The sequence below is a fragment of the Pan troglodytes genome, chromosome 1, assembly GCF_028858775.2.
Source record: "Pan troglodytes isolate AG18354 chromosome 1, NHGRI_mPanTro3-v2.0_pri, whole genome shotgun sequence".
Classification (NCBI taxonomy): domain Eukaryota; kingdom Metazoa; phylum Chordata; class Mammalia; order Primates; family Hominidae; genus Pan; species Pan troglodytes.
In genome coordinates, this window is record NC_072398.2 from 230231350 (window position 1) to 230360000 (window position 128651).

Below are 128651 nucleotides of genomic sequence, written 5' to 3' on the forward strand. Positions count from 1 at the left end.
AAAATTAGCCGGGCGTGTTGGCGGGCGCCTGTAGTCCCAGCTACTTGGGAGGCTGAGGCAGGAGAATGGCGTGAACCCGGGAGGCGGAGCTTGCAGTGAGCCGAGATCGCGCCACTGCACTCCAACCTGGGAGACACAGGAGACTCCGTCTCAAAAAAAAAAAAAAAAAAAAAAAAAAAAAAAATTAAATGCAGAGAGTACCTGAGGCTGTTTCCTGGCTGGCAGTTCCTGGGAGGGAGGGGCTCCAGCAGCCGGGAGGCAGGGTGCCGGCCTGCAGTGGCCTATCTTGGTCCCTGCCCAGAGTAAATAAAGGCCGAGCATCTCAGCACGGCTGCCACACCCCCGACTCCACTTCCTCCCTTTGGGGATTCCTGTTGGCTTCTGTGTCCTAGCCTGGCACCCAGCAGACTGACGGAGCTGGCATGTGGGACCTGGGACCCTCTGGTGCCCCTTCCCCTTGGCTTTGGCCTGGAAGAGCCAGAGCTGAGGGGGACCCCTCCCTGGGGCGGCCTGCCTGTCCCTTGGCGGGCATGGAGGCGACTGCCCCACTTTCTTAGCAAAACAGGAAATGAAAACGGGCGCCAACAACGTGCACTTGGACAGCGGCACTGACTAAGGCAGTGTGGAAAGAGGAGGATAATTCCACACTGGCTGAGTGAACTGCAATCATTTTCAAACTGTAGGCACAGAAATCTAGTTTGTAGATTGCATTAGCCTGGCCTATGCAGGAGCAGCGCCCTTTGTCGCCAGCAGCTCCGCGGTGTGGGGGCCCCTGGCGCGCTTCCTGTGTCCCGGTCACCTGGCTCCGCCCCGCTTGCGCGGGCGCACCTGTCGCAGGTGGACACAGGCAGTGGAGTGACCTGCAGCTCGCTCCGGCTGTGGGCTGTTCCTGCAGGGCCTCGGACCTCCTTTGACCAAGCGGCGCGGGGTCACCCCTGTGCTCCATGTCCCAGGGATGGAGGTTCCCCACCTCAATTTTACTCTAGCACGTGGCACGCACGTCCACAGTTGAGCAGGACAAGGTTTCCGTTCTGTCCCCTCCGTGTCACGCACCTAGCAGAGGCTGGCCCTCAGCAGGATGCGCGGGGAGGCGCGCTCTGCCCACGCGAAACGGGGACACTTCAGCGGCCTGGCGCGGCGCCCTGCTCCGCCCCGAGCCGGCCCTGGGAGCCTGAGTGACTGGGGCCAATAGAAGGGCCGGCCGGGAACCGAGCGCTCCCGGGAAAGGCCGCCTCGGCCCCTCCCACTACTCTCTGGCCTCGCCCTGTCCCCTACCCCCACCCCCGAGCTCCCTTTCCTCGCTGGGTGACCTTGAGCAAGTTACTTGGCCTCTCTGTGCCTCTGGCTCCCGCGTGAAAAATGTGGACAATAAACGTACCAGGCTGTGGCCGGGCGCTGTGGCTCACGCCTGTAATCCCAGCACTTTGGGAGGCCGAGGTGGATGGATTACCTGAGATCAGGAGTTCAAGACCAGCCTGGCCAACATGATGAAACCCCGTCTCTGCTAAAAATACAAAAAATGAGCCGGGTTCAGTGGTGTGCGCCTGTAACTCCAGCTCTGGAGGCTGAGGCAGGAGAATGGCTTGAACCCGGGAGGCGGAGCTTGCAGTGAGCTGAGATCACGCCACTACACTCCAGCCTGAGCTACAGAGTGAGACTTCGTCTCGTACTAGGCTGCTTGGTAAGGATCTTGTGAGGACACAGGGAGTCCCAGTCCTGCCAGGTGGTTACTGTTGATGATCCCCGCCCACTCTAGGCTCTCACCACCTCAGGGTCCTGGTCCTTGCTGCTGCCTCTGCCTGAGAGAGAAACACTTGTCCCTGGGTACCTCGGTCAAAACCGTACCCCAACCCCTGCCTGCCCCCACCAATTCTGCTTCTTGCCCGTCTGCCCCACTAGAAGGTGAACACCTGATGGACTTTGGTTTCCACTGTTGAATCCTCAGGATGCCTGGCACATGGCTGGCGTCCTGGGAAAGAGGTTGCCCCTCGCCCCAAACCAGGCCAAACAGAAGACTGTCATGTGAGCAGATCCAGACACTGGCCCCTGCAGACGCCCCTATCCTGGCTTTCAGCCTGGGCAGGGCCTGTGCTGGGTGCTGGCTGGAGGCTGGATGAGATGACCAGATAGCCTGCCATACTGATGTCCTTCACTGGGAGCCTCAGTCCTTCCCAGTCATCCTTTCCCCAGGCTCCAGGCCACTTACCCTTGTGGGTTCTGGGCAGACTTCATTCACCCAGTTTACTGGAGCCAGGCCACCTGAAGCCAACTTCCCTCTCTCCTCAGCCTCCCCAGGAGCAACCTGTACCCCAGTGCACCCCATCCTGCTCCATCCCTCATGGCCTCCGTTCCCCCTTCTCCCTCCACCCTCCCCATCCCTGCTGACCCCCAGAAGAGGATGGGTCCAGGTTTTGGGGGTTCTGAAGTAAACAACATGGGAGCCATCCTTAAAGAATACAAAAAACAATGCGAAATTATGTGAAGAGTCCACTGCCACCTTGAGCAATGGCAGCCCTGGGGCTGAGGAAGGTCAGGGCAGGGGATGCCACCCACTGCTGCCCCATCCCCGGGGCCTGGTCAGGCAGGAGGGGGCCTTTCCTGACCCCCAATCCCTTGGAGGCAGACCCTCTTCCTGTGCACCATCTGGCAGAAGCCCCCATGATAGCCCTGGACCCTTCTGTTCCTGCTGCGGGAACATCTCTTCCCTTTGGTCTCAGCCCAAGCAAAACTGCCTCTTGGACCATTCTGGGTGCCCTAAGGAGCCTTCCCAGCTTTGGTCTTAGTTATTGCTGGCCAGGCCTGGGGTGAGGTGTGGGTGTGAGATCTTGGCCCCTGAATCTTCAAGGTCATATCCGGGGCCTGCCCTGAGAAATTGCACAACCTGTCAGCTGAAGGAAACCACAGCCCTGGTTTTGTTTTCTCATCTCTGAAACAGGGAAGCTCTCCTGCAGGCAGTGCCCAGGCCCAGGGTAGACAAAGGGTTTTCATGCCACAGACGGGGCAGCTGCTGGAGCTCCCTACACAGCGGGACACGCAAAGGGCGCCTGCTGTGTGACCTGGGGCCCACGACAGTCACTGGTTGCCTCTGCAGAAGCGGGTGACTGCCTCCACTCTAGAAGATTCTACTGAGGCCTGGCTCAGTGCCTGGCTTGTGGGTGCGCCATCTAGATCAAGCATTATTATGCTAATAACCATATGCAAAAACTCAGCTCAAGCATTATTATGTTAATGATCTTATCCGCCCCCCCTCCCCCCGCCAAAGAAAAAGAACTGGGCAGCTCAAGGCCGCTTCTGTGGGTGTGGCTGGTGGTCACTTTGAAACAGTTGGGTTTGCAAAATAACCCCGGGAGAAGTTACAGAGCTTAAGAAATCCCCCAAGTTCTCATGATCCTTGCTTCCCTTTCCAGTCACCCTTGGTGCCCTGTACTTCACTGTGGTCCTGAACTGAAGAGCTGTGTTTTCCAGGAAGACTTGGCCAGGCCGTGTTCCGTGTCTCTGGATTCAAGTCCCAGGAGTCCTGACCAGAGAGCAGGTAGGCGGGTGTGGGGAAGGGCTGCAGAGGACTCAGGTCCACACCGACCCTGGGCCAGGTGATCACGCAGAAAGTATAGACAGGGACTGAACCTCAGAAAACAATGGCTGGGCCAGGTGCAGTGGCTTACGCCTATAATCCTAGTACTTTGGGAGGCCGAGGCGGGTGAAGTTTGAGACCCAGCCTGGGCAAAATGGTAAAAACTCATCTCTACAAAAAAAAAAAATATATATATATATATATATATATATATGAATGAAGTAGTCGAGTGTGGCGGGACCTACTTGTAGTCCCAACTACTAGGGAAGCTGAAGTGGAAGGATCGCTTGCACCTGAGAGGTCAAGGCTGCAGTGAGCCGTGAGCAGTAAGCCGTGAGCCCGCCACTGGACTCCGGCCTGGGGGACGAATGAGACCCTATCTCAGAAAAACAAAACGATGTCTGGCACCTGGGGAACCAGCAGGTTAGAGCAGCTGGTCGTGCATTGCCAGTTTACCTGACAGTGACTCGAGAGCTGAGAACTGGGTATAGGGCACATTACTGGGATATTTGAGGCCTGAAGGCGCTGATAAGCAGCCACCAGTTCAGCAAGTGCGGGCTGGGTGGGACCCGCAGTTCCAACAAACACTACAAAGTCCGCTCCTGTGGCTTTGGCCTCCTCCCCCAACTCCCCGAGTCCTCCAGCCTGTGGGGTGCGCAAAACACCGCTCCCTGGTCCCCCTAGAGGTGCCCCAGGCCACCGGGTCCTCCCTCCACTGCCAGCCTTGGGATCCCAAGCGCAGACCTCTGAGGCCGTTCGTGGGCGTGCAAGGCGCACCTGGCCGCTAGAGGTGGGCGTGAGGCCGAGCGCGGTTCCCCCAGGCGCAGGGCCGCCCTCCCAGCCCCGACGGACAGCCCCGAGGGAGCGCAGCGCTGCCGCAGCTGCTCTAAGTTTCGGTTCCCAAATCCGGCTCGGCCCACACCGTGTCACAGCCCGGTAATTAGGGAAGCGGCGGCGGACGGGGCCAGCTCTCGCGGGGCACCTGCACTCCCCTGAGCCGGCCCACGTGGTCCGGGAGGTCCCGCCCGCGGTGGCGGTGAGTTGGGGGCGGGACGCCGGGCTGGGATCACAAGGTCGGGGGCGCCTAGGCGTAGACTTGGGCGGACCCGGGGGCGCCCTCCGGCCGCGGCAGGTGAGTGGGGACGGGAGCCGGGGGCCGCCCTCCTCGGGGCGCCGACCCCCGCCTACCCGAGTCGCGGACGCCCGCCCCTGTCCCCGCTGCCCGCCTCCACTCCCTGGTCACCGCTCTCCACCGCGATTCGCCCCTCTTCCCCACCGCCCGCCTCTTTTCCGCCACGCCCGCCGCCTCCAGCCCGCGCGGGGTGTCCCGGCGCCGGTGGGACCCGGCAGACGCGCGGGACGGCCCACGTGCGCGGCGGCGCGGCAGCGCGCATGCGTGGCGGGTGCGCCTGCGCAGTGGGCGGGCGCGGCGCATTGCTGCTCGGCGGCGCCGGCGCCGGGGTCCGGGCGGCCATGGGGCAACAGGCGGCCAGGGCGCCAAGGGCCAGGTAGCGACGGCTGGCGGCGGCGCGGCGGCGGGGCCTGCGGGCTCGGTCCGGCATGTAGACGCCCCCGCAGGCGCCCGCGGCAGCGAACGGTGAGTGAGCCGACCCGGCCTGCCGTCCGCCTGGGGTCGCCCGCTGCCTGGGGTCATCGCTGCCCGCGAGCGCGCGGCCAGGCGGGGAGACACCAGGCCGGCCCTGCCCATCTTGCCTGCTGAGGAGGCCGTGGAAGTGCTGACGGGCCGCCGCTCCGTCCCGAATGGGGCACCAGCACGGCCCAGGGCGAGGCTTGGCCTTGGGGACGGGTCTGAGGGAGGCCGCTGTCCGGCCTGGCTCTCCCGGGCGGGGAAGATGGGGCCGTCCAGCCCGGACCGCGCTTGTCAGTCGCCTCTGCTTGGGCGGCCAGGTCCTCGGTGTCCGGCCTTCCGTGGGTGGTTTCAGCAAGCAGGAGGGGTCTTTGACTCGTGAAAGCTTAGAGGGGCCCAAACCTAGTGGGAAAGTATGAATAAAAGATTCTATACAGCAGTATTGGCATGGAATTCTCTAAAAACACATCTCTGATTTAGTGCCCAGTACTTGCCAGAAAATTCCAATAGTCTATGGTGATGTTCCTACAGGCGGCTGCCATCCAGTAGGTCAGATGTCAGCACCGGCCTTGAGCTCTAGGTCGTCGTTTTCTTTCTTAATTGTGGGAACAGGGCGTGCCCAGCTCCGAAGGCCTGGTGGAGTTTTCCTTCCCAGGCCAAGGACCACCCCCACCCTCCCATCCCTCCTCCCCAAGCAATGAGATTCCTTTTGGCTTCGATTCCGAGTAACAAGTTATTTTTCCTTTCTTGTTTTGGAACACACTAAGTTTTACATTCAAAAGTTCATTATTCTTGGCTCTTGATGGGAATACATTTCAAAACTCTTCTCTTCTTGTGTTCCATGTCTCTCTGACAGCCTTAGTTGGCCTGAAACTGACATGTTTGCCTTAATAAGTTTTTTTTTCCTCCTTATGTCATCTTGTCTAAGAAGCTAGTTACTTTAACACCTTGTTAGATAATTCCCTTCAAGTACTTATTCCCCTGAACATTGTCCTCTCAAGCCTCTGGAAATTTCCTGTCCCCTTGGAACTTCTCTGTAAGGCCTGTTTGCTCTCAGCAGTGACTTCACTGGGACTTTTGCAGCCACTTTATGGTGTTAGCACGCTGGTTCCAAGCTACTTGAGGAATCACAGGTGCCACCGCAGTACCCAACAAAATAGCTTCATCATTTGGAGGTGTCCTCTCGAGATGTTTCTGTGTGTATATGTGTGTGTATGTTAGAAACAGGGCCTCACTCTGTCCTCCAGGCGTGTTTATAGTGGCATGATTATAGCTCACTGTAACCTCAAATTCCTGGGCTCAATTGATCCTCCCACCTCAGCCTCATGAGTAGCTGGGATTACAGGCCTGCACCACCACACCTAGCTGATTTATAAAATTTTTTGTAGAGATAGAGTCTCACTGTGTTGTCCAGGCTGGTCTCAACCTCCTGGCCTCAAGAGATCCTCCTGCCTCCACTTCCCAAAGTGCTGATCTTACAGACATGAGCCACTTTGACCAGTCTTTTTTTTTTTTTTTTAAGACAGAGTCTAGCTCTGTTGCCCAGGCTGGAGTGCAGTGGCACAATCTCGGCTCACTGCAACCTCCACCTCCCGGGTTCAAGTGATTTTCCTGCCTCAGCCTCCTGAGTAGCTGGGATTACAGGCGCCCACCACCACGCTCAGCTAATTTTTGTATTTTTAGTAGAGACGGGGTTTCACCGTGTTGGCCAGGCTTGTCTCGAACTCCTGACCTCGTGATCAGCCCGCCTCGGCCTCCCGAAGTGCTGGGATTACAGGTGTGAGCCACCACGGCTTGCCTCACTTTGACCAGTCTTTTTGTTTGTTTGTTTCATTTGAACTTGGAGGTGGGTTGATGTTGCTTCAGTTGGCAGCCTGCTGTTTGGTTCCAAAACAGCATTTTCTTCTTGAAACAACTGCTGTCAACAGTTAGATTTCCAGGCTAGCACAAAAACCTGTTTGACTCATAAATCCTTTTAGTGAGGGTGTCCCAGAAAGTTGGCCAAGTCAAGAGCAGTTCTTGTGGAGTGGAGGCGGTGAACAAATAGTGGGAAAGTGGCGCTCGTGATGAAAACGGAAAACAATAGTTGATTTTATTGAGCTTCACGCTTGAGGAAATGTAGGTCTCACTTGGAGAATTAAGAGGCAGGTGGGTGTTTGTGGGACTTGACGGCCTTGCATCTGGATTACCTCCAGTCTGCAGGTGTGGTAGGATGACAGCAAGAGGGAGTGTTGAGTACACAAGCCCAGCACTTGGGGGGAGGCTGTGTCATGGCAGGAAGGTGCAGGGCCTCCTCCAGCAGCTCCACTTTCTAGTCCGTATATACCTGTTGACAGTCACTGCCCAGCTTCAGCCGTTCTGGACAAGTGGGTGTCAGTAATGCTTTAGCTTGTAACCCCGGGATTTCATTTCTACTCTCTGTGCTGGTGGCTTATCATTTGCAATCTTTCCTGGCCCACAATTGCAAAGGTCCTAGCATTCATGCATGGGAATGGGGAAGTGAATAAAATGTGTGTGTGTGCTTCAGACAGATGGTGAAAAGTGTTCAGAGAAAAAGCGAAATTGAGCCAGATGGGATGTGAGGATGCCACGCACACTTTGTGCAACTGAAGAGGGAGGTGATGCCTGGCCTTCCCATTCAGAACTGCCCAGACCCCTGTTTTCTTCATCTGCCCCTAAGTAGGTGGAGCCACATCTAAAGAAAGCCCCCTTCAGACCTGTGATCTGCTTAGGTTTAATGAGGTCACAGGGTGACGCCCTGCGGTCACACGGCTGTAGCACTTTCCAGAAAGTCTTTCTCAGTTTGTATACTGCCAGTGTGCATGCCAGCACTGGGCATTATTTACCGGGGTGAGATGAGATGGGTAATTTAGTGGGCAGTAAGTTTTTTCCCACTCAGGGTTGAGGTTGAATGTTTCCCCATTTCTGTCACTAAATAAATTTTCCTTTTTCATTTAGTCTTGCAACAAATATTGATTGAGTTCTTACATGGGAACGAACTCATGTGTATTATGTTTGTATTTGTGTGTGTGTGACTTTTGTTCATGTTCTTTGCACATTTATTTATTGGCATCTTAATGTTTTCCTTGCTACTTTGTATAAGTTCGTTATGAATATTTTCTTATTGTGCTCTAGTATTTTTTTCTAATAAAACTTCCTAATACAGAGGATTTTTTTTTTTTCTTTGAGGCGGAGTCTCACTCTGTCCCCCAGGCTGGAGGGCAGTGGCGTGATCTCAGCTCACTGCAACCTCTGCCGCCTGGGTTCAAGCGATTCTCCTGCCTCGGCCTCCTGAGTAGCTGGGATGACAGGCGCCTGCCACTGCGCCCAGCTAATTTTTTTTTGTATTTTTAGTAGAGACGGAGTTTCACCATCTTGGCCAGGCTGATGTTGAACTCCTGATCTCGTGATCTGCCCGCCTCGGCCTCCCAAAATGCTGGGATTACAGTCGTGAGCCACCATGCCCGCCCTACAAAGGTTTTTTAAAATTAGATTCATGCTATGAGGAATTTTAATGCACTTTGGTGCAGCTAGCATTGTGTGTCCTTTTAAAGCAGTTAATATATCAAACAAACGAATTAAGTGTCAGTCCTGACTCGCCCTTGTCAAAAAATACAGTGGTGACCGCGCGCGGTGGCCACGCCTGCAATCCCAGCACTGTGGGAGGCCGAGGCATAATGGTGCCCATGCGCGGTGGCGACGGCTGCAATCCCAGCACTTTGGGAGGCCGAGGCGGGCGGATCATCTGAGGTTGGGAGTTTGAGACCAGCCTGACCAACATGGAGAAACCCCTCCATGTTGGAGAATTAAGAGGCAGGTCTCCACTAAAAATACAAAATTAGCTGGGCGTGGTGGCGCACACCTGTAGTCCCAGCTACTTGGGAGGCTGAGGCAGGAGAATCGCTTGAACCTGGGAGGCAGAGTTTGCGGTGAGCCGAGATCGCGCCACTGCACTCCAGCCTGGACAACATCAGCGAAGCTCCATCTCAAAAAAACAAAAAATACACTGGTTGTGGTATTGGAGATACTTGTTAAATATATATATGTGTGTGTGTGTATATATATACACACACACATACATAGGTGAAGATAATTGTTTAAAGTTGGTTTTAATATTTAATATTATTTTATAAATTAGTTTACTGCTTAGTCATCAAATTGATCTTCGCAAATAAATATGAACAGAGCTTCTAGGCTGGGTGCAGTGGCTCATGCCTGTAATCCCAGTGCTTTGGGAGGTCAACACAGGAGGGCCACCAGAGCCCAGGAGTTCAAGGTCAGCCCGTTCAAGGTAGCGAGACCCTGTCTCTACAAAAAATTTAAAAATTAGCTGGACATAGTGGCTCATGCCTGTAGTCTCAGCTACGTGGGAGGATCCCTTGAGCCTGGGAGATTGAGGCTGCAGTAAGCTGTAATTGCACCACTGCACACCAGCTTAGGTGACAGAGCAAGACTCTACCTCTCAGTCTCTCAATATCTCTATTTCTCTCTCTCTCTCTCTCTCTCACTCACACACACACACACACACACACACACACAAAATAGAGCTTCTAGGTAATGTAGCAGTAATAATACTTTTTTTTAACATTTTGTGATTTTGATTGGTTTATTTTTTATTAATGTTTTTGTAGAGGCGGGGTCTTGCTGTGTTGCCCAGGCTGGTCTCCAATTCCTGGCTTCAAGTGATTCCCCTGCTTTGGCCTCCCAAAGTGCTGGGATTACAAGTGTGAGCCACTGTGTCTGACCTTTATTAACTGTTTATTTTGAAATAATTGGCTGGGTGCGGTGGCTCACACCTGTAATCCCAGCACTTTGGGAGGCCGAGGCGGGCGGATCACCTGAGGTCAGGAGTTTGAGACCAACCTGGTCAATATGGTGAAACCCCATCTCTACTTAAAATACAAAAATTAGCCGGGTGTGGCGGCGGGCAGCTGTAATCCCAGCTACTCAGGAGGCTGAGGCAGGAGAATTGCTTGAACCCTGGAGGCAGATGTTGCAGTGAGCCGAGATTGCGCCATTACACTCCAACCTGGGGGACAAGAGTGAGACTTCGTCTGGGGAAAAAAAAAATAATCATAGACTAATTCATAGGAAGTTGTAAAAATAGTACAGAGAGACCCCTGTGCCCTTCACCAGCTCCCTCTGTGTTAACATCTTTTTTTTTTTTTTTTTGAGATGGAGTTTGGCTCTTGTTGCCCAGGCTGGAGTGCAATGGCGTGATCTCAGCTCACCGCAACCTCCCCCTCCCAGGTTCAAGCAATTCTCCTGCCTCAACCTCCCGAGTAGCTGGGATTACAGACATGCGCAACCACGCCCAGCTAATTTTGTAATTTTAATAGAGATGGGGGTTTCTCCATGTTGGTCAGGCTGGTCTCAAACTCCCGACCTCAGGTGATCCACCCGCCTCGGCCTCCCAAAGTGCTGGGATTACAGGCATGAGCCACCGCACCTGGCCAGAGTCTTTCTTTTCTTAAGACAGGGTCTCGCTCATGGGCTACCATGCCCGGCTAATTTTTTTTTTTGCTAGAGAAGAGTTCTGTGTTGCCCAGAGTGGTCTTGAACCCCTGGCCTCAACTGATCCTTTCTCTCCAGCCTCCCAAAGTGCTGGGATTACAGGCATGAGCCATCACACCTGGCCACACAGTGTGACTTTCTATTTTGTTCTTTTTTAAACCATTTTTTTTGTTAATATTATTTTACAGAAAAAATTTTGAGATGAAGTTTCACTCTAGTCACCCAGGCTGGAGTGCAATGGCATGATCTCGACTTACTGCAGCCTCCACCTCCCGGGTTCAAGCGATTCTCCTGCCTCAGTCTACCAAGTAGCTAGGACTACAGGCGCCCACCACAGCTAATTTTTGTATTTTTAGTAGAGACGGGATTTCACCATATTGGTCAGGCTAGGCTGGTTTCGAACTCCTGGCCTCAAGTGATCTGCCCGCCTCCACCTCCCAAAGTGCTGGGATGAGAGGCGTGAGCCACGGCACCCAGCCAAAAACCTGGAGTAGTTCTTAAATATCTTTGCGATGGAAACAGTCTGTTTTCAAAGTACTTTGGTAAATTGGACTTCAGCCATTTTTTCCCCTTGATGAAATGGAACATATGTATGTGTAAATTATTATTGTTTCATACATATTTATTTACTTTATTTACATTATTTATTTTATTAAATTAAGGCATCAGTGTTTTTCTGACCGAAGTTCTCATTTCCTGACAATGGAAATGGAACAAGAAAAAATGACCATGAATAAGGAATTGAGTCCAGACGCGGCTGCTTACTGCTGCTCGGCCTGCCACGGCGACGAGACCTGGAGTTACAACCACCCCATCCGGGGCCGGGCCAAGTCTCGCAGCCTGTCTGCCTCGCCCGCCCTGGGGAGCACCAAGGAGTTCAGGTACAACCGGGAGGGATGGTTCCTCTGTTTTTTCTGGTCTGATTTCATAATATTCTTTCTTAAAACGATTATGAAGAATTCTCCTGAGTAGTCTGCGTCGATGCATCCGGAAGGTGAGGCTGGGTCCTTACCCAGGTGAAGCTGTGCCCTTGAAGGGGGATCCTGGCCCATGGACACCTGCCTGGCGCATGTTCCCAGGTGCCAGCACAGGCACAGGGTGCCACCGTGTTTCTTTATCTGTCTGTATCAGCACAGAACCATCTAACTGGTGCCTACGCTGACCCTTGATGTTAGACTGAAGCGCACTTGGAGAGGAAACTTTTTTTTGAGACGGAGTCTCGCTCTGTCCCCCAAGCTGGAGTGCAGTGGCGCAATCTTGGCTCACTGCAACCTCCGCCTCCCGGGTTCAAGTGATTCTCCTGCCTCATCCTCCCAAGAAGCTGGGATTACAGGCGTGCACCACCATGCCCGGCTAATTTTTGTATTTTTGTAGAGACGGGGTTTCACCATGTTGGCCAGGCTGGTCTTGAACCCCTGACGTCAGGTGATCTGCCCGTCTCAGCCTCCCAAAGTGCTGGGATTACCGGTGCAAGCCACTGTGCCTGGCCTGGAAACATTTGCTCTACAGAAGTCACTGGGGTGTGAGGGGACATCCCTCTTGGCTCTGCTTGTTTTGAGAGGCGAAGGCTGGGGGGTTCTGCACTGTGAGCAGGGCTGGTGGAGGCAGAGTTGTGAGCGTGGCCTTGGGCGGGCCCAGCCCTCTCACATGTTGGGCAAGTGGCTCCCTCCTGTGCCAAGAGTGCCCACAGCGCTCACCCTTGCACAATGCTGCTTGAGCAACAGCGCCGCGGGCTTTGCATGACGGTGGCCGCACAAGCACAGCTGTGATGGTGCCTGGGGATGGTGCTCTCGGTTCTGGTGACGGTAAATGTGGGGAGTTTTAGGTGGAAGCTTGCCAGAGCCGGCGCTGCCTAACAAGGATCACGACTGTCAAATGCAAGGGGGGCTTTTTGGTGAAAAATAGTCTTAGCATGTTGTCTTACCCAGTGAGATGGGAGAGCCTGTAGCGCCTCTGACGTGGTGGCAGCAATGGAGAAACAGGCTACTCCCACGTTTTCTGTCTACAGAGTCACTGCCTGAGCCAGGAGGCTACGAGCGCTGGTGGCTGCCTTCGTCCCGCAGGCACCACGTCACCACTCAGCTTTTCTCATATGCCTCGTTGCCTCGTTGTCAGTGGGGGTCGTTGTCCTGTACCTCCAGGCCACCCCAGCGCAGTGACTGCGCAAACAGAATTGCTTTGGGTTTTTTTTTTTTTCTTTTCCTGTGGGTTCCTCGGCATAATGCACCATTTCTGTTGCATTCTGAACCTGATGACAGCAGCCCTGGGTCAGAGGTCGCCTCCATAGTGAGTGACAGGCGCCTTCAGGGTGAGGTGGGGGAGGAGGTAGCCAAATACGCCCAAGCACAGCCTGTCCTTGGGAAGGAAACATTAAATCCCAACACCCACTTCGAGAAACATTGTTTTCCGCAATAATCTTTTCAGTTCGTAAGTAAGTAAAATTCTTTTGTAATGTACTTCGTTTTTTTCTTTTTTTTTTTTTTTTTTGAGATGGAGTCTTGCTCTGTTGCCCAGGCTGGAGTGCAGTGGTGTGATCTAGGCTCACTGCAAGCTCTGCCTCCCAAGTTCAAGTGATTCTCCTGCCTCAGCCTCCTGAGTAGCTGGGATTACAGGCATGTGCCACCACACCTGGCTAATTTTTGTATTTTTAGTAGAGATGGGATTTCACCATGTTGGCCAGGCTGGTCTCGAACACCTGACTTGAGGTGACCCGCCCACCTCAGCCTCCCAAAGTGCTGGGATTACAGGCGTGAGCCACAACGCCCGGCTAATTTTTTGTATTTTTGTGTAGAGACAGGGTTTCACCGTGTTAGCCAGGATGGTCTCGATCTCCTGCCTCGTGATCCGCCCGCCTTGGCCTCCCAAAGTGCTGGGATTACAGACGTGAGTCACTGCACCCGGCCTGTACTTACCAATTTTTAAAAGGCTGAGGTAAACAAGTCCGTGACCACTGATGGCCATGCCTGTGTCACCTGTGGAGCAGCCCTCAGGGCACCACGGCTCTCCTGGGGTTGTCTGGCCCTGGGAGGCAGCGGAAGGCCGTTCTTCTGCATTGGGACTTGAGGATTTTGTTGGGCCGTTGCCTGGCCAGCTGTGTGCAAGTTTTCTGAGTGTGTGAAGGGACTGGGAGGCTCCTGGGCACCCAGGACGAGGGTAGCCTCAGTGCTGGACCCTGAGGAGCACAGCGGTCCTGACAGCATTCTCCCCAGGATGCGTGCGGCTGCCACAGCCCCTGGCTGGGTGATTTAACTGTGACCTGGCCATGTTTAAATCACTAGGAAAGTTGTTGAGCCGTTCATCTGGCGTCTTTTATTCATTCATTCATTCATTCATTCATTCATTTTGAGACAGAGTTTCACTTTTTTCACCCAGGCTGGAGTACAGTGGCTCGATCTCGGCTCACTGCAACCACTACCTCCTGGGTTCAAGCAGTTCTCCTGCCTCAGCCTCCTGAGTAGCTCGGACTGCAGGCACACGCCACCAGGCCTGGCTAATTTTTCTTTTTTTAGTAAGGATCGGGGTTTCACCACGTTGGCCAGGCTGGTCTCAAACTCCTGACCTCACGTGATCCACCCACCTCAGCCTCCTGAAGTGCTGAGATTACAAGTGTGAGCCACTGCGCCCGGCCTACGTCTTTTTTATTGACATGAGTTCAGAGTGAACATTTGTGCTAGAATTTTAATCTAGACGATTTAGAGATGAGATGTTGTCTCAGGTTTTGAGTCCCAAATGCAGATCTAGAGAGGGGTCCTGGAGACACTGAGGAATTCTGATCCCAGGCTGGCCCTGGCCCTGGCATTTTCCTTGTTTGGGCTGAAGCTCTCCCCGGCTTGGGTCATGATCTGAGGGGCGCGTGGGCATGCGTGCTCCTCACAGGTGCTGCTCCAGTGCAGCCATGGACCTGGGCAGAACCTTCCAAGGGCTATTGTGTGGCTGCTGGGCACATGGAGTTGGCATCTTTCAAATTGCATGTATGCCTTACCGTGTAACCTCCTCTATCTGTGTCTGTCACTGCATGTCTGGTTTCAGGCCCTGGTGGCTCTGACACTGCCCTCTCCCCACAGGAGGACACGCTCTCTTCATGGGCCATGCCCGGTGACCACTTTTGGACCAAAGGCCTGTGTGCTGCAGAACCCCCAGACCATCATGTGAGTGCTGGGGCCCCAGGACGGGGGGTCCTTGGAAGGGAGAGAACCCCTAGACCATCATGTGAGTGCCGGGGGCCATGGGATGGGGGCGTCCTCGGGATGTGTGTGGAGTTGTGGGATCGCTGTGTTGAGGAAGATTCTAGCACTTCATGTGAGAAGTACATGTTTAGGTCATTTAAACAAAAAGCCACATGGGCGTCCTCCCTGAACCCCCTGAGTGCAGGCATCCGAGCGGGGGCTCCCCAGCTGTGGCTTTTCCAGCGGCTTTGCGAAAGTGGACGGTAGGCGAGCCGGGGCCTGGAGACCGGGTCACAGCCCGTGGGTGTGGCAGCTTCCACATGAGATCCTCAGGGCTGCTTTTTTGTTTCTTTAAGAGTGAGTAAGAGCTCTGAGGTGGGTTGCGTTTGCTATTTGATGGTTCAGTTTGTCAACACATTCTGCCTGGAGGCCCGTCATAGTGTCATGGGAAAAACGCAACAGTGATTGATCTGATATCTGTGCTTTATGTGTAAAGAATTATAATCCGGGCTGGGCGCAGTGGCTTACACCTGCAGTCCCAGCACTGTGGGAGTCCGAAGCAGGCAGATCACTTGGGCCCAGGAGTTTGAGACCAGCCCGGGCAACATGGTGAAAGCCCATCCCTACAAAAAACACAAAAATTGGTCAGCTGCGGTGGCTCACACCTGTAATCCCAGCACTTTGGGAGGCCAAGGTGGGCGGATCACGAGGTCAGGAGTTCAAGACCAGCCTGGCCAATATGGTGAAAACCCATCTCTACTAAAAGTACAAAAATTAGCCAAGCATGGTGGCGCGTGCCTATAATCCCAGCTACTTGGGAGGCTGAGACAGAGAACTGCTTGAACCCGGGAGGCAGATGTTGCAGTAAGCCGAAGATCGCACCATTGCACTCCAGCCTGGGCGACAGAGCAAGACTGTCTCCAGAGAAAAAAGTGAGCTCCCAGCCAGCCCTGAGAGTCATATTCTGCACCTGGCAGACGTCCTCATTGCCTCTTCCCCAGAGAAGCCTTTGCTTCTGGGACTGGTGCCTCAGCTCTCAGGCCTCTGTGCAGAACAGGCTCTCTTCCTCCGTGCAGAACGGGCTCTCTTCAGGGCCTCCTCCTTCACGGAGTCATGGATGCTTCACTTTCTGCAAGGGAGGACCATGCGGAAGGGCCGAGTGTTCCAGCGCGCGGGCTGCTGGGGACTGTTGACCAGAAAGCGCAATGCGGCCGTGTGATACGGGGGCGGCCACTGCATGGCCTTTTGCTGACAGGCACCGGTGCCATGGAGGCTGGGGGCGCACAGCAGGGACGGAGGCCCCAGCCCTGGGCTGTCACCGAAGTTCAGGTCCCAGGAGCCACGGGGGAGTCATCCGAGGAGCTGCTCTGCAAAGTGTGGGCCCCGCGGCAGCGTGCGTCCCAGGCAGGACTGGGGTTGGCCTTGCTGCTCCAGATGCTGACGGAGCCCCTTAGGATGGAAGTGACTCGCACTTGTGCTTTTGAGGCCCAGCCCTTTCAGTGCCACTGGTTCCCGGAGTGTCTGTGACCTGTCACTGCTGCCAAATGCCTGAGGCGGGGGGCCCGACCCCTGTTTGCTTTCCCTCATCCAGTCCATCTGCAGATTCTGTCACTTTGATCCCAAAATATCCAAGCAGCTCCCCTGCACTATTGCCCGGCTGCCCTCCGCTGTGTGGACTCCTGACCACTCGCCGTGGCCTCACCATCCCTTCCCTGCACAGCAGCCACGTGGGTGACCCAGAGTGCTCCACTGCCCTCCCGGCCCCGCTGTGGCTCTGTCCTGCCATCCGGTGCTTGCTGTGTCCCTGGCACCCCACCAGGCCTCTCCCCCGCTGCCTGGTGCCCTCCCTGCACTTCCTGGTCCTGGCAGAGCCACTCCTTTGTCACTCGCATCTCAGCTGCTGCCTTCACCAGCCGTCAGTCACTCGGGCCAGGGCGGGGTCACCGGACAGGTGCATGTTCTGCCTCAGCCCTCAGACCAGGGCGTACTCAGTGGTCCCCGAGCTGCCCGAGGTCAGACAGCCCCGCAGGAGAAAGCGGTGGGTTTGTGGGGCAGCCTTGAGGGGCATGCAGCTTTCTTGGCACCCCCATAGGAGCACGCCCCCTCTGGGCTCTGTGTCTCTGGGATCATAACCTCCCGCTTCCCATCCCCGCTGTGGAGGGGCAGGGCTTTCCCATCCCCGCTGTGGAGGGGCAGGGCTTTCCCATCCCCGCTGTGGAGGGGCAGGGCTTCCCATGCATCTGAACTTCCGTCTTCCCTGATAGTCCAGAGCAAGACCCTGTGGGGGCGCCTGGTGAGGAGGGCACCCGCTTCCTGTTTTGTTGTCCAGGGAATTGGTGGGCCTGTGTTGTGGAGGTGCATGAGTGCCCGTGTGTCACAGTGTGCGTGGCCACCCATGTGTGAGACAGTCTCAGTCGGAGCTGGCCAGGCGGGCCAGGCTGTGGCCATGCTGGCTTCACGCCACCCCCTGCCCTCTCCGTGCAATACCCACAGCCGTGTATGCCTGCAAGGGCTGGTGTCCTGCTTTGCAGGTGACCCAGGAAGAGGTCGAGGCGCTGGTTTGTGGTCACACAGAGCGGTGGGTGCCTGGGCCGGTGTACGACGCTGCTGCCGGTGGCTCTGGCTGGGCTCAGCTGAGCCTCAGGGCTGGAATGGGTGTAGGCAGGGCCACTGGGTCAGTGGTGACTGTTGGCGGGGAGAGCAGGGGGAGCCGTGTGCAGGGCGGGGGCTTTGCTGGCTGACCAGGCCAGAGGACCGTGAGCCACCTGCACGCCCTTGGGCCGGAGCCAAGCAGAGTGACGCAGCGGGCTAGGAGGCAGGGAACGCCCTTCCACCTGACTGTGGCCTGAGGGTGCCTTCCCTGGGGCCCAGCCGGTTCCGCAGGCCAGAGTGGTGGCTGGCGCGGTGCTGGGGCGAGGCTGGAGGCTGGGTACTTGGCCAGGTCTGAGGCAATGGGAACAGAGGGCTTGGTCCCACCCGGCTCAGTTAGGAGCAGGGAGCTGAAGTGTGGCCTCTTTGCTGCTGAACTGAGGACTTTTTTTCAGTAGGGATTAGGCAGGAGGACCATGTGACCAATGAGGAAACTGTGTTTTGTTTTGTTTGATTTTTACAAGTGTAGGAAGCTCTTTTGACTTAGTTGCTTTTACAACAACTTTACCAAGTCTCATCACAATTGTGTTTTGCTTTGAGTTTTGAGTATGAAGAGCTTAGGCTTCTAGTGTGGGCGCACAGTCAGGACCATACCGATGGGGCGGCCACGTGTTCGCCAAGCGTGGCCTGGATGCTGTGGACGCGCTGGCCGGCTCCCAGCAGGCAGGGGCTACCTCGCGAGCCACCTGTGTGACCCGGCAGGTGCTGAGCTCATAGGGGATGGCATGAGTGACCCCGCGCCTCCCAGCAGTGCCTGCACAGGGTGAGTGCTGACCAGCTTCCGAAGGTCACAAGCGATGGGCTGAGGTCTGTGGCCCTGTGGCTGCCATCGGCGTCTGTGTTGTGGTTCTGGGGGTGTTAGTGGGACGGTCACACTCCTGGGGAAGTCACTGCTGGGAAGAGGCATGGCAGGCAGCAGCTTTCTCGATTGGGCAACTTGGAACTAGCTGGCTGGCGCGGTGGTATAAGAACTTGTCCTTTGGGGCTGAGGGTAGGCGGTGAGCGCTGACGACGGTGGCCAGCCCCGCTGCGCCCTCCCTTGGCTTCTGGGAACAGGAGCAGGCTCCGTGGTGTGTGTTCCCAGTTCTGGGCTGGGATGTTTTCTGTGACTAACGTGGTAATGGGAATCCCACCGGGGTGGGCCCTGCCTGTGGAGAAACACCGGGCACAGTGGTCGGGGTCAGAGCCAGCAAAGCGCAGGTGGCTGTGTCAGGGCTGCCATGGACTTTTAAACCTGTGATTTTTACTGTGAGAGTGAGTGAGGTTAAAGTCCGTTCATGCAGGGAGGTAGTGAGCTGTGTGCAGGGGGGGAAAGCGGGTCCTTGAGGGGTCCTGGGCTCCCGTGGGGCCAGAAACTGTGTGCAGAGGATCCTAGGGACAGAGTCACCATGTCAACTGGTTTGGGTTTTCGTGGGGGCCTGAGGAGGGCATCAAGCAAAGAGTGGCCCAGCCATGGGCTTTCGTGGTCATTTCTGCCCCACCAGCGTCACTGAGGAGCCAGGCAGGCAAGTGGCCGGGGGCTGGGAAGGGCCGTGGTGCGTGCACTTGGGTCAGCGTGGTGCCCGGGTGGGGGTTGTGGGCCTGAGCCTGCGTGTGATGGGCCAAGCAGGTGAGAGGTGGTCACTCCGGACCCTACTGACCCCTGACCCTGTCTCTGTGGCGCGACCCTCGGCCCTGCGAGCTCGTGGCCACCGAGCACGTTTCCCTGGGAGGTGAAAACACCTTTTTAAAGATTTTTTTTTTTATTTTCTAAGTCATACACCTTTTCCGCCAGAGGGAGATCGCAGCTGGTGTGAACTCTTTTCTCCTCCCCTAAAGGCACATTCAGGACCCCGCGAGCCAGCGGCTGACGTGGAACAAGTCCCCAAAGAGCGTCCTTGTCATCAAGAAGATGAGAGATGCCAGCCTACTGCAGCCGTTCAAGGAGCTCTGCACGCACCTCATGGAGGCACGCGGGGCAGGGGGGAAGGGGGCCTGGGGTGCACATGGAGTTGGGGGGGCCTCCATCCACATCACCGCCCCGTGAGACCATGGGAACCACCTCAAGTGCTGGGAAACGGCTGCTTGTCTGGAACTGGGGACCGAGCGGGGATCTGCCCGGTGTCTGGGTTTGTGTGTGCCGCCATGGCAAGCACCAGACTGGGTGACCAACAATGAGCTGGTGGGCTCGTGGCCCTGGAGGCCGGGAAGTCCGAGATCAAGGGGCCACATCTGACGTGGGCCTTCCTGCTGTGTCTTCTCTTCAGAAGAGCAGGCGTGGGGGTTGCGGCGCCCAGGAAAGCCACTCCTGAAATAACAGCCTTAGTCAATTCCTGAGAGGGAGCCCCCTCCGCCCAGTCATCTCTTAAAGGTCCTGCTTCCTCCTGGCGCGTTGGCGATGAAGTTTCAGCTTGAGCATGGGGGGGCGGGCATGCAGGCCACGATGCCAGGTCTCTGACCACAGCGCCCGTGAGTCGGGAACCTCCCTGCAGGAGGGTGGGGTCTGCAGGTGGAATGAGCAGGTTGGCACTTTGCTTCCAGGAGAACAACATGATCGTGTATGTGGAAAAGAAAGTGCTAGAAGACCCTGCCATCGCCAGCGATGAAAGCTTTGGGGCAGTGAAGAAGAAATTCTGTACCTTTCGAGAAGGTGGGCTGTCAGCAGCTCTGTCCTTGGTTTCTCCAGCACAGTTCCCCGCCCCATTGGAAGCTTCTGGCACTGTTGCCCTTGTCATTGGTGTCTGCGCACTGCGCCACAGAGGGGCCACTGTGTGACAGCCTCTTCTTGGTTTTGCTTTGTGTTCCCTAGATTATGATGACATTTCCAATCAGATAGACTTCATCATCTGCCTGGGGGGAGACGGGACGCTGCTGTACGCTTCCTCGCTTTTCCAGGTGAAGCGCTGACATTTCCAGACCCACACCAGGTTCTAGTCTAGGTGCTGTGTAACGAGGGGCTCACAAGCGTGGCTTCCATTACTTTTCACCCCTTTATACGAGAGCAGTCACCTAGAGCGGCCAGCACTGAGGCCCATGGTGGCAGCCCGGTGGGGTGCAATGGTGGGCCAGGGGCAGTGTGGACACAGTGCTACGGCTGGGGGTGGCCAGAGCCCGCCTGGGACAGCAGGGAGTGGCGCAGGGCGGTGGGTCCCGGGAAACGACCTCGCCTACTGGCCCATCCCCTCTGGGCCTCCCTTGAGCTCCTCTTCCTGGTTTCTCGGCAGCACAGCTCTCCCCTGGGGCTGTAGGGCCACGCTGTGTGGGGGACCCTGGCTCTGCCCTTGGCCCACTGCATGTTGGTGACACCGGAAATGCCCGCAGCCCGCCCTGCTTTTCTCCCCGTCTCCCCATTAGCACCTGTGGGGCGCGAGGCTCTGACCCCGAGGCTGCCTCCCACCCGCCCTCGCCAGCTCCCCCAGCCCTCCATGCCCAGGGGGCTGCTCAGCCCTGCCACCTTTGTTCCTCACCAGCTCCCCACACCAACCTTGGCCCTGGTGGCCCGGCCCACCCTGGCCTGAGACGTCCCCCTCCGCTTGTCCACATGGCCAGTCCCTCCTGCAGAGGGTCGGGGTGCTGTCCCCACAGAGCTGGGTCCCTCCCGAGGTGCCGGTGGAAAGCTGGGTGGTGCGGGGGTGCATGGCGTGGGCGCTGAATGACCTCTCCATCGGCTCACAGGGCAGCGTCCCTCCGGTCATGGCCTTCCACCTGGGCTCCCTGGGCTTCCTGACCCCATTCAGCTTTGAGAACTTTCAGTCCCAAGTTACTCAGGTGATAGAGGGTGAGTTGGAATGTTCTGGAGCCCACAGGAGCTCTGATCATGGCGCTGCTGTCTCGCTTGCTTGCGGGGGGTTTATTTTCATTTAATGATGCATGGAACAACATTTAAAGGTTTCAAGATTCAGGGATTTCTAAATCTTGAGTGGTTCAGACCTTTTACTGACACTGAGAAGTTTCAGCAGATCACAGGTTGAAGCTGCCATGTGTGTTGGGCAGAAGTGAGCTGATTCTCACTCTCAGAAGGCACAGAAGTGTCGGCCGGGCGCGGTGGCTCACGCCTGTCATCCCAGCACTGTGGGAGGTCGAGGCGGGCGGATCACGAGGTCAAGAGATGAGACCATCCTGGCCAACACGATGAAACCCCGTCTCTACTAAAAATACAAAAATTAGCTGGGCGTGGTGGTGCACACCCGTAGTTCCAGCTACTTGGGAGGCTGAGGCAGGAGAATCACTTGAACCTGGGAGGCAGAGGTTGCAGTGAGCCAAGATCGCACCACTGCATTCCAGCCTGGGTGACAGAGTGAGACTCCATCTCAAAATAAAAAGGCACAGAAGTGTGTCAACTTGGGAGAAGAAAGAGCCCTCTGACTCCCACTGGCCTCCCTGGGGTGGGGCCCCTGACCCCACTGACCTCCCTGATGCATGCCCTCTGACTCCTGCTGGACCTCAGGGAACGCAGCTGTTGTTCTCCGGAGTCGGCTGAAGGTCAGGGTGGTGAAGGAGCTCCGGGGGAAGAAGACAGCCGTGCACAACGGGCTGGGTGAGAATGGCTCGCAGGCTGCAGGCCTGGACATGGATGTCGGGAAGCAGACCATGCAATACCAGGTGAGTGGAGGCGCCTCGGCCTCGGTGAGGGGCCCAGGGTGGGGCGACTTCGGTCCCAGGGATGAGGACCTTCCGGAGAGCCCGGCTGGGTGAGACGGGGGGTGTGTGCGAGCCGTGCGGCACCCCCCGCCCTGAGTGTGCAATGCTGTCGCCCCTCCAGGTCCTGAATGAGGTGGTGATTGACAGAGGCCCCTCCTCCTACCTGTCCAACGTGGATGTCTACCTGGACGGACACCTCATCACCACGGTGCAGGGCGACGGTAAGGCCCGCAGCGCTGTCCTGGGGCCCTGAGCGTCCCTCGGGCGGGAGTGACGCCTGCGCCTGTCCCTGTCAGGAGTGATCGTGTCCACCCCGACGGGCAGCACGGCGTATGCGGCCGCGGCCGGGGCCTCCATGATCCACCCCAACGTGCCGGCCATCATGATCACGCCCATCTGCCCCCACTCGCTGTCCTTCCGGCCCATCGTGGTCCCCGCAGGGGTCGAGCTGAAGGTCAGAGCCAGCGACACTCCTTTTCCGGTTTGTGAGTCATTTGACCCCGTGCAACACAAAGCCGGGACCTGGCACCCCGCTCGGCCATGCTGGCTCCAGCCTCAGACGCGGCCTCGTCATCCTAGGGCCATCCCGTGCCCCTCAGATGCAAGCCTTCCCTTGCTGGTGCCCGAGTTCTGTCCATCAAGGTGCCCAGGGCCCGGGTCTGAGGGGCTTCCCGCCATTGTTCGTCTCTGGCGGTGCTGAGCTGGGCCGGTGCCTGTAGGACGTGCACTCCACCGTCCGCAAGGCAGGGTCAGAGCTGCCCAACCTTCGACCTCTGGCGAGCACTCAGGGGTGGGTGCCTAGAAGCGTCCTCCCCACAGCTGGGGCCCCACACCTCTCCCTGCTTGACCCTCAGATCATGCTGTCACCTGAAGCAAGGAACACAGCATGGGTGTCCTTTGATGGACGGAAGAGACAAGAGATCCGCCATGGAGACAGGTGTGGGCTGCATGCTGGGCTGGGCACTGCCTGCCAACCTCCTCCCCGGGCCAGGCAGCGCCTGCCCTCTTGCGGTTGGCCTGTAGACACAGCTTGTCCCCTAGAGCACCACAGGGCCTGAGTCCCTGGGTCTTGCAGCATCACAGTCGGGGCACCCGTCCTGGGGGCAGCGGGTCGCATACGGTGGCACATGCAGGCCTGGCCCCAGCAGAGGCCTGAGGGTGTCCCCCCTGGCACTGCTGCCCACCCCCACCTCCCGGGACCTCACCCCTGAGGGCCCTGGGGCAGAGTTTGTCAGTTCCCTGCACCGTCCCCTCCAGGACCTGGGATGGCTCTGTCCCAGCACCCATGGGGCACCGCTCAAGCCTGCCTCGGGGAGGGGCTGCCCGGCCCCACAGGAAAAGAGTCCCGGCCATTCCCAGGGAGGGAGGGAGGAAGGGTTCTTGGCCGGGGGTGGGCCTTTCTGGAAGCCTTGGCTCAGGCTGCTGCTCTCCCGTCCCAGCATCAGCATCACTACCTCATGCTACCCGCTCCCCTCCATCTGTGTGCGGGACCCCGTGAGCGACTGGTTTGAGAGCCTCGCCCAGTGCCTGCATTGGAACGTCCGGAAGAAGCAAGCCCACTTCGAGGAGGAGGAGGAGGAGGAGGAGGGCTAGGTCAAGCCCCTATCCAGGCCCGAATCCTTCCGCTGCCCTCCAGGCGCCCTCTGGGGACAGACCAATCTGTGTGTGTCTGTGACCGCCTGTCTCAGTGGCATGGCCACTTCCTTTCTGTAGCTGGGTTAGAGCCTAGGTCTGCCTTTTGTCCAGATCAGCTGTTTTTTTTAAAATGTCTGACTTTTTTTGCATTTCTAAAGAAGTGTGAGAAATGGGCTGGAATTGCTTCTGTCCTGCTGACACCCCGCGGTGGGTCCCTGGAGCACGGCCTCCAGCTGCCGCAATTTCCATGCCAGGATATTTTTCCGCAAATCAGTCGGTTGAAATTCAGAGGAGTCAGAATGACTCGACCTGTCCTTCAATGTTGAAAATAAATGTCTCAGCCAAAAACCTTCCTTGAGCTGCGATGCTTTTCCCCTTGACCTGCACCTCTTCCCCTGAAACTTCTGCAGGGAAGCCCCTGGCGGAGGCGCCGTTGAAAGCATGGTCTTGCTGGTGGCTGGCAAGGTGGTTTTGTTCTGCTCAGTTTCTGGAGAGGGTTGGATGCGTCCCCTGCCATCCAGCCCTCCCCGCTTGAGGCCAGCACTGAGTCTGGGACCCTCAGCGGGAAGGGGGCTGGCATCGCCAGCGACCCACACATTCCTCACGTAGCTTCTGCTCCCAGGAAGGTGGTTTAAATCCTGTATATACTTTTTAGAGACTGTTTAAAATTTTCTGAAGTGCTGATGTACATACTTTCTTGTACACACTTTTGTGAAGATTTCAAGGGGAAGGGAGTCGTCTGCCATTAAATGTTTACATTTATGTTCTGCAAGACGCTGTCCTCAGGGACCATTCGGGGACCTTCTGTTCAGTGCGATCCTGATGGTCCGGGAGATGGGGGTTTCCGGGGCTACTGATCGTGATCCCTTTTATTTTGCAACTGTAATGAGAATTTTTGACACTAACACAGCGAGGGACTCAACACACTGATTCTCCTCCTGCCTCTCCCGTGAGTCTCCAGCCTGCCCAGCACCAGCAGCTGTGGAGCACGTGGATGCTGCCTACCCCGGCACCCGCGTCTTCCACGGGCACAGGTGTGTGGAGGCCGTGGTCGGACCCTGGTGTCCTGGTTACTGCTGCCCGGGTGTCTTTTTTTTGAGTAACTGCTCTCTGAGTTTTGCACACGAAGTTGCCCTCATCTGCTGGAGATCGATAAGGAAGGCACAAGACGTTCTCCTCTGCCCGTGAGGAGCTTCCCGCAGCCGCCTGGCCCAGCCTGGGCACGTTCTCCGAGGCATGTGTCTCCCTGCTCACCCTCGTCTGGGCACCTCAGCATCTGTGGACTTGAGCGTCCAAAAACCCTGAGTGTGATTCTGGGCAGCGGGCCTGGCTTGAAGTCCGCCATGACCCTGGGCACAGGGGAAGCCCAGCCGTGGGCTTAGGAGAGAGGGACCAGCGCCCAGCGTTAGGGCTGGAAGACAGCAGTGTTGAGAATTCCAGCCGCTCATCTGAACACAAAAGGTGTGAACTGACCTCTAAAGCAGCGTGAGACGGGAATGATCTAGAAAACTTTGCATTTTAACTTTGCATTTTTGAAGTAAATTTTAATGTTTCATATTAATTTCTTGAAAATTTATTAAATGTCATTGAAAGCCTTATTACGCTTTTCAGATCCTTTCAATAAACAAGACTTGTAGAAAATAAGCTGGGTTAAGAACAGCTTTTTTCTGACGCCGTGGAACCAACATAGAGGGGTCGGGCAGGGTCACCCCCATTAAATCCTAGCCCCAAAATGCCCATCCACCGAGTGTGGGGCCGGCAGGGCATCCTCCCCAAGGGGCTGTGTGGTGCCCCAGGGGCTGGGGGTGCCGCTGCCTCTTCTGGGCAAGGGGGCAGTGCCCTGGCGGGGGTAGGGGTAGACAGAAGGGACTCAAGCCCGAGGGGTGGTGTGGACTCGGGCAGGCTGTGTCGCTCCCGGAAGAGCCACTGAGACCAGGGGAATTGAGTCCCTGCATTCCCGGGGCCAGGAGGGCTGGAAGGGCCCCTCCATCCGGGCTGCCTAACAGGGGCAGCCACAAGCCAGGTGAGGACCCGCTGGCCCCTGGGCCCAGCCTGGGCACCGATATCGGCCTCCCTCCCTCCACTGACGTGGTCCTGCGCCCCGCAACCCCCCCACCCCGCACCGTCCCTGTTGTCCTAACAAGGCCCAGATGAATGTGGCTCAGGGCTTTGCCGGCAGCCAGTCTGCACTACACGCGTGCAAGTCCAGGAGAGACCAAAACGACCACCCTGTGCACACCTGCGCCTCCAGCACCCTGCCCCGTTCTGGGGATGTGAAAGCCTGGGCTGTGGGCCCCGCCCTACTGACCTGGAGCGCCTCTGCCTCCCCGGCCTGGAAGAGGCTGTGGATCAAGCCTAACCTTCTCGGCTTTGGGGAGCACAGAGGCCCCAAGACATCCTCGGGGGCTGCTGGGCTCAGGCTCTGGGGCATGGAAACCTTTTCGAGCCTGAAACGGCGGCATCCAGGGTCCCTGCCGGGCCAGTGCCAGCCTGCACCCTGGGCACTTCTGTGCTGGGCCCGGCACCCCCACCCTGCCTCCCACAGCCAGGGTGTCTCCTCAGGTCAGGTCCAAAGGGGCTGCAGCCAGGCCCAAAGACCCAGCCCAAGTCCCACGGCTCCTGCGGGGTCTGGGTGAGGCCTGTCCTGCTGGGAGCCCAGGAGGCTGCCACCCTGCCTGGAGCTGGAAGTCTGGTTGGGGGGTAGCAGGGTCGGGGGAGAGCAAGGTGGGGCAGGTACAGGGTAGAGAAGCCAGCTGGAGGAGCCCAGGGAAGGTTGGCGGTGCTGGGGATGTAGAGGACCGCAGGAGCTGGTACATCACCACGTGGTTCAGCTGCTTCCAGCACATCCCGCCCCAGAAGGATCTCGGCCAGGGCATGGGCTGCCTTCAGGGTCTGGCAACACCAAGGAGCCAAGGCAGGTGGTAAACCGAGGCCACAACCTCCTTAGGAGCCTCCACAACCAGGGCGCACAGCTGAAAGAGGAAGGAGGCCCCTGCGGAGAGCAGGGTGGGCAGGAGTGGGTGGCCAGGACAGGTGGTGCCCAGTGACCGGCGGTGGGGACCCGGGAGCCACAGAGCAGCCAGCTCAGCCATCCCTGTGCAGGAGGCACCTGGGGCCTGTACTCAGGCCTCACCCAGGGCTGCCCCATGCCCACATCCTGCTGACAAGCCCCCAGGACCAGCATCCCCACCCAGCTGCTCTGTGCAGAGGGGACAGGAGGCCAGACAAAAAGATGGACAAACACCCACGTAGATTCACACACACACAGACACACCACACAGAAAAATATGCATGGACACCACTGAGATACACGCAGGCACCACACACTCAGAGACACACACACAGACACATCACACAGAAAAATATGCATGGACGCCACTGAGACACACGCAAACACCACACACTCAGACACAAACACACCACACACACAGACTCACACAGACACACACAAAAATACACATGGACGCCACTGAGACACATACACTCAGAGACAGGCAGTGCGCTCTGGGAAACAGGACGGTTCCTCCAAACCAGTGAAGGGCCCAGGAAAGCATGAGCGGCCCTGACGTGTATGGAGGGTGCAAAGGCTGCGGGAACTTGCCCGTGAGTGACCTTGGCCTGGAGAACTCCCGGCCTCAGTTTCCCCACCTGCTGATGAGGACAAATTGCAGGGGCATGAGCGGCTGCTGTTCCCCTACCTCTGCGCAGGTGGCCGAGTGGCCTGCAGGCTGGGTCTCCAGGTGGGGACCCTTCCCTCTTCCTCCCCACCCACTCTATCCCCTTCCGGCGTCATGTGGATAGAAATTCATTAATATGCACAACAAATGACTACATGCAAGCAGGAAAACATTTGCAATAATACAGCAGGTCGATGTTCTCAACTAGGAAAACAGTTGCAATAATACAATGCGTGGATGTTCTCAATACAGACAAAGCTCATATAATCGACACAAAACATTCATAGAAAAATTGTCAAAGGGCAGAAACCGATGACTCAAGGAAGAATATAAATAGCTAAGAAGTAAATGATCAATAATCAAACTAGAACATAATCAAAGAAATGTAAAATTAAAATTATTAATACACTCCTCCCAGGCAAAATAGCAAAGAGAGGTGGGGCAGGGTGGCTCACGCCTATAATCCCAACACTTTGGGAGGATGAGGTGGGAGGTCCTTCTGGGGAGAGGAAGAGAGGAAGGCACACAGGCTTCCAGACACTATTCCAAAATCATTAATACGCACACCCCAGGCCCAGCACGGTGATGGCCACCTGCAGACCCAGCTACTCGGGAGGCTGAGGCCAGAGAGCCCTGAGTTTGAGCCCACCCTGGGCAAAGTGGCGAGATCCCCCATCTCAAAAATAAAATAAAATGCATGGTTCCTCATGAAATGTAAGGCTTTGCTATAAAAACTTTGAGAGGCCAGGCGCGGTGGCTCACACCTGTAATCCCAGCACTTTGGGAGGCCAAGGTGGGTGGATCATGAGGTCAGGAGTTCAAGAGCATCCTGGCTAACACGGTGAAACCCCGTCTCTACTAAAAATACAAAACAATTAGCTGGGCATGGTGGCGGGTGCCTGTGATCCCAACTCCTCGGGAGGCTGAGGCAGAAGAATCTCTTGAACCTGGGAGGTGGAGCTTGCAGTGAGCCGAGATCGCGCCACTGCACTCCAGCCTGGGCGACAGAGTGAGACTCTGTCTCAAAGAAAAAAAAAAAAAAGGCCGGGCGTGGGGTAGCTCACGCCTGTAATCCCAGCACTTTGGGAGGCTGAAGCGGGCAGATCACAAGGTCAGGAGATGGAGAACATGTTGGCCAACACGGCGAAACCCTGTCTCTACTAAAAATATAAAAATTAGCTGGGCGTGATGACGCCCATCTGTAATCCCAGCTACTCAGGAGGCTGAGGCAGGAGAATCACTTGAACCCAGGAGGCAGAGGTTGCAGTGAGCTGAGATCGTGCCACTGCACTCCAACCTGGGCGATGAGAGCAAAACTCCATCTCAAAAAAAAAAGGAGTACTTTTTATAAATCTGCTTTTGAAATCATTTGGATACTACAGCGGCCCTGCTGACCACAACAGCCGAGACTGGTGGGCAAATCACCAGACATTTCTGGGTTTCCTGGAAAGTAGGAGAATCTACTTTGTAAACTGCTCTCAAATTTATGAACTCCGTGTGGATAGTGAACTCAGGCACCAGGCAGATGGCACTCCACTGCGTTAATTTCACTTCATTTTATAATTTTCTTTCTTCCTTTTTTTTTTTTTTTTTTTTTTTTTTTTTGACGGAGTCTCACTCTGTCGCCAGGCTGGAGTGCAGTGGCCCAATCTTGGCTAACTGCAAGCTCTGCCTCCTGAGTTCAAGCGATTCTCCTGCCTCAGCCTCCCAAGTAGCTGGGATTACAGGCACGTGCCACCACGCCCGGCTAATTTTTTTTCGTATTTTTTGTAGAGACGGGGTTTCATCGTGTTAGCCAGGATGGTCTCGATCTCCTGATCTCGTGATCCGCCCGCCTCGGCCACCCAAAGTGCTGGGATTACAGGCGCGAGCCAACGCACCCAGCCTTTTTTTTTTTTTTTTTTTGTGGGACAAGGGTCTCACTCTGTCGCCCAGGCTGGAGTGTGGTGCTGTGATTCTAGCTCACTGCAGCCTCGACCTCCCAGGCTCAAGCCATCCTCCCACCTCAGCCTCCCGAGTGGTTGGAACCATAGACACCATCGCTGCGCTCTGACTGGCTCCCGGGGGCGCTCCGTGCCCCTCCTCCTGCCCCACTCCTCTGGGGACATCCCCACCAAAGACCCCACGGGAGGAAACAGTCCCAGCCTCTGGCCCAACCCGGCTGCGGGCGCCACGGGGAAGCCTGGGGAAGGAGGCTGCCATCAGCCTCCTGAAGCTTTACGAAGGTTCATGCAACGGAAACAAAAACAAGTGGAAGTTTAACAAAACGTAAAAGTAATATTTATTTATTTATTTATTTATTTTTATTTATTTATGAGATGGAGTCTCTCACTGTCGCCCAGGTCGGAGAGCAGCGGCGCTATCTCGCCTCACTGCAACCTTCGACTCCAAGGTTCAAGCGATTCTCCTGCCTCAACCTCCCGAGTAGCGGGGACCACAGGCACGCGCCACGAGACCCGGGTAATTTTTTTTTGTATTTTTAGTAGAGATGGGGTGGGGGTTCACTAGGTTGGCCAGGCTGGTCTCGAACTCCTCACCTCAGGCGATCCGCCCGCCTCAGCCTCTCAAAATGCTGGGATTACAGACGTGAGCCACCTCGCCCGGCCAAAAGTAATCTTTTCTTTTTTCTTTTGATAGGGAGTCTCGCTCTGTCGCCCAGGATGGAGTGCGGTGGCGCCATCTCGGCTCACTGCAACCTCCGCCTCCCGGGTTCAGGTGATCCTCCTTCCTCAGCCTCCGGACTAGCTGGGATTACAGGCGCCCACCACCACGCCCGGCCAATTTTTGTATTTTTAGTAGAGACGACGTTTTACCACGTTGGCCATACCAGGCTGCTCTCAAGCTCCTGACCTCGTGATGCGCCGGCCTCGGCCTCCCAAAGTGTTGAGATTACAGGCGTGAGCCAACGTGCCCGGCCCAAAAGTAATCTCTAAAGAGCCCTTTAGCCGTAACTTCATTCCTGAAAATTATTTGGGAAAGTAACGCTAGGAAAACGCTCGACGAAGCTCCGGAGCCGGGGGTCCTCGGGGCCGCAGGCGCGCCCGCGGGTGTCTGCTCCGGATGTCCCGCAGCAGCCCCGACGCCAGCCTGGACACGAAGGCCCCGCCCCGGAGCGCGCCACAAGCCAATCAGCGCCCTGAGGCGAGTCCTCACCCCGCGCGGCGGCCCCGCCCCCCGCAGCTCCGGGCCCAGCTGTCAGAGAAGCTTTCCCTCAGGCTGGGCGGAGCGTGGCCACTTCCGCCAGGAGGCGCCTTTGTGTCTTCTAAGTTAAGCCTATTCAGTGGATTTCTTATTCCTGGAACCCAAACCTGGGCAGTAAACCCTCCGGGGCTTAGAGGCCGCTGCCTCCACAGACTGGCCGATCCCGCCCTGAAGTGCCACTGGTGGAACAGCCCGGGCGGAACCAACGGGCTGCCGCGGGGGGGGGCCACGGTTCCCCCCCTTCTGCCTTCAGTGGAACGGCCCCGGCGGAGCCAACGGGCCGCGGGGGTGCACTACGCGCACCGTCTTCCTCTCCCTCTGCCTGCAGCGGAACGGTCCGGGCAGAACCAACGTGCGGCCGCCCGGAGCACTCGGCGCGCCGTGTCCCTCCCCGTGTGGCTGCACTGCAACGGCCCGGGCTGGACCACCAGGCGGCCGCGGAGAGGCACTTAAAAGCCCCATGTTACCCTAGACCTTTAAAAAAAAAAAAAAAAAAAAAAAAAAAACCTCCGTGTTTCCACCCCCGTCGGCCTGCAGTGGAAGGGCCCGAGCAGAACCAACGGGGGAGGGGACGCTGAGCGCGCCGTGTTTCTCCTCCCGTCTGCCTGGAGTAGAACGGCCCGGGCGGAACCAACGGGCAGCCGCGGGGGCGTTGTGGGCCGCGGCGCGTTTCCCCGGCTCCGCGGCTCTGGGGCACTGAGGAGCGGCGCCCGCTGGGCAGCGAGGAGCCCGATGCAGGATTCTGCGCGTCATTTCCGGTCCCGCGGGCGCCCCGTGAAGCCCACCTGGATCCGCCAGCGCTGTGCCACTCCCCAGTGCCGAGCTCCGAGCTGTCTCCGCGGCCTCGCGCCCGGCCCCTCCACCGCGCGCCTCTCAGGCCCCGCCCGCCAGCGTCCCTTTGTTGTGAAGGCGCCGGGGCCTGGCGCTATGCCTGCGGCGGAGACTGCATCAGGCTGTCGGTGGGTTCTGCGTGCGGGGTGCTCTGCTCGGTGATCGGTGCCGGGTGCTGCGAGGTCGGTGCTGCGTGCTCGGTGCTGGGTGCTGGGTGCCGGTACTGATGCTGAGTGTGCGGGCGTCCGGGGTTTCCCTGCCCGGATTCGCTCCTGGGGGTCCTTTCCTATGGCTGGCGCTGTGCGCGGAAAACGCTGGTGGGGTTTTCCCAGCTGGCTTTAAGCGTTTTCACGTCCGGGAGTCCACGGCGACCCCCACGCCCTGAAGCCCGGGAACGCGGTGTGCGTGGCCGCAAAAAGAACAACAACAAAAAAAAAACACAAAACAAAACACGCAAAAAACTAAAACAAAACTCCCGACAGCCGAGCCCCGTTCGGTGCCTTTTTTTTTTTCTTTAATGGAGTGAAATCTACTTTGCTCAGGAAGCCTGCAAATCACATTTTCAGGCCAAACGAGGCAGTATTTTAGAAGGGGTCGCTGAGGCAGGAGTAGGAAGGCTTTCCACTCCACTCACGCATTTTCAGTGTAGGCGAATCGTAAAACGGAGGGCAGAACGAAAATGAGCGGATCTGGGAGTGCAGGCTGAGCTTCGTCCACATCCATAACAGATGTTTCCTGGTGAAGATGTGTAGGGCGCAGCGGGTCACCTGGGCGGGGGCGCACAGGGCGTCCCTCCACGGGGTGCCTTTGGCGTTGGGCACTTGTGTGGTCTCCAGCTTCCGGGTTTTGGAAGCGGAGTGTGCCCTGCAGCCTGAGCCTCTTGCAGGTGGTTTCCTTTGGACGAACTCCCAGGGGGAGGTCTGAGTTCCGGGGCATGGTTTGAAGATTTGGGACACATTTTGCCTGAAATTCCCTGCTGGCCGTTTGAACCCATCTGGACTTCCTGACCAGGGGCACGGATTCTTAACCTCTGGTGCAGGGGCCTGGCTAGGAGAGGTCTGCACAGCTGGACGAGGTGCAAAGTGACGCTTTGCCAGTAACCCGGCGTTGAGATTCCTGTGGTGGGACGAGCAGCTCCTATGGCTTTATCCCATTTTAAATCCAAGTTTCCTTTTCCTTCTAGTCCTCGGGCTCCACCTGGGGAGCTGTGCCCAGACAGCAGAAGGGAAGGATGTCACTTCTGAGATGAGGTTCAGAAAGGCCTGGGCTCCTGTCCTGGCTGCTCTCTCCCACTCCCTGATGAGCTTGCTGGATGAAAGCTCCTGTCAGGCTGTGGGGCGTCCTGTGGAGAAACTGACAAGAAACTGGTGGGGGCCCTTTCCACCTATAGCCAGCAAGGAACTGAACCCAGCCAGTGTCCACCTGAGTGAGCTCAGAGGTGGGCCCCAGCCCCAGTTGAGCCTTCGGATGAGGTCACAGCCCTGGTCCATGGTGTGACTGCAGCTTCAGGAGGGACCTTAAGCCAGAGGTGTCTGGCTAAGCTTCCTGCAGATTGCTGCCCCACAGGAGCCAACATCAAAAGCATTTGTTGTTTTGAGGTGGTAAGTGTGGAATGACTGTTACAGGGCAGTAGAGAAGGAGCATGCACCCTTCCTGCTTCTTATTTGCCTTTTAGAAATTGTCCTCTGTGAATCGCTTGAACCTGGGAGGTTGAGGTTGCAGTGAGCTGATATCTCACCACTGCACTCCAGCCTGGGCGACAGGAGTGAAACTCCTTCTCCAAAAACATAAATTCTTCTCTGTGAAATATGTTGTTTTGGTTTTTTTTTTTTTTTCTATTCTTTTTGAGACGGAGTCTTGCTGTGTCACCCAGGCTGGAGCAGGCGCAGTCTCAGCTCACGGCAACCTCCGCCTCCCAGGTTCAAGTGATTCTGCTGCCTCAGCCTCCTGCGTGGCTGGGATTACAGGCGCCTGCCACCACGCCTGGCTAATTTTCGTATTTTTGGTAGAGACGGGGTTTCATCATGTTGGCCAGGCTGGTCTCGAACTCCTGACCTCAGGTGATCTGCCCGCCTTGGCCTCCCAAAGTGCTGGGATTACAAGCATGAGCCACCATGCCCCGCCAACATTTTTTTTTTTTTTGCCTGTTTTTCTAATTGGTTTGTAGGAATTCTTTATACTTTCTGGATATTAATCCTTTGCCATGTTGCAAGTATTTTTTCCCAGGTTGTGGCTGTTGATTTCACTTTATGGTATGTATATATATATATATTTTTTTGTTTCTTTTTTTTTTTTTTTGAGACAGAGTTTTTGTTCTTATCGCCCAGGCTGGAGTGCAATGGCGCGATCTTGGCTCATCACAACCTCTGCCTCCCGTGTTCAAGTGATTCTCCTGCCTCAACCTCCTGAGCAGCTGGGGTTAAAGGCATGTGCCACCATGCCGGCTAACTTTGTATTTTTAGTAGAGATGGGGTTTCTCCATGTTGGTCAGACTGATCTGGAACTCCCAACCTCAGGTGATCCACCCACCTCAGCCTCCCAAAGTGCTGGGATTACAGGTGTGAGCCAAGTCTGGCCTTTTTTTTTTTTTTTTTTTGAGACAGGGTCTCACCCTGTTGCCCAGGCTGGAGTGCAGCGGCGCAGTCTGGGCTCACTGCAACCTCCCCCTCCTGGGTTCAAGCAATTCTCCTGCCTCACCCTCCCGAGTAGCTGGGATTACAGGTGCATACCACCACACCTGGTTAATTTTTGTATTTTTAGTAGAAACAGGGTTTCACCATGTTGGTCAGGCTGGTCTCGAGCTCCCGACCTCAAGTGATCCGCCCACCTTGGCCTCCCAAAGTGCTGGGATTACAGGCATGAGCCACTGCGCCCGGCCCACTTTGTGGTGTACTTTGGTGAAACAGAATTCTTCATTTAGCCAAGTGAGTCCACCTGACCCTTTTTTTAATGGCTCATGCTTTTGGGGTTTGGTTAGAGAAATTATTGTCCTACCCCAAAAAGGGTCAGGAAGACATTCTCTTATATTTTCCTGAGCATAAAGTTTTACACATTTAAGTTTATCATAAGAGCAGGCCGCCTGGGTTCGAATCATGACGCTGCTGCTGCGAAGCCGTGTCTTTCCTTCGTGTGTCTCACGTGGGTGATAACAGCACCTTCCCCAGAGGGCTCTTGTGGGGATTCACCGCTGTGCAGAGAGTGCTTTGGACCCTCCAGCAGCACAGTCAGGGCTGTGTCAGTGTTACTAATTGTCGCCGTTTGTCTACTGATAATGAGATCAGAATCCAGTTTTTCTTTTTGCCTGGCAGCATGGACAACTGTTCTGGTATCATAGACTGAATAAAGTTTCCTTCTTCAGCAACTCATGGTGCCTCCATTCTGCGTACACCAGACCTGTTTGTTTGTTTTTTTTTTGAGACAGTCTCGCTCTGTCAGCCAGGTTGGAGTGCAGTGGTGCAATCTCAGCTCACTAAAGCCTCCGTCTCCCAGGTTCAAGCGATCCTCGTGCCTCAGCCTCCTGTGTAGTTGGGACTACTGGCACCCACCACCACGTCCAGCTAATTTTTTTGTATTTTTGGTAGAGACGGGGTTTCACTGTGTTAGCCAGGATGGTCTCAATCTCCTGACCTCGTGATGCGCCCACCTCGGCCTCCCAAAGTGCTGGGATTACAGGCTTGAGCCACCGCGCCCGACCTCGAGGTCCTTATTCTTTTGCATTTGTTTACTCGCCCAGCCCTGCACCAAGGTCTCAGACTGAACTAGAAGTCCTCATGTCTTGGGAGGACAGCTGCCGCCCCCTCCCTGCGCCTCCGTCTCCTTGCAGGACGTGTTTGTCTTCTACTCATCGTGCGTGCATAGCTTTCTCTCTGTGATTCACACATGCTTTGTGCGTGCATAGCTTTCCCTCTGTGATTGACATGTGCCTCATAGGGCTGGATCTGTCTCGAGACTACATAGCCTCTTGTTTCTAAGCTTTATTTTTTTCTGGGACAGAGTTTCGCTCTGCCGCCCAGGCTGGAGTGCAATGGCGCGATCTCCGCTCACTGCAGCCTCCGCCTCCTGGGTTCAAGCAATTCTCCTGGCTCAGCCTCCTGAGTAGCTGGGATTACAGGCACGTGCCATCATGCCCGGCTAATTTTTTGTGGTAGAAACGGGGTTTGACTGTGTTGGCCAGGACGATCTCGATGTCCTGACCTTGTGATCCGCCCACCTCAGCCTCCCAAAGCGCTGGGATGGCAGGTGTGAGCCAGCGTGCCCGGCCGTTTCTAAGCTTTTACTCAGTAGTTTTAGTCTCTTGGTGACTCGTCGTGATTGTGATGATGATCGTGATGGTTGCCAGATGGTGGCTTCTCATTCCGTCACTCTGATGATCATGGATTGACTTTGTGCTGGGAAGAAAGACTTCCCCTCCTTTGCCATTCGTTCATCAGCATGGCCTTGTGGGCTGTTGTTTTACTGGGGGTTCTGATCCTTTACTGTGTTGTGTACTCTGCCTTTCAAGCCCCCTGCGCCCTCCCTCGGCCAACCCTGAGTTCATTCCTAGAGCACAAACTTTCGGCGCAGCCAACATGACCACTCCTCTGGTGTCTTTCCCACCACAGCCCGAGAGTCAGTCATTTTTCAAAGAAGCCTGGTTGGCTTTGTGGAGAATGATATATGTTATTATTATTTTTTGTTTTGTTTTGTTGTGTTTTTTAGACAGTCTCGCTCTTTGCCCAGCCTGTAGTACAGTGGTGCAATCTTGGTTCCCTGCAACCTCCACCTCCGGGTTCAAGCGATTCTCATGCCTCAGCCTCTTAAGTGGCTGGGAGTACAGGCACCCGCCAGGATTAATCTTTTTTTTTTTTTTGAGATGGAGTCTCCCTCCATCACCCAGGCTGGAGTGCAGTGGCCCGATCTAGGCTCACTGCAACCTCCGCCTCCCGGGTTCAAGAGATTCTCCTGCCTCAGCATGCCAAGTAGCTGGGACTACAGGCGCCTGCCACCATGTCTGGCTAATTTTCTTTGTATTTTTAGTAGAGATGGGGTTTCATTATGTTGGCCAGGCTGGTCTCCTGACCTCGTGATCTGCCCGTCTCGGCCTCCCAAAGTGCTGGGATTACAGGCGTGAGCCATTGCGCCCAGCCTAATTTTTTGTTTTTTTAGTAGAGACTAATTTTTTGTATTTTTAGTAGAGACAGGGTTTCGCCGCATTGCCCAGGCTAGTCTAGAACTCCTGAGCTCGGGTAATCCGCCTGCCTCAGCCTCCCAAAGTGCTAGGATTACAGGCGTGAGCCATTGCGCCCAGCCCCTTTAGTGGAGAATGATATTTAGAAACCAAGGTTAGGGCGCTGGGAGCGCGCTGTCCAGGTGTAGCTGTCTCTGGGCAGATGTGCTGTGTTGGGGTGTGTGTGTGCCTGCGTGTCGCCCGTCCACCCGTCTGTTAAAGCCCGTGCGCTCTGGCCCGACAGCACCCTCACAGGCCAACACCACGGGGGTCATTCCATCCATCTTCTTTCTTCTCTTTATTTATTTATTTATTTATTTTTGAGACGGAGTCTCACTCTGTGGCCCAGGCTGGAGTGCAGTGGCACAATCTCAGCTCACTGCAAGCTCTGCCTCCTGGGTTCTCGCCCTTCTCCTGCCTCAGGCTCCTGAGTAGCTGGGACTACAGGTGCCCGTCACCATGCCCAGCTAATTTTTTGTATTTTTAGTAGAGACGGGGTTTCACAGTGTTAGCCAGGATGATCTCGATCTCCTGACCTCATGATCCGACCTCCTTGGACTCCCAAAGTGCTGGGATTACAGGCGTGAGCCTCCGTGCCTGGCCTTTTTATTTTTTTGAGACAGTCTCTGTCACCCAGGCTGGAGTGTGGTGGCCCGATCTCGGCTCACTGCGACCTCCGTCTTCCAGGTTCAAGTGATTCTTCTGCCTCAGCCTCCCGAGTAGCTGGGATTACAGGCGCATGCCACTGCACCCAGCTAACTTTTGTATTTTTACTAGGGATGGGGTTTCACCATGAACTCCTGACCTCAGGTGATCCACCCGCCTCGGCCTCCCAAAGTGCTGGGATCACAGGCGTGAGTCACCGTGCCCAGCCTCTTTTTTTCATTTTTATTTTTATTTTTTCACTACAAGACTGCCCTGAAGGACTTCCTTTCGTGTTTGCATCTCGCTTCACTCACATGATGAAATCTGCCTCCCGTCATGTACAAAATATTTATGTATTTGCCCAATCCGGAATTCTAACCCATGAGTCAGCAAAAAAAAAAAAAGAAAAAAAAAGAAAAGGGAGGCTGGGCGCAGTGGCTGATGCCTGTAAATCCCAGCACTTTGGGAGGCCGAGGCGGGCAGATCACGAGGTCAGGAGTTCGAGACCAGCCTGGCCAACATGGCGAAAACCCGTCTCTACTAAAAATACAAAATCAGCAGGGTGTGGTGGCACGTGCATGTAATCCCCACTACCCGGGAGGCTGAGGCAGGAGAATCGCTTGAACCTGGGAGGCGGAGGTTGTGGTGAGCCAAGATCGTGCCATTGCACTCCAGCCTGGGCAACAAGAGTGAAACTCCATCTAAAAAATGAAATAAAAATACAAAAATTCACTGGGCGTGGTGGCGGGTGCCTGTAATCCCAGCTACTCAGGAGGCTGAGGCAGGAGAATCACTTGAACCCGGGAGATAGAGGTTGCAGTGAGCTGAGATTGCGCCATTGCACTCCAGCCTGGGCGACAGAGCAAGACTCCGTCTCAAGAAAAGAAAAGGGAAAAAAGCATGTTTAGAACTCGGTATTTGTTTGGAGCTCCTGTGTCTGGAGCCCTTGTGTCCATCACCTGCGTACCCACATCCAGCATCCATGCACCCGAGTTCCCGGGGCTTGTTCTGCTTCTCCCCTCAGGGTGATTGTGTCGTTTGTTTGATCTGTGGTGTGGTTCATGCATTCGTGTTCGTGTTCCATTTCAGAGACCCTTTTCCCCTACCCTTGTTGATTTAATTATTTTTGCTTTTTATGCAAGCGACCTATTTTCATGGTTCCGAAAGTCAGACCTGGAGCCGCCCCCACCTCACTGCACTGCACTCCTGCCTGCCCTGTCACTGAAGAGTCTCCTTATTCTTGGGTATATCCTTCCTGTATTTCTTTTTTCTTTTCTTTCTTTTTTTTTTTTTTTTCTGAGAAAACGTTTCACTGTGTCGCCCAGGCTGGAGTGCAGTGGTGAGATCACGGTCACTGCAGGCTCATCCTCCCAGACTCAAGCAGTCCCCCCACCTCAGCTGGGCACACAGGCGCACACCACCATTCCCAGGCCTAATTTTTGTACTTTTTTGGTAGAGATGAGGTTTCGTCATATTACCCAGGCTGGTATTGAACTCCTGGGCTCAAGCAATCCTCTTGCCTCGGTCTCCCAAAGTGCTAGGATTACAAGCATGAACCAACACACCTGGGCAAAAAATGCTCCAACTTTTTTTTTTTTTTTTTTTTGAGACGGAGTTTTTGCTCTTGTTGCCCAGGCTGGAGTGCAATGGCGCAATCTTGGCTCACTGCAACCTCCACCTCCCAGGTTCAAGTGATTCTCCTGCCTAAGCCTCCCAAGTAGCTGGGACTACAGGCATGCACCACCACGCCCGGCTAATTTTGTATTTTTTTAGTAGAGACAGGGTTTCTTCATGTTGATCAGGCTGGTCTCGAACTCCCAACCTCAGGTGATCTGCCCGCCTTGGGCTCCCAAAGTGCTGGGATTACAGGTGGGAACCACTGCACCCACTGGCTGTCCTGTTTTTTGTTTTTTGTTTTTTTTTTTGAGATGGAGTCTCGCTCTGTTGCCCAGGCTGGAGTACAATGGCGCGATCTCGGCTCACTGCAAGCTCCGCCTCCCAGGTTCACGCCATTCTTCTGCCTCAGCCTGCCAAGTAGCTGGGACTGCAGGCACCCACCACCACACCCAGCTAATTTTTGTATTTTTAGTGGAGACGGGGTTTCACCATGTAGGCCAGGATGGTCTCAATCTCCTGACCTTGTGATCCACCCGCCTCGGCCTCCCACAGTGCTGGGATGACAGGCGTGAGCCACTGTGCCCAGCCTCCTGGGATGACAGGCGTGAGCCCCCGCGCCCGGCCTCCTATTCTTAATTTCCAAGGCCCACTTGGGTTGTGGGTGGTCCCCACTTACCATGGTCTGAGTTGTGATTTTCTGACTTTATGATGGTGGGAAAGCAAACGCCTTCAGCAGAAACGCTGCCCTGAGCTCACAGCCGTCCTCTCTCTCACTTCCGGTGGGGTTGTCTGAATTTCACGAGCGGCTCAGCGCGCTTATAGCCACTCTGCGTTAGGCGGCTTAGCCCAAATGTCACTGATGTGGGTGTCAGCACGCGGAGGTGGATGAGGCACATTAAGAGCCAAAGGACGGGCTGGGGGCTGTCTGTGGAGATGTCAGTGGCCTTGAAAAGACAGTGCACTGGGGCAAGCGTCTCACGACTGCTGAGTGTCTACCCTGCGGCCCATGGGTCTCCTGGGCTGTGCCCCAGACGTGAGTGGACAGCAAGCGATCCTCCCTCCTCGGCCTTCCAAAGTACTGGGGTTCTAGGTGTGGGCCACCGCCGCTGGCCAAACATGAAAGTTTGACTTACAACTTTGTGGTCTCTGGTCTGAACAGGCACCTGCACCTGGAGGACTCTGAGACCGGGTTTCCGACCATGATGTTTTGCACTTGTGCTCTGATATGAAATGTGTTTGGTCTTTGTTCCTGGTTCCTGGCACAGAAGCTCCTCGAAGCCTTGGAATTTCCTGAGTGACAGGAGTGGTTCAGATCACCCCGGAGCTTATGCTGATCACACCTGAGCTTATGCTGATGAGGCAGGGGGTGGGCCCCTGGAGAGCGGGGGTAGGGGGGACCGGTCGCCAGAACACCAGGTGACCCCAGGATTGGAGGCTGGGAGCTTTGAGCCCCACCCGCCAACCTCAGGGACGCAGTGAGCAAACGTGGAGATTAAACGCTGTAAAAACCCGTGAATGAGAGATGAAAGAGTGGGATGGTGTTCGGATTGTGGTGCTGGGGGCAGGGGGTGGCGCCCAGAGAGGGCCTGAAACCCAGCACCTGCCCAGGCCTTGCCTGCGCGTCTCTGCGGCCGGCTGCTCCTCTGTTTTCTTTTCACGTAGTGCTTTCTGCAGTTCTGTAGGGCAGTCCTGTCAAACTCATTGATCCTCAGGAGGGTGTCGTGGGAACCCCGATTTATAGCTGCCGGTCAGAAGCACGGCCCACAGCCTGACCAGCATCTGAGGAGGGGGCAGTCTTGTGGGATCCAGCCCTCGCCGCGGGGGACCTGGCACTCTCCCCAGGGGGACGGCTTCGGGAGGGAATTGAACCAGAGGACACACAGCTAGTGTCTGTGGAGAATTGCTCAACGTGGAAATAACCTACATCTCCTGTGGGAAGTGTTGTGTGGGAGTGCAGAGAAACTGTGCATTCCTCACAGGACTTTATTTATTTGCTTGTTTATTTATTTGTTTGTTTTTGGAGACAGAGTCTCGCTCTGTCCCCCAGGCTGGAGTGCAATGTCTCGATGTCGGCTCACTGCGATTTCCACCTCCAGGGTTCAAGCAATTCTCCTGCCTCAACCTCTTGAGTAGGTGGGATTACAGTGCCCACAACCACACCTGGCTAATTTTTATATTTTTAGTAGAGACGGGGTTTCACCTTGTTGGCCAGATTGGTCTCGAACTCCTGACCTCAAGTGATCCACCTGCCTCCAAAGTGCTGGGATTACAGGCGTGAGCCACCAAGCCCAGCCTCCCCCATGTAAACCTTGAACTCTCGGAACTACTTAGGAAGGACCCCGGGCTGTGATCTCTCACAACTACTTAGGGAGGACCCCGGACCCCCCTGGCTGCTCAGCTGGGTTCCAGCACCTGAAGGTGCTGTTGCTTTCCCCTGGGGCCCGTCCCCGAGATGAGAGGAGCACGTGCTGAAATTCCCTCTTTCAGGTACTTTCATGCTTTTATTTCTACACGTGGTGCTTCCCGCACAGCTGACAGCGCATGGTGGAGCCGAGTCGCGCATTTCTGTCTGTGATTCGTCCCTCAGTCTTCCCCCGCTCCGGTGGGTTTGGGCTTGGGGTCCGTCCCTTTGACACTGGGACTGAGCCCCTCATTTCCATCGTAGCTTCAGCTCCATCAATATGGTGTTTGTTTCTACTGTTGACAGGCACGTAGGTTGGCATTCTTTTGGTGTTTGCTTTGTCTTGTTTTGCTACTAACAAAAAATGCTCATTAAACACCCACCTCCAAGACTTCTATGAGAAGGTGTGAGGAGCCCACCCATTTTCCCGGGACCGTTTGGCCCTCTGTGACCCAAGTCACCCTCGGCGAAGTGCTTTATCTTCTTGTTTTTTGTCGCTCCCTGTCACCTGCATGACCTCTGAAAGGTTGCACCCAGCTGGGCACGGTCACTCATGCCTGTAATCCCAGTTCTATGGGAGGCCAAGGCGGGCGAATCACATGAGGTCAGGAGATGGAGACCAACCTGGGCAACATGGTGAAACTCTGTCTCTTCTTTTTTTTTTTTTTTTTTTTGAGACAGAGTGTTGCTCTGTCGCCCAGGCTGGAGTGCAGTGGCGCAATCTTGGCTCGCTGCAAGCTCCACCTCCCGGGTTCACGCCGTTCTCCTGCCTCGGCCTCCTGAGTAGCTGGGACTACAGGCGCCCGCCACCACACCTGGCTAATTTTTTGTATTTTTAGTAGAGACAGAATTTCACAGTGTTAGCCAGGATGGTCTCCATCTCCTGACCTCGGGATCCCTCTGCCTCTGCCTCAGCCTCCCAAAGTGCTGGGATTACAGGCGTGAGCCACCACGCCCGGCCTAAATCCTATCTCTTCTAAAAGTACCAAAATTAGCCAGGCTTGGTGGCGCATGCCTATAATTCCAGCTGCCCGAGAGGCTGAGGCATGCGAACCCCTTGAATCCAAGAAGTGGGGGCTACGGTGAGCTGAGATTGTGCCACTGCACTCTAGCCTGGGCGACAGAGTAAGAGTTCCTCTCAAAAAAGAAAAGAAAAGAGGCCGGGCGCGGTGGCTCACGCCTGTAGTCCCAGCACTTTGGGAGGCCTAGGTGGGTGGATCACGAGGTCAGGAGATCGAGACCATCCTGGGTAACATGGTGAAACCCTGTCTCTACTAAAAAAAATACAAAAAAAAACAAAATTAGCCAGGCGTGGTGGCGGGCGCCTGTAGTCCCAGCTACTTCAGAGGCTGAGGCAGGAGAATGGTGTGAACCTAGGAGGCAGAGCTTGCAGTGAGCCAAGATCATGCCATTGCACTCCAGTCTGGCTGACAGAGCGAGACTCTATCTCGAAAAAAAGAAAAGGAAAGAAAGGTCTCACTAGACAGTTTCAGGCTGGAATCTGTTTGCATTTGTACCGTCAGGAATTTCCAGCCTGGGAACAGTCAGTGACAGGAACGAACCATGGGTGCCTCTGCAGGGGTGGCTCCTGCCTGGCTGCCCTTGAGTTGGCTGAGGAGCTGAGAACTTGGACTTCAGGATTCTCTGACTTCACTGGTCTGACGTGGAGCTCCCAGTGTTTGAATAAGAAGCGGCTGGGCGTGGTGGCGGGCGCCTGTAATCCCAGCTACTCGGGAGGCTGAGGCGGGAGAATCCCTTGAACCTGGGAGGTGGAGGTTGCAGTGAGCCGAGATTATGCCACTAAACTCCAGCCTGGGCGACAGATCGAGATTCCGTCTAAAAAAAAAAAAAAAGAATAAGCAGCCAGCCTCAGGCATTTACGCAGGGACAGGTGTTTACGTGGGGGGAAGATTAGATATCGCCTCCTCCTGCGGCCTTGGAGCTGTGGGGACAGGGATGCTGGGGGTGAGGACGGTTCATGGTAGTAAAGTCCTGCAGATTAGGAGAGGAATGGAGACCCCAGGACCACGTGGGCTCAACTGCAGGGACGGGACAGTCACCCACACCGAGCCGGGGCAGGGCTGTGGGAGCACAGGTCAGTGCGACGTTGGCTGGGGCTCAGCATGTGTGTCCCAGGGCTGGGCAGTTCCACTCCTGCACATAGACACAGACGAGGATGCTCCTAGTAGCCCGTCCCAAGTGCTTCTTGCCAGAATGGGTCCATTTGTCCAGTGGGCTGCTGTGCAGTGATCGGACAGAGAACCCGCGTCCCAGCGCAGCTGCACGGAGAGGCCTTTGTTTGCAGTCGGCTTCTTGTTTAAGCTCTTTTAATTTTTTTTAACTTTTTTTTAATTTTTAGAGTCAGGGTCTTGCTCTGTTGCCCAGGCTGGAGTTCAGTGGCACAATCACGGCTCACTGCAGCCTTGACCTCTCTTGTTCAAGCAGTCTTCCCACCCCAGCCTCCTAAGTAGTTAGGACTACAGACATGCACCACCATGCCCGGCTACATTAAAAAAAAATTTTTTTTTTTTTTGAGACGGAGTTTCACTCTTGTTGCCCAGGCTGGAGTACAACGGTGTGATCTCGGCTCACCGCAACCTCCGCCTCCTGGGTTCAAGCGATTCTCCTGCCTCAGCCTCCTGAGTAGCTGGGATTACAGGCATCCACCACGCCCGGCTAATTTTGTATTTTTAGTAGAGACGGGGTTTCTCCACGTTGGTCAGGCTGGTCTTGAACTCCTGACCTCATGATCCACCCGCCTCGGCCTCCCAAAGTGCTGGGATTACAGGTGTGAGCCATCGCGCCCAGCATTTTTTTTTTTTTTTTTTTTTTGACGGGAGTCTCGCTGTGTCGCTCAGGCTGGGGTGCGATGGCACGATCTCAGCTCACTGCAAGCTCTGCCTCCCAGGTTCAAGTGATTCTCCTGCCTCAGCCTCCCGAGTAGCTGGGATTACAGGTGCCAGCTACCACGCCCGGCTGATTTTTTTTTTTTTTTTTTTTGTATTTTTAGTAGAGACGAGGTTTTGCTGTGTTTGCCAGGCTGGTCATGAACTCCTGAGCTCAGGTGATCCGCCCACCTTGGCCTCCCAAAGTGCTGGGATTCCAAGTGTGAGCCACCGCGCCTGGCCCAGAACCTTAAGTTCTTGATGTACAGAGAACGGCAGCGTCAGTGAAGTGTGATTTCTGTTTTTTTGTTTCCACAAATTGTGAGCAAACATTAGGGTGGGGACTGGGTTGCTTGTGTGGGTCCCACAGGCTTCTTGGAGCACAGTGTCAGCAGAGAAGGGGAATGGGGGTCCTCATTGCGGGGAGCAGTTTTGCCTGGGATGCTGTGAGTTTCTCAGAGGGAAACTAAGTGGACAGACTGTTCTGGCAAGAGGGAGATGCTTGCCTTTTGAATTCCAGGTTTGCCTCGACGTCAGGTGGGACGTGACTGGCGTCGTCTGCACACGCCCGAGCCCACGTGCTGTTCCTTGCTCCTGGAGGGGTTTCTTGAGCGTCGCCTCCTTGCCATGTAAATGAATTTGGTTTTAGAAACTCGCTGGTGGTGGCAGAGCCTGTGTAGCAGGTGCTGTGACAGCGTCCCCAGCCAGGGGGCAGCCTTCGAGGTGGGAGGGAGAGGTCAAGGGCCGTGAGGCCTAGTGAGGTGGGGAGTGAGATCCACGCCTGCCATGAGCTCCACCCCTGCCTTGCGGAGCCCTGTCCCGAGTGCTCTGTCCTTTTGCTCTGCCGCACCCTTTGTTGTTGGATTTTCACCTCAGGAAAGCCAGGTAGCTGCTCCACCCCCAGCCAGGGCCCATCAGTCCGGGAAACTGGCACAAAGTCTCCTAGCTCCCTGGCTCAGGGCCCAGCCAGTCCTAGCTCCAGGGAGGCTGCAGCCCATGGAGGTTTAGCTCCCAGCTTGTTGTCACCCCAGGCTAAGCAGTGGGACTGTGCTGCTGAACAGGAAGAAGGGAATGGTGTCTTTGTGGAGATCTGGCACTGTCAGTGGCCCGAGGAGTGGATGAGTCCTTTGTTATTCCGAGGTTGTGGGAACTGGTGGAGGGGTCGGCCTTCTCCTCACTGAGGCCTGGGGTGCCCTTGGAGGCAGTTGTCCTGGTGCACCGAGGGGTCAGGGCACACATGGGTGGCCTGGGAGCGTCTGGGTGGCACTGAGCTGGCGGTGTGATGGGCAGACGGGGAGACCTGGGTGCACAGACACACACAGCAGGGGGAGGGGAGGAGAGAGAGGAAGGCTGCAGAGGCCCTGGCATTGCCACCACTGGGGAGAGGGCAGAAGCGCCTGTTCCCGGGTATGGGGAGGCCAAGTTTCAGGCACCTCTGAGCACTGCTGGGCAGGTGAGCTGGGGGAGAGGCTGGCCTGAGCACCCAGGCGAGGTCTTCATGGGGGAGGGGATGGCGTGCGTCCCTCAGTGTGAACACAGAATATTTATGTATACATATGGCACGCACGCAAGTGCATGAACATAAACACAGAAGGAGGTCATGAATGAGGTGGGAACCCCAGTTTCCCGGGGGAGAAGCGAGACGAGGAGGGGTACTGGGTCGGACAGCACGGCCGGCACCACACGCTCCCAGAGCGCGTTGGTGAGACAGGATGGGCGCCCCTTCAGATGCACAGCCGCCCCCGAAGCAGGAAGAGAAACCCAGGTGTGAGAAACAGGAAATCGGGCTGCCTGAGCGCTGGGATTGAGACCTGGGGGCGGTGGGGTCTCGGTGCTGCGGAGTCACAGTGGCGTCTGTGCAAAGCCCCAGCTGGGGGGATGATTCCCACTGGACCTCAGGAGGAAACGGCTGTTCTGACCTTCCTGGAGCTCGTGGGAAGGGAGGGGGTGTCTCGCCCCGAAGCCACAGTCGCCTGAGCGTGAAGCGGGTGTAAGTGTGGTTTTATACCACGGAGTCTGTCTAGAAAGTAGCATGGAACTTTGGGAGGCCGAGGTGGGCGGTTCACGAGGTCAGGAGATCGAGACCATCCTGGCTAACACGGTGAAAACCCGTCTCTACTAAAAAAAAAAAAATACAAAAAATTAGCCGGACGTGGTGGCGGATGCCTGTCGTCCCAGCTACTCGGGAGCCTGAGGCAGGAGAATGGCGTGAACCCGGGAGGCGGAGCTTGCAGTGAGCTGAGATCACGCCTCTGCACTTCAGCCTGGGCGACAGAGCAATACTCCGTCTCAAAAAAAAAAAAAAAAAAGGAAAAAGAAAGTAGCATGGAATTAGTCCTGGGCACCCGGCAGCGGCAGCCACAAAGCCCATCGAGAAGGTGTAGCTGCCAGGCAGGGCGTGAAGGACCCACAGCCCCAGGTCTGCCAGGACGACAGTCAAGTGTGCCAGGAGACCGTCTCTCAAGAGCAAGGATCCGCCAACACGCGCAGAGAAAAACGGGATTCAATTGCTAAAAATCTTTGGACAGTGAACGATTGCATTTTCTTTTTTTCTTTTCTTGAGACAGAGTCTCACTCTGTCGCTGAGGCAGGAGTGCAGTGGTATCATGTTGGCTCACTGCAACCTCCGTCTCCTGGGTTCAAGCAATTCTTCTGCCTCAGCCTCCCGAGTAGCTGGGATTACAGGCGCCGGCCACCATGCCCTGCTAGTTTTTATATTTTTAGTAGAGACGGGGTTTCATCATGTTGGCCAGGGTGGTCTCGAACTCCTGACCTAAGGTGATCCACCTGCCTCGGCCTCCCAAAGTGCTGGGATTACAGGTGTGAGCCACCGTGCCCGGCCCAATTGCATTTTCAAAGTGATTTTAAATTGGTGGTTGAAACCTTTGAGGACATTAAATGTTCAAAACGGGTGATGTGTTTCCTTTTCTTAATATTTTAGCGTCTGTTTCTACGCTTTGCCTGGGAGAGGCCCTGGTGGCCTCGTTCCTGGCGCCCGGAGTCCCTGCTGCGGCCCCACCCCCGGGCGGTCACGGTGACCCATGCTGCCCAGCCTGGAGGTAAAATCGTTCGTGGCTGTGGCTTCAGCATGTCGTCCTCGGTGAAAACCCCGGCACTGGAAGAGCTCGTTCCTGGCTCCGAAGAGAAGCCGAAAGGCAGGTCGCCTCTCAGCTGGGGCTCTCTGTTTGGTCACCGAAGTGAGAAGATTGTTTTTGCCAAGAGCGACGGCGGCGCAGATGAGAACGTACTCACCGTCACCATCACGGAGACCACGGTCATCGAGTCAGACTTGGGTGTGTGGAGCTCGCGGGCGCTGCTCTACCTCACGCTGTGGTTCTTCTTCAGCTTCTGCACGCTCTTCCTCAACAAGTACATCCTGTCCCTGCTGGGAGGCGAGCCCAGCATGCTAGGTAGGCGGCGGCTCGGGCAGGGTGGAAGCCGGCCACCTGCCACCCCACAGGGAGCAGCCAGCAACCACCCGGGAGGGCCGGGGGAGCCCAGGTCAGGATGGGAGGCCGGGGGTGGAGCCCGCTGCAGGCACGGGAGGGGTGATTCTCCCTCTTGTCTTCGGCCCCCTCCCTCCCGCAGGTGCGGTGCAGATGCTGTCCACCACCGTTATCGGGTGTGTGAAAACCCTCGTTCCTTGCTGTTTATATCAGCACAAGGCCCGGCTTTCCTACCCACCCAACTTCCTTATGACGATGCTGTTTGTGGGTCTGATGAGGTAAGGAATCTCCTGGTTTTGGTTGAGTGTCTCTTTTTCTTCAAATGTAAAGTCCCTCTCGTTACTAGAGCGGGGACGCTGCTGGCTGGTGAGTTTTCAGTGCAGACTTTATAAAAGCACCAGGGCCGTCCAGATTTCAGGACACCAAATGAATGTGGCTTCGTGGCTCTCACTGCCACGTGTGTTCAGTCAGCTTCTTTCCGGGCTGGTGGTCTCAGGACAGGGTGCCTCCTTGTCTCTGGGACGTTTTCAAGGGGTGGCAGAAGTCACTTCCCATTGGACGCAGTGCCATTTCCTGGGGGCTCGACCTAAAGCGTCACAGAAGCGGGTCCAGGCACCATGTTGGTGATGAGGAGGTGGGCGGAGAGGGGCCGACGTGCCAGCCGACCGAGCGAGCCCCTTGGAGAGCCTGCCCGGTGGGTGCAGGCAGACAGACTCGTTCTAAGGTGATGGTGCTTTTGGCTCATTTTCAGGTTTGCAACTGTGGTTTTGGGTTTGGTCAGCCTGAAAAATGTGGCGGTTTCGTTTGCTGAGACGGTGAAGAGCTCCGCCCCCATCTTCACGGTGATCATGTCTCGGATGATTCTGGGGGAGTACACAGGTGAGGCCCCCGGGCCCCGCCCATCCGCCTGCGCCCCACCATCCCAGGCCTCCATCCGTGGTGCCCGTCTCTGCTGCCTGCCATGGGGCTCTGCCACGAGGACCACTCAGAGTGGTGCCCACACTGGCAGTGCCTTCACTTCTCTCCTGAAACGTTTTCCCCACGGTCACGTGTGCGGGGGTGTCTTGGAGCCTGGTGTCTGCCAGGTGTTCTCACACTGGCATGCGGAGGTCCGGGCAGGGTTGTGTCTCGTGACCCTAACTGGGTGGGGAGACAGGTGGGGGCTGGGCAGATTCCTGGCAAGCAAGATTACTGCAGGTGCCAATCACTGATCCGAAGAGGACAGGCGGGGGCCGCCTTCGGCCAGCACCACACAGGCGGCTGTGGCTCCTGGTCCGTGGGCCCTCTATGCCAGCACCCCACAGCCTCCCCAGCACCCGCCACCACAGGCCTGTCCTGGGCCCCAGCCCCTGACCTCAGCTGCAACCCAGGCTCCTGCCTCTCCCACCTCTTAATGACTCACAGGTGATTTCCAGCGACATGTCAGCCCCATGTCGCATACCCAGCGTGGCTGCATGAAAACCAGCGAAGAGCAGAGGCGCCCACAGAGCGCGGCATCTTGAACGGAGTGGGGGGGTGCACACGTGTTCGCTTATTTAAGAAACGACAAGATCTTAAGGCCGAGGGAAGTGTCTGTCTGCCTTTGGGGACGGGAGGAGGCCGAGGGTCCAGGGTGGGGTTGGGCTTGCCCCACATGCACTTGAGACCCGCACACACGTTTAGGTGATTATAACAAAATCAAAGCCTAAAAGTCAACTCCGTTTTTTTTGTTTGTTTGTTTGTTTGTTTTATGTTTTTGAGACAGGGTCTTGCTCTGTCGCCCAAGCTGCAGTGCAGTGGCGAGGTCACGACTCACTGCCACCTCGGCCTCCCAGGCTTAGGCAATCCTCCCACCTCAGCCTGTTGGGTAGCTGGGACCTCAGGCATGTGCCACCATGCCCAGCTAATTTTTGTATTTTGTGTGTCTTTTTGTTTTTTCACTGTGAGTATACGTTAGTCATTTTTCTTAACAATTGAAACTTGGAACTCTGGGGATTCAGAATTAACAGCCTTGGCTGTGAGCTTCTTATTGATACCAGAAAAAGTTTGGACCTTGCGTTCCACGTTGTTCTGCTGGGCTTTGTCCGAATGAACCCTTGTGAGCTGCTGTGTCCATTTCACGCGGATTCTCCTGCCCACAATTTCACCTGGGAAGACCGAGTCCTCGAGGATTCCGACGTGCGCAGCTGTCGGAGCGTGGATCCTGGGACGCTTTTGCTTATTTTTTGTACACCTTTTTTGAGTTGGTTTAGGCAGAATTTTCCTCTAAGCAATAGACAACATACTTACCAGTGAACTTTTTCTCTAATTCACGTACTAGCCAGACTTGGATGTTCTGGAATAATTTCAGTGGCAGAACAGGAACAAAGATTATGATAACTTCCTCTTTTTTTTCTTTTTTTTTTTTTTCTTTTTTGAGACGGAGTCTTGCTCTCTCGCCCAGGCTGGAGTGCGGTGGCACGATCTCGGCTCACTGCAAGCTCCATCTCCCGGGTTCTCGCCATTCTCCTGCTTCAGCCTTCTGAGTAGCTGGGACTACAGGCGCCCACCACTACGTCCGGCTAATTTTTTGTATTTTTAGTAGAGACTGGGTTTCACCGTGTTAGCCAGGATGGTCTCGATCTCCTGACCTCGTTGATCCGCACGCCTCAGCCTCCCAAAGTGCTGGGATTACAGGTGTTAGCCACCACAGCCGGCCCTCTTTTTTTTGAGATGGAGTCTCGCTTTGTTGCCCAGGCTGGAGTGCAGTGGCGCAATCTTGGCTCACTGCAGCCTCTGCCTCCCGGGTTCAAGCGATTCTCCTGCTTCGGCCTCCTCTGAGTAGCTGGGATTACAGGCATGTGGCATCACACCCAGCTAATTTTTGTATTTTTAGTAGAGATGGGGTTTCACCATGTTGGCCACGCTGGTCTTGAGCTCCTGACCTCGTGATCTGCCCGCCTCAGCCTCCCACAGTGCTGGGATTCCAGGCGTGAGCTGCTGCACCTGCCCATGATAACTTTCTCACCACCACCAACTTCAGTTTCCCTCACTGCTGTAATAATCAGCTCCCTGAGCTGGGCCTTGAGGTCCGAGTTCATCTCCAGCTCCAGAAGAATCTAAGAAGGCAAGAACAGCAGGGTCAACCCTCAGTGCATGTATGAGCACCCCCGGCCTCATTTTTGTGTTTTCTATAAAGATGGGGTCTCGCTGTGTTGCCCATGCTGGTCCTGAACTCCTTACCTCAAGTGATCCTCCTGCCTCGGCCTCCTAAAGTGCTGGGATTACAGCCATCAGCCGCCGTGTCCGGCTTTAAAAAGCAATCCTAAAAATCGTAAACAAAATGACATAGAGGAACCTTATTGCGCATCGAGCCATGCAAGAAAGGAGCCGTTTATTTCCAGCAAGTTTAAAACATCAATTTGATCTCCAGCCATGGTCGATGAGATGTTAGAAAACCAACTCTCTTGCTGACAACAACGAGAAAATCTTGATACCATTTAGCAAAAAGAAGTCTGTGGGGGAGGCGTTGGAGAGTGATGGAGCTGCCAGGGCCTGAGGCACCCAGCTTCCGGAGCCTCTGGCAGCCCGGAGAAGTGACTCTGTCTTAAGAGGCACCACCCTCCCCGGTGCATTTGCTGATGGTTTCTGAGCAGAGCAGTCTCCTGGGGCTGGAGGGGCACAAGCTGGAATGGGCGCCCCACCATGGGGACCCCCAGACGCCAGACCTTCAACTGAGATAGGAATCTGGTGCTGGATATAGGCGTCTATGGCACCCCAGCTGCATGTCAACAGCAGCAGCAAGCCCTCCTTGAAGGGTGAAACGGCATTCACAGTCTCCAGTTTTCTCTACAATTTTCATAAATGTTGTCCGTGATTCAACCAGACTTTCCAGCAGAGGCCGAGACCAGGTGACGGCAGACGAGAGGACGCCCCTCTGGCTGGAGCCTCCCCGCACAGACTCAGGTCCCTCTGCTACGCCAGGGTCTCGACTGGGCCGTATCTGTGGGTTTCCCACGTTAACTTGTCTCAGGTTTCTCTTTCTTCTTTTGAGACAAGGTCTCACTCTATTGTCCAGGCTGGAGCGCAGTGGCATGGTCACAGCTCACTGCAGCCTCAGCCTCCCCAGTAGCCGGGACACACACCCAGCTAATTTTTGTATTGTTTGTAGAGGTGGGGTCTCACCATTGCTCAGCCCTGTTCTTGAACCCCTGGGCTCAAGTGATCGTCCTGCCTCAGCCTCCCAAAGTGCTGGGATTACAGGTGTGAGCGGTGTTCCATAGATTTTTTTAAAATCCTTCACGTAAAGTTTTTTGTTACATTTCAGAAGGAAACAGAAAAGCATAAACTCAATGTGGGCATCCCCCTCCCGGCCCACAGGGCCTCTTTCTCCGCAGTTCCCTGGGAACCATCTCCTTCACACTCACCGTTTCACAGGAGCGTTCACAGAATCAGGAAGGTTTCTGTGGCTCACCTGCCCATGGCTGGGGCTCAGTCTCTGGGGGACGCATCTCATGTAGAGTGAAAGGCGGCACCTTTGCCATGGGGACGGGACTTATTCGCAGACATGGACTTTGATTTGCTTTATCTCACAATGTGAAGAAACTGACAAGTATTGTTTTTGAATTGAAGGAAGCATCCGTTCCTTTCATAAGAGGGGATGGAAACAGCCTGGCCCTCGGGAGGGAGCGTCCGCCCGGCGGGTCAGCCACTCACAGGGGCTGTCCTCTCGCCAGGGCTGCTGGTCAACCTCTCCCTCATCCCAGTCATGGGCGGGCTGGCGCTGTGCACGGCCACTGAGATCAGCTTCAACGTCCTGGGGTTCTCGGCCGCACTGTCCACCAACATCATGGACTGGTGAGTCACAGAGAAGGTGGGCGTGAGGGGGACGAGACCCGGTGCTCACCTGCGTCTGGGTGTGCGGATTCTCAGGTGAGCTGAGAATTCCTCCCGTGAGCCAAAGCAGGTGCGTCCAATGCTGCCCTTTCCTAAAGAGCAAAACAACAGGTATCCCCGGAAGGTAAGTTTCTAAAAAATAAGCCGAAATTTCAGGATGGACGGTCTTGGTACTTAAAATGCTAACCATGGAGACACGGTTAGCTGATAAATGCTGAAATGCGCAGATACGCTCAGCAGTGTGTCTCGCTCAGTGTGTCTTCATGCAGCTGCCAGAGCAGGGACAGTCCCCCAGCGGCAGGTTCTGCCTGTTTGGGAGCTGCACGGCCTCCAGGTCAGGCGGATCCTCTGCTTCCTTGGTGGCCATCTGTGTCCTGGTGTCACGATGGCAGGAAGGATGAGAGGCCGACTCCCACAGCGAGGACAGCGCATGGCAGGGTCCCAGAGGAGAGGGCCCTGTTATTTACGTCTTTGTCACTCGGTAGAGAAGAGCGGTGGACGCTGCACTTCGGGGGCCGTTCAGATTCACCCAGAATTGGGCGTCCACCTCCCTGCCGTGCTGTTAATGGCCACATTCCAGCCCTGGCAAAACCTGCCCTTTGAGAATGACCGGCTTCTAGGCTTTTTCTGCTTTTGAGGAAAGAAAGGAAAAGACACCACCACTGGTGTCTGAGAGTTTATCATTATTACTGATAATCAAAACAGGTTTGTGGTGAGATTTTGAATAATATAGAAGTAAAAATAAAAATATGTTGGGCACAGTGGCTCACGCCTGTAATCCCAGCACTTTGGGAGGCCAAGGCGGGTGGATCACGAGGTCAGGAGATCGAGACCATCCTGGCTAACATGGTGAAACCCCATCTCTACTAAAAATACAAAAGATTAGTCGGGCGTGGTGGCGGACGCCTGTAGTCCCAGCTACTTGGGAGGCCGAGGAGAGTGGCGTGAACCTGGGAGGCGGAGCTTGCAGTGAGCCGAGATCGCGCCACCACACTCCAGCCTGGGCGACAGAGCCAGACTCTGTCTCAAAAAAAAAAAAAAAAAAATCTGTTGGGCGTGGTGGCTCACACTTGTAATCCCAGCACTTTGGGAGGCTGAGGCGGGTGGATCACTTGAGGTCAGGAGTTGGAGACCAGCCTGGCCAACACGGTGAAACCCCATCTCTACTAAAAATACAAAAAGTAGCCAGGCGTGGTGGCGGGCACCACTGAGGTCTGGTCATTGTCGCCATCGCTCCGTGTGAGCGCAGACACCTTGTCCCCCTGATGTTCCGTGCCGAGGACTAGTATTGATGCATAATCTCTTTTCTTTATTCTAGTTTGCAAAATGTTTTTTCAAAAAAGCTGCTCAGCGGGGACAAATACAGGTTCTCGTAAGTATTATTCGTCAGTGAAATCTCCAAGTCATAAGACGAAGAGGACTTCCTGCCCACTGTAAGAGTCAGAACACCCCACAGGCCTGACTCCCTTCCTGTCTGGCCTGGGTGGCCTTTACAAGTACCCTGTCTAAGCTCGGGAGAGACCCGCCTGTTTCTCAGCTACTCCCTTGAGCCCCTCAGCCAGCCTGGTGTGCGTTTGCGTTTTCATTTCTGGGAAGCTGCAGCGGCCCCAGTCCTGCCTAGAGAGAATGAACGTCTTCTGGGCTGGGGTGCCTGGGTGTTCTTGCTGTGAGGGAGCTGCGTGTGAACTCGGCCTGTCCCGACACGGGGGGCCCAGCGTGTTCTGTCACCCACAGGGCCCCGGAGCTGCAGTTCTATACCAGCGCCGCTGCGGTGGCCATGCTCGTCCCGGCCCGGGTCTTCTTTACGGTGGGTTTCAGACACAGGCGTCCCGTCCTTACTTGCCGGGCTGCCTTCTCCGGTGATTCGGGAGCAGAATGACTTCCGTTTCCAGGCCGTGTGCTGGCTGGTCGGGCCCAGCTCCGCTGCGGGTCCTGCTTAGCTGAGTTGCCCTGGGAGCCACTCGGGGTTTGCAGCTCAGATTTCTGTGTGAAGACTTTTATTTTGTTTATTGTTTGTTTGTTTTGTTTTGATTCTTCATCATTCAACTTGAGACGACTTTTAGGTTAGCTTAATTTCTTTTTTTTATTAGAAAAACTTTTTTTTTTTTTTTTTTTTTATAAAGAGTCTCGCTCTGTATCCCAGGCTGGAGTGCAATGGTGTGATCTCTGCTCACTGCAAAGTCTGCCTACCAGGCTCAAGTTATTCTCCTGCCTCAGCTTCCCAAGTAGCTGGGACCTGCAATTTGTAGACTTCCCTAGAGTCTCCCACACAGAGGGTTCTCTGTGTGAGATGCAGTTTCAAGTTCTTACTGCGGTTTTCTGGATTTTAATCCATTAGCTGTCAAGGCTGACTGACTTGGCCATTCTCCCTGCAGGGAAGTTGTGGTTGCCGGCCAGGGCCATCAGTTCTTGTGCGTGTATACCCAGCAGTGGAAGTGCTGGATTATATAATAATTCTATATTTAATTTTTTTTTTTTTTTTTGGAGATGATATTTCACTCTGTCGCCCAGGCTGGAGTGCAGTGGTGCGATCTCAGCTCACTGCAACCTCCGCCTCCCGGGTTTAAGTGATTGTCCTGCCTCAGCCTCCCGAGTAGCTGGGATTACAGGCGTCCGCCACCATGCCTGGCTAGTTTTTATGTTTTTAGTAGAGACGAGGTTTCACCGTGTTGGCCAGACTGGCCACGCCTGGCCCCGCATTGGGGTTTCTGTTGCATTTTCCTGATGATGGTGATGTTCAGCCTCTTTCATGTGCTTGTCCATTTGCATCTGCATGGTGAAAATTAATTAGTGCAAAAAATAATAAAAACAAACAAAAAAAAAACAGAAAATGGATGAGTGCACAGTCCAGCTGTCCCCTCGAGGCATTTTCAGGGCTGTCCTCAGTGGCAGCAGCTTTACCCAGTTTCTGGGCAGGAGTGGCGCTGGGCGTTTGTGGTGGATGATTAGTAGATGGACAATGGAAACCGATAGAGTACCCTTTTGTTTGCCACACAGGACGTCCCAGTGATCGGGAGGAGCGGGAAGAGCTTCAGCTACAACCAGGACGTGGTGCTGCTGCTTCTGACAGACGGAGTCCTGTTCCACCTTCAGAGCGTCACGGCGTACGCCCTCATGGGGAAAATCTCCCCGGTGACTTTCAGGTGAGCAGAGGAACTTCCCAAGAGTCGAGTGTGTCCAGGTTGTTTACAAAGGAGACCAGAAATCTAGGTATTTTTATAAGGGACACATGTGATTCTCTTCCACAGGGATGACTGTGGCTATGCAGTGTAATTACTAGGCTATTTTATACCCATGCTGTTTGAAATGCAAACGATAGGCTGGGCCCAGTGGCTCATGCCTGTAATCCCAGCACTTGAGAGGACAAGGCAAGTGGATCACTTGAGGTCAGGAGTTCAAGACCAGCCTGGCCAACATGGTGAAACCCCATCTCTACTAAAAATACAAAAATTAGCCGGGTGTGATGCTGGGCATCTGTAATCCCAGCTACTCGGGAGGCTGAGGCAGGAGAATCACTTGAACCCGGGAGCCGGAGGTTACAGTGAGTCGAGATCTCACCACTGCACTCCAGCCTGAGGGATGGGAGTGAGAGTCCTTCTCAAAAACAAAAAAACAAATGAGAAACTGTAAAATAAACCGTAAACTGTGTGAAATAGGTATTTAGGGAAATCTCCACTAGAAGTCTCTGCGTTTGAAGGTTTTTGAAATTGAGTGCTTTTCTGTCTAGAATAGCCGGGCGCTGCGACTAGTCTTGTCTGCAGGAATGGAATGGTCTCTTCTGGGCTGTCCAGTGCAGGAGCCACTGGCCACATACGGCTTCTGAGCACTTGAAATGTGGAGAATATAACAAGAACCAGATTCGGAATTCAAGCTGATTGCCGTCAGTTTGAACTTGAACAGACACCTGTGGCCACTGCTTCCTGTGCCGTGTGGCGCAGCTCTAGAAACGGGGAGGATCCTTCAGCTTCTTTCCACTTCTGTAACTGGGCAGATTGAATGAAGTTGCAATTTATTTGCAACTTATTTTATTTTATTTATTTATTTATTTATTTTTAAATTTATTTTATTTATTTATTTTTTTTTTTTTTTTTTTGAGACAGAGTCTCACTCTTTCACCCAGGCTGGAGTTCAGTATCGCAGTCTCGGCTCACTGCAAGCTCTGCCTCCTGGGTTCACGCCATTCTCCTGCCTCCGCCTCCCGAGTAGCTGGGACTACAGGCGACTGCCACCATGCCCAGCTAATTTTTTTTTTTTGTATTTTTTAGTAGAGACAGGGTTTCACCGTGTTAGCCAGGATGGTCTCGATCTCCTGACCTTGTGATCTGCCCGCCTCAGCCTCCCAAAGTGCTGGGATTACAGGCGTGAGCCACCGCGCCCTGCCTATGTACTTTATTTTTCCTGAAACAGAGTCTTGCTCTGTCACCCAGAGCTGGATTTCCTTAGTTTGATCTCGGCTCACTGCAACCTCCGCCTCCCGGGTTGAAGTGATTCTCCTGCCCCAGCCTCCCAAGTAGCTGGGATTACAGGCGTGTGCCACCATGCCCGGCTAATTTTTGTATTTTTAGTGGAGACAGGGTTTCACCATGTTGGCCAGGCTGGTCTCAAACTCCTGACCTCAGGCGATCCGCCCGCCTCGGCCTCCCACAGTGCTGGGATTACAGGCATGAGCCACGGCGCCCGGCCTCCACAGTGCTGGGATGACAGGCTGAGCCCCCGTGCCCGGCCTCCCACAGTGCTGGGGTTACAGACATGAGCCCCCACGCCCAGCCTCCCACAGTGCTGGGGTTACAAGCATGAGCCCCCACACCCAGCCTCCCACAGTGCTGGGGTTACAGACATGAGCCCCCACGCCCAGCCTCCCACAGTGCTGGGGTTACAAGCATGAGCCCCCACGCCCAGCCTCCCACAGTGCTGGGATTCCAGGCTAAGCCGCTGCGCCCAGTGATGTTCTTGTTCTTTAGAGAGCAGGCTGAAGTACTCAGGGGTGAGATGTCATGATACCTGTAATTTACTTAAAAATATTTCATCCGGGTGTGGTGGCTCACGCCTATGATCCTAGCCCTGTGGGAAGCCCAGGTGGGAAGATCACTTGAGCCCAGGATTTGAAGACCAGCCTGGGCTACATAGTGAGACCCACCTCGATTGGATGAAGCTGATGAGGCGGATGTCATGAATTCCTGCGTCTAGATCACAGGATGTGGCCGTTACTTAGGTTTCTCCTCCTCTGCGTTTTTTAATAATGAAAAGTACCCCTCAAAAAAGAAGGGACGAGGGAGCAGGCAAGCCCCGCTGAAAGCTCCCAAACCCCTGGGCTGAGCTCACCACCACCCAGGTCCCGTTGAGCACCCCCGCCCCATCCTGGCCTCCAGACCCGGGGTCAGCTGAGCTGCTGGCCGCAGGGCTGATGTCACCGTGACGCTGAGTCCCCCAACCCCGCCCAGCCTCCAGACCCAGGCTCAGCCAAGCTGCTGGCCACGGGCTGAGGAGACCATAACCCTGAGCGCCCCTGCTGCCTCCCCTTGTCTCTGCAGCGTCGCCAGCACCGTGAAGCATGCCTTGTCCATCTGGCTCAGCGTAATCGTTTTCGGCAACAAGATCACCAGCTTGTCGGCCGTTGGCACAGCCCTGGTGACAGTTGGGGTCCTGCTCTACAACAAAGCCAGGCAACACCAGCAGGAGGCGCTGCAGAGCCTGGCTGCAGCCACTGGCCGGGCCCCAGACGACACAGTGGAGCCACTGCTTCCACAGGACCCCAGGCAGCATCCCTGAGAGCAGGAAGCTGCCAGCTGCTGCTGTCCTCGTGACACTGCATCCCCCAGAAATGGGCAGGGACGCCCTCCTTCATGGCCCTGCTGCGGTGCAGGGCATGAGGAGCTAAGTTGGCCATTGCCTGCGGCTTTCTCGGTTTGTCGGTGAAGACCAGCAGAAACTCAAACTGGGGATTCCAGGTATCAGCTTCCTGGAGTAGAGACCAGACCAGTAGCTGACTGTGTCCGCCGAGCCCATCCCCGTGTAATGTGAAAACAGCCTCTGAGGCTCCCATGCTGGGGGTGCCCACTTCCTCTCTGGGCGGCACCCCAGGGTCCACCGGGAGCCAGAGGTGGGTCCAGTGCCAACGAGAGCCGCTCCCTGCCACAGCCAAGAGAGCCCTCGGCTTCCCACACCAGCCGTCGAAGGCCCTGAGGCCCTGGACCGGCGGCAGACTGGCCCTGGGCATGAGGCCACAGAGCAGGGCCGAAGGGAGGGGACAGAGGGCCCTGGAAGGAAGGGTCTCCTGCTGCCACAGTGGGCACTCAGAACTTCTCCCCACCTGACCCAGGGCTGTGGGCATCCTCAGACTATCCCAGAGGCATCGCAAGCCTCAAGCTGCAGCATTGCACGGCACTCAAGGGCTACGAGCACGGAGGCCGTTCAGTCGCTTCTGTTTAGAGGAAGGCCCTACCTCTTCCACACCCTGGGCTGCGTGAGCTCCCCACACCGGGGTGCCCTGCCCGTCACCTTCCACACCCTGGGCTGCGTGAGCCCCTGCCCACCTTCCCCCGGGGGGCACCCTGCCCCCCTACCCCTTCCCCACCCTGGGCTGCATGAGCTCCCCGCAACCCCAGGGCACCCTGCCCTCCTACCTGTGGTGGTTTCCAGCCCTGAGGTTGAGGACAAACCTCTCGTGTTTAACTTGGGAGGAGATGTGTACGTTCCTTTTCTTTTTTGGACTCTGAGTATGAGGCAGGCTGTTCTGAGGTCCCCGTGGGGTGAGCCTGTCTGTCCTCCCTCAGAGCCCACTGTTCCTAATCTCATCACCTAGCACCTGTCCGGTTCCCCACGTGAGCCTTCAGCAGGACGCTGCAGTGTTGATGGTTTGGGTTACGTGGCGTTTACCTGGGCGCCGTCCTTGCTGAAAAAGGAAGCGTCCACACTGAATGTTTCTGGGGCGCGTGGTATGTGTCAGGCGCCCACCCCGTCCCACTCTCCCCAAGGGACAGTAGTACTGCACACTGGGGCCACCAGCCAGCTCAACTCATCCTCCTGTGTCACGCACCCCCGAGGGCGCAGGAGGCCTGAGGAGTGGCTACTGGAGCCGTGTGTTAGGCAGAGGCTTCTGACCGTGTCTGAGCTCTTTACCCCCAATCTCGCAGCCGGCGGATTCCCATGCCCGGTGCAGCCTGTTGCCAGCCAGCCTTTGAGACCCAGAGCTCCAGGGCTTGTCAGAGGCAGCTGGGGCTCCAGTGGTCCCCAGTCTCATTTCCCCACCTGCTCGGCCCCGAGTCTCATTTCCCCGCCTGCTCGGCCCCGAGTCTCATTTCCCTGCCTGCTCTTTAGGCCTTTGGCACCCATGGTCCCTTCACTGGTTTTCCATTTGGCTTCTCACCCGGGAAATACAAAAATAGCCCCTCCTGAAGATAAAATCGTTCAGGAACAGAGCAATAATTCTGACTCATTAACTTCTACCTACTCGAAAAAGTCTGCCATGATGACGGACCAAAGTGAGGCTTTTTAACCCACAAGTAACCTTTTTATTTTTTTGAGACAGTCTTGCTCTGTCTGTCACCCAGGCTGGAGTACAGTGCCATGATCTTGGCTCACTGCAGCCTCGACTTCCTGGGCTCAAGTGATCCTCCCACCTCAGCCTCCCATGTGGCTGGAACCACAGGCACGTGCCACCATGCCTGGCTATTTTTTTGTTGAGCTGGGCTCTCGCTTTGTTGCCCAGGCTGGTCTTGAACTCCTCGGCTCAAGCAATCCTTCCCACTCAGCCTCCCGTAGTGTCGAGAATATAGGCGTGGGCTACTACACCTGCTTCAGCCGCTTCTATAAAACCGCTGACCTGTGTGTGGAGGACAGGCCAGGTGTGTGCTCACTGCGCTGCGAAGATGTTTTGTCACGTGACTTTCCCTGGGTTTCCATTTCTTTTTTTCTGCTTTCCTCAAAAACTAATAGAAGACTGGGTGCGGTGGCTCACGCCTCTAATCGCAGCACTTTGGGAGGCAGCAGCTGGCGGATCACAAGGCCAGGAGTTCGAGACCAGCCTGGCCAACATGATGAAACCCTGTATCTACCAAAAATACAAAAATTAGCTGGGTGCGATGGTGGGTGCCTGTAATCCCAGTTACTCAGGAGGCTGAGGCAGGAGAATTGTTCGAACCCCGGAGGTGGAGGTTGCAGTGAGCCAAGATGGTGCCATTGCACTCCAGCCTAGGCAACAGGGCAAGATTCCGTCTCAAAAACAAACACTATTAGAAAATGCCCTGGAGGTGGCGGGGGGTTGTTGATTTGTGAGGACAGATTGAAAGCAATCCCCAGGGTGGCCTTGTCCACCTCCCCATCGAGAATATGGCTGCCGGCCTCTTTGAAGATTGTGGTCTGGCATAAGGAGAGGTGCAGGCGCCTGGTTCTGAGCACCTTGGAATTTCCAGCCGCACATCCTCTGGTGCCCTCCCCTCCACCCTCACAAGGAGCTGCCATCCTGTTTTGATTTTCTGTTTATGGACCAGAAACAAACATTTTTCCAAAGGATTAGCAAATAGGGTAATTTCCTGTGTAACGCTGCTCTGGGGCCTCTTCCTCATCCTGGCAGAAGGAGCCTGGAGCCCATGAGGCGGCCAGCACTGTGCCCTTGCTCAGTCGTGCTGTCCCCTCCCTCTCCCTCAGTCTCCTCTCCATGCCCAAGTCGGTTTCCAGCCGCTGGTCTTCATGGCATTCCCAGCACAGCCGGGCACCAAGAGGCAAAACCCAAGGCCTGGCTTGGCCGTGTTAACGATTGTAGAGACATTTTTTTAAATAACTTTGTGTAATACTTTTCTAGAATAGTAAGTTCTTGTTGAACTGTCACAGGTGAGCTTCTAGGAACACACCGGGTGTGGTTACTTCCACTGGGTGTGTCCATGGTCGTGGTCTGTGCCTTTGTAAACAAACAGAACACTTGAACCACCTCCCAAATTGGGTCATCTGCTTCTTTACGTTGATACTTAGAGATTTGCAGCTGTCTAACTTTCAAGGAAACTTCCCCTACTGAATGGCATAAAAAGGTTAAAAAAGAAAATCCGAGACTCCCAATTCCCTGTATAACAGCATTAAAATAATCTGCCTGCCTGGAAAGATGAGAACACTGTTGCACAACCCAAAATGTGTCTTTAATTTGTGAAAAATTATCATGGTGAGTCAGACAGTCATTTTAAAGAGCTGAACAGAGACTATCATCAGCAAATAGAGCTCAGCTTTGTAGCTGCCTTTAAAATCCTTGTCCCAAATCCGGTGAGCTCTGCTTGCTGCCGCCGCGCTCCTGGGTGATCACTCAGACGGGTTAGTGGGAATAACGGGCCAACAAGACAGCTTTTTACATGTGTCCAAAGGATGGCCTTTCGAAGGCCTGGAAGTATTTCACTGTTGGAAGAAGTAAACAAGAATGACATTCCAGATGGAAATAGAATTCTCTCTCTTGCCTTTGACCAACATGGTACTAAGGGGTTTATTCTTTCCCAATGTATGTATGTGCCCTGCTGGGGGCCTTACTTTATAGAATGAGAGCATCCGAGCTTCCCTAATGAATCTGGCTAGTTCTGTGTCTGGCTGAGGATACAGGAGTGGGACATCCACTCTCCGATCCCTCAGAGCACAGAAACCTTCAGCTTTGCTGTCTCTGAAGTATTTCCTCCAGTTTCCCTGCGGGCCCCTATGTTTGAGTTTGATGGCTGCTGGATCCTCACTCAACGAAAACTCGGTTGGAAACTGTTCCGCCTGGCAGTCCTTTTTTGTTGTTTTCCATCTCATTTCCCTTTCATCTGAAAGTGGCATTCAGCTGACTTGCTCATTTAGACTGTTCACGGAGTCTGAATCTGCCAACGTGGTGTTGGAGGCTCCACCTTGAAAAGGGCCACAGTCAGGGCAACTTTCCCCATACGGGAAAACTTGAAAATTACATCAACAGTCTACGTCACAGCCAAATTATATTTCCTTTATACCAAACAAAACTATGGAGAACTAAAAGTACATCATACAAAACGTTTATAGTGTTTTGCATGTGACCTATTTCAGTATTTATATAACTACATTAGTGCTTTCTAGCAAACGGTTCTGTTAATTAGCGAGTCACTGTTGATTCTGCTGTGGTGGTAAGTTGATACCGTGTAACTAATCCTGTGGATGCCTCCTGGTTATTTTTGTCCAAACGAAGCAGCTGTGGTAGTAGCTGTCTATGATTCTTGCTCAGCAAAGTAAAATAAATGTTAAATATGGACTGCTTTGTTTTCTTCCTTGTGGAACTCTGGTGTTCATGCTACTTTGTTCACCGGTGGGGCTGGCTGTTGCTAGCAAAGAGGCTCTTCACAGAAGTGGCTGAACCCAAAGTTCTGGTTGGGAAAGGCCCTTGTGGCAGCTCCTATCAAGCGCAAGTGCGAGGCCACCCCCTCCTCGTGGGCTCTGGGGTCGATTTTGTTAGGGTTTGACATGAGTGGCTGCATTTGGGTACTCACAGATTTCACAAAGGAAGGGTAAAATGGAGATTTTTGGCCGGGCACGGTGGCTCATGCCTATAATTCCAGCACTTTGGGAGGCTGGTGGGCAGATACTTAAGGTCAGGAGTTCAAGACCAGCCTGGCCAACATGGCAAAACCCTGTCGCTACTAAAAATACAAAAGTTAGCCAGGTGTGGTGGCGCACGCCTATAATCCCAGCTACTCGGGAGGCTGAGGCAGGAGAATCACTTGTACCCAGGAGACGGAGGCTGCAGTTACCCAAAATTGTGCCACTGCACTCCAACCTGGGTGACACAGCGAGACTTTTTCTCAAAACAGAAAAAAAAAGGTGCTGTGGCTCACGCCTGTAATCCCAACCCTTTGGGAGGCCAAGGCAGGCGGATCGCAAGGTCATGAGATCAAGACCATCCTGGCTAACACAGTGAAACCCCATCTCAACTAAAAACACAAAAAAATTAGCCGGGCGTAGTGGTGGGCGCCTGTAGTCCCAGCTACTCGGGAGGCTGAGGCTCGCAGGATAATGGCGTTGAACCCGGGAGGTGGGGCTTGCAGCGAGCCGAGATTGCGCCACTGCACTCCAGCCTGGGCGACAGAGCGAGACTCCGTCTCAAAAAAAAATAAAATAAAAAAATAGGGAGATTTCCCCAGTTACCAAGAATTCAGGAAGCAACATTAAGAGCTTGGGGGAGGCCAGGCGCGGTGGCTCACGCCTGTAATCCCAGCACTTTGGGAGGCAGAGGCAGGCTGATCACGAGGTCAGAAGATTGAGACCATCCTGGCTAACACGGTAAAACCCCGTCTCTACCCAAAATAAAAAAAAAAAAATTAGCTGGGCATGGTGGCAGGCGTCTGTAGTCACAGGTACTCAGGAGCCTAATGCGGGCGAATGGAGTGGAGGCAGGAGAATGGCGTGAACCCAGGAGGCGGAGCTTCCAGTGACCCGAGATCGCGCCACTGCACTCCAGCCTGGGCAACAGAGCGAGACTCCGTCTCAAAAAAATAAAAATAAAAAAAGAGCTTGGGTACACAAAGCAAGCAGCATTTCATTCCGGGATGAAAAAAATTCCGATACCCATCGCCCTTCTTGGGCCCTTGTCAGTTTCTTGCCACATCTTTCATTTTCCCATTTCAGGCCCAGTAAATGCGGATGTTTATCTTCCATTGTTTGTTTCCTGAGATTCAGATGTCTAAAGCATTTTTCTGTGACTTTTCAAGTCAAGAGGAAAACCTGACATATGGAAAGGGAATAATTACTCGTTTTATCCTCTTCTCCTGCAATGCTCTGAATCCATGGGTTTGGAGTGGGGCCCTGGGAGTTGGGGGAAGCACCATACCCAGTGAGTCTGCACTTTGAGGACCCACTGCCAGTGTCAGCTTCAAAATCACATTGTAAAAGGCCGGGCGCGGTGGCTCACGCCTGTCATCCCAGCACTTTGGGAGGACGAAGCGGGCGGATCACTTGAGGTCAGGAGTTCGAGACCAGCCTGGCCAATATGGCGAAACCCCGTCTCTACCAAAAATATAAAAATTAGCCGGGCGTGGTGGCGGGGGCCTGTGGTTCCAGCTACTCGGGAGGCTGAGGCAGGAAAATTCCCTGAACCCGGGAGGAGGCTGCAGTGAGCCAAGACCACGCCACTGCACTCCAACCTGGGCGGCAGAGCAAGGCGCCGACTCAAAAGTAAATACATGAATAAATAAAATAAAATCACATCGTAAGAGCTCTCCCTGCCCTGTTTTTGGGTAAGGTTCAGAGTTAAATTCCGAGATCGGCCTTTACAAGACAGACCTGAGGCGCCTCACGAGGTAACCAGCAGGTAAATGGAGCGCGCTCCACCCACCCGCCACTAGGGGTCCCAGCGGTCAAGAGGGTGGAATGCGGGCGTCCATCGCGAAGGCATTCTGCTCGCAAGCCTTGGCAGGGGCGCGGGCTTCGCTACCGGAAAAGTCCCTGTAGGATTCCGGAAGCCGGCCACGCGTTCCGCGCAGGCGCAAACTGCTCCAAAAGTGGGCGTCGCTCTCCCGGAGTCGCCATTCCTGCGTCACCAGCCCGCGCCGAAGTCGGAAGTGCGCTCACCGCGCTGTTTCTTCTGGAGTCCTGGACCTGAGCAAGCGCTGTTTTATGCGTCATCATCCCGCGCAGACACAGGAAGTGCCGCACAGAGCGAGCCCCTGTCGTTGTCTCGAGTTCTGGGCCGGAGGTCGGCTATTATATCATCATTACGCGCCAATACAGGAAGTGACGATACTTCTGGCGCGCGCCGGTTGCTGTTTCTTCTCTGGCTCCGGGACCGGCGGCGGCGGCGGCGGCGGCGGCAGCGGCGGCGGCGTAGGGGTGAGTTCCGATTGGGCGGACCAGGTGTGGGAGCGCGACGAGAACTGCGCACCGAGGTCTTTCTTCCGAGCAGGCCTCGGAGCGGGGCGGACCTGGGCCCAGGGGCGAGCGACACCCTCGCTTCCGCGGACAGTCTCATCCCGCACGGAACTTTGGGTGGTGGAGGCGGCGGGTCCAAACGCTGTCTGGAGCCAACGTCTGCCAGGCTGAACCTCAAGTGTGCGGGACTGAACCCGAGGAAATAGCCCAGTGCCCGGGTCAGGTGGCCTTGTTCGCGAGCACATCTCGGAGCATCTCCCCGGTCTCAAGGTGCAGCTGTCCAGTGTGCTAGTGGCTTCACGTAGTCCAAGCGGTCTTTCTGGCGGATTCTGACAGTAAAAGCAGTGTTTGATGAGTGGCAGGTCCTGAGTTAAGAGCCTTTAAACGGATGATCTTTAATCCGCGATCGATACTATCACGTAGGTGTTGTTATTCTGGTTGTACGGAAGACTAAACTGAGGTGAATTACGTTACCCAAGACCATACAAGAATGACAGAAACGAGATTTGATTTCAAGCGGTCATTTTTCAGAACCCATCACTCTTTTTTGTCGCCCATGCCACAGCGCAGTGGCTGTTCACAAGCGCACTTCAGCCTGGAACTCCTGGGCTCAATCGGTCTCCCATCTCAGCTTGCAGAGTATATGGGACTACAGGCGCTCGCCACCTTGCCTGACTTACAACTTATCCTTCTTGTTTTTTTTTTTTTTTTTTGAGACGGGGTCTTGCTGGAGTGCAGTGACGCGACCTCGGCTCACTGGAACCTCCGCCTTTCGGATTCAAGCGATTCTCCTGCCTCGGCCTCCCGAGTAGCTGGGATTACAGGCACCCGCCACCACGCCCAGCTAAGTTTTGTATTTTCAGTGGAGACAGGGTTTTCGCCGTGTTGGCCAGGCTGGTCTTGACCTCCTGACCTTGTGATCCACCCGCCTCAGCCTAGAACTTACTTTTTTTTTTTTTTTTTTTTTAACCAAGTCTTACTTTGTTATCTAGGCTGGAGTGCAGTGGCACAGTCTTGGCTCATTGCAGCCTTGACCTCTCTGATTCAAGTGATCCTCCTGCCTCTAGCAGCCTCCTTCCTGTAGCTAGGAATACAGGCACGCGCCACCACACTGGGCTAACTTTTGTATTTTTTGTAGAGACGAGGTTTTGCCGTGTTGCCCAGGCTGGTGTTGAACTCCGGAACTCCAGCGATCTGCCCGCCTCGGCCTCCCAAAGTGCTAGGGTTACCGTGTTGAGCCACTGCGCCGGGCACAACTTCTTATTCTTAATGAGGATTTATTCTGAATCCCTCAAAAGTGACTAGGTTCAAGTGTTCAGAAACAACAGAGCACCATAGCTTGCTGTGTCCTGATGTAGGCTGAATTATTTTTCTTTTTGCAGTGTTTTAACTCAAATGGGTGATGAAAAGGACTCTTGGAAAGTGAAAACTTTAGATGAAATTCTTCAGGAAAAGAAACGAAGGAAGGAACAAGAGGAGAAAGCAGAGATAAAACGCTTAAAAAATGTAAGCCATATTTTTTAAGTAAGTGGTTTTCTTAAAGGAGATTTAATTTCTTTGCCCTCATTTTTCCATTAGAACAACGCTTCTTCGGTGAAGTTCTTTTGTACTTCCAAATGTCGCAGGTGAGCCCAAAATCTATTCTAAAAATTAACAAAAACATTCAAATATTCAGTTGACATTAAAGGCAGATTTAACACACTAAAGCTGTGTCTAGATTGAGCATACATGGAGAATAAAATATGTTGAATGTTAAGTCATTAGCAAAACTGGACTAATTTTTCTCGTTTCATTATTAGTATATTCATAATACTATCTCTAAGTATTTTTAATATAGTGGGAACTTGCCTTGAAATTAATATAAATATTTTACATCTTTCTTGGTTTGCATGGTAATGTACTCAGGAAACCTTTTTAGTAATTTGGTAAGAGGCATTGGCAAAGTACCTCTTTTGCTAAGATCTTTAGCAGCATCATTTGGGATGTTTGTGAGTACAGGCATACCTTGTTGTATTGCACTTCACTTTATTATGCTTCACAGATATTGAAATTTTTCCAAATTAAAGGTTTGTAGCAACTCTGCATTGAGCATTTTTCCAATAGCATGTGCTCACTTTGTTAGCTTTTTTTTTGTTTTTGAGACGGAGTCTCGCACTGTTGCCCAGGGCCGGGTTCACGCCATTCTCCTGCCTCAGCCTCCCAAGTAGCTGGGACTACAGGGGCCCACCAACATGCCAAGCTAATTTTTTGTATTTTTTAGTAGAGATGGGGTCTCACCGTGTCAGCCAGGATGGTCTTAATCTCCTGACCTCATGATCCACCCGCCTCAGCCTCCCAAAGTGCTGGGATTACAACAGGCATGAGCCTCCGCACCCAGCCTTTTTTGTTTGTTTTTGAGACAGAGTCTTGCTCCATTGCCCAGGCTGGAGTGCAGTGGCATGATCTCAGCTAACTGCCACCTCTGCCTCCTGTGTTCAAGCAGTTCTCCTGTCTCAGCCTCCCGAGTACCTGGGACTACAGGCACCTGCCACCACACTCGGCTAATTTTTATATTTTTAGTAGAGACGAGCTTTCACCTTGTTGGTCAGGCTGGTCTGGAACTCCTGACCTCAGGTGAATCACCTGCCTCAGCCTCCCAAAGTGCTGGGATTACAGGCGTGAGCCACCATGCCCGACCTAAACCAAACTTTTATATGCGTTGGGAAACCAAAAAATCTGTGTGACTCACTTTATTGTGGTGTTCTGGAGCCAAACCCAAAATATCTCCAAGGGATGCCTGTACCATATGAGGTATCACAAAGTATTTGGTTTGCAAGATACGCCTTAAGATTCATTTTTGGCTCATATAAGCAACTAACATACTTGGCATAGAGTCTGATGTCCCTTGTCATATATGCTGTTTTTAAGTTTCTCATCTCAGGTTTCAGATTACAGAGAGTTGTAATTTTAATGTGATAAGATTTGAATTAAAGTTTGTTTGTTTGTTTTTTTGTTTTTTTTTTCCCCCTGAGACAGAGTCTAACTCTGTCGCCAGGCTGGAGTGCAGTGGTGTGATCTCGGGTCACTGCAACGTCCGCCTCCCGGGTTCAAGCAGTTCCGGTCACTACGCCCAGCTAATTTTTGTATTTTTAGTAGAGATGGGGTTTCACTGTGTTGTCCAGGGTGGTCTCGAGCTCCTGACCTCGTGATCTGCCTGCCTGGGCCTCCCAAAGTGCTGGGATTACAAGCGTGAGCCACCGCACCCGGCCAAAAGTTCTTTATATTTTATAACACTGGCTCATTCAGAGTATATATAAAAGTTTGTTTTGGGATGTTGCCCAGGTTTGATTATCATTAAAAATACTTTTATCTATGAAGAAAAAAAAACTTATAAAGAAAATGATTAACTTTCTCTTTGCTTCTTAGTCTGATGACCGGGATTCCAAGCGGGATTCCCTTGAGGAGGGGGAGCTGAGAGATCACCGCATGGAGATCACAATAAGGAACTCCCCGTATAGAAGAGAAGACTCTATGGAAGACAGGTGAGCGGAGGTACAGATGTGCAAGACCCAGCTGTACACAGCCCTGGCCTGGCCAGTCCTTCCTAGGGTCACTGTGACAACTGTGTGCATTGTAACTATTAAGGTTTACTCTTTCCTAGAGTTACCGTGACAGGGCGTGTTGTAGCTGTTGTACTACTGAGATTACTCTTTCCTAAGGTTACTGTGACAGGGTGTGCTGTTGTAACTATTGAGGTTTACTCTTTCCTAGGGTTACTGTGACATAGCGTAACTATTGAGGTTTTTATGTCACAGTTGTGACTGACTCTCAAGTGTGTTGTCTGTGGCCCTCCAGACCCTTGCCCCTTCTTTCTGTAAAGAACTTTGCCATGTGTTACACTGATTAATAAAATATACTATATAGGATTTTGCACAGGCCAGGTGTGGTGGCTCACACTTGTAATCTCAGCACTTTCGGAGGCCAAGGCGGGCTGATCAGCTGAGGTCAGGAGTTCGAGACCAGTCTAGCCAACATGGTGAAACCCCGTCTTAAAAGGAAAAAAAGGCCGGGCGCGGTGGCTCACGCCTGTAATCCCAGCACTTTGGGAGGCCGAGGTGGGCGGATCACAAGGTCAGAAGATCAAGACCATCCTGGCTAACACAGTGAAACCCCGTCTCTACTAAAAATACAGAAAATTAGCCGGGCGTGGTGGCAGGCACCTTTAGTCCCAGCTACTCGGGAGGCTGAGGCAAGAGAATGGCGTGAACCCGGGAGGCGGAGCTTGCAGTGAGACAAGATCACGTCACTGCACCCCAGCCTGGGCGACAGAGCAAGACCCCGCCTCTAAAAAAAAAAAGGAAAAAAAAGATTTTGCACAAATAAAGTAGAATGCTGAAAGATACCTGAGGAGGGCCGCTGATGAGAAACGTTCATATTGGCCGGACGCGGCGGCTCACGCCTGTAATCCCAGCACTTTGGGAGCCGAGGCAGGCAGATCACTTCAGCCCAGGAGTTCAAGACCAGCCTGGGCAACACAGGGAGACCTCGTCTCTACACAAAATAAAAAAAAGAAGATGAGAAAAACTAAATGAGTTTTCCTGCCATAGCAGGTGCCCCTCATGGTCATCATCAGGGTTTTCAGGGCCTAGCTTCTAAGCACCCCTGACAGAGCCTAGATAGAGACAAGGAAATGGATGAGACTGGGGTAACAGAGCAAGACCCTGCGTGGAAAAAAAAAAGGAAATGTTCTTGTTGAGACCTGTGTGTTCCGACGTTTCTTCCTGTGCCATGAACTGTTTCTCGTTTGTTTTCTTCTCATATTTAGCTCGTATCCGTCATCAGGTATTAGTAATTAAAGGAAACACAGCCAGAAATTATGGTATAATGGTTTTCCTGAGAAGCTTAAGGTGTGAATTTTCCCAGAATTTTGGTGATACAGAAATCAGCTGAAGATACTGTTAAATGACGCTTTGAGATTATGAAGATTGTTTTGTTGTTGTTGTTGTTGCTTTGACACAGAGTCTTACCCTGTCGCCCAGGCTGGAGTGCACTGGCATGATCTTGGCTCACTGCCACCTCCAGCTCCCGGGTTCAAGTGAGTCTCCTGCCTCAGACTCCTGGGTAGCTGGGATTACAGGCATGCGCCACCATGCTCGGTTGTGTGTGTGTGTGTGTGTGTGTGTATTTTTAGTAGAGACGGATTTCACTGTGTGGTCACACTGGTCTTGAACTCCTAACCTCAGGTGATCTACTTGCCGCAGCCTCCCAAAGTGCTGGGATTACTGGCGTGAGCCACTGCACCCAGCCAAAATTGTAGGATCTTTTAACAGATTTATTGGGGAATAAATAACATAAAATGAGCTGCCCTTGTTTAAATATGATGTGAATAGCTGGGTGCAGTAGCTCGCGCCTGTAATCCCAGCACTTTGAGAGACTGAGGCAGGTGGATCACCTGAGGTCAGGAGTTCAAGATCAGCCTGGCCAACATGGTGAAAGCCCGTCTCTACTACAAATACAAAAATTAGCCTGGCATGGTGGTGTACACCTGTAGTCACAGCTACTCAGGAGGCTGAGGCAGGAGAATTGCTTGAACCTGGGAGGCAAAGGTTGCAATGAGCCAAGATTGTGCCTCTGCACTCTAGGCTGGGGGAAAGAGCGAGATTCTATCTGAAAAAAATAAAAATAAAGCCGGGTGCAGTGGCTCACACCTGTAACCCCAGCACTTTGGGAGGCCGAGGTGGGTGGATCATGATGTCACAAGTTTGAGACCAGCCTGACCAATATGGTGAAACCCCGTCTCTACTAAAAATAAAAAATTAGCCGGGTGTGGTGGCGCATGCCTGTAATCACAGCTACTCCTGAGGCAGAGGCAGGAGAATTGCTTGAACCTGGGACGGGAAGGGGAGGTTGCAATGAGCCGAGATTGTACCACTGCATTCCAGCCTGGGCAACAGAGCGAGACTCCGTCTCAAAAAAATAAATACAGGCCGGGCGCAGTGGCTCACGCCTGTAATCCCAGCACTTTGGGAGACCGAGGTGGGCGGATCACGAGGTCAGGAGACCAAGACCATCCTGGCTAACATGGTAAAACCCCGTCTCTACTAAACATACAAAAATTAGCCAGGCGTGGTGGCGGGCGCCTGTAGTCCCAGCTACTCGGGAGGCTGAGGCAAGAGAATGGCATGAACCCGGAGGGTGGAGATTGCAGTGAGCCGAGATCGCGCCACTACAGCCCGGGCAACAGAGCGAGACTGTCTAAAAAAAAGAAAAAAAGAAAAAAAAAGATGCCTAAAGTTGGAGAATTAATGTAATTTTTTAAATGATGTTTCAGCTTTGTTCCTGTCTGAATCATGCATTTTTCTGGGTTGAAGAAACCTCATAATAGCCTGATGCTTCTTTGCACTTTCTCAAGCATGATGCAGTGCTGTTGTGTTTTATTTCAGAGGAGAAGAAGATGATTCTTTGGCCATCAAACCACCCCAGCAAATGTCTCGGAAAGAAAAAGCTCATCACAGAAAAGATGAAAAGAGAAAAGAGAAACGTAGGCATCGTAGCCATTCAGCAGAAGGGGGTACAGAAGCATTTACTTTCTTTGACATCATGTTTAAGTGTGGTTTCTTTCCTGTTCCTACTCTTCTGCCTTCCCCAGAGCACCACTGAAAAACCAGAGAAAGCAAACTCTAGCTGAAAGCATACGTGTGTCACAGACCGTTCAGAATGGCTATAGAGAGAATACTGTAGCTAAAAGCATGTGTGCGTCACAGACCGAAAACCAGAGAGAGCAAACTCTAGCTGAAAGCGTGCGTGTGTCACAGACCATTCAGAGGGGCTGTAGAGAGCAAACTCCAGCTGAAAGCATGCATGTGTCACAGACCGTTCAGAAGGGCTATACAGAGCAAACTCTAGCTAAAAGCATGCATGTGTCCCAGACCGAAAACCAGAGAGAGCAAACTCCAGCTGAAAGCATGCGTGTGTCACAGACCGAAAACCAGAGAGAGCAAACTCTAGCTGAAAGCATGCGTGTGTCACAGACCATTCAGAGGGACTATACAGAGCAAACTCTAGCTAAAAGCATGCGTGTGTCACAGACCGAAAACCAGAGAGAGCAAACTCTAGCTGAAAGCGTGCATGTGTCACAGAGCATTCAGAATGGCTAGTCCATTTTTCCTCTGGGGTTTTCTCTCCCCCATTATATTGTTTGGGAGCAGTTTGTTTACATTTAAAATGACCTGAATTCAACAAGTATAGGAGAAAAACACACCCCAAAATGGGTATTTGCTCAAGTCCAAACAATGGGTTTGGCTCGAGCAGTTTGATCTCGTACCAACATCAGGAGGTTCTTACGGGTGTTAGGAAAATTGGACCTGGAGCCCGATTGAAATCTCATGATTATAAATACACTTGATTAATTAATGTGGCTTCATTGCACAGTGGAGAATCCCACTGATAGCAAAGCTTTGTTCTGTAGCCTTTGTGAAGAGTGATTTTTGTATTATAAAACTGATAATTATAGTTTATTCAGTATAGAAAATTTTTAAAAGATGAATATTACAATTCTGCTCTTCTGTGATAGCAGAATTTTCTTTTTTCTTCTTCATAATTAGACGCTTACTGCAGATAGTTTTTTATTTTCAAAGTTTTTTATTTAACATAAAATCATGATTATTCGACTGGGTGCCGTGGCCCAGGCCTGTAATCCCAGCACTTTGGAGGACAAGGATGGAGGATCAATTGAGCCCGGGAGTTCAAGACCAGCCTGGCCAATATAGTGAGACCCTGTCTCTTTAAAAAAATAAAAAATAAAAGGCCGGGCGCGGTGGCTCACAACTGTAATCCCCACACTTTGGGAGGCCGAGGCCAGCAGATCACGAGGTCAGAACATCAAGACCATCCTGGCTAACATGGTGGAACCCCGTCTCTACTAAAAAGACAAAAAATTAGCCGGGCGTGGTGGCAGGCACCTGTAGTACCAGCTACTCGGGAGGCTGAGGCAGGAGAATGGTGTGAACACGGGAGGTGGAGCTTGCAGTGAGCTGAGATTGCGCCACTGCACTCCAGCCTGGGCGACAGAGCAAGACTCCATCTCAAAAAAAAAAAAAAAAAGAAAAGAAAAAAAAAGAAAAATTAGGATTACTTAATGTTAACATCACTATTTAAATATTTATTTAAATATTTACTGTTCTTGATTTAATTTCTTTTTTTTTTTTTTTTTTTTTTTTTTGAGACGGAGTCTTGCTTGTCGCCCAGGCTGGAGTACAGTGGTGCAATCTCGGCTCACTGCAAATTCCATCTCCCGGGTTCACACCATTCTCCTGCCTCAGCCTCACGAGTAGCTGGGACTACAGGTGCCCGCCACCACACCCAGCTAATTTTTTGTATTTTTAGTAGAGATGGGGTTTCACCGTGTTAGCCAGGATGGTCCCGATCTGACCTTGTGATCCGCCCGCCTCGGCCTCCCAGAGTGCTGGAATTACAGGCGTGAGCCACCGCGCCCGGCCTTAATTTCAGTTTCATGTGGGTTTTTTTTTTTTACCCAGGCTGGAGTGCAGTGGTGTGATCTCGGCTCACTGCAACCTCCGCCTCCCGGGTTCAAGCAATTCTTCTGCCTCAGCCTCGCTTAGTAGCTGGGATTACAGGTGCCTGCCACCACGCCCAGCTAATTTTTGTATTTTTAGTAGAGACGGGGTTTCACCATGTTGGCCAGGATGGCCTTGAACTCCTGACCTCAGGTGATCTGCCTGCCTCAGCCTCCCAAAGTGCTAGGATTACAGGCATAAGCCTCCGTGCCCGGCTTCATGTGAAATTTTTGAAGTGAGGTTTCTTTGCATGACACTTTATTTCTCATTAGGGAAGCATGCTAGAGTGAAAGAAAAAGAAAGAGAGCACGAACGTCGGAAACGACATCGAGAAGAACAGGATAAAGCTCGCCGGGAATGGGAAAGACAGAAGAGAAGGGAGATGGCAAGGGAGCATTCCCGGAGAGAAAGGTGAGTGGGCTGGGTCAATTAAGGGCTTTAATGAAAGGGCTGTGGTGGTGTGCACCATCATAGAAATGAAGAAGAATTTGGCAATAGAAGTCACATCTGAGCCAGGTGTGGTGGCTCACGCCTGTAATCCCAGCACTTTGGGAGGCCGAGGTGGGCGGATCATGAGGTGAGGAGATGGAGACCATCCTGGCTGACATGGTGAAACCCCGTCTCTACTAAAAAAATACAAAAAATTAGCTGGGCATGGTGGCGGGCACCTGTAGTCCCAGCTACTCGGGAGGCTGAGGCAGGAGAATGGCGTGAACCCGGAAGGTGGAGCTTGCATTGAGCTGAGATCCCGCCACTGCACTCCAGCCTGGGCGACAGAGTGAGACTCCGTCTCAAAAAAAAAAAAGAAGTCACATTTGGTGCAGAAGTGGTAGACATGGAAACAGCACAGTGAACGCTGGACGAGGCTGACCAAGAGAACTGTCCTGAGGGAGTGAGTTTTCACTGCATCTGGAAGTAAGAACGGGTGTGATTTGATTGAGGGAAGACAATGAAGGGATCAGAAATCTGCATGTCCGGCCAGGCGCGGTGGCTCATGCCTGTAATCCTAGCACTTTAGGAGGCTGAGGTGGTTGGATCCCTTGAGCCTGGAGGTCAAGGCTGCAGTAAGCTATGACCATGCTACTGCACTCCAGCCTGGTTGACAGAGTGAGACTGTCTCAAAAAAAGGAGAAGGGAGAGCCCAAAAACCTTGAAACAGTCTGGAATTCGGGACCCTGGACTCCCAGGACTCCTGGCCATTAGTCTATATATTCGTTCCCCTTTATGAGCCAGATTCCCAAGAAAGAACATCGGTGTAGCCCCAGATCTGTTCTGTGAACCAGGAAAAAGGCTGTAGGCCAGGTGCGAGCAGGCCCGTCTCCACCTTCAGAGTGAGTCCACAGAAAGCTTGCAAGCTGCTCCAGGAAGAGAGGAGTCTGAAGCGGAAGGGCGTGTGCAGCGATGTTTGCCAGCAGCCAGGGCTGGGTGCACAGCATGTAAAGATGATGAGAGGGCGCTGGTTCTTGTTGATGCCGAAGGGTGTGGGAGACACTGAGGCCCAGGGGTCAAGGTCCGAGACCGCTGCGGGGTGAGCAAGGTTTCAGTTGGCCTAGTTCCTGTTAGTGTGTGAAACATTCATGTATGCCACGCCCTGTGCCAGACATTGAGTGTGTCTTGTCCCACGAGAGTAGAGCTTGGGATAGAAGTGGAGGTTGGTAGATGAAATTTGGGCTGTCATATTGATTTCCCAGAAGGTAAAGACAGGAGAGTGAATGAGCAAAAATTGTTGGGGGCAGACTTCTGGGTAGGGCCGATTCAGATCAGCCAATCCAGAACTGGGCGTGGTAGCATATGCTACGTGGGAGACTAAGGCCAGAGGACCGCATGACGCCAGCCTGGGCAACGTAGGGAGACCTTGTCTCTGACAAAAAGGAAACTGATAAGGATAATCTGAGAAGCACTGATGCTTGGAAAACTGCTGAGCTGTGGGTGAAAGCAGTAAGAATTTGACCTTCTGGCCTGAGAGCTGCTCCCTTTACTGCTTCCACTCTGCACTTGGGAAGCACGGAGGTTCCACTGGGACAGGGCAGCTGCAGGACCTGCAGTTTCCTTGCTGTCTTGGAAGGGGTTACTCCGTTTCGAGCAGTGGGCAGTGGCCTTGCCCACCAGCATCCTCGGTGGAGGGAGGAAGAAAAGGCCAAGAGGTCTGCTAGAATGGAGTACAGTGTGGTTGGGAGCAGCTGTGATCTCACCAAAGACGTGCAGCAGAGACTGGAGAGAGCTCGAGCCGCCACCCACTTGTGACCAGCCCTGAGGATGCAGCTGCGTGAAGGGACCTGGCAGAAAATAGAAGCCGCCACAGATGCGAATGACGCCTGAACGTTCAGTGTGCTCCCTGTCCACACACAGCCGTGGGCCAAGGAAGCCTTACTGTGCTCGAGGTATTTGAGCCCACCCTCTTTCCAGTGCTGGCTAATTGCTAAGCTGTGCAGACACGGTGGTGACCCCTAGGAAGCCAAGGTTGAAAATTAAAATAGGCATGTGGGAAGGAACGGGGTGGCCACGAGCTATGAAGGAGATGGATTTCACGGACAACCAGACAGGCCTCGGTGGTAACAACGAAAGGGAAAACTTAGAATCCAGAATTGCTACAAATGTATTATCTAAAATACAAAGAAGTATGACAGTGTGACCCGTACTGAGGAAGAACATCATCAGTAGAAACTGTCTGAGTGTCCAGATGCTGAATTTAGTAAAGGCTTGGAAACAACTTGTGGATGGAGCAGTAGAAATTATCCATTCTGAAGAACAGAGAGAAAAAAACAAGAAAAATGCACAGAGCCTCAGAAACCCGTGGTACAACATCTGCTGTACCAAAGCAGGTCGAATGGGGGTTCCAGGAGAGAGGAAAGATATTTGTTGCAATAATGGTTAAAAACTTTCCAAATTTTAATTAAAAAATCTGCACATTCAAGAGCACAGGAAGTTTGAACTAGAATAAATGCAAAGTCACATCATAGTCAAACTGGCAAAGGCCAAAGAGAAAATGTTGAAAGGCCTCAGAGAAGAATGACCCATCCCATGAAAGGGGAGCTTCAATACCGCCAGCCACTGACTTCTTCTTAGAAACAATGGAGGCCAGAAGGCAGTGGAGTGGCATACTCAAGCTGCTCAGAGAGAAGAACCATCAGCCAGGAATCAAAACCGTTCTACACAAGTGAAAGGGAACGAACGACATTCCCTGAGAAGCAGAGACTGGTGGGATTCATTGTTGGCGAAACCTGCCTTAAAGGAAATACTAAAGGAAGACCTTCAAGTTGAATAGAAATGACACCAGACGGTAACTTGAATCCTCAGGAAGGAAGGACAGGCACTGCAGATAGCAAGTGTAGGTTGACGTCAATATCCTGTAAATATCTCTCCTCACATCTTAGGTTTTACTGGAACTACGATTGTATAAAATAATTACACTGTTGTCGTGGTATGTGGCATAAATGGACTGCACAAAGAAGACAGGGAATGAAGCTGTGTTACAACAGTTTTATATTGTACTGGACTTGAGCTAGTATCATGAGGCATATGGTGATCCCTAGAGCAACCACTAAGAAAGTTGTTTTCTTAGTGTTTTAAAAAGTACAAATAAATTAAAATGGTATGCTAAACATATGTAATTTAAAATCAAAAAGGGAAGAATAAAAAAGACACAACAAAGCAAGGAAAGTAAATCCAACTGTACGTGTAATTATATGACATGTGAAAGGTCTCCGTGCCCCAAACAGACGGGGCAGATTATCAGATAGAAAAACAAGATCTAACTGTATGCTGTCTGCTAGAGAACAGGAAAAGACGCAGTGTACAAACATCAGCTGTCATAGGAGAGCTTGAATGGCTGTACTCATACCAGACAAAACAGATGTTAAGAAATATTAGAAACCAGCCTGGCCAACATGGTGAAACCCCGTCTCTACTAAAAATACAAAAATCACCTGGGTGTGGTGGCGCACACCTGTAATCCCAGCTACTCGGGAGGCTCAGGTATGAGAATCACTTGAACTCGTGAGATGGAGGTTGCAGTGAGCCGAGATTGCGCCACTGCACTCCAGCCTGGGTGACGGACCAAGACCCTGTCTCAAAAAAAAAAAAAAAAAAAAAAAGGCTAGAAACAAGAAGGAGCAAGGACTTCACAGCCAGAAACAGGCCAATACAGGAAGATACAGCAGTGATACATGTGAATGCATCTAACCACAGAGCCCAAAATCCATGAAGCAAACACGGATCGAATGGAAAGAAATGGATCATTTATTAATTAGAATTGGAAACGGCAGCTGGGCACGGTGGCTCGGGCCTGTAAACCCAGCACTTTGAAAAGCCAAGGCAGGCGGATCACGAGGTCCGGAGATTGAGACCATCCTGGCTAACATGGTGAAACCCTCGTCTCTACTAAAAATACAAAAATTAGCTGGGAGTACAGGGCGCACGCCTGTAATCCCAGCTACTCGGGACGCTGAGGCAGGAGAATCGCTCGAACCCGGGAGGCGGAGGTTGCAGTGAGCCGAGATCGCGCCACCACACTCCAGCCTGGGGGACAGATAAAGACTCCGTCTCAAAAAAATAAAGTAAAATAAAAAAATGAAAAAAAACCTTCATGGATTGAATTACGTAGAAAGCCAGTTTACAAATGTGGACAAAAACGCGATAAGCAAGCTTCTGTTTAGGGGGAATGATGGCGTGTGCCTCTTCAGGGACCGCTTGGAGCAGTTAGAAAGGAAGCGGGAGCGGGAGCGCAAGATGCGGGAGCAGCAGAAGGAGCAGCGGGAGCAGAAGGAGCGCGAGCGGCGGGCGGAGGAGCGGCGCAAGGAGCGGGAGGCCCGCAGGGAAGGTAGGCGGCGCGGTGGGCAGCTGTGCTCGGCGGGACGCGTGTCTGCTGCCCCGTGGTGCTGGGCACTTGCTTTCACAGGCGGGTGCTTGGTTCCGGTGCTTGCTTTTCGCCCCTGCCTTTTTTTTTTTTTGGAGGCAGAGTTTTGCTCTTGTCCCCCAGGCTGGAGTGCGGTGGCGCGATCTCGCCTCGCTGCACCCTCTGCCCCCCGGGTTCAAGTGATCCTCCTGCCTCAGCCTCCGGAGTAGCAGGGATTACAGGCACCCGCCACCATGTTCAGCTATTTTTTTATATTTTTAGTAGAGACAGGGTTTCACTGTGTTAGCCAGGATAGTCTCTTGATCTCTTGGCCTTGTGATCCACCCACCTCAGCCTCCCAAAGTGCTGCGATTACAGGCGTGAGCCACCGCGGCCGGCCAATACGAGCTTTTATAGTCACCCACGTCCTCACCTTAATGGAGATCTTTATTTCTTCACCCAGCTTCCGGTTTCTGTCTCGCGTCCTTTCCTTACACCCCACACAACTCCCTGGAGCTTATTCTTCAAGGCAGGTCTAGGTCTAGTAGTAATGAACTCCCTCTGCTTTTGTTTATCTGGGAATATCCTCATTTCTCTCTCATCTTTGAAGGAAAGTTTGCTGGATACGTGGTTCTTGGTTGACAATTTTGTTGTTGTTGTTTTGAGACAGAGTCTTCTTCTGTTGCCCAGGCTGGAGTGCAGTGGAGCGATCATAGCTCACTGCAACCTCGAACTCCTGGGCACAAGTAATCTTCCCACCTCAGCCTCCCGCGTAGCTGGGACCTACAGGCGTAGCGTGTGCCACCACACCTGGCTCATTTTTCAGTAGAAACAAGGTGTCCCTGTATTGCCCAGGCTGGTCTTGAATTCCTGGGCTAAAGGAACCCTCATGCCTAGCTGACAGTTTTTCCTTTTCACTTGGAATATTTCAGCCCATTGTCTTCTGGCCTCCAAAGTTTCTGATGAGAAATCTGATGATCTTACTGAGGATCCCTTGGATGCTTTAATCTGATGACCTGATTGAGGATCCCTTGGATGCTTTGAAGATTCTCTTTGCCTTTGGCTTTCAACTGTTTAATAATGGGTTTTCCTGTGGACCTCTTGACTTCATTCTACCTGGAGTTCACTGAGCCTCTCTAATGTTTATATTTACGGTTTTCATCCAATGTGGGGGTTTTGAGGAATTCTTCAGATACCCTCTCTGCTCCTCTCCTCCCTCCTGGGCTCCCACAGATCTGCTGGGGTCCCCGAGGCCGCTCAGCACTGCTCCCTTTTCTTCAGTCTCTTCTGCTTTCTTTTCCTCAGACGGTGTGATTTTATTGTGTCTTCAGGCTCACCGATTATTTCTTCTGCCTGCTCACATCTGCCTGTGAGTTTCTGTTGTGAATATTTACTTTTCAGTGTCTATTGTGAGCATGTACTTACTAGCTCTGGAATTTCTCTCTGGTTTCTTGTTGGATCTTCTGTCTCTGTTGATATTTCCGTCGTGTTCACGCGTCATTTTCTTGACTTTCTCCACATCTTCCTTCCGTTCTCTGAGGAACTGAAGGTTAAGACAGTTCCCTAAAGTCTTTGGGACATCTACCGTCAGGTGATTTTCAGGAACCGTGTCTGTTGGCTTCTTTTTTTCCCCTCTGAATGGGACATACTGTCCTGTTTCTTTGTTTCTCTTGTGTTTTTCTTAGTCAAAAAAATGGACATTTGAAGCTCATGATGTGATTCTTCCTGGTCCCCACTCAAGGGTGTGCACTTGTTTTGGTTGTGCTGGGCTGTGTCTGTGGGGTCGGCCTGTTGTGGAAACTCAGGGTCTTCACGGGTCTTTTCTGAGCCTGAGCCTTTCCCTGGTCATGTGCAGCCACTTTTTAACGTTCCCGTCAATACAGATGTTTTTAATGTTCTTGTCCTGAAGTGTCTGCCTCCTAAAGGGGGAATAGAGAGAAATGAAGGGGGCAAAGGGGGACGTGGTGCTCATGCCCTGGAAGTACCTTCAGCTTGGGGGTGGCCGTGGGTGCTGCCTCTTCATGCCTCTGGGGTGGGACACGCAGTCATCACACTGACCTCGGGTGTGTGTGTCCATCTGCCCACCTGGGTCCGTCTGCCCACCTGGGTCCGGCGAGCTGCACGCAGGCTGCTGCCTGCCAGCGGGGAGTGAGGTGGGAGCCACTAATGTGCAAAGCGGTGACGTTGATTAATGAATCACAATTTACTCTCCAAGATTCCCCCTGAAGTTGCAAACCTTCAGTAGACTCCAGAGCACCTCAGTAGTTGCACAGGCCTGATCCTGTGATGCAAGTGTTGTCTAGGTGGGGAGGCTGATTCCCAGTGCTTCCTACTCCATCTTTCCAGAATCTTCTCCCGCCCCTTCCTTTTTGACCAGTGAAGATCAGTCTAGAAGGTCCACCTGGGTCCTCGGGCTCACGGCCTCCAGGTTGGAGCTTTTTCTCCCTGGGCTTCCTGGCCTCTGACCCCGATGCTGTCAGCGCCCTGTGCACGCTGTGGGTGTGTGTGCCAGGTGCGGGTGTGGGAGACGAGGCAGCTGTGCCGGGTGGGGCCTTTTGAGGAAGGCAGTGCTGCTAGTGCCATCTCCCTCTCTGCCCTGCGCGCCAGTGTCTGCACATCACCGAACGATGAGAGAGGACTACAGCGACAAAGTGAAAGCCAGCCACTGGAGTCGCAGCCCGCCTCGGCCGCCGCGGGAGCGGTTCGAGTTGGGAGACAGCCGGAAGCCAGGTGAGGCCAGGCCGGCGCCTGCGCAGAAGCCAGCACAGTGTGAGTCTTTTCTGGGGGATGTTTGGCATAAGTGTGTAAGATTCATTTAAAGCCCAGCTAAGTAACCGCTTCAGAAGAAAGTGAGAGATGTGCTGGCTGAAGTCCTCTCGTGTCGTGAGAGGGACCGTGAGTGTCTGTGTGCGGCCAGGACACAGGACGTGTGTTTATCCGCTGGGACATTCGCCACTGGCCCCGTTAGAGAAGTGGCTTCCAGCGTCTGTGGATGAGCTGGTTTCCGACCAAGCAAAGTTAATGGTTACGTGAAAGGCACTAGTTTTGGAGTGGTGGTAGCTTGTTTGTTTAAAAACATTTCCCCAAATTCACCTTTATGGTTTATCTCATAAGTAAAAGAAGAGAAAATGGAAGAAAGGGACCTGCTGTCCGACTTACAGGACATCAGCGACAGCGAGAGGAAGACCAGCTCGGCCGAGTCCTCGTCAGGTACCTGGAACCGCCTGGCCAAGGCCTTGACCACTGCTGCCCAGGAAGGCCCAGGTTCACCCTCTGCTCTGCTGTCTTTCTACAGCGGAATCAGGCTCAGGTTCTGAGGAGGAAGAGGAGGAGGAGGAAGAGGAGGAGGAGGAAGGGAGCACCAGTGAAGAATCAGAGGAGGAGGAGGAGGAAGAGGAGGAGGAGGAGGAGGAGACCGGCAGCAACTCTGAGGAGGCGTCAGAGCAGTCTGCCGGTGAGGCACCGCGACGACTGTGTGAGGTGTTGTGACTTCACTATAGTGTTAGAAACGGCAGAGAAATAGCTGGCGGGCGGGGGAGTTGAAACTCCCTTCTATCTAGGACTCTCTCGGGACACCTCCACATCGATTCTTTTTGTTTGTTTTTTTGAGATGGAATCTTGATCTGTTGCCCAGGCTGGAGTGCAGTGGCATGATCTCGGTTCACTGCAACCTCGGCCTCCCGGGTTCAAGTGATCCTCCCGCCTCACCCTCCCAAGTAGCTGGGACTACAGGTGTGCGCCACCACGCCCGGATAATTTTTGTATTTTTAGTCGAGACGGAGTTTCACCACGTTGGCCAGGATGGTCTCGAACTCCTGACCTCAGGTGATCCACCCGCCTCGGCCTCCCAAAGCGCGGGGATTACAGGCGTGAGCCACCGCGCCCGGCCTCCGTATCCATTCTTGGGAACACTTGTTGCTTAGCTGAAGCGGAGCCCGCATCCTGCCTGTGGCAGCACTGGCCCCGGTGCTGGTCTGAGCAGACGCCTCCTTTCTCTTGCAGAAGAAGTAAGTGAGGAAGAAATGAGTGAAGATGAAGAACGAGAAAATGAAAACCACCTCTTGGTTGGTAAGAGCCTCCCTGGAGACAGAGCCCCCTCCTTGTCTGTCTCCGAGTGCAGCAGCCCTCTCTTAAGACAGCCGGTCCTGCGCGGCGTGGGGCACGCCAAGGTCTGGGAGGCCGCCTGATTCGTTGGCCGCTCCAGGCTGTGCCGGTGGGGCCTGCATTCCTCAGCGAGGCACAGTGCTGACCAAGGGCGTCCTGAGTGCCCATCAGGGCCGAGGAGCTGGGAAGCCCAGGACCAGTTCCCCACAGGGGAGGCCCGTCAGATGGTGGCTCCGGGCCTGTCCCTGCAGAGCAGAGGCGTGGCCCAGCCTCCGACAGGCAGTGAGGTTATGTCCTCAGCCTGGTGGACGTGGATGTGGGCTTGTCCCCCACATGACACCCCACGCCTCCTCCCAGCTCAGCATCCGGGCTCTGTCTCAGCCAAGCCTGCCAGCACTCTTAGGCCTTGGTGCCCTGTGTCCAGGGGGCCAGAGCCCAGCACCAGCACCTCCCAGCGGGACACGGGGCAGCCCTGCCACGCGCTTGATGCCCCCGGGGCAGGAGGAGGTTCGTGATCCTTGCTTACTCCTAGCTTCGTAATTAGGTTCAACTTTTCCAGTTCCAGAGTCACGGTTCGACCGAGATTCCGGGGAGAGTGAAGAAGCAGAGGAAGAAGTGGGTGAGGGAACGCCGCAGAGCAGCGCCCTGACAGAGGGCGACTATGTGCCGGACTCCCCTGCCCTGTCGCCCATCGAGCTCAAGCAGGAGCTGCCCAAGTACCTGCCGGCCCTGCAGGTCAGGCCCTCCCCTCGCCCGGGGCCACTGTCCGCATTGGCAGTCGGAGTTACCACAGGGGCTGAGCGAAGCCTGGCCCCCGTGTTGGCGTCTGTTGCCTCAGAGGGCTGCTGGGCCCACTGGGGCAGTGACGGGCGGGCACAGCCACTGGCCCCTCATGCTTCTAGGTCCCGCCTCTTTCTCATGCTGGACGGAACTGGGTGGACAGGGAGGTGCCCGCAGGACTGCTCTGCGGCTTGAAAGGCAGGCAGCCTGGGCGTGCGGCCACGCTGCTGTCACTGCTGCCCGAGCTGCGTCCTCCTCCGCACTGGAGAGCAGTGCCCTCCACTTGACCCCTGCGTGGGTGGGTTATGTAGGCACCAAGGCCTTGTTACCGGCATCTGTGCAGGGCTTGGATGGGGGAGCGGCTACGGGAGTCAGTGCAGATGTGTGACCAGAAGCCTTTTGCTTAGGCAGCTATCAATAAGGCAGGATATTGTTGGGAGCGATTTGGAAGGGACAAGCCTGAGAAGGTGCCAGTGGCCTCGGGGGCCTGGGAGACCGGCAGGGACTCGGCCCCCTCCTTGGTGCCTGTGGGCGGAGAGGTTCTCTCTGGCGCATGCAGCAGGCCTCTGTCGACTGCCCTATGCCTTGTGAGCGCCTCTGCCCCTTAGTGCTGCTGAGCGTAGGTGTCGGGCCACAGGCCACCCCGAGTACGTGACATCCGGCCTGGGCACCGGCCCCAAGGTACACCGAGGGGTAGGTGCCCTGGCATGGGGCATCATGCTGTGCCTGGCAGGTAGGGCCCGTCCTCAGTGTCATCCTGGTACAAGCAGGGGACACATCCACTTTGACAGAGAGACTCTTGAGATGGCCTTTTTTTTGGAGACTGGGTCTGTCTCTGTCGCCCAGGCTGGAGTGGAGTGGCTTAATCATAGCTCACTGCAGCCTCCACCTCCCAGGCTCAAACAATCCTCCCATCTCAGCCTCCTGAGTAGCTGGAACTACAGGCGCAAGCCACCATGCCTGGCTAATTTTTTTATTTTGTAGAAAAGAGTTTTGGCCGGGCACAGTGGCTCACGCCTGTAATCCCAGCACTTTTGGAGGCCAAGGTGGTGGGCGGATCAGAGGTCAGGAGTTCGAGACCAGCCTGGCCAATATGGTGAAATCCTGTCTCTACTAAAAATACAAAAATTAGCCTGGCGTGGTGGTGCGTACCTATACTCCCAGCTACTAGGGAGGCTGAGGCAGGAGAATCGCCTGAACCCAGGAGGTGGAGGTTGCAGTGAGCCAAGATCTCACCATTGCACTCCAGCCTGGGTGACAGAGCAAGACTCCGTCTCCAGAAAAAAAAAAAAAAAGAAAACAGAGTGTTGCTATGTTGGCCAGGCTGGACTTGAACTCCTGGGCTCAAGCAATCCTCCTGCCTTGCCCTCCCAAAGTGCTGGAATTACAGGCCTGAGCCCTTGCACCTGGCTGGGATGGCCTTTTGTTCACACTGGTTTTGTTTCATAATAAAGTGTCAGATGGTTTTGCAAGGAAAGAGACTTTGAAAGAACTGAGCTGCTCCCAGCTCCACCCCTGGCCCAGTCCCAAGGCTCTGCCCTGCACCTGCCCTGTGCCGGGTGTGCCGTGCCTGTGGACGCAGCCGCCCTCCCTCCAGCTGGCATGGCCACTGAGACCCCACACAGGCGCTTCCTTCCCAGGGCTGCCGGAGCGTCGAGGAGTTCCAGTGCCTGAACAGGATCGAGGAGGGCACCTATGGAGTGGTCTACAGAGCAAAAGACAAGAAAACAGGTGGGTGGGGTCCCCTCACCCCACAAAGGCAGGGGAAGTGGGGCAGGGGCTGGCTGCCCGAGAGCTGCGGCTGCACCTGGGCCCGCCTCACCTGAGCAGCTACTGGAGGTTGGACCCCTCAGCACCTCTAGAAGCCAGAGGTCAGCCTGGCCCTGGGGCTTTGCCACTCCCTTGCAGTAGCAGGCGGCCTGCCCCACAGGGCCGAGGCCCAGCGCGTGGAGTGGTCTGTGCCGGGGCTGGTGTGCAGGTTTGCCTTCCCAGCGTCCCACCCAAGCAGGTGTGTGAGCCGGGAACTCTGGTGGGAGTCGGCCACTGGGATCCCAGGTGAGGCCGGCTCTGTTGGGGAAGTCGATGTGGAGTCGGCGTGGCCGCTGGGATCCCAGGTGGCTGTAGGTGGCTGTGAGTGTCTGTGGTGTGTTGAGTGGGAAGCCGTGGGTGTTGCCCAGACCTCAGCTGGGGCGTTCTCCTGGTGCCCACGTGCCCCCACCTAGAACGAGACCCCCCTCCGTGAAATGCTTGCGCTTTGGGCACTGCCTGCGGTCCTCACTGAACGAGTCCACTGTTGGTACCGTGACTTTGAGAATGCCTCTCAGTGCCGTCTGTATTTTCTTCACAGATGAAATTGTGGCTCTAAAGCGGCTGAAGATGGAGAAGGAGAAGGAGGGCTTCCCGATCACGTCCCTGAGGGAGATCAACACCATCCTCAAGGCCCAGCATCCCAACATCGTCACCGTTAGAGTGAGCATGGCCCCACCACACCTGGCCCCGGGTGGAAGGATTTTCCGACAGGGCCCCATGCTGTCCTGGGGCCGGGTGCTTCCTACACTCTCCTGCACTTAGTGGAGCCCTTCGCAGACCACACAGAAGCAAGCATTTGCCTCCCGGGTGGCACCGGAGGTCCTTACTGTCCCTCAGCGTCTGCGCCCGGGTGCAGGGGTGGGTGGGGGCCTGGACGTGCCCAGCACCCACAGAGCCGTGCCCTGCAGGAGATTGTGGTGGGCAGCAACATGGACAAGATCTACATCGTGATGAACTATGTGGAGCACGACCTCAAGAGCCTGATGGAGACCATGAAACAGCCCTTCCTGCCAGGTACAGCCGCGCCCCAGGGGCCTGTCTGCGTACAAGTGGGGGCAGGGTCCTGGTCACCCCCGCGGTGACAGTGCTGCAGGGAGGGCCAGCTGCATCCACAGGGAAAGCCCTGAGAAGCCTCTGTTGCTGCCGAGGCGAGCGGGCCACCCTGAGTGCCCTGGGCTGGGGGCGGCCGGGTCCACATGGGAGCTTCCCTCCCTCCCAGGGGAGGTGAAGACCCTGATGATCCAGCTGCTGCGTGGGGTGAAGCACCTGCACGACAACTGGATCCTGCACCGTGACCTCAAGACGTCCAACCTGCTGCTGAGCCACGCCGGCATCCTCAAGGTGAGCCCCCCCTCCAAGTGGCGCATCCCAGGGTGACCCGCCCGGGCGCACCCACAGCCGCCCATCTGTCATTGCAGGTGGGTGACTTCGGGCTGGCGCGGGAGTACGGATCCCCTCTGAAGGCCTACACCCCGGTCGTGGTGACCCTGTGGTACCGCGCCCCAGAGCTGCTGCTTGGTGCCAAGGTGAGTCCTGGGCATCTGAGTGCCTCCCCTGTCCCCAAACGCAGCCTTCCACAGCTTCGCGGGCCCTGGCCCTCCTGAACGCCTCTCCTGGCCTCTTAGGAATACTCCACAGCCGTGGACATGTGGTCAGTGGGCTGCATCTTCGGGGAGCTGCTGACTCAGAAGCCTCTGTTCCCCGGGAAGTCAGAAATCGATCAGATCAACAAGGTGTTCAAGGTGGGTCTGGCCCTGCCGCAGGTGCGCTGTGGATTTCAGAGGAGTTACAGGAATGGGGCTGCGGGGCGCACAAGTGCTGGGTAGAGATGGGGACCAGGGCCACTGAGAGCCCTCCTGGTGGCTTGTCTTCTCTGCCGGGACACAGGTGCCAACACTGTGGGCCACTTGGTGTGGCTGTTGAAGCACCTCTGTCTTTCAGGATCTGGGGACCCCTAGTGAGAAAATCTGGCCCGGCTACAGCGAGCTCCCAGCAGTCAAGAAGATGACCTTCAGCGAGCACCCCTACAACAACCTCCGCAAGCGCTTCGGGGCTCTGCTCTCAGACCAGGGCTTCGACCTCATGAACAAGTGAGCCCAGTGCAGCCGGGCGGCGGGAGGTCCCGAGCCATAGCGGTGGCTTCCCGGTCCCAGGCCTACCTGCTGGCTCACCACCTTCCAGAACTGCTCTGGTGCCTGGCGTCCCATGCCCTGAGCCCCGTCCCAACACAGCCCATCTTTGGGAGACCCAGTGGAGCACACGAGCACCTCCTGGGTCTCTGGCCCTCTCCCCGCAGGTTCCTGACCTACTTCCCCGGGAGGAGGATCAGTGCTGAGGACGGCCTGAAGCATGAGTATTTCCGCGAGACCCCCCTCCCCATCGACCCCTCCATGTTCCCCACATGGCCCGCCAAGAGTGAGCAGCAGCGTGTGAAGCGGGGCACCAGCCCGAGGCCCCCTGAGGGAGGCCTGGGCTACAGCCAGCTGGTGAGGGGCCTGGCGGGTGGGGCGTGCCCACAGGTGGGGCTGGCTTGGGCAGGGTCCTCACGGTAGCCGACTCGTCCCAGGGTGACGACGACCTGAAGGAGACGGGCTTCCACCTTACCACCACGAACCAGGGGGCCTCTGCCGCGGGCCCCGGCTTCAGCCTCAAGTTCTGAAGGTCAGAGTGGACCCCGTCATGGGGAGAACTCAGCCGGGACCACAGGCGCGGCTACTGCGGCTGGAGCTGCGATGAGACTCGGAACTCCTCGCCTTATTTTGTGCTCCATGTTTTGTTTTTGTATTTTGGTTTGTAAATTTGTAGAATTAAATCATTTTCCTTGTTGTGGAGGAAAGAGCTTTGTTTTCTCCGTGACTTGCCCAGGGCGGAGAGGGTGGGCATCTGCGGGTGCCCACGTGGGGCAGCACAAACCTCCACACACCCTCTCCCACTCTCGACACGCACGGGGCTGGCTGGGCCGTGATTTGGAAAGGAACTGGTGGGAGCCGGGTGGATTGTTTAATCTTCGGAGCTGGAGACCTGTTTCTGTGTTGGGATGAGCGATGCCCTCTTGCCCCAACCCACTCGTCCAGACCAGCCCTGTCCACACAGGCCCCCGGCCCCCAACCCCCAGCCCCAGCTGTGCCAGCAGATTCAGCAGGTTTTTATACAAGGTTGTTGAGTTTTAAAATGTATTAAAATATTCTTCGAGGAAAGCTCCCCATGTCATCCTTTCAGTGACCCGGGACCATGTGTGGGAGGGGAGTTGCAGACCACCAGGCTCTAGGGGAAGAGGGTGGGGTGGGCCAGTGTCTTCCCCAGGCAGGAGGGGAGCTCCTACCTCCCGGGGGGCCTCCACTCTGGCAAGGTGGTCCCCCACCCTGTGCCAGTCCTCCCAGCCCCCACCCACATCTCCTTGCAGAAGATCCTGGAGGCCCATCCCAGCCACGTCTTTCAGGAAGCCCCCCTTGCCTCCCTCCCCCAGCTCTGAGCAAGTCCTAGACAGAACCCAGGCTTCTGGGGCTACCCCACGTGCTGACCCTGTCACTGGGGCCTCCACTTATCCCACTTTCCCAGGGGCCACCTTAGCAAAGCCCGTCCCGTCCTGTGCTGTACCTGTTGTCCGCTGTGCGGGGAAGCAGGGGTGCCCAGCCCCGAGGACGCCCAACTCTCGGTGGACCAGGGGCTGGGGTGTCCACCTGCCCAGACTGGCTGCCCGCTGCCCTCCCAAGAATGAGCGAGGAGACATCAGAGAGAAAGTGCTTTATCAGCCGGGCTCAGCCCCGCACACGGACTCGCCAGGAGTAGGTGGTCAGCACGCGCTGCTGGCGGCGCACCACGCAGGTGTAGGTGCCCTCATTGACGGCGTTGGCGATGATGCTCAGGTGCGCCTCGCCCAGGGCCAGGTAGCCGGGGTAGGAGAACTCCAGGGGCTCCTGGTCCTTGTACCAGCTGCAGGGGGGCGGGGCGTCTCCTGCAGGCACAGCCCCCGCCGGCTGCCTGCCCCGCACCCCTGCCCCAAGGCCGCCCGCGGGCTGCCCACCCCGAGGACCGCCCGGGGCGCTCACTCACTACACTTTCCCTTTCTTGTGGAGGATCTTCTGGCCGCAGCGGAAGGTCACGTTCCTGCCCTCAGGCACCAGCCTGGTTTTGGTCCTGGGGGGCGGTGGGGTGGTGGCCACCGTGGGGAAGGGGAATTCTGCTCCGGGTGGGGGAAAGAGCCCCATCAGTGCCCCCTCAGCCCAGACCATGGCCAAGACCCAGCTCCCACGCAGCCCTGTCCCCGCCCCGTGGGCATCACCGTAGCAGAAGTCGCAGCTGCTGGGGCAGAGCCTCTTCATGAGCCGCCGGCGAGCGTCGCAGAAGCCCCTCCGCGCCCAGGACGCGCACACGAACAGCCTGTCGAGGCATCCTGTCGGGAGCGTGGGGAGCATGGCCTGGCTCAGGACCGCCCGGTCCCCGCCCTCCCGCCCGACAAAGGGACTCACCATAGAGCCGGTGCAGCCCCCACAGCTCGTCCTGGGACAACGCCTTCCAGCCGCGCAGCGTGGCGTTCAGGTGCATGAGCGCCCGGCCGTGTTGTGAGTGCATCAGGCCCAGCGCGTGGCCGATCTCGTGGGCCGCCACGTGCACCAGGTCCGTGAGCCACACGCCTGCGGGCCCCGGGGGTCAGCGCCTGGGAGCCCCGGGCCCAGCCCCGCCGCCCGTGGGCCAGCTCCCCGAGGCCCGGTGTATCTGCTGGAGCGCAGCCGCGGAGCCGCCCTCGGCCGCAGCCACGGAAAGATAAGAATGTTCTGGGCCCAGGCGGTGAGCTCGGCCCCCAGGAATGCAGCTCCAGCTCCCGCTCCAGAGGCGCAGGGGGATGGGAAAGGGAGTTCAGGGCTGCCGGGATGGGGGCTCCCACGGGCTCTCCTCCTTGCCTGCTAGACTCCAGTGGCAGCCACCACCCCGGAAGCTCCCTCCTGCCGTCTGCCCCAAAGCCCGACCGCGGCAGCCCACTGTGCTGCAGAGGAGAGGCCTCCAGGAGGCCAGCCTGGACGGTCACCTTTCTTCCAGCTGTAGCGCGTGGGGCCCAGGACCCAGTACTCGCTATCGTCGAAGTGGATGCCGCCGTGCGGGGGGAAGAAGGCGTGGGCCAGCTCCCCCGTGGGGCCGTCGAAGCAGTGGTGCAGCGCGGAGACCAGGCAGTCCGTGTGGTTGATCGGGTAGAAGCCTGGGGGAAGCATAGGGCTGAGAGGCCGGGCGCGCAGGGCCGGGCGGGGGCGGGGGCGAGCGCCCACCTATCCGGAGGTCGCTGGGCTGCTCGGGGGCCACCTCGCGGAAGCTGAAGGGGGACACGTCGCTCCACATGCGGAAGGCGGCAGCTAGGGCCCGCCGCGTCTCCCGCGGGCTCAGCAGGTTCCGCGGGAAGGAGAGGATCCTGCGGGGAGAGTGAGCTCAGCGGAGGCCGGCCGCGCCCCCTCCCCAGGGCCAAGCCAGGGCGCACCTGTAGGTGAGGTTGAAGTGGTCCCAGCGCAGCCTGGCTGGAGTCAGCGTGTAGCGGCGTCTGCGGGGGGCCAGTGGGCCCGGGACCCGGGTGGGGGCGACCGCCGAGAGGCCCAGCGCAGCGACGTCTCCCTTCAGGGAAGAGAGCGTGCGTGGGAGGCATCGGTGACGGTCCCCAGGACCAAAAACTGCCGCGGAAAATGGACTGGAAGGAAACGGGGGTGGGGGTGCCCAGGGCTGGGAGCGGGCGTGGCGGGTCCTGTCTGCCTGTGGTTTCGGGTCTCCTAACCTGAGCGCCCTGTTGCACGTCCCTGGGAACGCGGCCCAGTGGAGGGGAAGGGGCTGAACAGCAGGGCGAGGCCTCCCACCCCTCCCAACAACTGGACACGGGGGCGGCCAACCCTCCGACCTCGGGACGCACATCCGGACCCTCAAACACCCCACACACCCCGCACACGTCCTGCGGGCCCCCCGATAGACCAGACCCACAGACGTGAGGAGCCCCCCCCAACCCGACACCTGGCCTCCCCCCCCGCCACTCACCTGCGCTGCGCTCCAGGCCGGCACCGCCGGGGCCCCCAGCCGGGCCAGCAGCACCAGCGCGGGGAGGAGGCACAGGGCGACCAGCGCGGCTCCAAGCCAGCGGCGCTCGACGCCTGCCCCCGGGGCCTCCGAGGGGACACGGGCCCCGCGGCCCATGGCAGACTTGCTGTGGGGCTCAGGGCTGCATGGGGCAGCACGGCGCGGGGGCCCGGGCCGCAGAGCCTCCGGGGAGGATCCGGAGGGGAGGCAGTGGCTCGGCGGCTCGGGTTACAACCCCGTGTGGTGGGGGGGAGGGAGACGGGGCGGGAGAGGGGGCAAGGCTGCCCCTGAAGGGAACCAGCTGGCCCGTCCGTTGGCCGAGCTGCCTGCTGTCTCCAGCCGGGGGCATGGGGACCCGCGTCCCGTGGGCCAGGGGCAGAGGCCTGGGCATGGCCTGCTGGGCGGGGTCCTCGGAGGGGGGAGCGAAGAGGGCCCCAGGCAGCCCGGGAAGGGCAGCGCCAGGGCTCCCGCTTAGGAAAGGGTAGCAGTGGGGGTCCCCAAGCCCCCACTGCTGGGCAGTGAGTGATCTGGTGGCTTTTTTCCCAAATGGAATCCTCAAAAAACCCCTGAGCCCCACATGAGCGGAGTCTCCATCCTGGCCCAGGCAGCTGAGCTGGGCCGCAGGGGACGCGTCGCTCGCCTGACAGTGTCCCCGAGAGCTGGGAGGGGATGGCCGGATGGGGACGTGGCAGTGAGTATGGGGCGGTGGAGGGGGAGGCGGGGAGGGGGTGCGTGGGTAGGCAAGGGCCGCGGAGGGTGCCAGGTTGCGGGGCGGAGGGAGGGAACTTGCCGGGGTCTCCCGGGGAGCCGGGAAGGGGCGGGCCCTGGCTGGGGGAAGCCCCGTGGAGGGTAGCGCGTGAGGTGGAGGGTGTGTGGCTCCTAAATCCCCGGCTAGGCCCTAGCAAAGGGGAGAGGACGGGAAACGGAGCTAAGCGCCGGGCGTGGAGGTCTGGACCGGTCCTGATTGGGGGCGGGGGCGGGGGCGGGAGCGGGGAGCTCGGAGACCCAAAGGTTCGACGGGGCGGCCGGCGTCCAGGCGCGAGCGGCTCTGGGCTGGGACCGAGACCGGGCACCGGCGTCCCGCGGGGCGGGGGTGGGGGATTGGGCAGAGGAGCAGGAGATTCCGAGCCAGACCGGCCTGTGTCTGTCTCGTCCCTCCCCGTTTTCCGCGCCGGCCTCGGGCCCAGGGTGACGGCAGCCCGGCCAACGGGGTCAGCGCCAAGCAGCTGGCGGCGGCCGCGGGCGGTTCTTGGAAAGCGCGAGAGGCTGGGCCTGGCCGCCGTATTTGCTCCGACACCGCCCCCCCGCCCCCCCAGCTCGTCACCCCGCCTGCGTGCGCCCGGCCCCCAGACCCTGCCTGGGACGCCCCCCAACTCTGCTGGGACGGGACCCCACAGCCCTGGGGAGTGTCGGGCCCCTTGGATCAGAGCGCGAGTCCCCGCGGCCGCCCCCAGGACGGAAGAGCCAGGGGGACCCGGGGGCAAACACAGGAGTCCCCGCCCCGTCGGACCCGGGCCTGGGGGGCGGGAGGCGGCCGTGCCCGCGCCTGGAGGGTGTCCTGGCCCGGAGGCCGCAGTCCGGGCGGGAGTCTGGACCCGAGAGCCTGGGGCGGGCAGGGCGGACCCAGGGAAGGGGGCGGGGCGGACCCAGGGAAGGGGGCCCCCCCCCCCGCCCCCAGGCTCGCCCGCGTGTCCCGAGGGGAGGACCCCAGAGGCGCCCGGTCCCCCAGGCAGACAGCAGAGGCAACGTCCGAGAATCTTTTTATAAAACACAGGGCGGGGGCACGCGAAGGCAGCTCGGGCGCGGCGGACGGCGCGGCTCACACGAAGATCTGGATGCGGTCGCGGATGGGCTGGCGGCAGATGGGGCAGGCGCTGAGCGCGGAGCCGCAGGGGGCGCATGCGCCGTGGCCGCACTGGAACACGAGGCGGATGTGGCTGTCGATGCAGATGGGGCAGGTGATGCGTTCCTCCATCTGCCGGTAGCGGCTCTGCAGCTCCTCCACCAGCTGGCGCGGCGGGCCGGGGGCGGGGGCGGCGCTCGCCACCTCAGAGCCGTCTGCGGGGTGGGGGACGGGTGTGAGCTGGGAGGCCGGGTGGGGGAATGGGTGGAGCAGGGAGCTGCGGGGGGGCGAGGCTGGGGGCGGGGTGTCACCTGGGACGGGTTGTGACCTGCAAGGGGAGCTGGCGGGGTGGGTGACTTGGAGGCAGAGGTGGAGCCCGGGTGCGGGCAGGATGTGAACCGTGGAAATCAGGCATAAGGTGGTGTGCGGGCTGGAGTCAGGGCTGCAGGTGGGCTGTGAGCTGGGCCGGGGTGTGATGGGGGGGGGGCGGTGCTCTGGGTGGGCTGTGATCTGGGGTGGGGCTATGGAGGGAGTGTGATCTGGGAGGGGCCGTGAAATCCAGCGGGGCTGGGGTGTGATCGGGGGGGGGGGAGGAGGGTGTTACCTTGAGGCGGGGCTATGGGCCGGGTGTGATCTGGAGCAGGTCGTGACCTCCGGCGGGGCTGGGGGCTGGGGGGCCGCGTGTGAGCCTTGGGAGTGCGGGGTGTAACCTGGGGAAGGGCCATGGGCGGAAGTGTGGGAGGGGAGGGGTGGGGGACGGGGACCTGCGGGCCACCAGCTGAGCAGGAGGCGTGTTGGGGGCGCAGAGCCTCACCCACCTGGGCGCAATTTCTTGCTGACGACCACCTGGCACCTGATGCACTTCTTCATTCTGCGCGCGCACTCTGCGAAGAGGAGAGCGCGGTTGGCTGGGGCCCTACTACCCGGGCCCCCCACCCCGGGGCCCCCCACTCACCCTCACACACGGTGCGGTGCTGGCATGGCGAGAACAGCACCAGCAGCGCCAGCTCGGAGCACACCAGGCACTCAGCGGCCTCGGGCCCCGGCGCGGCGCCCACGTGCAGGTTCGTCACGGTGTTGGGGGTCCCGAGCGTTTGCCGGGGGCCTGGGGCCGCGCCCCCGCCCGCCTGCCGCTCCCTGCAGGGGGAGGAGGCGGCTTGAGAGGGGCCCGGAGGCCGCCGGACCCCATCCCCGCCGTCCACGGACTCACTGGAAGCGCTGGGCGCAGCCCTGAAGGGCCTTGAGCACACGACCCTCGGCAGCCAGGTCCAGCGGGCTCCGACCGCGGTGGTTGGTGTAGCTCACGTCGGCGCCCTCCAGCGCCAGGAAGCAGGCGACCGCCGCGCCCACCGTCAGCTCCGCGCTGCCGGGGAGGCCCGAGGCCTGTAGCTGGGCGGCAGGACAGACGCCGGTGAGGGCGGGCGCCGGGGCAGGCCCGAGGGAGGCGTCTCCTGGCACCTGGCAGCCCCAGCAGCCGGCGCCCCATGTCTAAAATACAAGGCAAGGGCACCTCTTCCGGAACCCAAGTGGGACAGGCAGGAGGGGCGCCCTGCTAGGTGAGCTCTGAGGCCCTAAGCTCCACCTCTCCCCATCCCATGGGCACCACCCCTTTCCCAGGCTGCCTAGGGGTGCAGGCTGAAGGATCACATAGAACTTGGCTCCCATCTGCTCCACCCCCAGAACGCCTGGCTCCCTGGGCCATCGCTGGAGGGGAAGGTGGACAGTGGCACAGGCCCTGCCCAGAGCCTGCTGCCGGCGCCACCGCAGCCTCTCCAACACCCCACGCCACACTTCCTCACCCTGGACAGCAGCTGCAAGGGCCCTGGGTCCCCCCCGGCCCCATCAGCCACCAGGGGCAGCAGCTGATGATGCTGCAGCGCCACGTGCAGGGCGGTGTCCCCCTCCTCGTCCTCGGCGTTGACACTGCACCCAGCGTCCACCAGTAGCGGCACCAGCCCCACGTGGGCCTGCTGCACGGCGAGATGCAGCGGGGACTGCAGCTTCCGGTTGCGCACATTCACGTCACAGCGGCCCTGGGGAGGGGTGGGGACGGGCTCAGCCCAGGGACCCCAGTGGGCCTCCCGCTCCCCGGTCCTTGGGCAGGCCTGGGCCGCGTCCGCACCTCCCGGATGAGGATCTGGGCCACCTCGCGGTGGTTGTTGAGGGCGGCCAGGTGCAGCGCCGTGAAGCCGTCCTCCTTCTTGGCGTCCACCAGCTGCCGCGCCCGAGCCAGAATCTTTCTCACAGCTCTGTGGAGCAGGGAGGTTGGTCTGGGACCTGGGACTGCCCCCAGGCAGCACAGCAAGAGGCCGGCTGCAGCTGTGTGCCCACCCCACAACCCCACACTCACAGCGCGTGACCCTTGAGGGAGGCGTGGTGCAGCAGGGTGAAGCCCTGGCTGTTGGTGGCGGTCACATCGATGTTTGGCACCTCCGTGAGGACCTCGACAATGCCGCTGGCTCCAGTGCCCGCCGAGATGGCGGAGTGCAGGGGCGTGTCCGAGTGGGCGTCCTGCTGGGGCGGAGTCAGTGGTCACCTGGGGGTGACTTCTGCTTGGGTCAAGAGCCAGGGCACCCAGGGAGCAGCACTCACGGGCAGGGGGCACCCAGGCCAGGGACAAGCACTCACGGGCAGGGGGCACCCAGGCCAGGGAGCAGCACACACGGGCAGGGGGAACCCAGGCCAGGGAGCAGCACACACGGGCAGGGGGAACCCAGGCCAGGGACAAGCACTCACGGGCAGGGGGAACCCAGGCCAGGGACAAGCACTCACGGGCAGGGGGAACCCAGGCCAGGGAGCAGCACTCACGGGCAGGGGGCACCCAGGCCAGGGAGCAGCACTCACGGGCAGGGGGCACCCAGGCCAGGGAGCAGCACTCACGGGCAGGGGGCACCCAGGCCAGGGAGCAGCACTCACGGGCAGGGGGCACCCAGGCCAGGGAGCAGCACTCACGGGCAGGGGGCACCCAGGCCAGGGAGCAGCACTCGGGCAGGAGGCACCCAGGCCAGGGAGCAGCACTCACGGGCAGGGGGCACCCAGGCCAGGGAGCAGCACTCACGGGCAGGGGGCACCCAGGCCAGGGACAAGCACTCATGGGCAGGGGGAACCCAGGCCAGGGAGCAGCACTCACAGGCAGGTTGACGTCACAGCCGCGCTCACACAGGGCCCGCACCACCTCCAGGAAGCCCCTCTGCACGGCCACGTGCAGTGCGGTGCTCTGGGTGCTGTTGATGGCGTCCGCCCGGCACCCAGCACTCAGGAGCACCCTGGCGGCCTCGGGCTGGTTCCTGACAGGAGAGGAAGTGGGAGAGGGAGGGCGCCGGCCCGGTGGCTGGACGCACAGGCTCAGCCCCGCCAGGCCCCACCCCAGGACGCACAGGCTCAGCCCCGCCAGGCCCCTCCCAGGCCTCACCCCAGGACGCACAGGCTCAGCCCCGCCAGGCCCCTCCCAGGCCTCACCCCAGGACACACAGGCTCAGCCCCGCCAGGCCCGACCCCAGGACGCACAGGCTCAGCCCCGCCAGGCCCCTCCCAGGCCTCACCCCAGGACGCACAGGCTCAGCCCCAGCAGGCCCGACCCCAGGACGCACAGGCTCAGCCCCGCCGGGCCCCTCCCAGGCCTCACCCCAGGACGCACAGGCTCAGCCCCGCCAGGCCCGACCCCAGGACGCACAGGCTCAGCCCCGCCGGGCCCCTCCCAGGCCTCACCCCAGGACGCACAGGCTCAGCCCCGCCAGGCCCGACCCCAGGACGCACAGGCTCAGCCCCGCCGGGCCCCTCCCAGGCCTCACCCCAGGACACACAGGCTCAGCCCCGCCAGGCCCGACCCCAGGACGCACAGGCTCAGCCCTGCCGGGCCCCTCCCAGGCCTCACCCCAGGACGCACAGGCTCAGCCCCGCCAGGCCCCTCCCAGGCCTCACCCCAGGACGCACAGGCTCAGCCCCAGCAGGCCCGACCCCAGGACGCACAGGCTCAGCCCTGCCGGGCCCCTCCCAGGCCTCACCCCAGGACGCACAGGCTCAGCCCTGCCAGGCCCCTCCCAGGCCTCACCCCAGGACGCACAGGCTCAGCCCTGCCGGGCCCCTCCCAGGCCTCACCCCAGGACGCACAGGCTCAGCCCTGCCGGGCCCCTCCCAGGCCTCACCCCAGGACGCACAGGCTCAGCCCTGCCGGGCCCCTCCCAGGCCTCACCCCAGGGCTGCGTAGTGCAGCGCCGTGTTGCCCTCGTCGTCCGGCAGGTCCACGCCCGCCCTGGCTTGTAGCAGCAGCCGTATCAACTCCACCTGGCCCAGGTAGGCAGCCACTTGCAGAGCGGTCCTGCCTTGGTTCTTGGTGTCCACCTGCCAAGAGCGCCAGCAGGTGAGTCCCTGGCCCTCTGCCCCTCACTCTCGGACTGGCCAGTATGGGAGGACGGGGTCAGGAGCTTGCCTGCTCTGGGCGCCTCCGCAGCAGGTCCAGAGCCCGGGCTGCGTTACCCAGCGCCACCTCCACCACCAGCCTTCCCGGGTGCTCTGGGTCACTCTTCTGGGCCCGAAGCTTGTCCAGGGCCACGCTCAGTGAGCCTGGGGGCAGGGCTGAGGTTAGTGGTGGCCAGGGGCAGCCCCACCTCCCACTGGCCGCCTGAGCTGTGCCGCACTTTTGTTCTCCCGGGCGCGCTCGGCCACATCCAGGTTGGCATCCTCCTCGGGCCGGTAGGCCACCAGGCAGGAGGGGCTGAAGGTCCACCGCTGACCAGCGACTGCTACACGCAGGTTCCCGTCTCCAAACACTTTCACCACCTTCCCGACGCGGCCCAGGGCCTGCGGGGAGGGGAGGGGGTCACAGCAGGCTGCAGGTGTGGGGGGCAGCGGCGCTAGCGGCGGGGGTGGCAGGGGGACTCACAGGGGCCATGTCGTCCGTCCACTCGCCATGCCCAGCCTGCAGCCGCTTCACTGTGTCAAGGTCGCCGATGACCCGGACCACGTCGCCCACCCAGAAGGAGTGGTGCTGAGCAACAAAGAGGGGCGTGAGGGGCCCCCCAGCTGTGTGTGGCTGCCCAGGCTCATGGAACAGGAGGGCAACCTGCTGAGCTCCACGAGACAGGCAGGCCTGACTCGGCCCCGACCCCGACCCCAGGCACTGCCAGAGGCTCTGGCTGGACGAGAGCCCCAGGTGTCCAAGGCAGCCCTGGGTGTCCCTAGCCCCAGAGCCATGGGAGGAGTGTCCAGGCAGACAGAAGCCAGCTCTGGGCAGGTGTGAAGCCGAGGTGGCTGGCCCTGGGAAGCTGTACGCTGACCAGCAGGCAACATGGCCAGGGCCCGTGAGCCAGCGTGGGGGTGGGGCCCCAGGACCATGGGGTGCAGGGCGGGCCCACTCTGCCCCACCTGAGCCCTCATATGCAGGGAACTCACTCTACAAGCCCGTCTCATGACTCCCTTCGGCGCCTCCTCAAAGGTGCCTGGTATCCAGGACCCCAGATCCAGAACTGAGCTCTGATGCTTTGCCCCGGGCCTGCCCCTCCCAGGGCCATCCAAGCTGCCACCGCCACCACCTCCAGCCCCCTCCCTGCCATCCTGCTTCCCAGGCAGCCCTCACTACCTCCCCCACCACTCTAGGCCAAGCATCCACCTCCCTGTCCTAATCAGCCACCCCCACCGGCCCCCATACAGCACTAACCAGGAGCATCTTAGCCCAGCTGCCTCCCTCCCGCCCACGAAGCTGTCCTGCCTTCCTGGTGTCCTGGAACAGAGGGAGGCCCTAACCTGCCCATTCCAGCCATACCAGCTCCCAGAGACATACCCTCCTCTGGGTTCCTTCACACCCAACCCCTTCTCCTTGACCCCACCCACCTCCACCCACCAGTCCCTCCCCTTCCTTCAGGGCTGGGGACTCGTGGGTGCAGCTGGCACCCTAGTCCTGCCTGACCCCCCAAGGCCAAGGGGGTACGTGGAAGGGGTTACAGAAGCAAGCAGATGAGGCGCAGCCCAGCCCCCCCGGCACCTTGGTGAGCGCCCCGGGGTGGAAGGTCCAGCGCGTCTCGTGGTTGAACTGCACGCGCACATCCCCGCGGTCCGTGATACGATGCACGGTGCCCGTCTGTCCGATAAACTGTGGCGGGTCATGGAGCTGTGGCTGGGTCGGGCTGGACGCTGGGGGAGGAAGGGGCTGGGGGGGGGGCGGAGGGCTGGGAGGGCGGAGGGCTGGGAGGGCAGGGCACACAGGGCTCCACGGCGGGGCGGCTCACCTCCGCCATCCTGGGGTTCCAGCCGCCGTGGCCTTCCTGCATCTCCCGCAGGACATCAGTGTCCAGCAGACACTTGACCTTGTCCCCGTGCTGGAAGGGCTGGCTGTCAGCACTCACCCTGCGCTGCAGCTCCGCCGGCTTGCCTGCGGAGGGTGGCAGACCAGGCCTCAGGCAGCGGCCCCTCCCCTCTGGGACTTCAGCCAAGGCAGGAGGGCTGATGGAGTCAGTGTGACAGCCTCATACCGAGCCTTGGGAGGTGGTCCTTGTAGTAGAAGCCGCCCGCTGCCTCGCCCACACACTTGAGGTCCACCTTGCCCTTGTGGCCCACACGGTACACATTGGTGGTACCATCAGCCCACGTCACGCTGGCCACACTCCGGCCTGTCTCCACATCCCAGCCACGGATGTCCACCACACGGCCCGGTTTCCCTTCCCCTCCTGGGGAAAGAGTCCCCGCCAGCAGGCTAAGGCTGAGCCATGAGCCAGCCACAGCCCAGCCCTGACCCCGCCCCTCTGCCTCCACTCACCATCCTGTGAGCCCCACTCCCAGTCGGGGCCTCGCACCACCTTCGCTCCCTGGAAGATGCCCCTTAGTGGGATCCTCGGGAGGCCCTGGCGGGGACTCAGTGTGACACTGCAAGAGGGTTCACAAATAAAGCTCTCAGAAGAAAATCGCCATCTCTTCCCGTCTTGAGCCACTTGGGAGAGCGATGCAGTGAAGCAGGCCCCCTGTCCACCCAGCCTGCTGGGCTCCGCAGCCCCAGCTCTTGCCCGGGAATGGCCGGTCCAGCAGGTCAGCATCCTCCACACGCTGTGAGGAAATGCCCCTGGGCTCAGGGGTCTGGAGCGAACCTGCGGACCACGTTCCTCCAGGGACTTCCCTGATGCCAGGCTGGGAAGGCACCCGGGCCCACCCTCGGCAAGACCTCTGGGTGCAGTCGCTTCATGCCTGCTGCCTCCCAGTGAGCTGGGGCACAGCCAGGCCCAGAGGTGGGCTCAGCATGTGGGAAGGGAGGAATGAGGAAAGCAGGCCTGGCCAACAGCACTCCCAAGACAACCACACCTCCCTCCACGTGCAGGGAGGGCCAGAGACAAAGGTGACAATGCAGGGGACGGGGTGGCACCTCTGGCTGTCCTTGCCCCAAGCAGGCTAGATTCTCCCCGAGCTGATGCCCTCGGACCAGAGCGCAGCAGCCTCCAAGACAGCCCAGGTGCTGGCTCCAGGTATGGGCTGTCCTCCTGGAGGTCTCATGCCGCCCTGGGGGATGCTGGCTGCCTGATGGCCACTGCTGCCTGTAGAGCCACCCAGAGGCCACCCTCTGTGCCCTGCCCATGGCACCATTGCTTAAGGCCACGGCTCTGGAGAGACTTGCTCCGTCTCCCTGGGAGTGGTCAGGAGGCAGCACCCTCCCCGAAGGCCAAGGCCCCAGCGGCAAGGCCTGGGTACCCGCCGCACAGGAGCTGGTGCGGCCCGGGACTCACGGGCGCGAGTGAGCGGTCTCGTAGCGGTCGAAGGCGTGGGCGAGCTCATGCTTGTTGTGCATGTAGCACTGCGTGCAGAGGTCGTAGTCCAGGCACACGCGGCACTTCCAGCGCATCCCCCGCAGCCCGTGCTTCTTGCAGCAGTCACAGATGATGTTGGGGTGCCGGACGCCTGGGGGTGGGGTGGGGTCAGAGGGGCGTTCCCGCCCCCGGGTCCTGCCCGTCCCGCCTGCCCTTGGCGCGCACCGATCTGGGCGTTGTCGTACAGCAGCAGGTCGTGCGCGCCCTGGTAGCCGGCGCGGTAGTTGGTGCGCGTGCCCTGGTCCCACTGCACGACCACTGTGCGGTCGGGTGTCGAGGGGCTGCCGTGGCGGCCAAGCTCCACCACCGTGCCCACGCCGCCCTCGCCGCCGTCCTGCTGGCCCCACTTCCAGTCCACGCCGCGCACCACCCGCATGCCCACCTGCACGCCCGCCTGGGGGTCTGGGTCCATGTTGGGCGGGGCTGCTCGGGACCTGTGGGCAGAGGGGTCCATGGTGGGCCGGGCTGCTCGGGACCTGTGGGCAGAGGGTATTCTCAGGCCACCACGGGACACTCCCGGTCAGAGTGGGCTCCGCGGGAGAGCAGAGGAGAGGCCCAACGGGGCAGGCGGGCTGGTTCAAGCCCTAGGGCCCAAGGAGGCCCGCAGTCTGGCACCAGGGAGGCCGGTGGGAAAGGCGGGCGCCGTGCCAGCCTGGCGCGGGAACTGCAGGGTGGTCTGGGCCCAGGGATCAGGGAGCCTGGCCCCGGGGGCTTCATGAAAGGTTCACAAATAACGCTCTCGGAAGAAAACCACCATCTCTTCCCACAGCCAATTAATGAGCTGGACGCTGGACTTCACTAAAGTAAGAGCTGCCGTCCCCCGAGACACTCACATGGTTGGACGGGCAGTGGCACGTGAGCAGACACCGTGACACGCGTCCCTCAGAGGATCGTGTCCACACAGGGCGAGGAACTCCTATGATCCACACGAAAACATCAGACAACGCAACAGAAAAACGGCAAACACGATGCAGGCGCCGTACAAGACCAGCAGGCATCGGCCAGCGGGACCAGGAGGCATCTCTGTCCCCAGACACTGCTCCTGGGGGACGCCAGCTTTGGGCCCTGCACGTCAGGGACAGTGCAGCAAGGCCACACAGCACCACAGAGCCTTCTCTGGAAAAGTGGCCCTGGCCACGCCAGGCACTCACGACAGAGGCCGGATACTCGAGCAGAGGCAGGTTCCTGGGTCCTCAGTGGCCACGGGGTCCTGAAGCGGGGCTGAGTCCCAACCAAGCAGGGACCCACTCGCCACGCAGAGCACAAGCCAGAGCTCACCAGCAGATGGAGGGAAGTAGCCAAGTGCAAACGCCATGCCAGGCGGCTCCGTTTATACAAAGGTGCAAATCCAGGCTGCCGGAGGCAGGGATGGAGTCAGCCACAGGGCTCGAGGCCCAGGACTGCTAATCCCCAGTCTGGGCGCTGACCCCCGAGAGCTCACTTTGCAGACGTGAGTCACCGTGGGCTGCCTCTCTCCACCACGCTGGACTTCAGCACAGTCTCATTAACAAGAAGAATGGATGTGAACATTAAGAGGGAAAATCAGAAGGTGGAGGCTACAGCTGGCTGTGATCGCACCACTACACTCCAGCCTGGCGGGGAGGGGAGGGCCACCACTCCATTTTCATTAAACCACTACCACCCCATGGCCAGGGAAGGAGGCAGCCCAGGAACACTGTCTGAAGCAGAGGTGGGGGACACGGCAGTCCCAGGAGGCTGGAGGGACCCCTGAGACTGGGTGGATGTGGCTGAGGATGGGAGGGGGCCCTGCCAACTCCAGGACACAGGCCAGCCTGGGCCTCACAGGCCAGCCCGGGCCTCACAGGCCAGCCCTCCACCTGGGCAGCAAGGCAACCCAGCGCTTTGCATCTCAGGCCAGTTCAGGAGACACCCTGGCCCGGGAGAGGCTGCAGGTGAGCAGTGAGGAGGGGCCACAGCAAAGCACCCCACTCCTGCTCTGACTCAGGGGCCTGAGCCCCACAGGTTGTCCCCCGAGCAAGGCCCGGTGAGGAGCCCAGCCCCACTCTGGAGACTGAGTCCAGTGCAGAGGCTCTGCCAGCAGGGCTGGGCTCCCGATCCGTGCCCCGGCTGCGAGTTGGAGCACAGGACTCCCTCTAATTCTCAGGGGCACAAACCTCCTGGCCAGCTTGGCCTCTCCAGTGCTCCCTCCTCACCCTGCCCAGGACCGCGAGAGCTTCCACAGGAATGGGTGGATGTTTTACAAGCACAGCTCTCCCTGTCAGTGACTAAGAGGAGCCCCCACCCAGCAGCCGGGCTCTGCTTCTTCAGGGAAACCCCACATGGCCTCCCTCAACTGGCGCGAGACCCTGCCGAGATGGGCACCAAGGCCTGGGCCAGGGCAGGCTCCAGCACCAGGGGCTTCCTTTTCCTGTGGCACCAGTGAGCCTCAGACAAGGAGAGGAGTCCCGTGGGCAGCTCCACAGCCATCAGGGAAGGCAGCTGGCTCTGCCCTCCCCACGGCCTCCTGCAGCCTCCCGGCTGGGCCTCCGCATGAGTGGCTTCCACAGGCGGCAGCCAGAGAAACCCCACCTTGCCCTCGGAGGCCCCGCGGAGCCAGGAGCCCAGCCACCACCCAGGGTGACCCACAGGCCCTCCCCATGGGCCCCTGTGGCACTATTCCCCTCGGCGGGGCCTCTGAGGGCAGCCCCCAGGTGGTGCACTGCTGCGTCCTGTTTGGCCAGGACCCCACCAGCTTCAGCTTTGACTGAATGGCTGCGTGAATGAAACATAAGAACCAGAGAGAATCTGTGCCAGGCTTCTGTGACAGCGGCAGCCCCTGTGTCCCGAGGACCCGCCCGGCACAGGCCGCTTCTAGCCATCCCAGCGCTGACTGCGCCTCACCCAGAGCATGTCCAGGTGGACACAGTTCCACCGGCCAGCCCAGCTCCATGGCCCCACCCGGGTCATGACACTTGACTCTCCAGATCTCTGCAGACCCTCCCATCCCCACTGGAGGCTGTCTTGGAGGGAGGTCACTCCCTCCTGCCCCAGCAGCTCCCCACTGCCTGCTCTGCCACCAGCTGGGGGGCAGGCTCTGCAGGGTTCCTGCTCCCAGGATCCACACACTGACCTCAGCTTTTGCCCATGGAGCACCCAAGAAGGGTGAGGCATGGCCGGGGCTGAGCTCCCCGACTCCAGCCTCCTCTACACAGGGACCTTGGCCACAGAATGGCACAGGCCGGGGAGGCCGACGCAGCAGTCTGCTGGCGGGGGGACAAGTGAGAGGGGCACTGCTCCTTAGGGTTGCAGACCCCACCCCCTGCCAGGCTGTCCACCTCCACCAGATCCACACGCAACCTCCTCCTTGCCAGGATCCCACCAGAATCGGCCACAGCTGGAATCACACTAAGCCGGGGCCTCCTCCCTGCCAAACACCTCCACTTAGCCAGAGCAGGGCTCATCACAGGCAGCCGCAGAACCGACTGGAGGTCTTTGCTAGTAGGGGACACGCATCTGCCGACCCCCGAGATGGGCCCGGCAATGGAGATGAAGGACTTGGGACCACAAAAAAGCCAATGCCATGAGCCCACACTGTGATCCTTCTGCAGCAGGGGGCGCCTTCCGTCTCTGCGCCCAGACTCTCAGCCACAGCCAGCTTAGCCCAGGCCAGCGGCCACACCTGCCCGACCCGCTGGCTGATGGACCCCGGCCATATGCCATTGGACCTTTCCAACAAGACAGGGGCAGGGTGCCCCATGTGTGAGCCAATGTGTCCTGTGCTTTGGCAAATCTTGCCCTTGGGGGGATGGGCAGAGGGCAGAGATGTCGGGGAGGTCACCAGCAGGGCCTCTGGGAATCAAGACCAAGCCTTGGGGGCCCCCGCCTCACAGGGGCAGTGGGGTGGGGTGCCAAGGCCATCAGCCTGAGACAGGGTAGCCTGTGCCCCAGACTGGCACCTGTCTGCAGCATGCCCGGTATTTTTAGCACAGCCAGGCAGCTCTCCAGCCCTGGCCCACAAACCCCCACCCTCCCAGAGGCTGTCCCTCATGGAAGCCCACCAGAGTTGGGGCACAACTGGGCTGAACACGGGCAGGGCTTTCTCCCTGGCCTCACTTCTTGTGCCTGGAACCAGCCCCCCACTTGCTGAGGGCTGCCCCAACAAGGGTGACGAGCCTGGACGGGAGAGCTGGGTGCGCCCACCCACTCCACACCTCTCCCCGGGGGCTGGGATGTGAGCACACAGGGGCCTGTAGACCCAGCGCCTCCTCACGGCCTCCCCTGCAGGGCCCCCACCCCAAGGGTCTGGGGTCTGTCCCACTTCCAAGGCAGTCCCTTCTGTCCAGCATGGCACTGCCCTGGAGTGGCCGCCTCATCTGAGCAGGGTCTCCAGCCATGCCTGCCCGCCTGCCGACCCTTCTGCGGTGCCAGTGTGCAGACAGACCACATGCGCGTCGCTCCCAGGCTCAGGAGCTCAGTATCCTGGACCCTCTGGAGGGGCCAGCAGTTTTGGTTTTTTTGAGACGTAATCTCGCTCTGTCGCCCAGGCTGGAGTGCAGTGGCGAAATCTCGGCTCACTGCAAGCTCCGCCTCCCAAGTTCACGCCATTCTCCTGCCTCAGCCTCCCGAGTAGCTGGGACTACAGCCGTCTGCCACCACACCCGGCTCATTTTTTGTATTTTTTAGTAGAGACGGGGTTTCACCGTGTTAGCCAGGATGGTCTCGATCTCCTGACCTCGTGATCCGCCCGCCTCGGCCTCCCAAAGTGCTGGGATTCCAGGTGTGAGCCACTGTGCCCGGCCACCAGCAGCTTTTGAGGCTCTGCCGCCTTTCTCCTCAGCTCCTTCCTGCAGCTGCCTGCCTGGCTTTCTCACCATTGCCCCAGGGCCAGCAGTCACCCAAGACCACCTGCCATTGGGCTCCTGGCACCCTGGCCCCAGGGCTCAGTACCTGCCTCCGAAGGCCTCTCTAGGGGGTGTTTGTGGTGGGGGCAGGAGGCAGTAATGAGACCCCCACAGGCAGGGAGGAGGGGCACCCCGGCCAGGACCCAGCACTTGTATCCCTTGGTCTCTCCTCAAAGGGGACAGAGTGCACCTGCTTAGGGGCGGGAGAATCCAGCCCAGCAGCGAGGGGCCTGCCCCATTCCCACTGTTCATGAGAGGTGGGGGCTGTGGGGTCGCACAAGCAGCCTGCCCATGTCAGAGGGAAGCTTGTGGACAAAAGGGCTCATCCCTTGGGCTTCCCTGACCATCCTGTCCTCCTGGGGCCATGGGACAGGTTCTGGGCTGGGTCTGGGTCAAGCTGACCCCGAGGGCACTGGCCACAGGACCCATCCCCTGGGCAGGCCTGGGAGCAGGTGATGTGGGGCCGGCGCTTGGCACACCCGCTGCAGACCTCAGGTGAGGACTTCCCAGAGGCAGGTGAGGAACACCAGATTAGGGGTAGGAGTGGGGTGGGCAGCCTGGAGATCAAGCCCTCTAGGACAGATGTTCCCCCAAGGGCCCCTCACTCCCTCTGCCTCCACCTTGGACCTGTCCAGCATTCATTCCTTCCTGGAGAGCAGGAGGCCTCTGGGTTGCCCCCTCCTATTTTTCTGTTCTACACCCACAAGGCTCCAGGTGCAGAGGAGGGGACCCGTGGGACCTGATCACCTGCCCACAGCGGGTGAGCTCTGGGCCAGAGGCTGCTATGGGAAGTGCAGATGTCCAAGGCTAGCCCTGCCCTCACACCAACCTGGCCAAGGTTTCCCAGAAAGACAAACCAGAGACAGCCACAGCCACAGCCCAGCACTGGTGGAGGGGCTCCAGGGAGCAGACCAGCAGACCAGAGCTGTGGCCACGCAGCCCCTGGTGTACATGGTGGCGTACATGGCTGTGGCCACTCCTGCTCCTCCTCTTGGAAACATACAGCCCAGGCTTCCGCTTCAGGATGCTGCCCCACAATGGGTATCTTCATCTCAGTCAGAAATTTACTCAGAGAGTTACCAAATGTTTTTTCCTTTGCCAGAAATGCTAGACTTTGCCATCTACCCACAGTTCACAGGCTGTGCCCCTGGCTGGCATCTGAACCCCGCCGCAGGTAACTGCTCCCGATGTTTAAAATGATGGAGGCAGTCAGGGTGTGAAGACTCGGGCGACAGATCGACAGATGTGCTTTGGCAAATCGGAACTTACCTCAGAGCACACACCAGCCTCAAGGCAGCGTCCCAGGCATTTAATTGCTACTTCCTGGGTCACAGATTCGCTCGGCTACCAGGCTTTCCTGTTGGAAGCTAAAGCCACTGGAGACACAACACAGCAAACCAGACGGGCAGCCAGCAAGCCAGGCTGGAGAAAATGGTTTCTAAAGGCAGCGTCACACATTTAGCATTTACCGTCTTAACCACGCAAGCAGACACCGGGTCTGTCCTATTGCTGCTTAGTTTCTCTTTTTCACAAGAAACTGCAAGCTCTCAGAGGGCAGGAGGACTTCCGAACCATCAGTCAGGAGAGTGTAGGAGGAGAGAGTTCCCTTATTACAAGTATTTTATTGGAGAAGCTTTAAAAGCCATAGAAACCAAATCCTATTTAGCGAGGAAGTTAGCAAATTGCCTTTATTCAGAAGAAGCAAGTTACATGGAACTGGACATGAGGCTGCCCTCCTCCTTGCACCTCCAGCTATGCCTAATGACACCGAAATGCCGCTGTGTGTGGCATGCCACAGGCCATGGAGTAGCTCCAGCTAATGCAGATGGACATCCCAGGTGCCCCAGGGAGATCAGGCCCACGGAGTGGGATGAAGCCCTGAGGCGGGGAGGCCAGCATGGAGACACCTGCTGAGGGAAAGCCCAAGAGCGCTGCGGCCACCTCCAATCCTGCCCATCTGGGTGGAGACCTACAGGCACCCTGCAGGCTGGGGTGTCATCCCACTCACCGCCCAGGGCTGCCCTCGGCCAGAAGAGAGCCACATTCAGACACTTGTTGCATGTGAGGCAACAGGCCAGGGTGGAACCGGACAAAGCGGGCCTCCCGGGAAGGGCCAGGCTTGCCGGCGCTCCTGCGCTGCGGCCGCTCTGCCCCAATCCTGCAGGTGCCTATCAGAGGCCTGTCTGGCACCTCTGCTTTCTTCCTCCATGGGTTCCGAACTCAGAGGGGAGACGCGGCATTACTCACCACTTCCCTCCACTCGCATGCATGCTCAGACACAAACACAGCCCCTCTGACGTGGCATCCACGGAGCCCCAAGGTGGGAGAGCCAAGTGCAAACTATCAGGCCGCGGACGACCAAGAGCTCACCTGTCCGGCCGTCCAGTCGCCCGCCGGGCCGCCTTGAGGCTCCTGGGCTGCAGCCCTGATGCCTGGAGACTTTGGGACTGGCCTCTAGCCTCGCTGGGCTTCCAACCCTGTGGCCGAGGGGAGATGCCAAGATTCACAGTTAGCACCTCGACCCGCGGCTCGGTCGCCTGTCTGCCCCCGGGGCTGCCCGCCGGCTCCAGGTCCACTCGGGCCCACGGCCGCGACACTCAGGGCCGCCGCCTGCCCGGATGGGCTCCCTGGGGTCTGAGCGCGCAGGAGCCGCCAGCGTCGGGCCCGTAATTGCGTGCGCCCGGGGTCTGGCGGCCGCGGCTCGCAGACGTCAGGAGGCTCCGGGACGCGCACGGGCGCCGGCGCAGGGGAACGGGCGGGCCAGGGGCGGGCACGGCGGGCACCCCCACCCGGAGCGCGCCCCGCCCCCTGTCATTCGTGCCCGTGGCTAGCGGAGGCCGCCCGGCCCTGTCCGCTGCCAGACCTTGCCAGGGCCGCGCAGTACCTGCCGACCCCAACTTGCCCGGACGTTTCCGTCCCGCCCGCTCCGCTCGGGGGCGCGGGACTGCCGGCCAGTCCGTCTGTCGGTCTGTCCCGGCGTTCGAGGCCACCCACCGGCCCCGACTGCTCAGCGGCGGCCAGGCCAGGCCAGAGCGCCTGCCGCGCGCCGCAGCCCACCCGGCCCGGACGACGACCCCAGCGCCGACCCCAGCGCCGCTGGCCCCGGGCCGCGCGAGGCCTGCCGGGAGCTGGAGTCCCGCGCGGGTGGCCGGACCACAACTCCCAGGAGGCCCCGCGGCGGCGCTGCGCGCGCAGCCCCAGCCCATCCCGTGCGGACCCTACGCTGAGTCCGGCCCGGGGTTGCTGGGCCAGCGGGAACGGGACGGCGCTCGCGTTCTGCCAGAGCGGAGAACGACTCGGGGACGGTGCGGAGGACCAGGGGAGGAGATCCGCGCCCGCACGCACCATCAACCGAGAGGACGGCCCGCATCGCGCCAGTGACCTAGGAGCGACTCGGGGACGGCTTCGGGCTCTCAGGCCCTCCTGGGCCACCGGGCACTGAGGAGAGCGGCGGCTGGAAACTGTGGGACCCGAAGGGCGGGAGCCCAGGGCCCGCCCCCGCCGGAGCGCCGCCGCCATGGCCACGCCCCCGCCACGGGGATGGGCAGGGCAAGCACCGGAAGTGCATCACGCGGGAGCGTCTGCGTCGCCTACCCTGCGTGGCGCAGCTGGGGTCCGAGCGGCTTAGCCTCCGGGCGCCTGCGCAGTGGCGGTCCCAGAGACGCACTCGGTTGCCATAGAGACGGGGGCTTGGGAGCGACGTCGCGCTCGCTGGCACTGGCGGCACTTGCCGCGCCGCAGCCACCTCTTTCCGACTCCACCATTGCGGGCCCTATCCGGGGTTTTGAGTCACGCAGACCTGGACACAGCGAGAAACGGCAGTCCGGGCCCGTCCTCCCGCCCCGGGTTCTGCACCCCAGAGTTGGACGCTTGCTTCTCGCTTTCTCCTGAGAGAAGTCTCCGCGTTTCTAAACAATGCACTGCTAGTTTCTCATTTCTTTCTTTCTTTTTTTTTTTTTTTTTTTTTTTTTGGAGACGGAGCCTCGCCTTGTCGCCCAGGCTGGAGTGCAATGGCGCGATCTCGGCTCATTGCAACCTCCGCCTCCAGGGCTTAAACTATTCTCTTGCTTCAGCCTCCCGAGCAGCTGGGACTACAGGCATGCGCCACCACGCACAGCTAATTTTTGCATTTTTAGTCAAGACGGGGTTTCACCATTTTGGCCAGGCTGATTTCGAACTCCTGACCTCGTGATCTACCCTCCTAGGGCTCCCAACGTGCTGGGATTATAGGCGTGAGCCACCGCGCCCGGCCTCTCATTTCTTAATTGTAGACATTGCGTACTTCCGGAGAAGGTCCCTGAGAACCTGGCTGATCTTCCCCGCTGCACCCCTCACGTGGTCCTGTTAGCTCCCAAACTGTCAACCTGAAAGGAAACCCAGAGGCAGGCTCTCCAGGACAAGTGAGTTAATCTGGGAATCGCAGGGGGTTGCAGCCTAGGCTGTTCGTGCCATGACAGATCATAGGCCTATCTGAGAGGGCCGGGCGAAGGGGAAAATATAGATGAGCTCACAAAAGTTGTTTTGTAACAAAAACCACTGGCTGTGGGCGCTTGCTGCAGGAGTGGGCGTTAGCTTGTTGTTGGCGAGAGCCTTACCAGGCCGACGTCCTTGTGCAAGCTGCTTATCTAGAATACTGCAGTCCTGAGGAATTTCCCTGCAGTAAGTCCGGTTACAGGCAAACGTGCAGGACGTGCAGGAGCGTCTTGTGAGGAGGCCTGCTGCAGGTATTCCTGCATGAGAGCTCCCCCTTCGTGGCCTCCCGACTCCATTTGTTTAGGGATTGGTGGAAGTAGTTCCATTTTGGTACCTGCAACTTTCACAGCTGTCGTGATGAAATCAGGCTTAGCTCTTCATGATTGAGTACCTGCTGTTCACTGCTACAGTATAAAACCATGCCACAATTCCTGTACAATCTTTTTTTTTCTTTTGAGTTAATAGTTACCTAATATTTTCACATACCTAGCTTTTTACTAACCCATGGCCAGCCTTTTTTTCAAGTGCCCCAACGTTTTTGCCACATGCCTAACAATACCATTTTCCAAAGGCTCAAACACATCCGTTGTGTCTAACTGATTCTCCTGTTCCGACCTAGACCGATCACTTCCTGACCCGGCTGCACAGCTCTTATCTCGAACTTTTCTCTGCTCTCATCCTTGAGACTCACTTTGCTTGTCTCCTTTCTTGGATTCCCTGTGTAAACGAAAAATAAAATCCTAAGCCCTCTACCAACTGTTTTTTGTTTTGTTTTGTATTTGAGACAGGGTCTTGCTCTGTTGCCCAGGCTGGAGTGCAGTGGCACTATCTTGGTTGACTGCAGCCTCTGCTTCCTGGATTCAAGTGATCCTCCCACCTCAGCCTCCTGAGTAGCTAGGACCACAGACATGCACCACCATGCCGGTTATTTTTAAATTTTTAGTAGAGACAGGGTGTCACCATGTTGCCCAGGCTGGTCTCAAACTCCTGGGCTATGCTATTTGCTCACCTCTGCCTTCTGAAGTGCTGGGATTGGCTGGGCACGATGGCTTCACGCCTGTAATTTCAGCACTTTGGGAGGCCGAGGAGGGCGGATCACTTGAGGTCAGGAGTTCATGACCAACCTGACCAACATGGTGAAGCCCTGTCTCTACTAAAAATACAAAAATACAAAAAAAAAAAAAAAAAAAAAATTAGCCGGGCATGGTGGTGCACGCCTGTAGTCCCAGCTACTTGGGAGGCTGAGGCAGGAGAATTGCTTGAACCCAGGAGGTGGAGGTTGCAGTGAGCTGAGATCGTGACACTGCACTCCAGCCTGGGGAACAGAGCAAGAATCCGTCTCAAAAAAAAAAAAAAAAAAAAAAAAGCCAGACGCGGTGGCTCATGCCTGCAATCCCAGCACTTTGGGAAGCCAAGGCAGGCGGGTCGTGAGGTCATAAGATCGAGACCAGCCTGTCCAACATGGTGAAACCCCGTCTCTACTAAAAATACAAAAATTAGCTGGGTGTGGTGGTGGGCACCTGTAATCCCAGCTACTCGGGAGGCTGAGCCAGGAGAATGGCTTGAACCCAGGAATCTGAGGTTACAGTGAGCCAAGATCATGCCACTGTACGCCAGCCTGGTGACAGAGGAAGACTCTGTCTCAAAAAAAAAAAAAAAGAAAAGAAACCAGCCAGGCACAGTGGCTCACGCCTGTAATCCCAACACTTTGTGAGGCCAAGGTGGGAGGATCACCTGTGGCCAGGAGTTGGAGACCAGCCTTGCCAACAGGGCGAAACCCCATCTCTACTAAAAATACAAAAATTAGCCGGGCTTGGTGGTGCTCGCCTGTAGTCCCAGCTACTTGGGAGGCTGAGGTGGGAGAATTGCTTGAACCGAGGAGGCAGAGGTTGCAGTGAGCCAAGATCTGGCCACTGCACTCCAGCCTGGGTGACAGAGTGAGACTCCGTCTCAAAAACAAAAAAAAAAAAGAAAAGAAAAAGAAAAAACAAAAGTGCTGGGATGTGAGCCACCACACCCAGCCAGCCCTCCACCAACTGAACAGATTCCCTTTTGACCAAGGGGACCCCAGAGAAATTTTTAAAACTGAGTTTCCGGCCAGGTGGATCCATCTAAAACCTATAAGCCCCCACTTCAAGATATCCCACCTTTTTAGGCCAAACCAACGTATACTTTCTATGTATGTATTTATGTCTTTGCTTATAACTCCTGCCTTTCTAAAGTGTACAAAACCAAACTGTAAACCGACCACTTCAGAACCACTTACTGAAGGCTTCTCGGATGTGTGTTTTCCTGGGGCCCACAGTCATTCATATTGGCTCAAAGTAAACCTCTTGAAAGTATTTTGTGAAGCTGGGCATGGTGGCTCATGCCTGTAATCCCAGCCCTCTGGGAGGCTGAGGTGATTGGACCACTTGAGCCCAGGATTTAGAGACCATCCTGGGCAACATGTTGAAATCCCATCTCTACAAAATATACAAAACTTAGCTGGGTGTGGTGGCACGTGCCTATGGTTCCAGCTACTCTGGGGGCTGCGGTGGGAGGATCGTTTGAGCCTGGGAAACGGAGGCTGCAGTGAGTTGAGATCGCACCACTGCACTCTAACCTGGGCAACAGAATGAAGCCCTCTTTAAAAAAAAGAAGAGCCCGGGCGCGGTGGCTCACGCCTGTAATCCCAGCAGTTTGGGAGGCCGAGGCGGGCGGATCAGGAGGTCAGGAGTTCGAGACCAGCCTGAGGAACGTGGTGAAACCCCGTCTCTTACTAAAAACACAAAAATTAGCTGGGCATGGTGGCACACGCCTATAATCCCAGCTACTCAGGAGGCTGAGGCAGGAGAATCACTTGAATCCAGGAGGCAGAGGCTGCAGTGAGCCAAGATTGCGCTATTGCACTCCAGTCTGGGCAACGAGAGCAAAACTCTGTCTCCAAAAAAAAAAAATAAGGAAAGAATGTCTCACTCAGAGTTTGGCTTTTCTGTTAACAGCTGTTTCTTGGAATCTGCGTCCTCCTCCTTCTGGCTTTACTCCTTTACTTTGCTGAGGTAAGACCCCTAGTAACTTCCTGGGGAGGGCCCATGTCTGGACAGTTGCTTATTCTACTGGAAGGTTCCCCAGAGCCCCTGCTTTCTCTTTCTCTCTGTGTCCTGCCTGAGAAGCACAGAGCCTGGCCCACTGCATGCTTTCCCTGCAGGCTTGAAGCCCGGCCAGGACCTTGAGTATTCTCAGTTACTGATGAATTAGGTTGTTGTCTGAAACACTGAAAGATCAAACATGTTGCTAAATATGTGGAAACGAGAGTCACATTTATTAAATCCTCCTGTAAAACTCTCCACTCTAGCCCCTGGGTGCAGGCATTCCTAGGTGGAACCTCTCCATCTCTTGCTGTCAGCCCGAGGATGTGCTGCCTCCCTCTGTACATAAATTCCCCGAACAAATGCTTTGGGCCGATCACCCTGGCATTTAGTGCTTCTTTCCTTTGGGACCAACCAGCCCCACCTCAGGATGGTTTGAGGCAGTCCCTTGTTGGAACTTGCCTGCTACCACTTTTGGGGTGATTCTAGCTGTGGGCTGGAGGGATGAAACAGCAGAGTCGGCAGGATTCCAAAGAAATGGGCTGAGGGAACCAGAAGCAATGGGGAGACCCCCGGATGGCCACAAGATCCCTGCAGCCTGCTTACTTCATGCTGTCTCCTTGTACAGCAGCCTTAGGATTAAAACCCTCTTTCTGCTGCAACCCGTGGTGTTGGCGCAGTGACATTCATGCATCAGGAAATGGGCCCGCTATGGCCACAACAGCAGAGAGATGACTCTCCAAAGAGTTTCTCCAGGAATGACGGGGAATTGCAGTTTGGGATATGCGTGCTATGGCAGACCACAGGCACATCCAGAGAGGCTGGGACAGGAGAAGCTTCTAAAAAACAGAAAGGAGAAGCCCACCTAAGCTGCTTTGAAGCAAAGAGCATAGGTGACGGGGACTTTGTGTTAGTCCATTCTCACGGTCTTACGAAGAACTGCCTGAGACTGGGTAATTTATAAAGGAAAGAGGTTTACCTGACCCACAGTTCCACGTGGCTCAAGAAACTTAACAATCACGGCAGAAAGGGAAGTAAACACGTCCTTCACCTGGCTGCAGGAGAGAGACGTGCTGAGCAAAGGGGAAAAAGCTCCTTATAAAACTACCAGATGTCCTGAGAACTCACTGTCACGCGAACAGCATGCGGGTAACTGGCCCCATGATTCAATTACCTCCCACCAGGTCCCTCCCACAACACGTGGGGATTGTGGGAACTGCAAGCGGAGATTTGGGTGGGGACACAGGCGGAGATTTGGGTGGGGACACAGCCAAACTGTATCAGGCTTGTTGCAGGAGTTGGCATTCATCTGGAGGTGAAGACGGCCCTTGTCAGGCAAGTGTCCTCGTGCAGGCAGCTTAGCGGCAGTACTGTGGTTTTGAGAAATTCCGTAGTTTCTTTCCTGGCACACCTGGGAGAGCCCGTCCTTCGTGGCCTCCTGGCTCCATTTTTCAGGGTTTGACATAAGTGACTCCATTTTGGTACTGGCCACTTTTGCACTGGATATCCACAGATAATGTCTTCCAGGCTGAGGTCTGTCATTCCCACAGGTGCAAGGCTGAGCTAACTGCCGCGTGTGTGGCCTTAGGCCCCTCAGCAGCCAGGACAATATGTTTTTTCTTTTTTCTTTTCTTTTTTTTTTTTTGAGACAGAGTTTCCTTCTTGTTGCCCAGGTGGGATTGCAGTAGCGCAATCTTGTCTCACTACAACCTCCACCTCCTGGGTTCAAGTGATTCTCCCACCTCAGCCTCCCGAGTAGTTGGGACTACAGGCGTGCGTCACCACAACCAGCTAATTTTTGGATTTACTATTAATACAGATGGGGTTTCACCATGTTGGCCAGGCTGGTCTTGAACTCCTGACCTCAAGTGATCCACCTGCCTCGGCCTCCCTAAGTGCTGAGATTACAGACGTGAGCCACCGCACCTGGCTGGTACCTTTTTTTTTTTTTTTTTGAGACAGAGTCTCACTCTGTTGCCCAGGCTGGAGTGCAGTGGCACTATCTTGGCTCACTGCAACCTCCGCCTCCCAGGTTCAAGTGATTCTTCTGCCTCAGCCTCCAGAGTAACTGGGACTACAGACGCGTGCCAGCACGCCTGGCTAATTTTTGTGTTTTTGCAGTAGAGATGGGGTTTCACCATGTTGGCCAGGCTGGTCTTGAACTCCTGACCTCAAGTGATACACCCGCCTTGGCCTCCAATAGTGCTGGGATTACAGGCGTGAGCCACTGCGTCCGGCCGGTACCTACTTTTTTTTTTTTTTTTTTTGAGACAGAGTCTCGCTCTGTCACCCAGGCTGGAGTGCAGTGGCACGATCTCGGCTCACTGTAAGCTCCGCCTCCTGGGTTCATGCCATTCTCCTGCCTCAGCCTCCTGAGTAGCTGGGACTACAGGCGCCCACCACCACGCCCAGCTAATTTTTTTGTGTATTTTTTGTAGAGACGGGGTTTCACCATGTTAGCCAGGCTGGTCTTGATCTCCTGACCTCATGATTTGCCCGCCTCGGCCTCCCAAAGTCTTGGGATTACAGGCGTGAGCCACCGTGCCCGGCCGCAGTTACCTACTTTTATAACATATTTGTGGACCAGATTTGGCCCCTGAATGAAAATCAAATGATTAAGGAAATCAATGACTATTTTCAGCAATATGGTTAAGTCAGATCACCTGCAAGATCTTCTCAATGAAACAATAAAAGATCTGTATAATGTGTTTTATTGGTATTATTATTATTATTTTTGAGACAGGGTCTCACTCTGTTGCCCAGGTTGGAGTACAGAGGTGCAATCATGGCTCACTGCAACCTTGACCTCCCGGGCTCAAGTGATTCTCCTTCCTCAGCTTCCTGAGTAGCTGGGATTACAGGCTCGTGCCACCACATCCAGCTAATTTTTTTTTTGGTACATTTTGTAGAGACAGGGGTCTCACTGTGCTGCCCAGACTAGTCTCCAACTCCTGACATCAAGCAATCTGCCTGCCTCAGCCTCCCAAAGTGCAGGAATTACAGGCATGAGCTGCCGCGCCCGGCCTATTTTTAAATTATTTTTTAGAGATGGGGATCTTGCTCTGTTCCCCAGGCTGGAGTGCAGGGGTGCAATCATAGCTCACTGCAGCCTCAAACTCCTAGGCTCAAGGGGTCCTCCCGCCTCAGCCTCCCAAGTAGTTGGGACTACGGGTGTGAGCCACTGTGCCTGGCAAACAATCTGTATAAAATATGGAAAGCACGGGAGGCTGAGGCAGGAGAATGACTTGAACCCGGAAGGCAGAGTTTGCAGTGAGCCAAGATTGCACCACTGCACTCCAGCCTGGGTGACAGAGCAAGACTCCATCTAAAAAAAAAAAAAAAATATATATATATATAGTTATATATATTATACATACATTATATATAATACATATTATATATATACATAATATATAGTATATATATTATATATATATATGGAAAGCATTGTTTAAAATCCATGGCTGAGCTGACACACAGTAAGGAAGGGAAGAGCGGCCTTGAAACAGAAAACCTGGAGCACAGGAAGAGGAGGCCCGAGGGGAGTGCACGTCAGGCTTGGACTCATGGAGGGATCCGTATTCTCTCCCATCTCTCCACCTGGCAGGGCATCGACATTTTTGACTAACTGTGTGACCCGTGAGTGAATTCTGCATGTTGATGCATTCAGCATGCATTGTGGCTGTGCTTTGCAGAGGTGCCGGGGACAGAGCAAGACTGCTGCCTGCCACAGGGAGCAGAGATGGGAAGCGATGCCAGCCACACGTGCTCAGGAAGGCCCAGGAGGCACTGGTGTGGACAGAGACAGAGACTCAGCTCTGCTTACGAAGGAAATCAAGGCCGGGCGCGGTGGCTCACGCCTGTAATCCCAGCACTTTGGGAGGCTGAGGTGGGCGGATCATCTGAGGTCAGGAGTTCAAGACCAGCCTGGCTAACATGGTGAAACCCCGTCTCTACTACAAATACAAAATTAGCCAGGCGTGGTGGCAGGCACCTGTAATCCCAGCTACTTGGGAGGCTGAGGCAGGAGAATCACTTGAATCCAGGAGGCGGAGGCTGTAGTGAGCCGAGATCACGCCATTGCACTCCAGTCTAGGCAACAGAGTGAGACTCTCAAAAAAAAAAAAAAAAAAAGGAAATCAACAACATCATGACAGTTAGTGTAACTTTGCACCAAAGGAGAAGGGGAAGTCCCAGAACTTTCTTCCGGCTTCACAAAGAAGTCGCACACAGGCCTTTCAGGAGAGAGGCCACACTGGAAATGTTCAGGACAGGACACTGCCAGCGGCAGAGACCTCTCCGAGTGCCAGAGTTAGCACGTGGCAGGTCCCACCTCAGAAGTCCAGCTGTGTAGAAAGCTCCTTTCAGCAAAGGACAGGCCCAAGCATAGTTTAACAACATCAGAAAAGACAGCAAGACGGGCTCCTCCGAATTCTCTGCTCCAGGTGGAGGGGGACCCTGTGAGTGCGCTTGGTGACCCCTGTGGAGATGCGGACAGCAGGGGCCACTCACTGTCCTCCAGCAGCTGGTCACTAAGTAGGCTGGAGGCTGGAAGTTCCTGTTAACCTTCTAGAAAGGCAGGCCTCCCTGAACTGGCAGGTTCCTGAAAAGAAAATAATGTTTTAAGAAAAAGAAAAAAAATAGACAGGCCTGCAGAGCTTAAGCACACCGAAGATTAGGGAACAGGTGGAGTAGAGCTTTTCCAAAGGAGAACAGGATATGGTACCTGCGGTGGAAAAGAGGACATAATGACACGTGCAGCGGGAACGGGAGCACCACGGACATTCTGACGCCGTGGTGGAGCCCGCTGGAGCAGCCAGCGGGCAGGGGCCAGGCTGACCCCACGCCTGACCAGCCCAGCCCACGCCTGACCAGCCCGCCCCACGCCTGACCAGCCCGCCCCACGCCTGACCAGCCCGCCCCACGCCTGACCAGCCCGTCCCACGCCTGACCAGCCCGTCCCACGCCTGACCAGCCCGCCCCACGCCTGACCAGCCCGCCCCACGCCTGACCAGCCGGCCCCAGGCCTGACCAGCCGGCCCCAGGCCTGACCAGCCCAGCCCACGCCTGACCAGCCCAGCCCAGCCCACACCTGACCAGCCCAGCCCAGCCCACACCTGACCAGCCCAGCCCACCGCACACCTGACCAGCCCAGCCCACACGTGACCAGCCCAGCCCACACCTGACCAGCCGACCCACACCTGACCAGCCTAGCCCAGCCCACACCTGACCAGCTGACCCCACACCTGACCAGCCCAGCCCACACCTGACCAGCCCACTCCACACCTGACCAGACAACCCCTCACCTCACCACCCCACTCCACACCTGACCAGCCCAACCTACACCTGACCAGCCCAGCCCACGCCTGACCAGCCCAGCCCACATCTGACCAGCCCAGCCCACACCTGACCAGCCCAGCCCACACCTGACCAGCCGACCCCTCATCTGACCAGCCGACCCCTCACCTGACCAGCCCAGCCCACACCTGACCAGCCCAGCCCACGCCTGACCAGCCGACCCCACGCCTGACCAGCCCAGCCCACGCCTGACCAGCCCAGCCCACGCCTGACCAGCCGACCCCTCGCCTGACCAGCCGACCCCACGCCTGACCAGCCCACCCCACGCCTGACCAGCCCAGCCCACGCCTGACCAGCCGACCCCACGCCTGACCAGCCCAGCCCACGCCTGACCAGCCCGTCCCACACCTGACCAGCCCAGCCCACACCTGACCAGCCCAGCCCACACCTGACCAGCCGACCCCACACCTGACCAGCCCAGCCCACACCTGACCAGCCCACTCCACACCTGACCAGACAACCCCTCACCTCACCACCCCACCTCACACCTGAGCAGCCCAGCCCATGCCTGACCAGCCCAGCCCACGCCTGACCAGCCCACCCCACGCTTGACCAGCCCACCCCACGCCTGACCAGCCCACTCCACGCCTGACCAGCCCAGCCCACACCTGACCAGCCCAGCCCAGCCCAGACCTGAACAGCCGACCCCACACCTGACCAGCCCACTCCACACCTGACCAGCCCAGCCCAGCCCACACCTGACCAGCCGACCCCACGCCTGACCAGACCAGCCCACACCTGACCAGCCCACTCCACACCTGACCAGACAACCCCTCACCTCACCACCCCACCTCACACCTGACCAACCCAGCCCACGCCTGACCAGCCCAGCCCACGCCTGACCAGCCGACCCCACACCTGACCAGCCCAGCCCACACCTGACCAGCCCAGCCCAGCCCACACCTGACTAGCCGACCCCACACCTGACCAGCCCAGCCCACGCCTGACCAGCCCAGCCCGCGCCTGACCACCCCAGCCCGCGCCTGACCAGCCCAGCCCGCGCCTGACCAGCCCACCCCGCGCCTGACCAGCCCACCCCGCGCCTGACCAGCCCAGCCCACGCCTGACCAGCCCAGCCCAGCCCAGCCCACACCTGACTAGCTGACCCCACACCTGACCAGCCCAGCCCACACCTGACCAGCCCACTCCACACCTGACCAGACAACCCCTCACCTCACCACCCCACCCCACACCTGACCAGCCCAGCCCACGCCTGACCAGCCCAGCCCACGCCTGACCAGCCCAGCCCACGCCTGACCAGCCCACCCCACGCCTGACCAGCCCAGCCCACGCCTGACCAGCCCACTCCGCACCTGGCCAGCCGACCCTAGTCCAGCCAGCTGACCCTGTGCTGAGCAGCGTGGCCCAGTCCTCGTCCTGCCTTCCCCACGGGCCCCGGTTGTCACTGGCTCCATATGGGGTCTTCGTACGAGAGCAGAAACAGACAGAACCGGGGTGAGCTTCACATGTGCCTTCTCGCTGATCCTCGGAAACAAGCAGATTCTACTTTGCTCACCACTCTTTCTGCTCACTTTGATGCAATTTAGGCAAAAGCTGCCATCTTGCCAAGGCTCAGCCTCCTGGGCGCTGGGAGGGCAGGAAGATGGCAAGCCCCTGGGGGGAATACGGGGCACCTGCAGGTCCCTCCACTTCCAGGTTCCCTCCACAGGGTCTTGGGTCAGCAGAAGCCCCTCGGTGGGACCTGACTCTACTTCCTGGCCTCATGCGCCCTCTGAGCCTCAGTTTTCCTCTCTGCACCAGGGGACAGCCAGTGGTCAGTGGCCCTTTGGGCCTGGCTGCTGCCACTCACCTGCCGACTCGCCGCCTGTCTGTACTAGAGGTCAGGTAGTCAAGGGGCGGGTTCCAGGTTAGGCTCATTTCCTACGTGACCTGGCCACCAAGAGGCATAGCTCCTTTCCTAAGTGCAAAGTATCTGAGCACCTGAGGGTCCGCCGTGAGCCCGAGGGTCCACCATGAGTGCTAAGGGTCTGCTGTGAGGGCCTGAGGGTCCACTCTGAGCCCCGAGGGTCCACCGTGAGCCCTGAGGGTCCGCTGTGAGTCCCGAGAGTCCACTGTGCTCCAGTCTACTTGGGTCTAATGGAACCACTGGGCCTGGAGAAACTGCCCAACCCCCATTGCTCAGAACTGGGTGGGCTGGGCTTCCGCAGGGGGAACCTGGAAGCTGGGGCTGCTGCATCCCTGCTCTACCAGGGAGAAAACAGAGGCCTGGGTGGTGGGGCCGTGGCTTCCGGTCTGCTGACCACCTGCCCTAGAAACATGCTTCAAAACGCTGCAGGCCAGGCTCATGCCAGTAATCCCAGCACTTTGGGAGGCCGAGGCAGGAAAATCACTTGAGGCCAGGAGTGTGCGACCAGCCTGGGCAACGCAGGAGACTCTGCCTCTACAAAAAAAAAAAAAGAAGAAGAAGAAGAAGAAGCAAAGGAAAGAAGTGAAAGAAAGGGCCCAAAGGATCGGGGGTTAGTTGGATGAAGGCTCTGGCAGGCACAGGCTCAGCTCTGGGGTACCTGTCAGTTTCACGGTAACAAGCAGCCAGCACTGCAGGAAACGGGCAGCTGCTGGGAAAGAGTCCGCTCCACCCTCTCTGAAGGCCCCGGAGGATGGGACTCCTCCCAGCTCTTGCAGCCACCGAGCCCTGGGCCTGGGGTCTGTGGGGCCCCTCAGCTTCACCCCTCCACGGGCGACGCCGCTGTGGATGCTCTTGGGATGGGACCCAGGAGGTCACCTCCTCCCCCAGCTCGGGCCACAGAGATGCCCGGGCCAAGGTGTCATCTGCTTCAGTGGTTGGGCTGAGGCATCTGCAGGGACTGGGACCCCGTCCTGCAAGAGCCCAGGGAGACTGAGGACAGCACTTGAGAAAGTCACCCCAGAGAGGGGCTTTCAGGTTCTGATCCCACTGAGGTCAGTATTTGGCCCGGGCTCCGAGCCCAGGATCTGGTGAGAATGGGGCACTCCTACCCAGCACCAGCGGAGAAGCAGTGAGGGTGGGGGCACCCACCTCTCCACCAGGGGCTCTGTCCCCTCCCTGGAATTTTGGAGGCATGACCAGAAGTTGTGAAGGGCTCACAGGGGCACATTTCTGGAAGAGAAAGCGGTCACTGCTGCTGGAGAAATGGGAGACCCACAGGGGCAGGAAAGGGTGGCTCCCGGGAGCCCTAAGGGACACGTGTGTGCCAGGATGCTGACACTGGCACCCAGCTCCCAGGGTAAAGGGGCTGCAGGTCGGCAGGGCCATGAGAAGCGGGTGGCTGCTGCCCTGGAGCTCTCATCCTCACAGCTCCTAAGCATCGGAGCCATTCCCCAGGTCCCCAGGGATCCACATGCTCAAGTCCCAGCAGATCCCGTGCCAGCTGCAAGGTTCCCTCAAGGCCATGGCCAGCAGGACACCTCGTCTGGAAGCTCCCCCGCCCCCATGTCTCCACTGATGCTGGAGACTTCCACCGTTACTGGTCCAGCCTTCCCCTGCCAGGCAAAAGCATTTCCAACCCGTCCTGGAGCTGGGGCAGTTGGAGAGAAGAGGGGTTCCCAGAGGGCGGCCTGCCTAGAGGGCCGGCAGCTTCCCTGCTACAGTGAGGACTGAGCCCTGGCCAGGGCTGCCCACGAGCCCCCGTGGCCCAGTCACCTGTGTGGGGAGATCAGGAGTGGCTGGGTGGGACCTCTGAGGGGTCCCCTGGACAGACACCCCTCCGGGGGCAGAAGTAGGGTCTGAGAGGACAGGGGAAGCACTCATCAAGCAGGGACCCCATGGGTGGGGCTCAAGCTGTGGCAGAGGATGGGCCAACCTGGGGAGCAGAGGGACAGCATTTCAGAGACCGTCTGATGCTTCCAAGCAAGACAAGAAGCTGAAAACGTCTGATAGTTATTTTTCTGACACCTTCTATTTATGGAAGTGATACTATTCACGATCATGGTCTGCTTTTAGAAAGCACTCTAGGTGAAAAAGTGAACTCATTTAAAGAAAACATTTAGCGACTGTCAGAACGCTGGTGTGTGTACAAACAGCATTGGAGACGGCGCTCCAGGTGGCGAAGCGTGTGCGCGTTAAAGGCCACCGCTGCTCAAGTGCAGGTGCTAAGCAGAGGTCACTCCCTCCCTCTCCTCCTCGCCCCTCCCTGTCCCCTTCCCTCCTTCCTTCCTTAGGGTTGGCCTCAGCTGGACTTCGCAATACCTGGGTCCCCATGGCTCAGCAGGAGGCGGCGGGAAACAATGTTTTCCTCTCGCAGACTCGGTTTCTGCCACTCTGCTAGCAGCCCGAGGCTCCACTCTTTTCTCTGCTGGTCCCTCTTCCCTCGCCACTGGCCTCTCACCAGGAGCTCAGTCCCAGAACTACGTCTGCAACCACAGTCCCTAGCTAGAGGCCCGATGCAAGGCAGGCAGGACCATCTTCATAGGGGTCTGCAGGGTCTGCAGCCACGACACCCCGGGACCCTGGGTTGCAATGGTCAGAAACCCTGTGTTTCGGTGTTGACAATGACTTTGCAGTCCAGGAGGTGGCTGGCTTCAGGTGAGGCTGGATCCAGATGCTGGAAGCAGCTGGGCCGGGCTGGCATCCTACCTCTCCCAAGGCTGGCTTCATTCTCCCGTTCTTCCCACCACCCACCTTCAAGGCCACAGCAGCTGGAATCCAACACCTGTCAGGGGCAGTCGCCCCTCTCACATGAGCTTCAGCAAAGGCCTTGAGGCTAAGGGGTCCAGTCTGGCTGGCCGGGCCCAGGTCATCTGCCAACTCCTAGGCAGGGGAGTGTCAGCCCCACCCAAGCTCCCCATGACCTGAGGATGGATAAAGGGGGCTGCCCAGAGGGAAATGGAGGTGCTGCTACAAGAAGCTGGAATGGTCATGGCACAGGGTGAAGGCCCCAGCTGTCCTCAGGCCAACATGCCAAGATAGTTGGGGGCCCCCCCACCCCATATACCATCATCCAGGCTCCTGCCCTGCCCCACTGCCCATGCCCTCACACCTGGGGGCTGAGGGGCTTCCACTGGGAACTGGTGGCAGTAGGTCGGCTGAACCCCTGGGGAGTTCTGGGCAAGGACATGGGGGTCCCCTGAGTCACCATCACTCTCTGCTTTCCTGGGGCAGCCTCTCAGTCACCTCACAACGCTGGGGCAAGAGTCAGAGCCCAGGGTTTGCCCTTCCTAAGCAGAGGTGGGAGCTGTGCCAGGCGCAGAGGCCTCAGCAGACCCTGCCAGGGGCCCAACAGGCTGGTGTAGGGGGTCAGGGCCCCCCATGCCGGGGACGGAGGTGCACCGTGACCACAGTTGGTGGGGGCCTGACCGCTGGACCGGGGCTCTGGCAGAGCCCCTGAGATCCTGTGGGGACCTGACCACTGCACTGGGTTTTTCAAGATGACCAGGAATTCGTGAGGCTGGGTGGTGACTCCGTGGGGGGTGGAGACATGGCCATCCAGAGGTCGGGGACCAAGGACACCATGAGCAGAAGAGCCAGTCTCTCCTCACTCTCCCCCCAGGCAAGGAGAGCAAAGGAAGGGGTTGCAGGAACTCAGGGTCCAGTTGCCAGAGACCCCCCCCCAACCCCTGCAGACCCAGAGCTGGCTCAGCGGAGGTGCCAGCCCAGCCTTAGGTGCGCGGCTTGACCTCCTTTCCAGTTAGGGCAGGCCGGCCAGGCCCGGCCACGTCTGCATACACAGACCCTGGCTGTAGTCCTGGTCCTGGAGGGGTGTCCTGGTTGCTGGGTGATCTATGCAGGGACGGGAATGAGGGGCAGGGGTCTTGGGGTGCGTCCCGCCTTCCCCTCCCCCGTCGGTGCCACCTACTCAGTGCACCGGGTGGGCTTTTTGGATTCCCTTTGTCCAGCCCTGACCTCCCCGCAGCCATCGGGAGGGCCCCCCAGAGCGCATCTGGAGGAGGAGGGGGAGCAATGAGGCAGGGAAGGTCGGCGCCCTGCAGCTGCCTCCGCTGCGTGTGGAGCGAAGGGAGTTCTCACCTTGCGAAGTCTCGTCTGTCAGGCTTTCCTCCGGGTGGGCGCTGTCCGTCCTGAAAGGAACAGAAGCCGCGGAGTGAAGGAAAGTCTCCGTGCTGGTCCCCACCCCATCGGTATGGGCAGGTACCCTGACTGCGCGGGTCCCCGCCGCGGGTCCAGGGCGGCCAGAGTTGGGGTGCAAGGCCCGGGGTCCTGCGCGTGCCAGACCGCTGCACCCCCATCGTAAAGCACGAAGTCCCCGACTGGTGTGGCCACGGGCGGTCGCGGAGCTGCACGACGCGAAACGAAGCCGGCCACAGCCCGTGAGTTTCGGCTCAGAAAAGCCGCAGGGGTCCAAGGTGCGCTCACTAGGCGGGAAGCCGGGAGAGCGGCGGCCCTGCCCGCACCCCGCGCCCCTGCCCGCACCCCAGCCCCACCGGCGCTCCGGCCGCCTCGCTGCGTCCCCCTCCTCCCCCTCACCCCCGAACCCCCGCAACCGCAGGCCGCGGCCCGGCGAGGGTTAAGGGGGGCGGGGCGAGGGGCGGCCCCGCCTCCGCCGCCGCGCCGGGTCCGAGCGCGCACGGGGCGCGGGGGCGGGTCGGAGCGGGCGGCGGCGGAGGGCGCGGCGCGCCGGGGATCGCGGGGAGCGGGCAGCGGGGACGGCGGCGGCGCGGCCCGCGTGACCCAGCGCCGCGCCCCGTGGCCCCGCCGCGCCCGGCCCAGCCGCAGGATGCGCGCCCCGCCGCTGCTGCTGCTGCTGGCCGCCTGCGCGCCGCCGCCCTGCGCCGCGGCCGCCCCGACGCCGCCGGGCTGGGAGCCGACCCCCGACGCGCCCTGGTGCCCCTACAAGGTGCTGCCCGAGGGCCCCGAGGCGGGCGGCGGGCGCCTGTGCTTCCGCAGCCCCGCGCGCGGCTTCCGCTGCCAGGCTCCGGGCTGCGCGCTGCACGCCCCGGCCGGCCGCTCCCTGCGCGCCAGCGTCCTGCGCAACCGCAGCGTCCTCCTGCAGTGGCGCCTGGCCCCGGCCGCCGCGCGCCGCGTGCGCGCCTTCGCGCTCAACTGCTCGTGGCGCGGCGCCTACACGCGCTTCCCGTGCGAGCGCGTGCTCCTCGGGGCCTCCTGCCGCGACTACCTGCTGCCCGACGTGCACGACGGCGTCCTCTACCGCCTGTGCCTGCAGCCGCTGCCGCTGCGCGCTGGGCCCGCCGCCGCCGCCCCAGAGACCCCCGAGCCCGCCGAGTGCGTGGAGTTCACCGCCGAGCCGGCCGGCATGCAGGACATCGTGGTGGCCATGACGGCGGTGGGCGGCTCCATCTGCGTCATGCTGGTGGTCATCTGCCTGCTGGTGGCCTACATCACCGAGAACCTCATGCGCCCGGCCCTCGCGCGCCCCGGCCTGCGCAGACACCCCTGAAGCGCGAGGCCGCCCGCCCATCTTTGCGCCACCTGCCTGAGGGCGCCTGAGCTCCCAGGTCCTCCGCCCGCTCTCCTCTCGTCATTCCTGCTGCCTCCTTAAGATCCCCGCGGAGGGGGACCTGCCGGCGACGGCTCCGGCACTTTGGCATCATCACACGCCCTTTCCAGCCGGGCGTCAGACTCCCAGACTCTGGCCCCGGATTGGCCCCTGGGCTTGCGCTGCTGTGCCAGCCGCATCCAGGGCTCTCCCCTCTCTCCGCAGGCCTTCATAGAGGCGGCCAGGGCATGGAGCCCCTTCCAGCAAGAGCCATGGGCACTCCGGCTCACCCCGCACCTCCATCCTGTGCCAAATTGTCCCAGATAGACCGTCGCCATTGCTCGGTCACTGTGCTTTGCAGGCCTGGGGCGCAGCTCTCCAAGCCTGTCCTGCCCCGCCCCACCCCACTGGGCTTAGGTTAGCTTCGTGCCTTAGTATCTCGGGCCCACTGCAGGAGCCAACACCCTCTGCTGTCCAGGGGGGGTCTGTGGCCCTGAGATTGGCCGGCCTCTCCATGCATCTGACCAGCGCCCCCTTGGAGACACCTTCACCCTCAAGCGCTGCAGAAGCATGAGGTGAGGGCCTGCAGTGCTCTGTACCGTTTAGGGTGTTGGACCAGCCGGGAGCCTGGCAGGCCTGGCCCAGCGGCCAGGGTGAGTGTTCTCAGACCCCGGGCAGCTGGTGGTTCTCCAGGGCCGGGTACCCCTTTTGTGTGTGCGACCTCTGACTAGGACCCTGTGGGAATGGGGGCAGATGGCAGCCATCACCACTGGGTCCCAGGGCAGAAGCTTAGATACCGGCCTTGAGCAGCCCGACCTTCCACCGCGGCCTGGATCCCAAGCCTCAGCCGACCCAGGGGACCTTGGTGGCAACGGTGTGACTGACAGCACCACCCCTAGCCTTTGCATGTCCAGGGGTGGAGAGCCAGGATCCGGCCCAGACAATGCCACCCGCCATGGAAGAAAAGCTGACCCTGCCCACCTGCTGCAGACCCGGGCCGCGGGCCGAGGTTGCTTTCTGTGACGACCGCCTGGTGACGTTGGACACCAGGAGGGTTATGGCACTGCCCTCCCCTCCTGGAGCCCCTGGCACTGACCACCTGGACTTGACCTGACTCCTCCTGGTCACTGGCCGAACACTCATCCTCACCCCAGCCACCCTGGGCCCTGGCTGGTGCCGCGTGACACCTGTAGCCCACCTCTGTGTCTTTGCTCCGCCCACCCCTGCGTGGCGCCGGTCAGGCGCAAACCTGGCGCCAGTGTCTCTAAACGTCCATCATTCTCAGACCAACAGTGCTGTCTGTGTGTTATTTGGGAGGTGGGAGGGAAGGAAAAGGTGGATTCCCCTTCTCCCCAGATCCCCTGGGACCCTTGGGTATGGGCTGGTGTCTGGCCCCAAACCCTCTCCTGGCCTGGGTGGCATTGGCCCAGGCAGCGTGTGCGGCACGCTGCCTTGCAGTTCCTAGCAGGACAGGCAGGGTGCCCCCTGTTTGTCTCTGCACCTTCTTGTCCTGGGCCAGCTGTGTTGGCGGGGGAAGGGGGAGACGGTACCTGCCGTGCTTAGAAATAGCCCATTGTCACACTTGAGCTGTGACAGCCGGAATTAGGCTGCTCCGGAGGGGCTCGCCTCCCTGCCTGGGCCTCCCTGGCAGAGCTAGAGCTGGGGTGGGGACGGTGGGCAGAGGACAGCCTGGGGCTCCTGTGTGTATCCTGTGCTGAATGCCACCCTCCCTCCCCCACAGGCTCTTCCAGGCTGTCCTTGAGGCACTTGCAGCCAGGGGTGACCCTGAGGAAGCAAAAACAGGCGGGGGGGGGGGGCGGAGGGGGAGGGGGAGGAGGAGCCCAGCTCTGAGGAGTGACTCATCCCTAGAGGGGGTGTGCAGCGATGTGTGTAGACAGCCTGGTGGGAGTGGGGGGCTTCCCGTTCCAGCCACCTTCTGCCCTGGTCACCTGCAAGGGTGTTTCCATGTCTTCTACCAGCAAAGGCAAGGTCCAGGGAGCTGGGGCAGCGCGGCTCCTTGGGGAGCAGCCGGGAAGTTTCGGAGGCTCCCTGGACTGCGGCGGGATTCCGGCTTGTTTGTGAGCTTAGGCTCACACGGACTATAGCCACAGGCCTGTCCTGCCAGTTCTGGGGGCTTCTCAGAGGCATGGAGTCCAGCTGAGGGTTTGCAGAAGTGGCTTGAGCAGCCTGCAAGGCCCAGGGGACAAGCCTTGGCCTGGGAGTGGGCGTCCCTGCCAGGGAGGGGCGTCTGCATCTGAGCTCGTGGTCACTCGCACAGACTGCTCGTTCCCTAGCTGGCCACCTTCCCGGCTGGCCCCATTATCCTCCCAGGGGCATGGGGACCCCCAACCCCTCCTTCTGACCTGGTGCACCTTCCAGTCCCACCCCAAAGG

General features: G+C 57.2%; 6 protein-coding genes and 1 pseudogene across 86 annotated transcripts; 5 read left to right on the forward strand and 2 right to left on the reverse strand.

Moving 5' to 3' along the window:
- Nucleotides 1-2879: 2879 nt before the first annotated feature.
- Nucleotides 2880-25384, forward strand: NADK (NAD kinase). Of its 14 annotated transcripts, XM_054661801.2 has the most exons (14): nucleotides 3293-3532; nucleotides 11336-11554; nucleotides 14738-14821; nucleotides 16709-16877; nucleotides 17371-17513; nucleotides 19307-19436; nucleotides 20009-20117; nucleotides 20277-20362; nucleotides 21143-21245; nucleotides 21915-22069; nucleotides 22230-22329; nucleotides 22405-22562; nucleotides 22963-23045; nucleotides 23548-25384. In XM_054661801.2, the coding sequence occupies exons 2-14, from the start codon at nucleotides 11376-11378 to the stop codon at nucleotides 23699-23701; spliced, it is 1653 nt and encodes a 550-aa protein (XP_054517776.1). In that variant the 5' UTR covers nucleotides 3293-3532; nucleotides 11336-11375; the 3' UTR covers nucleotides 23702-25384. The 14 variants fall into 14 exon arrangements, with proteins under 14 accessions (XP_063643479.1, XP_063643506.1, XP_063643476.1 ...); XM_063787409.1 differs by lacking the exons at nucleotides 16709-16877; nucleotides 17371-17513 and adding an exon at nucleotides 2880-3155 and having other exon boundaries at nucleotides 3408-3532; XM_063787436.1 differs by lacking the exons at nucleotides 16709-16877; nucleotides 17371-17513 and adding an exon at nucleotides 2901-3155 and having other exon boundaries at nucleotides 3408-3532; nucleotides 14738-14882.
- A 4522-nt stretch (nucleotides 25385-29906) lies between these two features.
- On the forward strand, nucleotides 29907-62737 carry SLC35E2 (solute carrier family 35 member E2). 3 transcript variants are annotated; one of them, XM_016952328.4, is made up of 9 exons: nucleotides 29907-31580; nucleotides 47148-47616; nucleotides 47795-47930; nucleotides 48404-48531; nucleotides 52347-52467; nucleotides 53825-53878; nucleotides 54241-54313; nucleotides 55504-55649; nucleotides 58038-62737. In XM_016952328.4, the coding sequence occupies exons 2-9, from the start codon at nucleotides 47295-47297 to the stop codon at nucleotides 58273-58275; spliced, it is 1218 nt and encodes a 405-aa protein (XP_016807817.1). In that variant the 5' UTR covers nucleotides 29907-31580; nucleotides 47148-47294; the 3' UTR covers nucleotides 58276-62737. The 3 variants fall into 3 exon arrangements, with proteins under 3 accessions (XP_016807817.1, XP_009444837.1, XP_016807832.1); XM_009446562.5 differs by having other exon boundaries at nucleotides 31120-31634; XM_016952343.4 differs by lacking the exon at nucleotides 29907-31580 and adding an exon at nucleotides 44335-46196.
- On the forward strand, nucleotides 60073-62737 carry LOC101058091 (uncharacterized; annotated as a pseudogene).
- A 3991-nt stretch (nucleotides 62738-66728) lies between these two features.
- On the forward strand, nucleotides 66729-88264 carry CDK11 (cyclin dependent kinase 11). Of its 17 annotated transcripts, none has more exons than XM_063787374.1 (20): nucleotides 66731-66852; nucleotides 66925-66971; nucleotides 68752-68867; nucleotides 71769-71896; nucleotides 74174-74312; nucleotides 78557-78720; nucleotides 81343-81504; nucleotides 81850-81945; nucleotides 82031-82189; nucleotides 82738-82803; nucleotides 83399-83574; nucleotides 85260-85350; nucleotides 85967-86088; nucleotides 86337-86442; nucleotides 86648-86769; nucleotides 86847-86954; nucleotides 87054-87170; nucleotides 87370-87518; nucleotides 87725-87914; nucleotides 87995-88264. In XM_063787374.1, exons 2-20 carry the CDS (start codon nucleotides 66963-66965, stop codon nucleotides 88085-88087), a joined length of 2313 nt encoding a protein of 770 aa, XP_063643444.1. In that variant the 5' UTR covers nucleotides 66731-66852; nucleotides 66925-66962; the 3' UTR covers nucleotides 88088-88264. The 17 variants fall into 17 exon arrangements, with proteins under 17 accessions (XP_063643453.1, XP_063643456.1, XP_063643460.1 ...); XM_063787375.1 differs by having other exon boundaries at nucleotides 78584-78720; XM_063787379.1 differs by having other exon boundaries at nucleotides 78584-78720; nucleotides 81343-81465.
- An 893-nt stretch (nucleotides 88265-89157) lies between these two features.
- On the reverse strand, nucleotides 89158-91813 carry MMP23 (matrix metallopeptidase 23). The gene is made up of 8 exons (XM_016952309.4): nucleotides 91438-91813; nucleotides 90896-91026; nucleotides 90690-90829; nucleotides 90455-90622; nucleotides 89898-90062; nucleotides 89711-89821; nucleotides 89482-89608; nucleotides 89158-89361 (listed from the first exon to the last, which is right to left on the reverse strand). The coding sequence occupies exons 1-8, from the start codon at nucleotides 91591-91593 to the stop codon at nucleotides 89187-89189; spliced, it is 1173 nt and encodes a 390-aa protein (XP_016807798.1). The 5' UTR covers nucleotides 91594-91813; the 3' UTR covers nucleotides 89158-89186.
- Nucleotides 91814-93224: 1411 nt separating this feature from the next.
- MIB2 (MIB E3 ubiquitin protein ligase 2) lies at nucleotides 93225-109895 on the reverse strand. Of its 50 annotated transcripts, none has more exons than XM_063787279.1 (22): nucleotides 109314-109895; nucleotides 108339-108445; nucleotides 101272-101582; nucleotides 101026-101197; nucleotides 100071-100177; nucleotides 99787-99981; nucleotides 99544-99686; nucleotides 99300-99407; nucleotides 98976-99038; nucleotides 98202-98306; nucleotides 97957-98119; nucleotides 97749-97882; nucleotides 97512-97660; nucleotides 96450-96606; nucleotides 95670-95830; nucleotides 95442-95568; nucleotides 95119-95352; nucleotides 94530-94807; nucleotides 94275-94456; nucleotides 94138-94203; nucleotides 93924-94029; nucleotides 93225-93534 (listed from the first exon to the last, which is right to left on the reverse strand). In XM_063787279.1, exons 1-22 carry the CDS (start codon nucleotides 109485-109487, stop codon nucleotides 93525-93527), a joined length of 3252 nt encoding a protein of 1083 aa, XP_063643349.1. In that variant the 5' UTR covers nucleotides 109488-109895; the 3' UTR covers nucleotides 93225-93524. The 50 variants fall into 50 exon arrangements, with proteins under 50 accessions (XP_063643349.1, XP_063643371.1, XP_063643410.1 ...); XM_063787301.1 differs by having other exon boundaries at nucleotides 94530-94708; nucleotides 109314-109892; XM_063787340.1 differs by lacking the exons at nucleotides 93924-94029; nucleotides 109314-109895 and adding exons at nucleotides 101940-102022; nucleotides 108853-109099 and having other exon boundaries at nucleotides 101489-101582.
- A 15494-nt stretch (nucleotides 109896-125389) lies between these two features.
- On the forward strand, nucleotides 125390-127548 carry FNDC10 (fibronectin type III domain containing 10). The gene has a single exon (XM_009446521.5). The coding sequence runs from the start codon at nucleotides 125539-125541 to the stop codon at nucleotides 126217-126219; it is 681 nt and encodes a 226-aa protein (XP_009444796.2). The 5' UTR covers nucleotides 125390-125538; the 3' UTR covers nucleotides 126220-127548.
- Nucleotides 127549-128651: the final 1103 nt, after the last annotated feature.

Bases quoted from the DNA above. Each gene is read 5' to 3' on its own strand.
- CDK11 (XM_063787361.1), top strand. From the start codon at position 66,742: ATGGGTGATGAAAAGGACTCTTGGAAAGTGAAAACTTTAGATGAAATT. The intron at 74,313-78,556 runs GTGAGTGGGCTG...GCTTCTGTTTAG, and splicing joins GAGCATTCCCGGAGAGAAAG to GGGGAATGATGGCGTGTGCC. The intron at 81,946-82,030 runs GTACCTGGAACC...GTCTTTCTACAG, and splicing joins CTCGGCCGAGTCCTCGTCAG to CGGAATCAGGCTCAGGTTCT.
- SLC35E2 (XM_016952328.4), top strand. From the start codon at position 47,295: ATGTCGTCCTCGGTGAAAACCCCGGCACTGGAAGAGCTCGTTCCTGGC. The intron at 52,468-53,824 runs GTGAGTCACAGA...TCTTTATTCTAG, and splicing joins TCCACCAACATCATGGACTG to TTTGCAAAATGTTTTTTCAA. The intron at 54,314-55,503 runs GTGGGTTTCAGA...TTTGCCACACAG, and splicing joins CGGCCCGGGTCTTCTTTACG to GACGTCCCAGTGATCGGGAG.
- NADK (XM_054661801.2), top strand. From the start codon at position 11,376: ATGGAAATGGAACAAGAAAAAATGACCATGAATAAGGAATTGAGTCCA. The intron at 11,555-14,737 runs GTACAACCGGGA...CTCTCCCCACAG, and splicing joins GGGAGCACCAAGGAGTTCAG to GAGGACACGCTCTCTTCATG. The intron at 19,437-20,008 runs GCACGCGGGGCA...CTTTGCTTCCAG, and splicing joins TCTGCACGCACCTCATGGAG to GAGAACAACATGATCGTGTA.
- MIB2 (XM_054661756.2), bottom strand. From the start codon at position 109,487: ATGGCGGCGGCGCTCCGGCGGGGGCGGGCCCTGGGCTCCCGCCCTTCG. The intron at 95,353-95,441 runs GTGCGGACGCGG...ACCCCTCCCCAG, and splicing joins CCCAGATCCTCATCCGGGAG to GGCCGCTGTGACGTGAATGT. The intron at 94,808-95,118 runs GTGAGGAAGTGT...CTTGTATTTTAG, and splicing joins CCTTGCAGCTGCTGTCCAGG to ACATGGGGCGCCGGCTGCTG.
- FNDC10 (XM_009446521.5), top strand. From the start codon at position 125,539: ATGCGCGCCCCGCCGCTGCTGCTGCTGCTGGCCGCCTGCGCGCCGCCG.
- MMP23 (XM_016952309.4), bottom strand. From the start codon at position 91,593: ATGGGCCGCGGGGCCCGTGTCCCCTCGGAGGCCCCGGGGGCAGGCGTC. The intron at 90,063-90,454 runs GTGACCGTCCAG...CGGGGCCCGCAG, and splicing joins GCGCTACAGCTGGAAGAAAG to GCGTGTGGCTCACGGACCTG. The intron at 89,609-89,710 runs GTGATGCCCACG...CACCCGGAGCAG, and splicing joins CAGCTGCGACTTCTGCTACG to AATTCCCCTTCCCCACGGTG.